The sequence below is a fragment of the Lytechinus pictus genome, chromosome 9, assembly GCF_037042905.1.
Source record: "Lytechinus pictus isolate F3 Inbred chromosome 9, Lp3.0, whole genome shotgun sequence".
NCBI lineage: Eukaryota > Metazoa > Echinodermata > Echinoidea > Temnopleuroida > Toxopneustidae > Lytechinus > Lytechinus pictus.
This window is the reverse complement of record NC_087253.1, coordinates 23,343,440-23,487,618: the sequence shown is the minus strand read 5'-3', so window position 1 is coordinate 23,487,618 and position 144,179 is coordinate 23,343,440. Positions and strand designations below refer to the sequence as shown.

General features: G+C 37.3%; 5 protein-coding genes and 2 long non-coding RNA genes across 9 annotated transcripts; 3 read left to right on the top strand and 4 right to left on the bottom strand.

The window, feature by feature from the left end:
* Nucleotides 1–1,726: 1,726 nt before the first annotated feature.
* On the bottom strand, nucleotides 1,727–9,424 carry LOC135155538 (uncharacterized). Its single transcript, XR_010294689.1, has 5 exons — nucleotides 9,234–9,424; nucleotides 8,287–8,442; nucleotides 6,210–6,364; nucleotides 4,471–4,589; nucleotides 1,727–3,616 (listed from the first exon to the last, which is right to left on the bottom strand). It is a non-coding gene; the product is annotated as an uncharacterized LOC135155538 (long non-coding RNA).
* Nucleotides 9,425–16,676: 7,252 nt separating this feature from the next.
* Nucleotides 16,677–19,164, top strand: LOC135155414 (uncharacterized). Of its 2 annotated transcripts, none has more exons than XR_010294605.1 (3): nucleotides 16,677–16,720; nucleotides 18,553–18,654; nucleotides 19,069–19,164. It is a non-coding gene; the product is annotated as an uncharacterized LOC135155414 (long non-coding RNA). The 2 variants fall into 2 exon arrangements; XR_010294606.1 differs by having other exon boundaries at nucleotides 16,683–16,724.
* A 4,565-nt stretch (nucleotides 19,165–23,729) lies between these two features.
* Nucleotides 23,730–28,300, bottom strand: LOC135155537 (uncharacterized). Its single transcript, XM_064104949.1, has 2 exons — nucleotides 28,009–28,300; nucleotides 23,730–26,509 (listed from the first exon to the last, which is right to left on the bottom strand). Exons 1-2 carry the CDS (start codon nucleotides 28,286–28,288, stop codon nucleotides 26,250–26,252), a joined length of 540 nt encoding a protein of 179 aa, XP_063961019.1. The 5' UTR covers nucleotides 28,289–28,300; the 3' UTR covers nucleotides 23,730–26,249.
* Nucleotides 28,301–72,300: 44,000 nt separating this feature from the next.
* On the bottom strand, nucleotides 72,301–80,557 carry LOC129268553 (uncharacterized). The gene is made up of 3 exons (XM_054906093.2): nucleotides 80,408–80,557; nucleotides 78,013–78,300; nucleotides 72,301–74,968 (listed from the first exon to the last, which is right to left on the bottom strand). The coding sequence occupies exons 2-3, from the start codon at nucleotides 78,290–78,292 to the stop codon at nucleotides 74,709–74,711; spliced, it is 540 nt and encodes a 179-aa protein (XP_054762068.2). The 5' UTR covers nucleotides 78,293–78,300; nucleotides 80,408–80,557; the 3' UTR covers nucleotides 72,301–74,708.
* A 4,089-nt stretch (nucleotides 80,558–84,646) lies between these two features.
* LOC129268107 (uncharacterized) lies at nucleotides 84,647–99,204 on the top strand. The gene is made up of 8 exons (XM_054905693.2): nucleotides 84,647–84,745; nucleotides 88,871–89,047; nucleotides 89,561–89,729; nucleotides 90,227–90,336; nucleotides 91,223–91,389; nucleotides 93,002–93,158; nucleotides 93,824–93,993; nucleotides 95,241–99,204. Exons 2-8 carry the CDS (start codon nucleotides 88,896–88,898, stop codon nucleotides 97,235–97,237), a joined length of 2,922 nt encoding a protein of 973 aa, XP_054761668.2. The 5' UTR covers nucleotides 84,647–84,745; nucleotides 88,871–88,895; the 3' UTR covers nucleotides 97,238–99,204.
* Nucleotides 99,205–104,357: 5,153 nt separating this feature from the next.
* On the top strand, nucleotides 104,358–126,410 carry LOC129268108 (synaptonemal complex protein 3-like). 2 transcript variants are annotated; one of them, XM_054905694.2, is made up of 9 exons: nucleotides 104,358–104,488; nucleotides 106,102–106,272; nucleotides 107,033–107,135; nucleotides 108,081–108,115; nucleotides 110,084–110,201; nucleotides 111,365–111,464; nucleotides 113,303–113,401; nucleotides 113,822–113,926; nucleotides 122,908–126,410. In XM_054905694.2, the coding sequence occupies exons 2-9, from the start codon at nucleotides 106,134–106,136 to the stop codon at nucleotides 122,959–122,961; spliced, it is 753 nt and encodes a 250-aa protein (XP_054761669.2). In that variant the 5' UTR covers nucleotides 104,358–104,488; nucleotides 106,102–106,133; the 3' UTR covers nucleotides 122,962–126,410. The 2 variants fall into 2 exon arrangements, with proteins under 2 accessions (XP_054761669.2, XP_063961018.1); XM_064104948.1 differs by lacking the exon at nucleotides 104,358–104,488 and adding an exon at nucleotides 104,840–105,271 and having other exon boundaries at nucleotides 105,530–106,272; nucleotides 122,908–126,404.
* A 7,777-nt stretch (nucleotides 126,411–134,187) lies between these two features.
* Nucleotides 134,188–143,195, bottom strand: LOC129268110 (SAM pointed domain-containing Ets transcription factor-like). Its single transcript, XM_054905695.2, has 7 exons — nucleotides 142,757–143,195; nucleotides 141,395–141,480; nucleotides 140,042–140,366; nucleotides 139,467–139,664; nucleotides 138,857–139,048; nucleotides 138,333–138,488; nucleotides 134,188–136,087 (listed from the first exon to the last, which is right to left on the bottom strand). The coding sequence occupies exons 2-7, from the start codon at nucleotides 141,446–141,448 to the stop codon at nucleotides 135,909–135,911; spliced, it is 1,104 nt and encodes a 367-aa protein (XP_054761670.2). The 5' UTR covers nucleotides 141,449–141,480; nucleotides 142,757–143,195; the 3' UTR covers nucleotides 134,188–135,908.
* Between the last annotated feature and the right edge of the window lie 984 nt (nucleotides 143,196–144,179).

The following is a 144,179-nucleotide window of genomic DNA, read 5'->3' as shown; positions in this document are numbered from 1 at the left end:
GAAAAGGGGCGAGAAATAATATTTTGGCAATGAACAAGCCGGCAAGCGTCACAAGGTGGCGCTATAACACATCATACATCATGTACATAAGATCGTATTTCTGTGATCATAAAATTGCGCAGTTCTTTATAGACCCCCATTTCAGAGTTTCTTGAGGCACACCCCCATCAAAAATAATTTGAGTGCTTCCCCGGGCCAAAAGAAAATGATAGGAAATGTTTAAAGCTATATATTAGTCAGTGATGGCTAACCGTGTACGACACAAATCACTTTCGGGCTTTATTTTGGTTAAAATGTACATAACGGCAGAACTGGAATTAGTTTATTGAGAAAATGCTAAACCTTCTATACGATTAAACATGTTTAAAAGACTATCATTACGTTCAGCGGCGTAACAGGGGTCGGTGGCCAGAGCCAAAAATTTCCCGGTCATATCATGGTATGAACAGGAGTAATGGTGTAATAAGGCGACTATTTATAGAGCGCCAGATATTGCGTATCGGGCCGAATTTATCTTTTAAAAAAAAAAGTTGCGAGCGAGCAAAAATTTTGACATTTTTTCTACAAAAATACAAGTTTGTTATAGATTTTGGTATGATATCCAGAGAATAATATGTTTTACTCTTCTCTCTTTCCATTCATTTTTTGTGGTCTGTACGCCACTGTGAACAGGATTATTTGCGGCAGTAGCGTGATAGGGTAAAAGAAAAAGGGGCGCAGTATGGCGACTATGCAAAAAAGCTGCTTAATATATATATATATATGAGAATCTAACTTTGAAATATTTTTGGACATTTTATTCAGTAAATAAAATCATATCCTACACTTTCCCTTTGCTTTTTCTTTCCTCCTTTTTTTCTTGGTTGTAGAACTTTTGGGGACCATGGCCCAACCCTTTTATATTCATATACGGCAGTGCTATGCGGTTGGGGTCCGGGATGGAGCCCCCGGAACTTTTTTATATCAAAGCCATTTAAATCCCGCAGATTGCCGCTATTTTTAATGAAATCTCGGGTATATACAGAATATAGCGTTTACACAACACATTTATTCAACCCAGTAGAACCAAATATTTTGAGGGTGCAAAACATATCAATGTAGGAAAATTTGTAAAAAGTCGCCAGCCAACAAAGTGAGCTGGAAAAAAAGCCTATTGAAATTAAATTCTGATTATGTGATAGATTTTTCCAGGCATTATATTCAGCAAATAACGCATTTCATTGTGTCCATTCATTTCATTATACGTTGTCTCCTATAATTTCTCTTATTTCCTCTTGGGTGTGGAACCATGCAAGACCCCCCCCCCCCCCCGATTAAACGTAAAGCTTAATGTAGGAAGAGTCTTTACGAGGGCGTGATGGAGCCATTTGAATGTTATAGATGAAGAGCCCCTACTGCGTTGAGTCTTGGGCAAATTAAAGCCCCAGTAGCTTATTTGCATAAAATTTAGCAAGCTTATATAGCACGATGTTGTACTCTCTAAATTCGACCGATTATAATTGTAATCAAATAGATTAATTTTTTAATCCAGCTCAGATTGTCCTGAGGGACAAATCCCTTCAGATTAAAAAGTAAACTTTTCTTGGATTACTCATTTTTAATCTTCAGGAAGATTACATCAATCATAATCAAATTAGATTAAAAACTAATCAGTTATGAATTAACTATAAATCCCTTTCTAGATTAACACTTTCACAATCTAAAAAACAGTACACAATATGAAATTAAGAAATGGGTGCTTTTACAGCTTTATTTTCATAACATTTCATCAGTTAACATTCAAAATTCAATGCTTTCAAAGCATTATTTACATTGCAACAATACACATTTCAATTAACATTAAAAATTCAATGCTTTCAAAGAATTATTTACGTTGCAACAATACACATCAGAGTGTAATGTGATTATGAAGACCATTGTACAATCAATATAATGAAAGTAGAAACATTAAATATTCTGTACAATTATAAGGTGAACTAGAAATATCACCGAAGGTGATTAATACCCCCGCCCCATCAATAACATGCTGTTACCATGACAACACGATTTTCGACACTTGAAAAATGTGTCTTGCACATCCTCACACCAAGACAAATGTTTGTGCCAAATTAGTTGAAAACTGAGGAAGTAGTTTGATCCGCAAGATTTTTACCAAATTTTCTGACATTATATATGCCGTTACCATGGCAACAGTTTCCGAAACATGTGAAAAATTTGTCTTGCACATCCTCATACCAAGACCAATGTATGTGCCAAATTTCACGAGTATTTGTTCAAAACTAAGGAAGAATTAAGTTCGATCCTATATAATAAGGAAGGGATAAGTGACCAGGCAATGTATAATATTGAAAGAGTTTACAATGCAAGTTGTGTTTCAGCGCTAATCAGTGTCACAGTAAATAACTTCATGGCATAATTAATTATAGTCATGTGTACTCAAATTCTTAAATTGCAGAAATAAAGAAATGAGAGCAAGTTAAACAAAAACTTTCAGATTGTTGTAACAGAATAACAGACCAACAGAGAGCGTGATTAAGTCTCTGCTGAACTTTGTTCAGGTGAGACAAAAAGAGCAAAATAAATATGAAAATGAAAGTTTAACCTTAATCAGACTGGAGTATTTTGGAGGATGGAAAGACTGGGGGGGGGGGTTAAATGCCCTAAAGGCCCCCCCCCCCCATCTCAGCTTTGTTGATCGCGCAATCGAAAAACGAAAATAGTCATGCACGTCACCCATGACTTAATCTACAAAACTGTATACTATTTGATTGTTCCAAAATTATTCAAATTAATTTGTTATTAATTATCCTAATTTATGCATGAAATTAGAATTTGACTGTTTTAAATTATAAGGCCCTTGTACCGCTAATCTTTTTAGAGACTCCCTGTGAGATTCTGACCAAATGCACATAAAAAAATAATCAGTATCAAAGTGTTTTAAGTATTTAATTGTTTTTGAAATTTCATATGTATTTCTTTGTTTTCGATTTTTTTTGGATGGAAATCGTCGACAATAATTTTATGATCTTAAACAACATGAAATTAATTGATTTTAATCAGTAAAAGTAAAGAGAACGGTATGAATTTTGGCTACAAACAGAATTTGCATTTTGAGCAATTTTGGGACTGACATGCACTTACATAATTATGCATAATTTCGGACTGCATACCCAGGCGTCCCAAATTTGGTCTCAAAAGTTGCATGAGATTTATCGACAGATTTATGGCAAAAAATTTTTTTCAAGGGGGGGGGCCTTTCACCCTCCCCCTCCCCAGTCTATTTAGGGTTAAATTTGTCTCTATGTCTTAATGCAAGACCCTGTAAATTCTGCTAGATTCTTTAGCTTATGACTCACGAATAATAAATCACTCTCAGCAATGTAATATCAAACTAGATATCACCTTGTTTTCTAGTTACTTTTGTGAAAAATGTGTCTGCACATCCTCACAACAGACCAATGTATGTGCCAAATTTCATGAATATTGGTTGAAAACTGAAGAAGTAGTTCGATCCGCAAGATTGTAGTGGCTTGCGTCTGTGTCCAAGGGCTAGAATATAGGGCTGCCGAAACTCAGCAGACTTCCCAGCTGCTGCCGCTTGAACATCTGTCCCAATCTGGCAAAGAAGCAGAAAGAAGTGATAGTTGAGCATTGACAACATGAGCTACAAATTTTAAAAGCATAGGCCCCAACAATATCATATTCAAACAAATGTAGAACCTAATTAATTACTCTCGTATTCAAACAGGGAGGAAAAAATTACATGATGTAAACCTGTAGTATATTTGAAACAACCCCATGAATGAAGCATTGGGAGGCTGCCATGATCCATAAACAGCCAACAATATTTATAAGCCAACAATGAGGTTTTGCCAGTGAAGGAGAGATTAATGACTGCATGTATATATACATGCCTGCACAGCTGGAATTTGCATTACATAAGATATTGGTATGCATCTTCAGAATGACATACACCACTGCATTATATTTCTATGGCCTCTTTCAAGTTCTGGCTTTGCAATTTGTAATCATATTATAATTTTTCTTTGTTCATATTTTTGCATTTGTTATTATACATGAAGTTGATATTGTTGTTGGATAAATAAATACTACAATTAATTTTTTTTAATGATCATTCACAATTCTTAATACATAGGATACACAGAAAAATAGAAAAAGTTTTCATAGTGAAAAGTCAAGGGGAGAGGCATTAACCAATGTAGAGGAAGATTCATAAAGAGGTGGCACAAAGCCCGAAAACAAAAGAAAAAAACTAACATAGACTAATTGGGCCGGGTGGAGAAAAACCCAATGAAGAGGGACAGACAGAACAAAAAAGAGAGGGAAAAAAATTGTGAAAATAGGAAGAAATACACACCAAAAGAGAAGCATTGTGGGACAGGAATTTAAGGATAAATTGATGTCTGGTAGGGAACCCAAAATTTGCATATTCACTAATTGACTACTTACAGGTCTGTACTGGATGAAGTGCTCCAAACTCGATGCTCTTGAACTCGAGGTGGGGTTCTTGGTCTTTGTCAGTGGCTTATGTAACATCAGCAACAGTGCAGTTAAACCACACAGGTCTCCTGTAAAAGATAAATATTATATTATAATTTAATATGTTTAATTAACTTTGGCACACTCCCTTATTGTCATGTAATGATAGTAGGTAAGATTATTTCTTATCTGCTCACTTTGATGCAATGATGTACATACATGTACATTGCACCATCTCCTCATTGTAATGCAATGCATATATTGTACCATCCATTCATCACAATTTCATGTGTGATAGAGAGAGAGAGAGAGATTACAAGGTCTCTGCCAAACTTTGTTCAGGCAAGACAAAAAAGTTTGGAGACAACTGTTGTTTGGATCATTAGATCTCTGAACATCTTTTTAATAATCATGGAGAGTGCCACTTATGTATTTGAAAACGGATAACTTTTAATATGTTTTGTCTGCTGTCACCTAGATAAAGCAGCAAACTAATTTTCTTTGCACAACCAAACTGACAATGAATATTAATCAGAAATAAAGGGGGAATCTAGGCTGAAAATCTGATAATTTGGAAAGTAGAGTAAAATTTAACAAGCACAACACATCATATGTGTATAAAAAATATATCCCTTATATGCACATAACTCAGTAACAACATTGATCATAAACATTCCATCAGGAGTCAGTCATCCTAGTTTATTATGTCTGGAGCAGAAAATTTGAATAATTATTTCACATACTAAAATACAAAATAAAAAGTTGAGGTGTGATATCATCAGCTTGCTCATTGAATATGCATGAAACCATTTTATTGAAGAAAAAAAATGCCCCCCCCCCCGAAAAAAAAGTAACTTTGTTACTTTTTCATCCGATTTTGATGACATCTTTAGTGTTACGCTTGTTATATTTTACTCTATAAGACTTGAAGGTATATCTTTGATGTACTAAACTCATTTATATAACAATATATGCCAAGGCGCTACCTTTGATCTCCTCTATGCTCTATGCACCTTTTATATCCCCTTCAGTTCCCATTGTTCTTATATTCATGGAAGTAATCCCTTTGATGTTTCCCCCTCTTTCCTATGCACAAACCTACTTCCTTCCACTCAGTGGCGTACCTGGGATTTTTCACAGGGGGGGCAAAACCGTCCGCCAAAAAATTTGACAAGCAAAAAAAAAAAAAAAAAAAAAAAAAAGGTCTTCAATCACAAAAGAAGGATTTCGTACCAGAAAAAAGAATTGACAAGCAAAAAAAAAAAAAAAAAAGGGTCTTCAATCTTGTCAGGGGGGCAATAAAGGTCTTCAAGTTCGTCAGGGGGGGGGGCAGAGATACGTCCTTTGCATGGGTTGTGGCTCGTCAGGGGGGGCAGACTGCCCCCTCTGCCCCCCCCCCCGTAGGTACGCTAGTGCTTCCACTGCCACATCCTCCTTCTTTCACCTCAACTCTATTCTTACTATTGTTTTCAATTTCTTTTTTTTCAGCCTAAACCTAGCTTCATACATGTACATAAGTTGTTGTATCTTCCTCTTATCTTCATTTGTTCTCCTGACGACGAGCTGCGCAGTTCAGCTCGGAATGTGGCGTTTCCAACTCTTACATTGTTGTACCGCAAATACCTTCCAAATGGATTTATATTTTACTCTACTTTTTCAAATCATTTGAATTTCAGCCTGGAGTCCTTAAAAATAAAAACTTTACTCACTGTTGTCACCTTCCTCAAAACTGTTGAATTGATTCTTTTACCGCTGGATACCCGCTCAAACCTAATTTTATGATACGGTCTCGGTAGAACGACTCCCACTTTGAAATAAAATTGTCAGAAAGGTGCCCATGTTCTGCTTCAAAGTCCATGTTGATCTGTAAAACCAAACAGGAATAAGTACATTTTTGTAAACCTAACTTTCATGCTTGTAATAGTAGAACATTGGGTCCATGATTCAATGTGTACATTTTGCCTAGTTCATGAAACATGGACATAACCCACATAAGGATAATTAAAGGAGAAAGAAACCCTAGAAACCAGTTGAATTCATATCAAAGTGAAAAATCAAAGAAACGTATAGTTGAAAGTTTGAGCCAGATTGAATGAATAATTAGAAAGTTATGAGTATCTGAATATTGAGATCACTAATGCCATGTAGATCCTCCCATTGGCAATGCGACCGAGATCTGTGATGTCACAGACTTAGAACTCCCCCATTACTTTAATACTTATTTCACTTAAATTCTCTCTTTTATAGAGTCTATTGCAAGATGAGGTGTTCTTTTATGAGAGGACAAGTACAGAGGTTTCACAGCATTATATCATGGATGATTTGTTTGTCATATCATAAGAATGAGCAAAATGAGATATTTTGGGGTATATTTTCAGTGTCCAAAGGGGAGAGTTGTACGTCTGTGACATCACAGATATTGGTCGCATTGCCAATGGCAATGTCTCCTTAGCATTAGTGATCTTGACATTCAAATGCTCATAACTTTATTACTTGCCCAATCTTACTCAAACTTTCGTTGATTTCATTCTTTGATTTTTCTACTTTCACACAAGCTAACTTGCTACAAGGGTTTAATTCTCCTTTAACATGCATGATTTGAGAAACTTTGGATCTACCCTAAATATGATTGGAATAAAACCCCTATTTACACCTGGAGAAAATGGGAAAAACTGTAACATTAACGGGAAAGCCTAGTACAATTTCCTCTCTTGGTGAGAAAAGTGCATGCATTTTGTCATTTACATTAAAATTACAAAATATATTCTTTATCTTTAACGCTATCTAGTAAATATTACCCTGCTCCACATGAATAACTTTAAGTCCCCTACCCCTATGGATGATCCTCATCACGTTTGGTTTTGAAGATGATAACAATCTGATTTACCCGACCCCCCCCCCCCCATTTATTTTCTTTTACACCTACAGGGGCCCAAGTAGCTTGCCTAGATATTGTCATGAAAAACTTATTCTTCCATAAAGGTATATATACAACATATCTTGTTTGTAGAGCTTTTGGGTACCTGAAGAATTAATCGACCCCCCCCCCCCCCCACCACCACCCCTGGCACGTTGCCACATGCCATATACGAACAACTTTAGTGTGGTAAGGACGATCTACATGTTTGGTTGAAATCTGATATCTGGTTCTAAAGAAATTCAATATGAAAATATGATTTCCCAAATTGACCCTTTTTCCAATCTTTCATCCCCTTTAGGAGCCCAAGGTGACCATCCTAGGTCTTGACATGAACAACTTATATTCTCCATTTATAAAGGTATCTACATTCAACAGATCATGACTGTACTGCTTTTGGGTCTGGAGAAGATTTTTAAAGTTTACCCACTTTCTCCAATTGGGGGGGGGGGGGGCACATGCTCCATATGAATAAACCCCCTAAAGATGATCCTCACCAAGTTTGCTCGACATCCGCCCAGGGGTTCTTGAGAAGATTAAAATGTAAAAAGTGTAGGCACAACGGACAAAAAGCGGTCACAATAGCTCACTTGAGCCTTTGGCTCAGATGGGCCAAAAATAAGGGAACTGAGCATCAAAATCCTTAAACTGACAACAATCAGACAGAGTGAGAATATGTGTTCTTTCAGTACAATTGGCAATCATAACAATTTTAAACATATTTAAGTCTTAATGAATATATTGTAAGCAAATGTTTTGTTTAACACGTTAAGCATTAAAGTAAATATACAAGTGTTGCCAATTAGCAGAAGAAAAGGTGATCAAATAGGCCTCTAAATAAGTCGTCATGAAAGCTTGGGTTAACTTACAAGTTCTGGCATCTCTTGTATCCTTGGAAAGGTGGTGATGAAGTCTGTAATGGTCATGTCTGTCCTCTTCTTTAGCATCATTTGACGATAAGCAGCAGTGTCTTTGAAAAATTTGATAATTTTCCCCTTATTTGCTGCAGTGGGAACTCAGTTAACCTGAAAGACAGAAGTTACCGTATTATTTCAACCATCAAAATAACCTGCATGTACATGTAAGGCACTTTTATTGCCTTGGACATACTCTTTGTATTACTTCTAAACGTGCCTTTAATTTGGTGCCCCCTTGATCTCGTATTTTGAGCTATTCTGCATTTCATACATTACACAGATGTGCATGCGTACTAGGGATGCCATCGACATCATCAAAATGACAGAAACCATGCCAATATCGACATGAGAAATAGATTTCACAACATTTGTCAATATAATTTTGTTAAATGTTAACGGTATGAAATCACCTATTAGAGCATTCCAAATGTGCATTGTCACTCAGATTGATGAAACAAACTTGAGAATGAAAGAATGATGATTATCAAGGCAAGTCATTGACCAATAATAATTTGCTTTGAATCTCTTTTTTTACTTTTTAATAATTTATTTGACTTATTTTTTTAATTGTTCGGAGGGCTTTCGAACAAATCTATACATATAATAACTACATGTACAGTTTGCAAGGTGTAATTATTGTAAAATCATTAATCTGACTTCGGTTCAAAGCGTGAAAGCTGTTCGAAAATACTTTTGATAATGTCTTTTCAAATATAGAGCAAGTTTTATTTTTCTACTTTTTCCTTACCAAAATTATATTTGTGCTTTAAGAATATCTTGAATTATCTTTTCTAATCAGTTTATTTAAACTCAGACAAGTCTTTCAGTCAGCCACCCATCTTATTTCACATATTATTTTGCAGGAATCAACACTGTAACAAGATTTACATTTCTCACACCTTTTCTTGTAATTCTTCACCTTGAAGTAATTCCTCATCCACTATCACATCTTCTTGTTTGTGATCATCTGATTTGGCATGCTTCCTCTTCTTACCCTGTTTGCCATTCGGCCTCATATTCTTGAAACTGTACTCAATGAATCCTTCATTTTCTGAGAAGAAATGCTCCTGTCATGACGAAAGTATAAAACATAAGTAGTCACATGATATCATGAGATCCAGTACTTCAAAAGGCAAAATCATGCATTCTTCGTAAAAATAAATAAATAACCTGAGTCAAAAAGGGGCCTGAGCCTTCGATCCTAGCAGAATCTTCTTGGAAGGAAAACTCATTCAGTGTGTTGCTATGGTAACCAAATAAACAGATAATAATGTTTAATTTTTTTGTATTTTTAAAAGAATATGCAATTTAGTGATAAAGATGTAAATTTGTAAAATTTTCTACTAATAAGATTGGCCTTATTATCAGCTTTATGTAGACACCAAAATCACAAAATACCATTGATCCTAACTGGAGTTATGAAGATAATATCGGCACGCAAAAAAAGGGCCCCAAAATTGGAAAAATCATATTTTAGGGGCGGCGGGCGGGGTCGGCCAGTTGCTTTTTTTTTGTTTCTTTTTAATTAGACATCCTGTAAATCAACAAATAAGTAATAATACGAATTACTCTTATCATTGGAATTCTTGTTTTTATTATGTCAATAATCGTTGCTATGGTAACACACTCAACATAAATACTAAATTGCATTTATACTGGACCTGCCTATCTGTATGCGTTTTGTGTACATTATTACGTCATTTTGATCCAAAATTTTACTGGTTTTTAGTTAACATAAAAGATAAACAAATACTTTATAAAAATCATCAAATTACATATCAAAATAACAGGAATTTACTCTAGATACTTTCTATTGATACCAATTTCTAAGATATTAGGTGTTTTTTACTCTGTTTATAATGTGTCACATGAAGACATGCTTCCATTTCACGGAAGCGTGCCTGCAGGCACGGTCGGCGGTTAAACGCTTAATGGAGTGTTAACAGAACACACGTGTCACCTGCTAAAAGTTCAAGGCACAATAAAGGAAAACTGTGTAGGCCTACTTATAGTACAATTTGCATAAATTAGCCAAATTAATGAATTTCCAAATTCTATGCACAAATTATGATCCCTGTACTTAGCTCTACCAGATTTAGAGTCAAGTTGGACTTAGACCTACATTAAAAAAAAAGCATTGTTTGGTGATTTTAATATATTTGCATTAATTAGCAGTTAATCAATTTCCACATTCTGTGTAAAGGCTATGGTTCCTGTACTTACATTAGCTTTTATTTTTAGATCTTTTACATTTAGATCTAGACCCATCTCCTAGATTTTAAGTTTAGCCTAGGTCTAGATCTAGACTACTTGGCCGGTCACTAACAGTAACAATATTCACAGCCGTAAGGCCCAATTAAGGCCAAGGCAGTATAGTGTATCACTCACACTACCTCGAGCGAAGTTTGTGCAGGCTCCACTCCACTTCACTACCGCTACACTACGCTCCACCTACCCAAATTTCGAGACCGTAAACTCTATCTGATATTCCGAGTGACAAAGCCAAAAAAGGTGGGATTTAATGGGGGGAAAATATAAAATTCATGCAACATCACGATCTTTAAAAACAATTAAAACTAATATTCTTACTTTACACCAAGTTTCACTTCTTTTCCATGCTTCTATCAGTCTCAAAATTGGTGATTTAGAGCCAACATGAAGTTCTTCACACGTATAAATAATCCGCTGCCGATTTAAAAACATCGCATGCGCGCGCGAGGGTCCGAGCTCGGACCGGACCCGGTAGCTCATCTCATGCGATACGGCAGCGAATTATTTATGTGTGAGGAACTTCATGTTGGCTCTAAATCACCAATTTTGAGACTGATAGAAGCATGGAAAAGAAGTGAAACTTGGTGTAAAGTAAGAATATTAGTTTTAATTGTTTTTAAAGATCGTGATGTTGCATGAATTTTATATATTCCCCCCATAAAATCCCACCTTTGTAACTTGGAATATCTGGGGCCCGTTGCAGAAAGAGTTGCGTTTAAACGCAAGCCAAAAAATCAATCGCAAGTCCAAAATGCGCGCTGTTGATTGGTTGAAAATCAAGTTGCGCCTAATTTTTTAGAGTTGCGATTGATTGCAACTCTTTCTGCAACGGGCCCCTGATAGAGTTCACGGTCTCGAAGTTCGGGTAGGTGGAGCGTAATGTAGAGGTTTACTGAAGTGGAGTCGAGTGGAGCCTGCACGAAATGTCGAGGTACACTCACACTGGCACCTAATTGGTCTCAGGCTTACTGTAACTTAATTGCATGCGAAATTCTCGCCCAGAATTAACTGCGACAGCCCGAATAGTCTGGTCTGTTAGCGGAATTATGTGGACACGGTGGACAAAAGCATGATTTTTTCTCCAGACCTGTGTTTATGTATGAGAATTAAAAATGGGGTATGCTCCAAAAAATCTGGCTGCAGGAACAGTGAAAAAATGGGTGAAAATGTCAGAATTTATGAGTTTAGATTGGTCTGATATATAGACTAGCGCTAGTGCAAAACTCAATAGCAGTGCATTATTTTGCATTGGTTTAGTTCTTGAATTCAGACCCTTTTTGAACAGATATTCTGTTTGTCCTCACATCTCAATGCACTAAATATCTGAATGCAGATGCTAAACAAGCCGAAGGGTGGTGATGGAGGGGGTTGAATGTTGGTGTGTATGTACATATTTTGGTCTTGGGGTAAAGATGTGCAAGACACATTTTTTTGCATGTGTTGGAAATTGTGTTGCCATGGTAACAGTGTATTATGGCAAAAATAAGGTACAAATCTTGCAGTTAGAACTACTTCCTCTGTTGTCACCCGATTCTCATTTGGCACACACATTGGTCTTGAGGTGAAGATGTCTAAGACACATTTGTGTGTCTTTCAAAAATCTTGTTACCATGGTAACAACATATTATTTGGTGAAAATTGGGGAAAAAATTACAATTCAAACTGCTTCATCAGTTTTAAATCAATTCTCATGAAATTTGACACACACATTGGTATTAGAGTAAAGATGTACAAGGCACTTTTTGTATGTGTTTCATAAATTGTGTTGCCATGGTAACAACATATTATATGGCAAAATTTAGGTAAAAACCTTGCAATTTGAACAACTTCATCAGTTTTGAACCATTTCTCATGAAATTTGGCTCATACATTTGCTTTGAGGTAAAGATGTGCAAGAACCATTTTATGTGTGCATTTGTCAGAGTATATTGCCATGGTAACCACATATGATAGCCAGAAATGCAGGAAAACTCATTGTGGATCAAACAACTTCCCCTTTTTTTAGTCAGTGCTCATAAAAGTTGGAAGAAATATTCATCTTTGGGTAAAGATTCATATTAAATTCTAAACTGCATTAAAATATATGAGTGTGGGGGTATTAATCACCTTCAGTAATATTTCTAGGTTTTGGGGGAGGAGCGGGATTGGTCCTTAAAATCTGACCTCAAAATAAAGGTTAAAGGCGGTGTCCATTAACACTCTTGAAATAAGCATCCCCTCAAGGGCATAGGCTGGGGGTACACTGGGTGAATGTGAAACCTTCCGCTCTGGCAAAGGAGTTCCAACACTGGCAAGCAAAACAAAATGGGTACCCCTTTTACTTTCAACGGCTGATTTTCCAAACCTTAGTTCCACCTTCCCAAGATGTGCACCCCTCGCCATACCACTTCTATCTCCCTATGCTCAACCAGTCTACGCCTTTGCCCCTCAGGGGTCTTTGTATTTTAAAGCGAGACATTACTCCCTTTTTTTTGGGGGGGGGTGTCTTTAGAAAATGACCTCATAAAAGTAAAAGTTAAAGGATTATGACTAAGAACTTAACCCCCCCCCCCCGCAAACAAATGGGGCTGATATATTTTTTAAGCAGAAAAATGCCCCCCCCCCCCCATTAAAAGGTAAGAAGATTCATTTGCACTTCAGAGTTCAGACCATTCATTTGATGTTTAATGCATTCTTCTTTGGTAAAAAATTGTTTACAGTAGCCAATTAATCATTGTTTATTTATATTCTCATACTCAGTCTTTTATTCATATTCCATTCCTACTCTTTCTTTTTAACTATATCACATCACTCTTGATTTTGAGCTTCACCATACCATCTTATGTTTCCTCTCTCCTTTTTTTACCCTCTCTTCTCTCCAAGTATATTTTTTCTGACATATTATAAAGTGAACATTTAATCATGCAACTAATTATAGAAATATATATATATATATACAAAAATCTCTGCACTTGTTTTAGAAATTCACTTGCAAATCCATGACTCAATAGCATACCATATCAAAAATATGCATATGTGCACAATAATTTTTTGCCTTCAATTTTATTTCATTTAATTTTTTCAGTATAATTGTCAAAAAATGAATATTATGTTTCAGTAGCAAAATTGTTGGATGCAAGATCTGACTGTCACAAAAAATTGCATTGGAGTAAGGACGAACGTATTCACTGTTCATTGAGCAAATGATGACTTTTATTTCTCTACATATATTCTAGTCATATCCCTTTCAGATGGTGGTAACTGCAGGAATGGGAAAACTCAGTGATATAACTAAAATTTTCACAGAGGATTTTCGGAAAACAACTAAATCCATTTTTTTTCAAGCAACAGTTATTCCATTCTGAATGCTGCAACTATGAATTTGATGCACCTTTACCGAAATATAATATCATGACAGCCATTTCTTCAATTCTTTAAACTAGACATTAAATATAGCTAATAGTATTATTTAGGACAGAGTGTAGCCAAAATAGAGTTAAGAAGATTATGAAGAAAAGAATAAATGTCATGGTATCATATTTCAGTGTAGGTGTAAGCATTCAAAATGGAATAGTTGTTGCTAGATAATAATGAATTAAAATAGCAAAAAAAATGTACTTAGAGAGGGAGAAAAAGAGGGGGGGGGAAACAAAACAAGAAGGTATGGTAAAGCTCTAAAGTGCAAAAAGTGCAAAAAGTGCAAAAAGTGATGTAAGAAAGTCAGAGTAAACACTGAAATGAACAAAGACTGAGTAGAAGGAGATAAATAAAACGTTGATTAATTGGGCACCGGAAATGATCTTTTATCAAACCAGAATGTTTTAGGCTTTAAATTAATACGCTGAAGTGTAAAGGATTTTTCTTCCCCCCTTTTTTTTTTTTTTTTTTTTTGGGGGGGGGGGTCAGTTCCTAGTTGTAATTATTTCCTTTTACTCTTTATGTGGCAATTTTCTAAAGGCCCCCCCCCCCCAAAAAAAAAAAAAAAAAAAAAAAAAAAATGGAAGGGGTGCTTTCTTTAAGAGTGTTTAAGTTCCTAATGGCCATGTCCTTTAACCTTCTATATTTTTATGTTGTCAGTTTTTAAGGACCTCCTCCGCCCCCCCCCCCCCAAAAAAAAGAACCTATAAATATTATTGAAGGTAATTAATACCATGAATACCCTGCGCTATTTTATGATGTTAAAGGGGAATCCAAACCAAATAAACACTTGTTTTTATGAGGAAAAGAAAAAATCAGACAATAGGTCAAAGTTTGAACAATATCGGACAAACCATAAGAAAGTTGTGAATATATAAAAGTTGTAAACATTGGTAATCACTATATACCCATGAAGACTTCAAATTGGCTGCACATGTGATGTCATAATGATGTAAGGGAAGGACCACTCTTCCATGTACAGAAATAATTAATTGACTAAAATGTCTTTTTCAAAAGTTTTACTTCAAATTGTATCTTTCTTTCATGAGGACATAAAGCATTATACTAACAGGTTTATATTACGGCCCCAATTAAATTTAGGAGAAAACCAAAAATCAAAGTACAAGGCCAATGGGAAAGTTGTCCTTGCGGCCTCACCCCTTGTCATAATTTACTTACCCATTATCAATTTGAAATCTACATACTAGTAGCCTTAGGGATCTTAATTTTAAAGCAGCCATAACTTTATTTTGCTTGTCCGATTGCTTTCAAACTTTCACCATTCTTATTTTTCTCCTTTTCCACACAACATTTTATGACCAAGGCTGGATTCCCCTTTAACACTGAATGTGAATCTTTACCCAAAATGAATATTTGTGTAAACTTTTCTGAGCACAGGCTGAAAACTGAGAAGTAGATTGATCCACAATTTATGAGTTTTCCCTGCATTTCTGGCTATATGTGGTTATCGAGGCAATGCACTCTCTGACAAATGAAAAAAAAAAAGGTTCTTGCACATCTTTATCTCAGGGCCAATGTGTGAGCCATATCATGCATGAGAATTGGTTTGAAACTGATGAAGTAGTTCAAATTGCAAGGTTTTTACCTAAATTTTGCCATATAATATGTTGTTACCATGGCAACACAATTTCTGAAACAATCACAAAAAGTGCCTTGTACATCTTTACTTTAATACCAATGTGTGTGCCAAATTTCATGAGCATTGATTTAAAACTGATGAAGCAGTTTGAATTGTAAGGTTTTTTCCCCAATTTTCACCAAATGTTATGTTGTTACCATGGCAACAAAATTTCTGAAAGACACACAAAATGTGTCTTAGACATCTTCACCTCAAGACCAATGTGTGTGCCAAATTTCATGAGAATCGGATGAAAACAGAGGAAGTAGTTCTAACTGCAAGATTTGTAACCTTATTTTGCCATAATACACTGTTACCATGGCAACACATGCAAAAAATGTGTCTTGCACATCTTTACACCAAGACCAAAATATGTACATACACACCAACATTCAACCCCCTCCACCGCCACCCTTCGGCTTGTTTAGCATCTGCATTCAGATATTTAGTGCATTGAGATGTGAGGACAAACAAAATATCTGTTCAAAAAGGGTCTGAATTCAAGAACTAAACCAATGCAAAATAATGCACTGCTATTGAGTTTTGCACTAGCGCTAGTCTATATATCAGACCAATCTAAACTCATAAATTCTGACATTTTCACCCATTTTTTCACTGTTCCTGCAGCCAGATTTTTTGGAGCATACCCCATTTTTAATTCTTATACATAAACAAAGGTCTGGAGAAAAAATCATGCTTTTGTCCACTGTGTCCACAAGTAGGGTGTTTTTGACGCTAACAGACCGGACTAGAACGCCCGAACAAAGACCTTATAATATATTACTAGACCGAAAGCTGCGTGCGCGTTCAGCACAAAACAAATGAGATTAGGCTCCGCCTACCGCGATCATTTGAAGACAAAAATAAGCCCTCATTGATATTCATGAGCATGAAGATATTCATAATCCGGCCTTTTCATTGGCTAAGAGCGTCATTATACGCGATTTCCCCGATTCTTTGTCATCGATACTAGTGGTATCGTGTTACAGAATTAATTATTCATTTGACCTCATTACGTCATCTAATTAATTCATTCTGAAACTTTTCTTTCCACACAAAAATGGACCTACGAACACTCCGGTGAGTACGTATAAATTGATATAACCACATTAATTCAGTGGACTATTTACACATTTCACACTGTATATTGTGATCTTAGGTTATTTCTTTAACTAATTAGAGAGTTTGCTATCATTCTTCTGTTAAAGAAAAGCAGAATTTGGTCTTTGAAATTGAAGTTAGATTGTCATCGTCGCCCGGCCCAGTGCAGCCTGTATGTTGTTTTTCAGTGGTTATGCCGCTGTGTCAACCACGTGTATTTTGTACGGGCTCCTAGCCGGCTGGGCATCGAGAGAAAATCGGGCCGGGAGCCCACGATTGATTAAAACAAGAAGAATGAAACTTCTTTTTGTACACTGTATAACGTTAGATCTAGAGGGAGATCTGCATCTATCTTCAGTAGATCGAGACTCAGTCAGGAATAAACTGTGAAGCGGAGTGTGGAAGAAAATATGCCTGTCATCATTGTGTCAATCCTCACTAGATTCTCGTCAGTTTCAGATATCAAATTTATTTTGCATAACTTCAGGCTTCTGCATTTAGCCCCCACCCATTTTAATTCTTATTGTTATTTATATAGTTAGACTTAGACTCGGTATTAGAAATAACAATAACATGTTGCTCTGCATGTTTGTCTTACTCTTATTATCAATAGATCAAGATCTAATTTCTAACATGGTTAACAGAGCCTAGTCTTGCTTCTTAATTTTACTTTATCAGTTTATGTTACTTTACTTTTATCCATCGATGCTTGTACGTAGATCTAAGTTAGGCCTAGGCTCCTACCTAATTTAAATCTAGTCATCTAACTTACACTTTCCCAACCCTCGACACGTACCCCCAGGGCTTAGTATCTAGGTCTATAATTGTAGGCCTAGATGTAGGTCTGGGCCTAAACGACTACATTTACATGTACGAGTATGACTGTCAGTGGCAGTGCCAGTGGACCAAGCCCAAGGACTAGATCTACTCGGTTGATGGCAATGAAGGTTTAGCCAGGAATAAAAGTCAGACATCAAAAATTTCTAAATCGATATACATCTAGGTAAAGTCACCGAAGGGTTAGCTGGGTTAGCTTTACATTCTACTTCTAGGTCTAGATAGATCAAGATTCTATCGATAGTCTAGATCTAGACCTTATTTAGATACATGAAAGCTGTCACGCAGCACTGATTCTGGTTGGACTAGATCTATACTTTCTTACAAATAGATCTAGTCATCTAGACCTAGTGCATGAGATTATGAAATTATGTTGTTAAAATCAAATGAATTAAGATTCGGAATAAAAAGATGCAGATTTTTTTTTTTTTGGGGGGGGCAGACATGTGAAAAAATTTAGAGAAACCTGAAATTCTGAAAGTGAGGGCCCGAAGCAACCAATATTGTCTAGGGCTGGGTTTTTTTTTGCATTTTCTAAAGTAAAATTGAAGGATTTCATGCAATTCTTTTTTTATGAAGGTTTTCACATTTCAGCTCCCACCCAAACCCCTCCCCTACACTGTTAGAAAATGTATCCTTAAAATAAAAGAAGTTCCTGCAGCAGAGTCTCGAGAACACCTGTAATTTTACCAGATTGCATATAATCTTACATTATATCATGTAAAATTACAGGAAATTGGTATTTGGTGTATGGAACCTTACAAATTTCCTTAAATAAAACACAATTTTCCCCTTTTTAAACAGACCTGTTCTGTAGAAAAATTCCTGTTTTATGAATTTACAGAATGATTCTGTTATTGCTTTCTGCAAAATCTTGTTTTTTTCTGTAAAATCAGTTTTTTTTTTACAGTGTACATACGGCCATGAAAGAGATCACTTGACACTTATTGTTCTCTCTTTTCTTTCACAAACAGGTTGAGTTTGAAGAACAAGAAAAACAGTAGAGGTCTACCCGGTACCTATGGTTAAACATGATGATCATAAGTGCATGCATCATTTTGCAGATTCTCATCCAGGTATAAAAGTTAAACTAACCTATAAAATTACAGATACATTACATGCATTGAAATGAATGTTAACCATGTTTACATTAAATAAAAATAATCTGAGCCACTGCTAAGAGGTAGGATCTATATTGAATATACACTTCTTATATATACAGGCTCTCGACTCTCTCGAGTCTAAAATAGAACCAATGCCAAAAGTTATGTACCTTGGGCAAATTTATAAAATAAGGTCATGTCCTTGATCTACTATTATTTAAATGGCCTTTTTATTTCCTATTTGTTTATAAACAAAGCAATATTTATTTTTCATGTTTTATATTTTATAAAATTCATTTTATTCATTCTTTAGTGTGATATTCATATTTCATATTTGTAGATTTACAATTTTTTAAAAATATTATTATATTACATTTTGTCCAATAGGATGATGCAGCTCTACAATTTCCAATAGGTGATTGATGATGATAAACAATTGGTGAAGTAGGCCTAATAGAACAGTGATAGGACCACAAAGAGAAATTCAACCTACAGCAGTTATAAATATGAGTGAGTTAATTAGTGATTATTTTAATAATGGGGGGTTTTCACAATTTTTTTAGGCAACAAATAGACCTGCCTTTGAAAAAACCATTTCAATTCTGTTTTTAGATAATAGTTAGGTGTCGTTTTTATTTGCAGATCAAAATATTCTGTTCAGAGAGAAATCTCTGACATTTTTTTTTTATAGAGTACATGTAGTTATAATGGAGAGTGGTATGTAAACTGCATAGAACAGGTTTAAGTGATATGCTTTGTAGAAGTACAAGTTCATAATTAGTAGAAGTAAGATTTCCTATGTTATGTGATGAAGAAATATATATACCAGTATGTATAGTCTTACTTTTCTTAAAACATTTATGTTTTACAAATCATGACAATTTTAATTTAAATTCATTGATTTTCTTTCTCTATTTTTTCAATCTGCAGGACTGGTGTAACAGATGTTTTCATTCAAGAAATCCAACAAATTGAAGAGTGACTTAGCTTAGGAAGCACTTGATAAAGATGGAAAAGGTTCTTTTTTTCAAGTCCAATTTTTTTTAATTTTAATTATTATCACAACCCCAAATTCATGAAGTATGAAATTTCCTGTTGAATTTCATTAAAACTGGTTGCAAAAGGAGAAGCTATAAACATTCAAATAGGAGCGGTGAAGTGAAGTTGAAAGTGGGGGGGGGGGGGCACAGGGAAAATGCTGTATTATGTCAAATTTTTAAGAAGTTGAGAGAGCAAAATTTTGACATTTTTAAAAAGAAAATCCAATTTTGTGATAGATTTCGACAAAATATTCAGAATGATATATTTCACCCTTTTTTTTTTTGGGGGGGGGGGCAAGAGTCCTTCAAGCCCCCCCCCCCTCCATCTGTAGTGTACGAAACTGCTTATCTACCCCCACTCACATGAATTATTAAACTTAATGCACAAAGAATTTCCTTATTGTTTTCTTGTTTCAAAGGGCACTCGTCATGGTGACCATAAAACGGGTCCTTCTCAGGTGAAAGGGGCACAGAACAAGTTCTTTAGGAGCACTTTTCTTGGGTAAAAGGGGGCAGTTATTCGAGAAAGGGCACTTACAAGAAGGCGAGGGGGCACTTTTAACACATAAAACGGGCCCTCAGATGAAAGGGCACAGAACACGTTCAGGGGGGCATTTTTTGGTAAAAATTTGCATACAAGGAAGAGCACTTGGTAACACCTAAAACAGGTTCTCGTCAGGTGAAAGGGACACAGTACACGTTCGTGAGGGGGCATTTTTCTGACATAAAATTAAAGGCACTTTTCAGTGCTTCAAAAAGTAGGTGGAACTGTGCCCCCCAGGATCGCTGCCCCTGCATACAAAAAACATTTTCGTTCGATTCAAAGTATTAACATACGCTTAAGAAAAAAAGTAAGGCTAAATCCTCTGATAATGTGATATTTTTTCTGGCTATTAATAAAATTCACAACTAACCAGAAAATGCCTTCATGTCTTTCATTTGTATTCATATGGTATTTGTACAGAGCTAAAATGAAAGGGATTTGGAATTGGCAAAATTCAAAATGAGATGGAGAGAGAGAAAGAGTGATGAGAAGGGGGTTGAAAAGAGATGAGAAAGAAATGGAGGGGCACATATGAAGAGATAATTTAGAGAGGGGGGTAAGAGAGCACGAATGGTGGGAAATAGGAACAAAGGGGTGGAAGAGAAATAAGACGAGATTTATGGAAATCAGGAGACAGATAACAAGTGGGAAAAGAAGAAGGAAATATATGTAGGAGAAAGGCGGCACCAAAAGAACGTGAGTGGGAAAATTATTAAATGGAAAAACAGAGCAAGAAATGCTGGAGAATAGAGGGGACAGGAAACGTAACATGATAAATTGGGGCCCGTTTCATCATGAGTTACAAGTATGGTAATTACGATTTAGGGATGGCAAAAGCACTAGAGACCTCTTTACCTAATCACGACTCGATCTACCCTTTTCATCTTCCCTTTTGGAATTAGCAAAGGCCTATAAGACGCAATACAAACAATGCTTTGTTTTTAAGTGATATCGATTGTGATATCGATACTTTATAGAGCGCAACGTATCGTCTCAGATTTGCGCTTGCTTGATTCGCTGAATCCTTCGCGTCACGAGCGCGTAACAAAATGAATACATTAATGAATTTGCCAAGTTGACCTTTGTCATTGCGCTGATGTGCGTATTGTCTAATACACGTACAAAACCACAGTTGACGAGGGAGCATCGTACGAAATTAATATTAATGAGGGCTTATTTTAGCTTCTAATGGATTAAACAAAATGGCGGTAGCTTCGGGGGCTTGCGCCCGAACGTCTGCAGCGTTCGGGCCGGCGCAGATATAGACCTCTTCAGTCCACAACTTGCGTTTGGAACTGGATTGGAGGCAACAAAGCCGAGGTCGAGGAGAGCTAGTACTAGTTAGACAGCTGGCAGCCGTCTGTTTCGAGGAGTTTTTTAACATTTTATTTTTTTTTTAATTTCTCCTCATACACAGACGGCTCGCTAGCGTGCAGCCACCATTAGGGGACTTGCAATGCAAAATCCCCCCGTCGGGGCTCTTCAATTTTTGTCTTTAATGAGTAAAAATTTTGAAAATTCACGCGACCAAAATGCAAATTAATATTCCCTCTTGGCATCAATTGCCAAAAAACTGAGAAAAATCAAGTTAAAAGGAACAAAAACAGTGACTTACCTCGGCTGTCGCGCAAATTCACTTCCCCGTTTTATCCGATCTTAAGTACATAAACATATGGCCATTGAGTCCCCTGTACAGATCGCGCTAGAACTTCGGTCTCTGTATTTGGTGAGTGAAGCCAACGGAGTTCAGCTGAACTACCAACATAACAGAGACCGAAGCTTTTGGTCTAGTACTAGTAGGGTCTCGATCTCGCTGCGATTTTCGTTATTACTGTTAGCTTTATGCCGTGTTTTTGCAACAAAATAATATTCGGAGTATATAGCAACAGATGGTAGGTAAACATAGTACTGCAAAATATTGAATTTTATGATGTGCTTGACTTTTGGTCCAACCCTTCACACACACTAGACCACTAGATCTAGTCATCATGCGACGGACAGTTGTGTTAATCTCACGTTCAACTCACACGTACTGACGTACACGTAGATCTCCTTCGCGAAAGTTACAGCGTCAATTGAAACGTACTTTCAATCTCAATCAATCACAGTTGCAAATTGCAATCATTAGCCCATTCTTCCTCAGCTTTGATCTGTATAATTCAATAAACACATACCTTTCAAAATCTGAATGATTTCCTCCCAGAAATCTTTTTAAATGTACTCCAGTTCGGCCATCCTGATCCTGGTATGCCTAGATTCAACAGCTCACTTGCACAGTATGTTGTGCGGTACAAAAAGTCGACAGAATTTCTTGCTTGATAGAGCGAGCCGCGGCGTGGTCATGTGACATATTGTAAGCCTTTTCATTGGTAGATAGTTTGAGTATTTTGTAATTTTGTTTGGATTAACGCGAATTCGTCGATTTTTAATCCATTTCGGATTGACAACGGCAAAATATAACCCAAATAGTTTACAATATTTTGTAATCGCTAACTAGAGTACTATTTGTAATCGCGCGAATTAAGAGAGTATGCAGTACGTCTTTCTTCCTGCTCTTTATTTTCAATCCTCGGCAGCCCTTTCATTTTCCCATTTCCTTCTCTTTTCCCTTTCTTTCTCCCTCCCTTTTCTTTCCCCCCTTTTTTTTTATTTTCTCGGTGAAATCCTCCAGGGGGGCAACTCCCCCACCTGCCCCCCCCCCCCGCCTATTACGCCACTGCACTCATTAACACAAAACATGTCCTTCTCATGTGAAAGGGGAACAGATTAAGTTTGTAGAGGGCACTTTTCTTAGGTAAAAAGGGGCACTGATGCAAGAAAGGGCACCTAAAAGAACAGGCCCGTCTCAGGTGAAAGGGGTACAGAACACGTTCGTGAGGGGGCATTTTTCTTTTGTAAAAAGGGGGGCTGATACGAAAAAGAGCACTTACAAGAAGGCAGGGGAGCACTTGTTCAGACATAAAACGGGTCCTTCTCAGGTGAAAATGGCACAGAACACGTTCGTGAGGGGCATTTTTCTTGCGTAAAAAGGGCACTTTTTCAGGGCTTCACAAAGTGGGGGCACTGTGCCCCCCCCCCCCCGGATCGCCGCCCCTGCTTTGTTAAGATTTCTATGTTGACGACACCGCCTCCGTCGCCGGAAAAAGCAGCGCCTATATTTCCGATCTGCTATGCAGGCGAAGACAAAAGTTGACTTTTATAATCATCATTCTAAACAAATATGATCTACAACCAAAGAATTTAAATATTTACAGTTTGCAGAAGGATTGTCATTATAAGCAGATTGCTTGAAAAAAAAATGGCAACTCCGTGGATTTAAACTCGTAAATAATACATTTAGGATGAATAATGGTAATATTTGTTCATAATGTTAATGATGAATGCAAATGGGGATGGGGATGATGGTGACAATGATTAGAATGAAGGGCTGAAGGCCATGGAGATGATGGTCATGGGACAGTATTTGGTAATTTCATTTTATTTCATTTTTATTTCATTTCATTAATTTCCTTTTCAACAAAATATAAATCAAATACAATCATAACAAGTCGACATCATAAAAAAAATATATCAAGGTCATAAAATCAACTTGAAAAAGACATGTTATAAGAAAGTTACATACAAAATAATCTTGCGTAAAGGATTTGGGATTTAAAATTTGTGAAAATGGAGGATCCCACTAAAAAGCAAAAGCTTGTATATTGTGGGCTCCTCAAAATATGACAAGCGAGAAATAAATTTTATATATACAAATCAAAGTATAAACCATGATTGCCAACAGAAGACATCATTAAAAGAAAATATTACATAACCAAAATATACGAAAATTACGCAAAAAAACTCAGGAATGAGAAACTAAAGAAAGAAAGCGGATGAATGAGAGAGAGGAAAGGGGGGGGGGGGTGAGGAAGGAATGTGAGAACTGCATATGAACTACAGAGAGAGAGGAGTGTAGACAAACAGAAACGAAGTAGCGCATGAGTGAAAAGGAACGGTGAATAGAGATATAAATCTGTGATGTATTTTTAGACGTGATTATAGGATTTCAGTAAGAAAGATTTTAACTTTCTTTTAAAAGTGTACAGAGAGGGGGAACTTTTTAAGTCGTTATGAAGGGAATTCCAAAATTTTGGGCCTTCATAAATGAAAGTATTTTTGGCTTTGAACGTCCTGAAAAGCGGTAAATGGAATTCATCTGATTGCCTAGTTGGGTATTTATGAATGCTCTCATTTTTATGAAACATGTCATGAAAAACAATAGGTAAATTATTGCTATTATATTGATACATAAACTGACCTAATTGGAATGAATATAAATCCTTAATTTTTAAAATCTTGTTTTCGAAAAATAAAGAATTTTAGTATGAGAGCGTATTGGAGCATTACAAATGATCCGGATAACCTTTTTTTGCAGTATAAAAATCTTTTCTATCAATGTTTGATGGGTATTACCCCAAATCAAGAGACCGTAATTCAGGTATGGCAAAATCAATGACGAATAAAGCACAAATAATGAGGATTGCGGTAAAAGAAATTTCATTCTATTGATAACACCAATATTTCTTGATATAGTTTTACATAAATTGTTAATATGCATTTTCCATGTAAGATGGTTATCAACTATGACCCCCAAAAATTCAGTATGAGAGACCTGTTTTAATGGTGTGTTGTTTAGAATTATATCTGAAGGTAATGAATCTAAAGAGTTGCTAAATAGCATGTAATTTGTCTTTTGTAAATTAAGTGAAAGTTTGTTCGCATTTATCCATTGCGATATACTTAATAACTCAGTATTAACTGTATCAACTAAAATATTTGGATCTTTATGTGAAAAGAAAATATTGGTATCATCAGCAAATAATATAAATGATAAGGAGTTTGATGATCTATAGAAGTCATTTATGTACAAAACAAAAAGAAGAGGGTCAAGTAAACTTCCTTGCGGTACACCGCAACTGGTGTTTCGTAGTTCAGATTCATATTCATTTAGAGATACATATTGTTTCCTATTTAGTAAATAACTCCTGAACCACTCCAAGGCCTTCCCACGCACACCATAGTGCGACAGTTTATAAAGTGAGCGTTGTGGCCCAGTGGATTAGTCTTCGGACTTTGAAACAGAGGGTCGTGGGTTCGAATCCCAGCCATGGCGTAATTTCCTTCAGCAAGAAACTGATCCACAGTGTGCTGCACTCAACCCAGGTGAGGTAAATGGGTACCGCGGTAGAAGCTGTGTGCGCTATGAACGCCTAGCTTAGCCGGGTAATATAGGAGCGCCTTGAGCACCTAACAAGGTGGATATGTGCGCAATATAAATACCCTATATTATTATTAAAGTAAAATGTCATGGTTGATGGTGTCGAAGGCCTTGGAGAAGTCCAGGAATATACATATAGTGTGGGACGATAAATCAATTGAGTGAGAGACTTTCTCAACAAAAGACAATAAAGCATGTACGGTACGTACACGCTTGTAATGATTAAATGATTAAATGATTTAATGATTAACTGAAATACTGACACAGAAAACTTACTTTAAGTATTCTGATATTAACATGGATTTAACGTTTGCCTTAAATGAGTAAAGACATGAGCATCTTTTTATGGACTCTGGTAGAAACTAGAGAGTTTCACTAAATCGGGACCGTGATGAAAATGTGAAGAGTTACGTGTAGGGTATGAATGAATAGATGTGTTCATTGTATAAAAATTGTGGAATTAATTTGGAAGTATGTATAAGCTGTGATTTCTTTGCGTCATGTTTACTTGTTATATAGAGGAATTTGTCTTTTGTGCACAATCTGCATATAAATAATGCTAAAAATGTCCACAGCCTGGGTATATGCTTTCCTAAGAACTAACTTATTATTATTTTGTTATTTTCAATATCATATTTTAACAGTGGTGCAAAATAATTCCCTTTGTATATACTTCACAACTTCTGACACAATCATGACAATGTGATTATAGTTCATACAATACGGTTTACAGCATGCAGCTGCGGCCAGTTTTCCGGGGCTTCGGATTCTTTAATTCGTTTCTGAGATATTTTCTGAGTTCCTCCCATTGATCATCATTAATCTCTACCGGTGATTGAGATAGCTGTCCGCCGATTAGTTGCAGAATCGATTTTCCGAATGTTGTTTCTTGATTGATTCTGAAGGAATCCATTCTACTGTTAAGTTTGTCCGAAGAGAGCTCGGCAGAATCAAAGTCATGCACAATCACTCCAATTCTACGGCGACCTAAGACAGGAAAAGAAATAATGCCAAATATCGATAGTCTACACACACGGTCTAGAAATACTACATTTTTATAATAATACATAAGATTTATATAGGCACTGTCCATCTTGATTAGATGCTCAAGGCGCTTTAGAGCAGAACAACAAAACTATTTACATATAATACATGTCTGAACAATAAGTTAATGTCTATAAAAAACACTTTTGTACAGGTATGTTTTCAGGTTGCCCTTGAAGGTGGTCACTGAAGTCTGGGTTTTCAAACTGTGTGGGAGAGAATTCCACAGGCTAGGCCCTGCATGAGCAAAGGCCCGCTCCCCGCATGACTTCTTAGCAACTGGAATTTGTAAGAGATTAGATGATGAGGATCGTAAATTTCTTGAGGGTTGGTAATGATGCATCAAAGACCTATTGTAACTGGGGGAAGTTCCATTTATTGCATTAAACACAATTTTTTTTTTTTAATCAGGTAGTTGAAAAGGAAAGGGGATAGGCATACCCCGCGAAATAACTTCAAATTTACCAAGGAGCCCCACTCCTTAAAACACTAGCGTACCTACGGGGGGCAGTCTGCCCCCCCCCCCCCGGCGAGCCACTACTCATGCAAAGAACGTATCCCTGCCCCCCTGACGAGCTTGAAAGACCTTTTTTGCCCCCCCCCCCCCCCCCCCGGACGAGCTTGAAGACCTTTTTTTGCTTTCTTTCTTTCTTTTTTTTTTGCTTGTCAAATTTTTTTTCTGGTATGAAACCCTTTATTTGTGATTGATGACCTTTTTTTTTGCTTGTCAATTTTTTTGGCGGACGGTTTTGCCCCCTCCCCCCTGTGGAAAATCTTAGGTACGCCACTGTCCTAAAATCAGGCATATGAGTTACTTGTTCTTTTTCAACATTCTGTATACTATACAAAGATTAAAAACATCGTTCCATCCCGGGGGGGGGGCACTTACATTGACGAGTGAAAACCATGCGCGACCAAAAAAGCACGTAAAAAGGATGTCCTTTTCACGATAGGGCACGTTACGTACGTAACGTGATAAGGGTGTCAAAAACACAAAAATAATGAAAAAAGGGTGTCTATTTCGCTAGGAAAATTACGTGTTTAGGGTCGAATTTGCGGGAATGATAAAACAAAAATAAAATGTTTTATAAAGAATTTCCATTTTGCCCCAACACTTCATGTTTAGAGTCCGATTTGCGCGAGGTGTAGAAGGTGGGGTCGTACTAAACCAAATAAGGTAAAGCCGACGACCGAAGGACCCGTAACAATAAAACATTCCTGTATTTGTTTAGGGGCATGATTTCAGGGAATATTTGCCAAGAGTATCGTTTTGTTTCCAATACTTGTTAAGGGTAGGGTTTCAGACGCCAATACTTGTTAAGGGGTGCATTTTCAGAATATGGAAATTACTTGTTTAGGGTGCTTTTCGAGACTTTATGGTCGCGCATGGTATCCACTCGTCAATGGAAGTGCCCCCCCCCCCCCCCGGGGTTCCATCTTACCTAATAGTTTCTTGGATTTCAAAAGGAAGTCATCATAAAGAGCGTGAGTGACATTGGTGATTGAAAATCCTCTATTGTTGATTGAATGACAGAGCAACATTAAGTAATTCTTATCCAGATTCATCTTCTGCATATCACTAATGTTGTAAGGTAGCTGAACATATCTAACCTCTTCAACACAATCTGCCATTCTCTCTCTTATTTCAGTGATGAGTCCGGCCACGTTGTTTTCTACACTTCCACTATACACAGCTACTTTCACTTTTCGTATCGTTGTCATAATCCTTATCCTGTATTTGATAAAGACATAAGATCACTTAAAGGTCAAATCCACCCCAGAAAATTGTTGATTTGAATCGATATAGAAAAATCAAACAAACAAAACGCTGCAAATTTCATCAAAATCGGATGTAAAATAAGAAAGTTATGACATTTTTAAGTTTCGCTTATTTTTCTCAAAACAGTTAAATGCACAACTCAGCGAAATGCAAATGAGAGAGTCGATGATGTCCACCACTCACCATTTCTTTTGTTTTTTATAGTTCAAATAATACAATATTTCAATATTTACAAATTTGACAATAAGGACCAACTTAACTAATCATAAACTGTTCAAATAATGGTAATTCCACATGTTCAGGGAGAAATAAAACTTTGTTTCACTTTACTTTCATATAATAAAATACAAAAAAATAGTGAGTGGGTGACGTCATCAGTCTGCCAATTTGCATACCGACCAGGATGTGCATATAACTATTTTGTGAAATTAAGCGAAACTTTAAAATGTCATAACTTTCTTATTTTACATCCGATTTTGATGAAATGTTCAATGTTAAACATGCTTGTTGGATTTTTCTCTTTTTATTCAAATCAACTTCTTGTTGGGGTGGACTTGTCCTTTAATCGTGCTTATTTTTGAAATCATATCATTTCATTTTCAACAAAATATCAACCAAGTAAACACAATTATAACAAGTCAATGCCATGAACAATATATCAATTAAGGTCATTAAATCAACGTACAATGGATATACTATTTAACAAATTACTGACAGATGATTATATGATTTCTGATTAATTTTACCTATATCGTCATGTAATGTTTAATATCATTTTAAAGAAAAGAAAAAAGATCCCTTTAATTTTTTGAAGATGTAATGTAAAGATTTTATCACAAAACATCCCATCTGATATAACGACAATATTTTAGTTCTATTTGATTCTTATTAAAAATAAGAAACAAAATAAATAAATAAATCCGTCTGAGTCCTTGATGCAGTTCACTGACACATTGAAAGAATTATCAGGATCATCAATTACAAAACAGATGAACATGATGAAATTATAAAACGTACATGACTTGTCCAATATCACATGAATCATAATATCCCTTATTTTTCCTTTGGCTTTATAATGATTGTTAAGTGCAGAAAAGGGGGAAACGGTGACTATTTTAACTGGTACTGGCTGGTTGGTCCCGTAGTCAGTTAGCATGCATGTTTTGTAGGCCTACATTCACAATGATCACGATGGTCAGAGAACAATTTCCCTCATTCCTCTCAATTCTCTCTTATCATGTTTATCATTACATGTATCATGTGTATACCAGGGAGATGTGGTTTGGTGTGTGCATGAAGCTACTAACTGGTGTGTGCATGCAGGGAAAGATACCTGAGGTATAGGCCTTAGTTTGTGTGTAAGTTCATTGAGCATGTTGGGTCGGCTCTTCGGTCAAGAGCCCGGGTGCTGTGTGCATCATCGCACGGTGCAAGCTCCTGTGTCAAATACGCGCGAAACGACTAATAACTATATATGGAAGGCCGATAGTGCCAAAAACGTGAACTACCATACGTATGCTCAAAAAAGAGTACGTGTTCTTTGTTAAGAGTACGTGTTCTCCGTAAAGAGTACGTGTGCTCTAATGGACCAATCAGCGAGCTCGATTTGGGTTTTATGCACGCGTATGCTTTTACCATACGTACGCGTGGATCTGTCATAACGTACGTATGGACATTTTCTATTATACTTCTATGACATTCTTAACGTACGTATGGTTTTGACATAACGTACGCGTGGTTCTGTCATTACGTACGCGTGGTTCTGTCATTGCGTACGCGTGGTTCTGTCATTACGCATGCTTAATATAGTCATTGCGTACGCGTGGTTCTGTCATAACGTACGCGTGGTTGTGTCATAACGTACGCGTGGTTGTGTCATAACGTACGCGTGGTTGTGTCATAACGTACGCGTGGTTGTGTCATAACGTACGCGTGGTTGTGTCATAACGTACGCGTAGTTCTGTCATAACGTACGCGTGGTTCTGTCATTGCGTACGCGTGGTTCTGTCATTACGCATGCTTAATATAGTCATTGCGTACGCGTGGTTCTGTCATAACGTACGCGTGGTTGTGTCATAACGTACGCGTGGTTGTGTCATAACGTACGCGTGGTTGTGTCATAACGTACGCGTGGTTCTGTCATAACGTACGCGTGGTTGTGTCATAACGTACGCGTGGTTGTGTCATAACGTACGCGTGGTTGTGTCATAACGTACGCGTGGTTCTGTCATAACGTACGCGTGGTTGTGTCATAACGTACGCGTGGTTCTGTCATAACGTACGCGTGGTTCTGTCATTGCGTACGCGTGGTTCTGTCATTACGCATGCTTAATATAGTCATTGCGTACGCGTGGTTCTGTCATAACGTACGCGTGGTTGTGTCATAACGTACGCGTGGTTCTGTCATAACGTACGCGTGGTTGTGTCATAACGTACGCGTGGTTGTGTCATAACGTACGCGTGGTTCTGTCATAACGTACGCGTGGTTGTGTCATAACGTACGCGTGGTTCTGTCATAACGTACGCGTGGTTCTGTCATTGCGTACGCGTGGTTCTGTCATTACGCATGCTTAATATAGTCATTGCGTACGCGTGGTTCTGTCATAACGTACGCGTGGTTCTGTCATAACGTACGCGTGGTTCTGTCATAACGTACGCGTGGTTCTGTCATAACGTACGCGTGGTTCTGTCATTGCGTACGCGTGGTTCTGTCATAACGTACGCGTGGTTCTGTCATTACGTACGCGTGGTTCTGTCATTGCATACGCGTGGTTCTGTCATTACACATGCTTAATATAGTCATTACGTACGCGTGGTTGTGTCATAACGTATGCGTGGTTCTGTCATAACGTACGCGTGGTTCTGTCATAACGTACGCGTGGTTCTGTCATTGCGTACGCGTGGTTCTGTCATTGCGTACGCGTGGTTCTGTCATAACGTACGCGTGGTTCTGTCATAACGTACGCGTGGTTCTGTCATAGCGTACGCGTGGTTCTGTCATAACGTACGCGTGGTCCTGTCGTAACGTACGCGTGGTCGTGTCGTAACGTACGCGTGGTCGTGTCGTAACGTACGCGTGGTTGTGTCATAACGTACGCGTGGTTGTGTCATAACGTACGCGTGGTTCTGTCATAACGTATGCGTGGTTGTGTCATAACGTACGCGTGGTTGTGTCAGAACGTACGCGTGGTTGTGTCATAACGTACGCGTGGTTGTGTCATAACGTACGCGTGGTTCTGTCATAACGTACGCGTGGTCCTGTCATAACGTACGCGTGGTTCTGTCATTACGTACGCGTGGTCGTGTCATAACGTACGCGTGGTTGTGTCATAACGTACGCGTGGTTCTGTCATTACGTACGCGTGGTTCTGTCATAACGTACGCGTGGTTGTGTCATAACGTACGCGTGGTTGTGTCATAACGTACGCGTGGTTGTGTCATAACGTACGCGTGGTTCTGTCATAACGTACGCGTGGTTGTGTCATAACGTACGCGTGGTTGTGTCATAACGTACGCGTGGTTGTGTCATAACGTACGCGTGGTTCTGTCATAACGTACGCGTGGTTGTGTCATAACGTACGCGTGGTTGTGTCATAACGTACGCGTGGTTGTGTCATAACGTACGCGTGGTTGTGTCATAACGTACGCGTGGTTGTGTCATAACGTACGCGTGGTTGTGTCATAACGTACGCGTGGTTGTGTCATAACGTACGCGTGGTTGTGTCATAACGTACGCGTGGTTCTGTCATAACGTACGCGTGGTTGTGTCATAACGTACGCGTGGTTCTGTCATAACGTACGCGTGGTTGTGTCATAACGTACGCGTGGTTGTGTCATAACGTACGCGTGGTTCTGTCATTGCGTACGCGTGGTTCTGTTATAACGTACGCGTGGTTCTGTCATAACGTACGCGTGGTTCTGTCATAACGTATGCGTGATTCTGTCATAACGTACGCGTGGTTCTGTCATAACGTACGCGTGGTTCTGTCATAACGTACGCGTGGTTCTGTCATAACGTACGCGTGGTTCTGTCATAACGTACGCGTGGTTGTGTCATAATTTACGCAACGGTTCGTAACTTTTAACACAGATGTTGGAATGGCCAATCAAATTTCTCGTTTTATATATATATATATGCGGGGTATAGCCATAGGTCTGATTGAGTGTGTGCTTGCATATGTGCATGCATACATATATATTTAGGGGACATCCCGATAGACCGCGGGTCCGTAAAGTAAAGGGGGAAAGAGAAAAAAATTGGAAGAGGGAAAAAAAAGAAAAGAACGGAGTGAGGAAAAGGGGGAAAAGAAGTAGAAAAAAAGAGGAAGGAAGAGAATAACATTTAAAGAGAGAGGAAGATGGGAAGAAAGATAAGAAAAGAGGGGGAGAGAGGAATAGAGAAGAAAAAAGGAGAGAGTAAGGGGGGAGAGAGGAAAAACGAGAAAAGAGAGAGGAAAAGAGGGTCAAAAAAGAAAAGACCAAAAAAGAGAAGAAAAGGGGAAAGAAAAGAGGGAGAAAAAGAGAAGAAAGGGGGCAAAGGAAGAGGGGGAAATAAAGAGAGAAAGGAAGGAAGGGGAATGAGGATAAGAGAAAGAAAAAAGAAAGAAAAGGAGATGGGAAACGGAAGAGGGAGATGTTGACATGGACGTCGATTTGATGGCGCCAAAATGACGTTCGAATGGGGCGCCGAACTGATGTTTGAACTGGGAGGGGGGCGCCAAATTGATGTTCGAACTATGGGAGTGCCGAATTGATGTTCGATCTAGCGGGGCACCAAATTGATGTTCGAACTAGGGGAGCGCTAATTTGAATTTTGACCAAATACATGTTTCAGAGAGGGGGAGGGAGGGCAAAGTTATATTTCACATTGGGGCGCCAAGTTTATGTTCAACCGAGGGCGCCAAATTGACCTTGAACTTAGAGGGATTCATGCAAATTCATTTTCGACCGGGGGCGCAACATTTCTCGTATTGCCTGTTTATATTGAAATATATGTCCTGCCCAAAAAACTTAAATTAATGCGGCTGAATTAAAATATCCCGTTTTTACGATAACAGACAAGAACAATGTTTTCGAGTTTTAAGTCTGTTTAGCGAGATAGATACCCTGTTCAGGGTCACAAAAAGGGTTATTATCAAATTGATATTCTAACCTGACAACTGAAAATGTATTTTTCATTTAATCATTATAAAAGTTTTTCAGCTAGCGCTTAGCGGTCGCATTCATTTCTTAATAGATATGCATCGTGTTCATCATAACAACTTCTAACATAGGCGGATCGAGGCGGCCCGAGGGCAACCTCCCCCCTATTGACAGAGCAAATGAATTGGGAAAAACGGGGAAAGAAAAAAAGGGGGAAATAAAGGAGAAAAAAGAAGACAAAACATAAAAGGAGGAAGACGAGTGAATAAAATAAGGTCAGGAGAAGACTTGGAAAACATTTTTTTTTAATATATAAAGTCACTATATTAAAGTTTCGGTCGCGCATCGCACTCGCATTGCCTGTTCGACGAGATACATATCTTGCTCAATAGGCTGATATGTAGTTATAAAGTTTTGATATCAATATACAAAACATAATTCAGCTCGGACATCGATCTTTCATTTTGTTTTATTTACCAATTCATGTTTTTAAGTGCTCTGGAAAATGTCCGTTTTATGGTTTGAATCGAAAATGTCCGTTTTATGGTTTGAATCAACATTCGCAACATTTTGTGCGCTCGCACTATTTGCCAAGTAGGCCTACCTATTGTCTTTTTGTATTTCATATAAGATTCTCTAAATATACCTTTTCAGGTGTCTCGATCGTAAAAAAATAATAAAGGCCTATGAGCTAGCGCTGTGTGCTCGCATTTTGATTGGTGAGTTATGTATACATATATATTAATTCTATAACAAACTACTTAAATCCCCTCATTAAAAAATTCCGGATCGCGATTTGCGCTCGCATTATTTGCTAAAAATATATCAACCAATGAATCCTATTCATGATTACAAAAATACTTAAAATATCCAGTTTTCAGGCCTCATGCACTGTCAACAAATTTCACACACTCATTAGGCTTAACAGATTAATAAATATGAAATAAAATTTGTATGAAATCATAATAACTAAATTGTCCCTTTTTCAGAAATAAATATTAACAAGTTTTAGGAAAAGAAATATATATGATGATAACATGTCCTTAGGCCTAAAATGTCTCGATCCTAGGTCAAAATAATAATAAAATATCAGCTCGCGCTTCGCACTCGCATTATTTATATAGTGCTATCAAATTTCCCTATATACACAGTGCTGTAAACAATGCTTAAATTGACCCTTTTCATATCGGAATTTCAAATATTATTTTCAGCTCGGGCTCTGCGCTCGCATTATTGATTTTTATGACGAAAAATGAAATGTATTCAGATTGCCAGGATTCTGTCTAACTCTAAACCACGCGCACGCATGTTTTTGAGATACAAAGCTTGATCTTATTCAAAATGTGCTACAATAATTATCCGGTTTCGAATCAGAATATCAAACATTTTCAGCTTGCGCTTTGCGCTCGCATTATTATTGTAGGAAGATACCAAAAATTACCCATCCTTTTTCATGATTGACAAACATGAATCGAATGTCCCATTGGGGGATTTGAAATCTCATCTTTTTAGGTTGGAATATCTAAAATGTTCAGCTCGCGCTTCGCGCTCGCATTATGTTGTTTATAAAGTAAATCTAGGAAAAGACTGTTAGGACATGAGCGTTTTGCCCTCCCCCAAAAAAGAGAGAATCAAGACTAAGAAAAAATAGAGAGAAAAGGAAAGGGACTAGGATGAAATATAATATTATTTTCCAAATTTTATGTCAAAATCTATCACAACCTTGTATTCTTGTAATAGAAATGTCAACATATTTGCTTGCTCGCTTCGCTCACTGGCAACTTCTTATTAATTTTATGCGATACGCCATATCGAGCCCCCTCGAAATTGTTGGCTCATTACGGCACTGGGAAAACATCAACTTTGAGCGGCCTATCGGGGGAAATATGGGTGAAAAAATGGCCCCTCCCCCCAAACTGAAACTGAAGCTGGGTCCGCCCCTACTTAGGCTTTCAGGAAAAAATACAGGAAAAAAAAATCAGATCGCGCTTCGCGTTCTCATTATTTATTTAGGCCTTGTGAATTACCTCAATGTGTTTTTAAGAATAAAATCTCAGATTTTCTTTAACGTCTACCCCCTTTCCATTTCATTTATTTTGTTTATCTTGGTGCCCTCGCCCCCCCCCCCCACCGTGCACCCATTCTGAATAAATACGCCACTGATGAGGAGAATTAGTCGAGATTGCATTATTCCCAAGAGGTTATCATTAATATTATTGAAGGGTATACTAAGACAACAGTACAGAAACTATACAGCTCCCGTTCACACAATATTCTATTAGTGCCTACATTGGTGAGTAGTTAAACCAAATTGAAAGCCCCCAAAATCGCTCGTGCTTCGCGCTCCCATTGATATCACATTATATATTCATGGATTTTTTTGTTCAAGAATGCACATGGACGCCAAACATCAGGTAAAATTGCCCCCCCCCCCCCCCCCCCCTCCCCACGAAATCCTGGATCCGCGCCTGGGTTCTATAACAATAACCCAATTAGGTCAATCACCCCCTGACAACTACTTCAAGGAAAATATTATCCCCATATTTTTACCGCCGGGGACTGTTACCCCCCCCCCCCGGAAATTTGCCCTCCAGACAATTACCCCGGATAATTTCCCCTAGTACGGAACCGTGAAAATAGTCTGCAGGCACAGACCCTGATTGGAACTTTGATCAACAAGTGTGCCTCCACGCAATGACTAGCACATAGAGAGCCTTCAGTACACAAGGCATTAGTAGGCTGCACATTCGGACCCTTATCTCGAGTGAAGGGTTTGCCCAGCAGACTACCGTGAAAATGCCATCAACGTGACGACATGGCGTGGTACTTTATCTTACCATGTCTTAATTAATCATTGGCGGCGGAAGGCAGAACATTTACGGGGATCCACCTGAAATTTTGGGATGGACACAGGTAAAAATTTGACAAGCAAATCAACAAAAATTAGGGGGGACAAAATATTTTATGGGGGTCTACCTCAATTTTTCAACCAAAATTAGGGGGGGGAATATTTTAGGGGGGTCTACCTCAATTTAGGGGGGACGTAGAAAAAAAAATTGACAAGCAAAAAAAAAAGGTTCTCAACTAAAAATTTAGGGGGGACCGTCCCCCACCTCAAATTTAGGGGGAAAGGTCTCCCCCCCGCTTCCGCCGCCTAAGTAATTAATAAGCTTATTATTTCGACACAGCGATATATTCAATCTTGTCAAGTCGATATGTCCACATGGCGAGATGTGTACAAGTCCCGGCAAGAAACCCGATATATCGCCATGTTGACATGTAACTTATTTAAGTCGACTTGGCAAGAAAAAATATCTCGCCATGATGACATATAACTTTTTATAAGTGGACTGACTTGGCAGGATAACGTATCTCGCCATGCGGACATAATAAGCTTATTTAGTCGACATGGCAAGATAAAGTATCTCGCCATGTCGTCAAGTCGATGGCATTTTAGAGGCTCCGTATGGCGTCTAGAGGGTAAATTTCCGGGGGGGGGGGGTAACAATCCCCGACGATAAAAATATGGGGATGATATTTTCCTTGAAGTAGATGTCAGGGGGCAATTGTCCTGTGGGTCATCGTTATAGAACTCCGTGGACTCGTATCATTGACCTTTTGACCTCTTGATGACATTGGAATTCACTAGATCCTGATCATAATTTTACAAACACCGCGGTCTATCGGACCCGCGGACTATCGGACCCGCGGTCTATCGGACCCGCGGTCTATTAGTCCAGATTGGACCTTGTTGCTTGGAAGTGCTTTTTCCCAAAGCTAACATAGAGGGCACATGTCTCCCAATCTCTAATCAGCGCCAATCCACTCATCTTGTTGGGGAGGGAAGATGAGTGGATTGGCGCTGATTAGAGATTGGGAGACATGTGCCCTCTATGTTAGCTTTGGGAAAAAGCACTTCCAAACAACAAGGTCCAATCTGGACTAGCGGTCTATCGGACCCGCGGTCTTTCGGGCTGTAACCTATATTTATATATATGCATGCCCATTCCATGTTATAACCAAGGAAAAGGAAAGAAGAAGAGAAAGGAAAGGAGAAAAGGAGGAAAAGAGTGACGCATTTGCCGACAGAAATTTGGAAGAGCTTCAAAAGCCCAGTTCCTGTCATTGTAGAGGGAAAAATCAGCTCGTGCTTCACGCTCTCACGATTATACCATTTTTTTATCACTGATATGAGGATTCAGGCGCGTAGCCAGGGGGAGGGGGGCGGTGGGAGCGGTCGCCCCCCCCCCCAAAAAAAAAAAACGCCCCCGAAAATAAAAAAAGAAAGGGAAAAGGGAGAAAAAGTGAAGGGAGAAATGGGAAGAAGGGTATAGCTTTATTGTTTTGTTTTTTTTTTCTTTTTTTGTCAAAAGAATAAAGACCTAAACGAGATGTTCTCTCTCTTCATACAAAATTTTGCTTCCGCGCTCCGCGCGTGAAAATATCAAAATTGCCTCTCCCCTTTGTTTCTCACACCTGTTTTTTACTACTCCGTTTTTCTCCTTCCCGGCCATGAGAATCACATTCTTGCCAGAAATTATAAAGTACACATGGGCCTAAAGAGTATGAGAAGTATTTTTTTAATCTCCTGTCCTGTTTTGCGCCATTGATTTGAAATTTTGAATATCACAGAAGTTTCTTAATTATACAAAAGGAAGCGCCTAATATTATGAGCGAAATTACACAATTTTTTTCTTCCAAAATAACTCACAGAAGTTTCCATGCTTCGCGTGCATGGGAAAGGAAAAGTCCCTCTTCAAGCTTGCATCATCCGGGCATCATCCCTTTCACATTTTGAGCTACATTTTTCTTCGTATTATTAATAGAAATATCAAAATTAGAGTAGGTTAAAGGTTCAAAGAAATTTCTAAAATTCAGAGCTTCAAGCAATTCGCGGGAAAAAATATTTCCTCCCTGCACTAACCCGCATCTACTATGTTTGCGAGTTAAAGAAATTAATGTGACTAAAGTTTTTACAATCAAATCTGATGTGACTAAGGTAGGCATTTTATACCACTTCTGTTCTCAATTTTTTTTTTTTAAACGTCTTAGCTTTCGCGCTTTGCGCGGTAAGAGAAATTATTTTGAATTCCTCAATCTTTTCCCATTTTGAGGGCGTTCATCTTTTCTTTTGAAAACAGGTTTTGTTTTCAATCACAGCAAGTCAAATTAATTCGAGTTGATAAGGGTATAAGAGACGTCTTCTTTTGATTCAAATTTGATGAGATATCAAATACTTAGCGCTCCGCGCGGGAGGGGAAAAACTCCCCCTCCAAAATTAAATCCAGGCTACGCGGTTGTGAGGATTCAGATACAAAAAGGTGGCTAATAATTTGTTTTCAGGTCACGATGTAGAAACAAATTAGTTGCATGTTTTAATGTAGGGGGTAATGACTACTTTGAAATGTTTCTTAAAGGTATTTAAAGAAATAAAGAGCTTGAAATGGCTTGTTTTTAGGTCCAAAAAAAAATTCGCACGCGCTTCGCACTCGCACTGATGAATTTTGTTTGAAGGTAGGCCTATAATGCCTTGCTTTCAGGTCAGTACATCGAAAAACTTTTGCTAGCGCTGTTCTCTTCCATTTATAAATTTTGTTTGAGGGGGAGGCTAATTGTAATAGGTCACTATATAAATGAAGTTTAATAGAATTTGATTAAAAAAATAATTGTACTTTTTTTATTTAATACGACACGAATTTTATACCCACCTCTTTTCAAATTAGGTACCTGTTTGCCCCCAAATTATAGTTGTTTAGTAATGAGCTGAAAAGCGGGAGAAGTTGCCTATGTTGAGGTGACGGCAGAAATTGATATATAGATTTTACCAGACCAGAAGTTGCGCGATCAATTTGAAAAAAAAAGAAGATAACTTAATATACTTCGGACTAACCTTACCCTAATTCCATGGAGCTATAAAACATGTCTAATTCCATGCCCTAATGTATACATTTGAACTTTAACTGGCAAGAAACACATATACCTGAGGTGGAAACATAGGGTTAGAGAAAGGGTAATGGGATACAAAGGATAACTGCAACATTGACATTTAACCGCGCGCAGCGCGGAAGCAAAATTCATATATATAAATTTAGAGCAAGAATGAAGGAGTTTCTTTTTTGAGAAAAAAAAGAATAAAAGGAAAAACCCGCAAAGCTTCCTTTTTCCCCTTTCCTCCCTTCTCTTTTCCTTTTCTCCTCTCTTTTTCCCTTTTTTTTTCTTTTTTGGGGGGCGACCGCTCCCCCTGGCTACGCGCCTGCACTTATGAGAAGGGGCTATGAGTTACAGCTCCCTATGCTTTGCTGCCAAGAAATACAGTATTTCATTTTGAGTGAAACCTAGAGCAGTGTACAGAGTATTACATGTAGTTTGTCCCTCTCCGTGTGCGTGGCCACGACTAGAAGTACATTGTATCATAATAAAGGAAAAGGTAATATATTTATCAGAAGGAATAAGGGTACTAATTAGAGAGGAAAAGGGGAAAGGGGCACAGGTCAAAATAGGTCACTTATCAGAAGTGAAAAGGGGCACTCATCACAAGAGATGACAAGGCAGTGGCGTAGCTAGATTTTTTTTCCTGGGGGGCACTGGGGGTCCTTGCTTTTTCAGGGGGGCACCATTTTTTCCGGTGTGTGTCACAAGGGCGGATCCGACTTTCGCCAATAGGGGACGGGGCCCGAAATTATCTTCACCAATATTTTCCCCGATCAGTCACTTTTTAGTTTTATTCTTATAAAACAACATAAACATGAAATAATCTCATAAGCCTTATAAAAATTGCGAGCGCGAAGCGCGGGCGACTTTTTTTTACTTTCATGTATTTTGTGCTGAAAATTTAATATTCTGGGCAATGTTATGTATGATCCTGAACAAGATACGTATGTAACTAGATGATTACTGCGAACGCCAAGCGCGAGCAGACATTTTTATTTACTGTTCTAGCATTATCGAAAAGGGACCTGTTATTTAAAGGACTGCTTACAGTTACCCACGAAGACGGTATATATTTCAATAATGGGAGCGCGAAGCGCGAGCAATTTTGTTTTGACATTCCGACCTAAAAAATGGTCATTCTCAGCACTTTTTGTATCAATAAATGGGATAGGTATGTAACCAAACAATTGATGCGAGCGCGAAGCGCGAAAGGAAGAAAATTGAGGTTTTAGACCTAAAAGCGGGACGCTCTATTCATATTTTATAAACCATAGACAGGATATAGTTAATTGGGTATCATTAATATTGCGATCGTGAAGCGTGAGCAGACAACTTGTTGATATTCTGATGTGAAACTGGATAATTTAAGTACATTTTAAATAAAGAACATGCAGGCTATCGCGCATGTTTTAGTTTTAGACCTAGAATCTGGGCATTCTGAATACATTTGTTTAATTGAACTTTATGGAATACACGTAGACAATAGGAACTTGGCAAATCAAACAATGTGACCACGCAGCGTGAGCTTAAAATGCTGATATGTCGACCATAAAACGGACATTTTACAGAGCACTTAAATTTGTAAATGAAAAAAATAAAAAATGAAAAATATGAAAGCTCGATGTCCGAGCTAAAATATGTTTTGTATATTGACTTCAAAACTCGTTCCATATCAGCCTATTGAGCAAGATATGAATCTCATTGAACAGACAATTCTGGCGCGAAGCGCAAGCAAAAATTTAATATAGTAACATGAATTTTTTTTTTGGCAAGTCTTCCCCTCACATTATTTTATTCACTCGTCCTCCTCTTATTTTCCTCTTCTTATTTTTTCTTCTGTCTTTCTCCTTCTTTTTCCTTTTCTTCTTTCTCCCTTTTTTGTTGCTCTGCCAATTTTTTTTAGGGGGGCACCTGGGGGGGGCACACCAAATCTCAGGGGGGCACGTGCCCCCAGGCCCCCCCCCCCTGTAGCTACGCCACTGTGACAAGGGGCAATTATAAGAGCTAATGAGGCACTATTATCAAAGGTGGAAAGGTAGTTTGTACTTGAAAAGGGGCCCTCCCCAAGCATGAAAAGGTACACTTATAAGAATAGAAAAGGGGCACTCATTTCAAAGGAATAGAAGGGGCTCTTGTTGCGAATAACTGAAAGGGACACTTGTCAAAGGAAAAGTGTCACTTTAAGCTTTTAATATGGACATTTATGACAGGTGAAAAGGGTATTATGCTGAGAAATGGAATATAAGCTATTACAAAAAAAAAGGGCACATAGAAAGGAAACGGCTAGGACACATGTCAAAATCATGGGCGGATCCGAAGGCATCCTGCTAACAGCTTCGTTGAATCTCCGTTGCAAACGGGCAAGCATGCTCAGCAGGTTGCACTTGAAAGAATGGCGGGATCGAATTCAGCTTCATACGTTCAATTATACAACAAGCTTTCTCATTGGTTGTACGACTGTTGTACTGAAATGTATGGAAGGCCGATAGTGCCAAAAACGTGAACTACCATACGTATGCTAAAAAAAAAGAGTACGTGTTCTCCGTTAAGAGTACGTGTGCTCTAATGGACCAATCAGCGAGCTCGATTTGGGTTTTATGCACGCGTATGCTTTTACCATACGTCAGCTTGTAGCATACGTATGAGTTGAGAACGCGTATGCTAATAGCTCACGTCAGCTAAAAGCATACGTATGCTCAGTCCATTCTGATATTCGTTCTTATCACTTTGACCAATCACATGAAGCCTTTCATTGAAGTTCGGAAGCGCGATTGCTAGTGCGCAATGTATGTATGATAATGCATATATGCACATACTACTTAATAGAGATCTATTATTGTTAAAAGAGAAAATTGCGAGGGAGCAAAGCGACCGAGCGGGGGGGTTGGTCTGGGAGGAGGGTGTCCCACAGAAGGGAACATTTTGCATTGTATCTAAAAAAAAAAAAAAAAAAAAAAAAAAAAATTCTGGTGCATATTTGTGATGTGATTATGTGGTGTGTGATGTACTACTCAATAGTGGAAGTATTGTTAAAAGAGAAAATTGCGAGGGAGCAAAGCGACCGAGCCGGGGGGGGGGTCTGGGAGGAGGGTGTCCCACAGAAGGGAAAATTTTGCATTGTATCTATAAAAAAAAAAAAAAACCAGATTTCTGGTGCATATTTGTGATGTGATTATGTGGTGTGTGATGTACTACTCAATAGTGGAAGTATTGTTAAAAGAGAAAATTGCGAGGGAGCAAAGCGACCGAGCGGGAGGGGGGGGGTCTGGGAGGAGGGTGTCCCACAGAAGGGAACATTTTGCATTGTATCTATAAAAAAAAAAAAACACCAAGATTTCTGGCGCATATTTGTGATGTGATTATGTGTTGTGTGATGTACTACTCAATAGTGGAAGTATTGTTAAAAGAGAAAATTGTGAGGGAGCAAAGCGAGCGGGGGGGGTGTCCCACAACAGGGAAAATTTTGCATTGTATCTCAATAACAAGATTTCTGGTGTATATTTGTGATGTGATTATGTGGTGTGTGATGTACTACTCAATAGTGGAAGTATTGTTAAAAGAGAAAATTGCGAGGGAGCAAAGCGACCGAGCGGGAGGGGGGGGGGGGTCTGGGAGGAGGGTGTCCCACAGAAGGGAAAATTTTGCATTGTATCTATAAAAAAAAAAAAAACAAGATTTCTGGTGCATATTTGTGATGTGATTATGTGGTGTGTGATGTACTACTCAATAGTGGAAGTATTGTTAAAAGAGAAAATTGCGAGGGAGCAAAGCGACCGAGCGGGGGGTGGTCTGGGAGGAGGGTGTCCCACAGAAGGGAAAATTTTGCATTGTATCTAAAAAAAAAAAAAAAAAACAAGATTTCTGGTGCATATTTGTGATGTGATTATGTGGTGTGTGATGTACTACTCAATAGTGGAAGTATTGTTAAAAGAGAAAATTGCGAGGGAGCAAAGCGACCGAGCGGGAGGGGGGGGGTCTGGGAGGAGGGTGTCCCACAGAAGGGAACATTTTGCATTGTATCTATAAAAAAAAAAACCAAGATTTCTGGCGCATATTTGTGATGTGATTATGTGTTGTGTGATGTACTATTCAATAGTGGAAGTATTGTTAAAAGAGAAAATTGTGAGGGAGCAAAGCGAGCGGGGGGGGTGTCCCACAACAGGGAAAATTTTGCATTGTATCTCAATAACAAGATTTCTGGTGTATATTTGTGATGTGATTATGGCTGCGTTTATGCGACCTCAAGCCAGAATCATGATTTGAATCATGATTCAAAACACAAACATGAATCACAATATCACAGAATCAGCGTTTAGACGACCTTCATTCCAATGCTGTTTCTCCTCAGATTCGGGCCAATCCAGTGCGCATCACTAGTGCGCAGTTTGACAGAGGAAGTTTTTCGCACGTGTTTCGGCTCTTGAAAATTCTTTTGCTCCATCAGAATTCAGTCTATACCTCATTTTGTTTACTTCTATCATAAAGGGTCCATATTCTTCTATTCATCTTGTTAGTTTATCCAAAATGGTGTTCGGAAGTGAATTTCAGCATAGATCCAATTTGATATTGATACTGTATACTCAACAACAACTGAGATCATTGTCTGTCCAGTTAATTCATTTACTAGAACTTGAAGTTGAAGACATGACCAAAAAATGAAAAGTAGTGGACGATGCGATGACCAACACAGAACTTGAACATGACAAGAAATGAATTCATAGTACATAGTCATGTACATACAATGAGCATATAGAGCGCCTTGAGCTTGGCAAGAGTCAAACCGAAAGTAGCCCGGCACAACAGTGAGGTCATATAATCATGATTGTAATCACGATATCGTTTATTCGAACATTTTCGTACGTGATTCTGCAGAAACGTCTTTCCAAACGCCCCTTTTTTCGTGTTTCATGTTTGTGATTCTAATCATGATTATATTCAATTTCGACTAAACGCAATCGTGATTCTGCAGAATCATGATTTGAATCATGATTCAAATCATGATTCTAGGGTAAAAAAGTGGCGGATAAACGCACCCTATGTGGTGTGTGATGTACTATTCAATAGTGGAAGTATTGTTAAAAGAGAAAATTGCGAGGGAGCATAGCGACCCGAGCAGGGGGGGGTGTCCCACAGCAGGGAAAATTTTGCATTGTATTTCAAAAACAAGATTTCTGGTGCACATTTGTGATGTGATTATGCGGTGTGTTAAGTATTACTCAAGAGTGGAAATTATCTGTTAAAAAAAAAAAAAAATTGCAAGGGAGCAAAGCTACCAAGCGTAGGAGTGTGTTGGAGACGGTGTCCCCATTATGCAGCGGCAGGGAAAAATAATTTTGGCGTCTCAAAAATAAACCTGTTTGAACCATGTTTGTGCTGTGATTATATTGATATGAATTATGGCATACTCTGTAAAGCGGGAATTGTTGGAAGAAAAAAAATGTGAGGGAGCGAAGGGACCGGATGGGTGAGTTTCTGGGAGGAGAGGTCCCTCTCCCAGAGCAGGGGAATATTTTGTTGTCAGAAAAACATGCTTTCTGTGCATATTTTGTGTTGTAATTATGTGGTGTGTGATGTACTCCTGATAAGAAGATATTATCGTTGAAAGAGAACATTGCCAGGGAGCAGAGCGACCGAGCGGTGGAGTGTCTGGGAAGGGGTGTCCCCATCTCAGGGCAGGGAAAATTGTGCATTTGGGGTCTCAATAAAAGTTTTCTGATGCATGTTTGTACTGCGTCTTTGTGTGCGAATGGAATACTCCAGAATAGCAGAAATTTATTCCCGTTAACCAACAGCACAAGTAGTCAGTTTTATTGGGGGTATATTAGGCAAGAATCCATGCAATTTACTTAAATGTGCGAACGAGCGAAGCGAGCGAACGCTTCGCAAAGTATAAATAGCCATGTCTAGTAAGGAAATGAAATGACGATTGAGAGACACAGGGAGTACATATAAGCCATGCAGTTTTCCGGAATGGAATATAAGTTATATTGTAATAAAGCATGACTTTAAAGTGGTATAATAAATGATCAATTTTTAGCAGATTAAGGACTGTTAAACTGCAATGCGACCGGGGGAAGAAATGCGGGCGTTTCCCCTCCCAGGTCTGATAGAGATTCGGAGGATTTTTGGATAACAAAAGCAAGAGTTACAGGGAAAGCATGTTAATCTAAAATTACATTATGTCCTCGTGAACATTTCCTGCATATAAAAGTTAAATACAATGTCACAACTTGAAGAGAATGTACGAGTGCTAGAGAATGGAGGGAGTAAGCTTTGAAAATTGTATATTTAAAATATTTATATATATAGTTAAGTGTTTTTCCTTTATTTCATAAACAAGGGATTAGTGTGATATGGTATTGATTATGTGAGTTTATTTTGGCACCGACAAAAGCGCTACCCCTTCTTGCAAAATCCCCAAAGTAGTTTTGTGTACGGTGAGTGGGTACGGGCGTACGAGCACACCTTTGCGGGGGAGGGGGGGGGCGGGAGGGCTTAACAATATCAATATTGCCAGAATATCAGCCTTTTAGATTTTATTAAGAGCAAGTGAGAAAAGTTGGTTATAAAAGCGTATGAATATTAATACATGTGCATTCAGACATAAAATTACTCCAAATTGTTGAGGATGTTTACAGCACTTTGTTTCCCGAATATTTGCAAATGACCCAGGTTCCCCGATTATCATTAATTTATAAAATATTTGGGGGCCAACACCCCCGGGCTCATACGCCTATATGGGAAAGATACAGGTATACCGGTAGCAGGGGCCCGAGATGTGCGCCATACCAGTGGCGTACCTAGGATTTTCCACAGGGGGGGGCAAAATCGCCCGGCAAAAAAGTCTGACAAGCAAGCAAAAAAAAAAAAAAAAAAAAAGGTCTTCAATCAAAAATAAAGGTTTTCGTATCAGAAAAAAATTGACAAGCCAAAAAAAAAAAAAAGGCCTTCAAGCTCGTCAGGGGGGCATGGATATGTCTGTTGTAAAATGAATATGATTGTTTTCGCTTTTTTTGGGGCATCCATCAAATTTTTAGGGGGGCACCTGGGGGCACACGAAATTTGTTGGGGCCACGTGCCCCCCCCCCCCCCCATAAAGGTGCGTCGGTTATTTTTTTTCTCTGTTTCAATATAGTCAACCTCAGCAGTCTAAAACCTTTTTGCAAGAAAAATCCTCCCTAAATATTATAATTTATTATTAATAATTTCCTATTTTCTGAGATGAAAACTAGAGGTTATGAGCATTATTTGCAATCATGAGTATGATTATCTCAACAATCGACGCGTTCTCGAAGCGCGAGTTAAAAAATTGATTTTCCGACCTCAAACTGGACACTCTATACACTATTGGTAATCTTGAAGAATAATGTGCTTTTAAGTAAACATTTCATAACAGATGATTATTTGTTACTTTCAAGAGATAGAGATCAAAGCAAAATTTGATAAATGCAAATGTACTTTTGATATAAAAAAATTGAATATTTTTGGAAAGAATATAATAAATATATAATAAATTATATAATAATAATAATAATAATAATAATACTAATAATAATAAATAATATGAACAAAAAGTCGAAACGGGAATATTATTGTAACAAATTCAAAGATTTCGCGAAAAATGATCTAAAACAAAAAATGGAAAGTAATAAAAGAACTCCTACAAGCCAAAAAGTCGGAGTCTGAAATAATTTTAAGATAGAACATGAAAGTGTGAAAATCGAAAACAATGTAGAAATTGGTAATGTATTAAATCAAATGTTTAATAGTTTCGCAGATAAAATAAAGGGCTCCAGTACGCAAAGCCAACATGATGTACATACTGATGACAACTATATGCAAAATGTACCAACCACATAAGATACCTTTTCTTTTTCAGATATTACAGAGGATTTTGTATTAAAAGAACTGAATAGTATTGATACGCGTAAAGCCTATACGGTCTTGATGGCTTACATCCTACGTTGTTAAAATTTGCTGCTATTATCATTGTTAAACCACTAACATATATATATAAAACTCTTCACTTAAAACAGGCAGTGTACCCAATGATTTTAAACTATCAAAAATAATACCCATATATAAAAGTGGCGATAAGACTCAACCGATGAATTATAGACCCATAATTATCTATTTAGTCAATACCAAGTAAAATATTAGAAAAACGAATTCACCAACAGTTATATGAGTATTTAAATGAGCATCCTCTATTGACTGATAACCATTAGCGTACCTACGGGGGGGGGCAGAGGGGGCAGACTGCCACTCTGACGAGTCACAACCCATGCAAGGGATGTATCCCTGCCCCCCCCCCCCCCCACGACGAGTCACAACTGATCCCTGACGAGCCACAAGTGGACCGCTCCTTTGAACTTGAAGACCTTTTTTTTTTTTTGCTTGTCAATTTTTTTTTCTGGTGCGAAATCCTTTATTTGTGATTGAAGACCTTTTTTTTCTTTGCATGTCAATTTTTTTGGCGGACGAATTTGACCACCCCCCCTTGAAAAATCCTAGGTACGCCACTGCTGACAACCAATCAGGTTTTCGGCCATTATTTCCACTCGACCATTTCTTGCCTTCTTGATATTTCAGAAAATATTAAAAATATTAACAGTGGGTTTATAATAGGTGGTGTGTTTTTAGACCTCCGTAAAGCATTCATGTTATACCGCATGAGAAACAATTAAAGAAATTGTCATGCTATGGCATAAAAGAAAATGAATATAATTGGTTTAAATCATACATCACAGGCAGGATACAACGTGTTTCAATAAATAGTACTTTAAGTGATTCGTTAATAGTAAAACAGGAATCCATCAGGGTTCAACCCTTTGCCCATTGATTTTTAGTATTTTCATAAATGATATTGCCAATATAGATTTTATACCATCTTCAAAACTCTCTTTATATGCTGATGATAAGGTAATATTTTGTAAAACAAAAACTGAAGAGAATTTGGAACATTATTTACAATCACAGTTTGATATGATTAATGAGTGGTTGGACAGAAACGAAATGTATATTAACGTCGACAAAACCAAAGTTATGGTATTTGACTCAGTACAGAAAATAAAAAAAATATATGTAAAATTAATATATCATCTAAAAATCTAAAATTGGAAAACGTAGATAGATTAAAATATCTTGGAGTTACTATTGACCCACTTATGAAATGGACAAAGCATATTAACACTGTTAAAAAAAAAGAGTTAAAGAAAGGGAAACGTATCCGGGGATCCCCCCCCCAAAAAAAAAAATAATAATAATAATAATAATAATAAAAAGAGAAAGAAGACAAACATAAAAGGAAGATATAAGACATAAAGAAAAAGGTAAATGGGAGAGAGAATTTGAAGATAAAGAAACGGATCCAGTGAAACTGGAGGGGTATCCCCTTCGCCTGCCCCTCATGAGGAAGAGAGAGAGAGAGAGAGATAGAAATAAGGGGGGGAGAGGAGGGGTAAGGAAAAGGGGAACGAACAGGATAAAGATGGATAACAGATCTAGGGACTGATAGGCGTCACCACCCCCCCCCCCCAAAAAAAAAAGGAAAATAAAAATGGGAACACGGAAGAGAACAAGAAGAAAAAAAATAGAAGAAAAAAGGGTATATATTTGGAAAAAATATGAAAAAATAAGAGAGAGGTGGATGACAGAAAAGTAAAAGAAAAGGAAGAAAAGTGGGAAGATAAAGAGGAAATTACCTTGTACATTATGTACGTATTTCGACTCATTCCAATCGTGTAAATATGTAATTATATTGATTTATTTCAATAAAACATACAAAAAAAAAGAGGAAAGGAAATGACATGTATAGGCTCAGTTAGAAAAGAGGAAAATTTTCTTTTCCATCCTTTGGATCTCTTCTATATATATATATATATATATATATATATTTCAGGTGAATTTGACGCCCCCTAGGTCGAACAACATAATTTACCGTACCTAGGTGGAACATCAACTTGACGCCCCTGTGTTTAAGGTCAATTTGGCGCCCCCTAGATCCAATATCAATTTGGTGCCCCCCCCCCCCTCGAAGGTCGAGCATCAATTTGGCGCCCCTTATGTGGAACATCAATTTGACGCCCCCATGTTTAAGGTCAGTTCAGCACGCCCTCCTTACAGGACAATTTGGCGCCCCTAAGTTTAAGGTCCAAGGGGGATCCACAATTTACAAGATTTGCTTTTTAGTGGATCCCCCTCATTTCCATTTATGCTCTATATTATACCGTTCTTTTCTGTTTTTTATTACGAAGTAAGAATGCCCTTCTGTAAAATTGTACTTGATTTGTATTACTTTATATCACTTTGTATTATGTTTTGAATGGAAATGAAATAACAGAATTGAAAAAAAGAATTGAAGGTCAATTTGGCGTCCCCCAGGTCAAACATCAATTTGGCGCCCCCAAGTTTAAGGTCTGTTTGGTGCCCCCGTTACATGTCAGTTTGACGCCCCCAGTGGAATATCAATTTGGCGGCGCCCCCCCCCCCCCCCCCCCCCCGTTGAATATCATTTCGGTGCCCACTAGGTAGAACATCAATTTGGCGCCCCCTCCAAAGTTTAAAGTCAGTTTGGCGCCCCCTCATTACAGCTCAATTTGGCACCCTCTCTCTCTCTTCCTTTTTGTTCGCCTTTTTTCTCTCTTTCCCCTCCCCCCCTTTCACCCCCTTCCCTCTCCTTTATTTCTTCTCTCTATCCTCCCCCTTTTCCCTCTTTTTCTCTCCATTTTTTTGTTTTTCTTTCCTTCCCCTTATTGCCGCCTCCTTTTCGCCTACTACCCCGGGGGCCAGGGCCCCTAAAGCCCCCATCCCTCCAGAATACGCGCATGATATACCACCGTCTTCATCATATGCAGGGTGGATCGAGCCCCAACCCATACTACAAACTGACCTAGGACTGATGGAAGAACAACTTTCCAGTATTTTGATATAGAAACAGACCTTAATCCTATTGAGAAACGGAAGGCTATCCTTAAATTATTAGGTACTTCCGGTATAGTTAGATTCAATCACAATTCGAGTAGTGTTGTGAAACAACAAAAATCCGGTGAATTTTCATCCAGTATAACAACCGAGGTATCCTCAAGAGTACTGAGGTGAATAGGGCATAAATTGTCTGCATAAAATCTTTCCTCCACTAAGTTCCAGCCTGCAACCTACACTCTTTTTTCTTGGGGGGGGGGGGGGGCATCAATTCTGACACACCCTATATATACCCCCTACACACAAGCACACACTACCTAGTGGTATCGCTCAGCGCACTGATCTATACCACTACGTAGAGGTATATTTCAGTGGTTCAGTGGCAGACACGGACGACCACGTGCATTCACTACAGTGAGTTTGGCACAGGATCTGCTATAACGGAGATTCTGATTGGACAGTCACAAACACTTCACCCAAAGTCTGCGCATACGTATGCTATTCGCTAAATAACCATACGTATGGTATATACCATACGTATGCTACAAGCTGACGTATGGTAAAAGCATACGCGTGCATAAAACCCAAATCGAGCTCGCTGATTGGTCCATTAGAGCACATGCACGTACTCTTAACGGAGAACACGTACTCTTAACAAAGAACACGTACTCTTTTTTGAGCATACGTATCGTAGTTCACGTTTTTGGCACTATCGGCCTTCCATATTTCAGTGGTTCAGTGGCAGACACGGACGACCACGTGCATTCACTACAGTGAGTTTGGCACAGGATCTGCTATAACGGAATTTCTGATTGGACGGTCACAAACACTTCACCCAAAGTCTGCGCATACGTATGCTATTCGCTAAATAACCATACGTATGGTATATACCATACGTACGCTACAAGCTGACGTATGGTAAAAGCATACGCGTGCATATTAAAAACCCAAATCAAGCTCGCTGATTGGTCCATTAGAGCACACGTACTCTTAACGGAGAACACGTACTCTTCTTTTGAGCATACGTATGGTAGTTCACGTTTTTGGCACTATCGGCCTTCCATAGATTGGTCCATTAAAGCACACGTACTCTTTCTGGAGAACACGTACTCTTTTTAAAGCATACGTATGGTAGTTCACGTTTTTGGCAACGTTGGCCTTCCATAATTAACAGGCTACAAAAATCACTCGACCATGCTGCCGCTCTGCGAATTCGGTGTGCGAAGATTGCGTCACTTTCACCGAAATTAACGCTACACCGTAATGACGATTTCGTGTTATTTTACTTCACTGGTTGATATGATTTTAAAATCATTGATAATAATTATGATGATGGTGATGATGCATACATGATTCGACAATACTCTACAAGAGGGATCTACTATGGAAGAAGAAGATAGGCCTATATGTCTGATATGTGGTCTATATACAGCATGAATATTGCTGATGCATGATATTTTAAGTAATGAAATCATGAAGAAATTAATAATAATTATGGTAATAACAAAAAGAATAATAGCAATAAAAAATATCAATAACAAAAAGAATACTAAATAAGCAATGAAAATATGAAGAAGTCATTCTCACGAAAAATAGGCGCTTGAATAGGCCCCGAGAACAGGCCTAACCTAACGCATGGAGATATAATAATTATATCTCTATGCCTATGGCCTATAAACAATATTATGTCCATGCTGTTACCGAGCGAACATAATTTCATACCACACTGTATACCACTACTTCAAACAAGTACCAGTATACTGCATGCCTATATTTATACTTACTTGACTTTATGTTCAAGTTCCAAATGAATGGCGATGAACTGTGAGTAAAACCTGGGTCAATTCCCCCGTCAATATACAGAGACGTTTGTGTACGATATTTCACTTAAATTGCGCGTTTCGTGACAAACATGAAAACGGGAACTCCCCATCAGGAAGTGTTTAGTAGAATGTGCTCGTCGTCATAGATTTTGCGTGCGTTCCATATAGGGGTGTAAAATACATAAGGACATTCAATGAGCGTTATTATAGATAAAAATTATATTCTTATAATGATAATATAGGTATATTTACACAGGGAAACCACTTCAGTTCTGAAAACTGTTCTCCCAGCGGGCCCTGCTATTATTATTACCCCGGCTCTAGCTGGGCTGCCTAGGCGCGAATTTCTTCCCATTCACCTCACCCGGGTCGAGTATGCAGGGGTTGCATGAGCTATGCAGTGCAGCAGTGGCGGATCGATCCAGCCTTCGCCAATAGGGGAGGGGGGCACTAACATATATTGCCAGATATATCGGTGGTACGGGGACGTGCCGCTTTGACAACCCTTTTTTTCAGACCTAACTGTCAATTCTCTAGATACTCCCGAAAATGAAAAAAAAATTCAGTTTAGAAGCTAGCCGCCCAGCCCCGCTCGCAAGATCCCCCCGTTACGAGACATCTCGTTAGTTCTCCAGCGCACTGCTGCCAAAATTGTCAAGCGAGAGCTGATGCGCGGACATACGGATTCGCAACTCCCTACATAACTAGTAGCCGCTCCATGCATGGCTATACACCGTACCTATACAGTGCCGCAATCCCGTTCAGTAAATAGAACCTGTTTTTCATACCGGTATATTTGTTTAGATCACAAGACCCGTACTTTACCCTTTTAATCAGTGACAGTAAGGATGACACAACGATCACAATAATAGCATTTCAAGGGCCTACCATTTATTAAGGAAACATTGTCTAGTTCACACCAACGGCGCTTTGATGGCGGCGTGCAAAGCGGCGGCAAAGCGTAACAAAGCTAAAGTGTAAAGATCGTAATAGACCATGATATGAGAAAGCTTTGAGCAATTCGGGACATTCGACAAGAGCGCCAAATTTTTTAAACTTTTAAAAAATTTGAAGCGATCTGTCACGGATTGCGTAAAGCGGGGATAGCGTATTAAAGCTCATCAAAGCGTCACAAAGCTTAACAAAGTCGTAGGAAAGCTTAACAGAGTTTAAAAGAGCTTGGTTCAAAGCGGTGACCCCACTTTGTACGCTCTCTCACAAGTTTATCTTCTTTTTAGTTTAATATATGCAACAACCGTGACTCATATGCGTAATAAACGTTACCAAGGTTAAAACAGTCACTATCTATTTTGTCATATGGTGACAGAGATTCTTTGAGAATATGTGTAAGACAAATCCATCTAAAAGCATTTGGCAGTTATCTGTAAGTTTTATGTGTACGAATCAAAATAATAATAGGAACTGTCGAACTTTTTTTCTGTTACAATAAGGGTTATAATATCTCACATATAAAATTGATTTTCTTACTAATTTTTTAATTAGTAAGAAAATCAATTTGTAATAATTTGTAATAATCAATTCAACCAAAAAATGCGTATTTTAAAGATTTTTTTATCGCAGATATCTAAATTTCAATTTCTGCAACTTGATACCTTTAAATTTTCACTCCTGATTTACAATAATAGTATTATCTGATTTTTCATGGGTAGAAAGTCAATAAAGTCTGTATTTATATTTTACAAGCAGATGAAATACATAACAACAACAATAACATCAATAATAATAATAACATCTTCACAAGTACACATAAATACAAAAATTATTTCAAACTTATATAAAAAATAAACAAAGTGTGCATATGGGAGAATATTCTTATTTCCAGACACAAAAATCGGCGGATCCAGGGGTGGCGCAGGGGGCGCTCCCCCCCCCCCTAATATTTGAGCGGCGCCGCTCCAAAAAAAACAAAAACAAAAGTAAAAGAAAGAAAAGGCGCCGCTTGAAAAAAAATAATAAAGGAAAGAAAAGAAAAATACCCTTTTCCAACAACTTCGCCGGTAGTAGTGCGCTGCCTGCATATAACTGGTGCCAATTAAGAGTAATCAGCGCCACCTACATCTAAATCGGCGCCGGGCAAGAATAATCGGCGCCATCTGGTTATAAATCGGCGCTGCCAGAGGCTTAACCGGCGCAGATCAAGAATAATCAGCTCCACATCTAAATCGACGCCGGGCAAGAATAATCAGCGCTATTTGGTTATAAATCGGCGCCAGTCAAGAAAAGCGCCACCTAAATCGAAATTGGCACCGGACAAGAATAATCGGCGCCATCTGGTTATAAATCGGCGCCAGTCGATTATGAATTGCTGCTGCCTGAATCTTACGTGACGTCTGTAAAAATAATCAGCACTACTTGTTTAAATCGGCGCCGGTCAAGACAAATCGGCGCTGCCTTTGTCTTAACCGGCGCCACCTAAATTTAAATCGGCGCCGGTCAAGAATGATCAGCGTCCCCTGATTCCAATAAATAGGCGCCGGTAGAATAATGAAGAAGGGCCTTTTGCCAACCAAATCTAGATCGGCGCCGGTCAAGAATGATCAGCGGCACCTAGCTGGTTATACATTTTATTGTTGAATGGTCATAACGAATAACAAAGCTTATCGCATGCCCTTAAAGAGTGGACTGGGGCGGGACAGTTGCCCACATATGTCATGAAATCTTTAATTTGTTATTTTAAGAAATCCCAGAATCATACAAAAGTGTAGAGCAAATCCTTTAATTTTGATCTTATTTTCCAATGCTTTATTTAAAAAAGGTCAGTCACTTTTCTTCTTTACACATCCACATTGTGCAACCTCTATGGCCTTTAGTGTAAGACAGCTACTCTAGTGTTTTATGAAGATGATTTGATATTTTAGTCCAAAACGTTGCTTATACCGGGAGTGTATAATTACGCAACCATGCAGACTATATTCGTTAGACCTTAATTAAACCACTAAATTTCATGTTCAATGTATAAATACAGTTTGTCAATACCTTTGTTTTAACGTTTAAATGTTTACGCCACAAAATTTGATTTATTTTCATCTTCCATTAAGTTAAACATTATTCATCTGATTACTCAGGAAGAAGTTTAAAACAAAGATAACGATACCTATAAAACTGGAGAACTTTTTCCAAAGCTCTGTCTTGAAAGATCTCGTTCTGAATTCAGCTCATAAGCATTATATCCAGTTTCATCAAAGTAATTAGATAAAAATTACTCTTCATTACAAATTGCATTAGATTTAGTAAAAAGCATCACAATATATAATTCTGTATATAGGTCTAAACATCATGTACATGAAAATTGAATAATAATATATAAACCTGGATTGGTGATGTATTACAAATGATTCATGATGACTTGTAGTATCATTGTATATGCAGTGGCGTCGATCCGGGGGGGGGGCAGGGGGCGATAACCCACCAATGAAAATATTGGGTTAGGGGAGCAAACATGTCGTTTTGCCCTCACCCAATAGTTCCGCATGTGCAAAAATAAAACAAGATGGTAATGTTACACAGAAATCAGCAAGTGACATAGAGCTACAAATTGCAAATTGCAAATTGCCCGCTTTTCAGATTGGAATATAACAATTTTCAGCTCGCCCTTCGCGCTCGCATCATTTCTGTAGCAAAACCCCATACTTTTCATGATTAAATATATGTGAATAGAATGTCCCGTTTTCAGTTCTAATCAAAAGAACTCCCGCTTCGATTTGCAATAATCTTTTGTTGGATATAATCTTGTTCTTTATTAAAAACGTCCATTAAACTGTCATTTTTTCAGATCGAAATATCAAAATTTTAAGATTGCGCTTCGCCCTCGCATCTATTGTTTTTTAGATACCCATCTTAATCATTGGTACCAAAATGCTTAGAATATAAACCTTTCTGGTCAGAATATAAAGAAATTTTAGCTCGCCCTCGGCACTCGCATTATCTTTGTAGTGAGATATGTATCCTCCTCATGAGTTACTACAAACAGTCCTAAACAGGCACCTTTTTCAGGTCAGTATACTATAAAAAATTCAGCTCGCGCTTCGCGCTCGCATTAATTTGTAGGTGAGATATGTGTCTCTATCTCATGAGTCATAAAAATATGACATATATATATATATATATATACATATATATATATATATATTACACCTTTTTCAACATTTTCTTTTATGGCGCCGGTGAATTGCAAAAATTTGTGCGCCGCTCGGCAGTGCGCCCCCCCCCCCTACGCAAACTCAGGATCCGCCTATGTTCTCCACCACTCTTCTCCCCCTTGAGATCCTGTAGTTGCAAATCCTCTGTTCATCTGTCATCCCTCTTCTACTGTATGGCTTGATCATGATTGTAGCTCTTCAGGGCAAAAGCATCGTCACCCAGGAAGAAGTAGGGAATATCGTGCTGATTTTCTCCAGGGAGAGGGTATGGTGGGGGCAGCCCTATGGACCCATCTTCTAGGCATTCGAAGAGCTCAGAGTCTGTGAATATCTGGGAGTCAGACATGTGTCCTTTACCTCCCAGCTCAATCCAGATGAACTTGTATTCTGCATCTACGAATGCCAGCAGTGGTATAGAGAAGAACCCCTCGTAGTTGTGGTAGAGACTGCCTGTGTTTGCTGAATTCTTAATGGCTATGTGCTTTCCATCCAAGGCACCAATTGCATGGGAGATATTCCATCTCTGTTCAAACTGCTGGACAAGGGTGCTCCATGCTTCAGGGATGATAGGTATGTTGAAGACCTCATCTTTATACGCCTCTACAATGGCCCTGCACACTCCTGGAATCAACTCTGATATGGTTGAGATACCACATGATCTCTAGTTGTCCCCAGTGGCCAGATTGTGACTGCAAGTTTGAGGCCAGCTGACAAAGGGTGCCTGTAGTTAGTCTCTTGCTTCTGGATGACTGGTGCCACTCTCGCAAGCGGATCTCATCGAACACTTCAGGGGTCACTCTAGTGAAGTTTGTGAAGGCAACAGAATCAGGGTACTTATGGATAATTCGTTTTTCATTCCCGATCATCGCAGAGCGAAAACGGAAATCAACCTCATGGTTCGGTCTTTGAAAACACAAAAACGAAATCACAACGAGAAAAACCTGTTGTGATTTCGTTTTTGGAGATCAAAAACAGAAGAATGAAATCAGAAATACTTTTGGGCTCTTCCTGATTTCTCATTCTATACTTGTGTTTGTTATTTATCAAAAACAAAATCAGAACACGCTTTCCGCTCCGTGATTCTGTTTGGGAAAACGCAGAGAGCGAAAACGAAATCGGAAACTCGCTTTCCACTTCCTGCTCTGTGAAGGTCCGAAAAGAACAGGGTCCTCTAAAATCAGGGTACTAATGGATAATCCGTTTTTCATTCCCGATCATCGCAGAGCAAAAACGGAAATCAACCTCATGGTTCGGTCTTTGAAAACACAAAAAACGAAATCACAACGAGAAAAACCTGTTGTGATTTCGTTTTTGGAGATCAAAAAACAGAAGAATGAAATCAGAAATACTTTTGGGCTCTTCGGTTTCCGTTCCGTTTTTGCTCTGCGATGATCGGGAATGAAAAACGAATTATCCATTAGTACCCTGATTCTCTAACCTCAGTTGTGTGTCCAAGAGGATAGTGTAATGGCCATACTGCTGTCTTCTTTCTTCAGTGAGCCATGGCCTGGTCCAGCACCTGATGAATGGTCTTCTCCCTCCTGCTGGTAGTTCAATCTCCTCTTGTCTTTGCTGTTCTTCCTCTCTCTCCTCTGCCTCGAGGGCTAGTTATATAGCAGGGAGACCACTAGCGTACCTACGGGGGGGGGGGGGCAGGGGGACAGTCTGCCCCCTCCCCCCCCCCCCCTGACGAGCTTGAAGAGCTTTTTTTTTTGCTTATCAATTTTTTTTCTGGTACGAAATCCTCTATTTGTGATTGAAGACCTGTTTTGCCCCCCCCCCCCCGGTGGAAAATCCTAGGTACGCCACTGAGGGAGACAATGGTCATATCTACATCATAAGATGGTTCATACTCTGGTACAATGATTTCGTGTATCTGCTGCATCTTTAATTTATATATATCTGGATCAGAGGCGGGATGCAATCAGAATCTCGAATTTTGTAATTGCGTAACAGAGCTTAACGGAGCCTATCAATGCACAAGAGAGCTTGATAATCGTATCAGAGCGTTATTTAAAGCGTGATAAGCGCATCAAAGCTTATCAAAGAGTAATAAAGCAAATCAAAGCGTGATTTAAAGCGTACACACACAAAACGCGGTATAAAATTGCATAAGTTAAAATAGAATTGTATAAAAATTGCGAAAGTTGTATAAAAAGCATATAGTTGCTTTATAACTTTGCGTTGAATAAAAAAAATCGAACGATATATTGATAAAAGCTAAAAATTATTCAACATTGAATAAAATGTATAAAATAAAATAAAATGAAAATAAAATAAAACGACAATACGCCAGACGGTGGCCTGTACTTATAAAGAAGAAAAAAAACGAGTCACGTGACCAATATTTTGGCGCCAAAGAATTATGAAAGTATTCAACATTGCATAAAAATGAGTCATGATTGCGGTTTCGCGCTGTTTCGTGCCGCGCGCAAAGGCTTCTGACGTCACTTTTTCTATCGATCTATATATATCGTCGATAATCGCGATTAGAAATTGGCAATCAGAAGAAAATGGCGTGCCCGGTAGAGGAACTTCTCCGAACCTGGGGACTTGATGTCCTGATTGGGCAGTTTAAAGGTGAGTAGTTTACCGTATATTTGAGCGTAGTGTTCACCGTAATATCAAGAACAAAATACTGTAATTTTGGTGATTTTATTTTCTGTAAGTTGACGATATATCTGCGTTATGGCTCTGGCATGGGCTGGCGTCCACGAGCGAGGCCAACGTGACGTTAAACTGCCGCACCGAGTAGCCTTCGGGGTACCCAGGGGAGCTCCAGCCCAATACTGGTGAACACTACGCTCAAATTTACGGTAAACTACTCACCTATAAACTGCCCAATCAGGACATCAAGTCACCAGGTTCGGAGAATAGTAACAACCTCTTTAAACAACAATATTAAAAATTTAAGTAATGAGTGTGCATGGGTTAAAATAATCAAATTAACCAATAATGGCCTAATATTTATTCAACTCCTTTAACCAACTCCTAAAGTTAAAAGTTTAAGCAACACAATTGTATAACACCTTTATCTTATTATTGATTAAAACATTTAAGCAATTTCTGTATAAACTTTAGACAACTTGCAGTTGGTTAAGTTTAACCAATTATTAGCTGAGGCACGGGGTAACCAGTGGTTGTATACTACTTGTATAAAACAATTCTGCGTGTGTAATTACATCCTGATCAATCGGCATCAAAGCGTCAGAAGCCGTAGCGATTCGGGAAATAATTTGTCGCCCAAAGAGGGAACGAACTTCGTATCAGAGCTTATGAGAGCATAACATATCTGAGGAGATCGTGAGTTTTTTTTTTAAAGTAAACAAATGACGTCAAATTGATCGCCGATTTAATTAAGCGCGGCATTCGCCGTTGGGGTGAACCAGTGGCGTACCTAGGATTTTCCAGGATTTTCGTCAGGGGGCAAAAAGGTCTTTCAAGCTCGTCAGGGGGGGGGGGCATGGATACATGCATGGGTAGTGGCTTTGCATTGGTGGTGGCTCGTCAGGGGGGGGCAGACTGCCCCTCTGACCCCCCCCCCCGTAGGTACGCTAGTGGTGTGAACCTAGCATTACAACACGGCGCCGAAAAGGGGCGAGAAATAATATTTTGGCAATGAACAAGCCGGCAAGCGTCACAAGGTGGCGCTATAACACATCATACATCATGTACATAAGATCGTATTTCTGTGATCATAAAATTGCGCAGTTCTTTATAGACCCCCATTTCAGAGTTTCTTGAGGCACACCCCCATCAAAAATAATTTGAGTGCTTCCCCGGGCCAAAAGAAAATGATAGGAAATGTTTAAAGCTATATATTAGTCAGTGATGGCTGACCGTGTACGACACAAATCACTTTCGGGCTTTATTTTGGTTAAAATGTACTTAACGGCAGAACTGGAATGAGTTTATTGAGAAAATGCTAAACCTTCTATACGATTAAACATGTTTAAACGACTATCATTACGTTCAGCGGCGTAACAGGGGTCGGTGGCCAGAGCCAAAAATTTCCCGGTCATATCATGGTATGAACAGGAGTAATGGTGTAATAAGGCGACTATTTATAAAGGGCCAGATATTGCGTATCGGGCCGAATTTATCTTTTAGAAAAAAAGTTGCGAGCGAGCAAAAATTTTGACATTTTTTATACAAAAATACAAGTTTGTTATAGATTTTGGTATGATATCCAGAGAATAATAAAGCAATATTGACTGGCCTCGGGGCGATACGACATATATCGCCCAAACTAGATTTATATCGCCCGAGTCGTAGACGAGGGTGATATCAATTTAGCGAGGGCGATATATGTCCTTTCGCCCCCAGGCCAGTCAATATTGCTATTATTAACCAAATCAGACATCTAGAGCGAAAATCGTTAAAATTTAGATATTTTAAATTTTTAGAATGAGAATCTAGTTCATCATGTTGAGCAGACTGGGCCTCTGAACTTTACCATTGTGACGTAATTGAAATGACGCGTCCCTGGCCTAGGGACGCAGTATCCAACGTTGTCTTAACTTGATTACCATTATGACGTATAGCACTGCGCGGTTCAAGGACGCGTGCAAAAACGCGTAGAATACCCGGATATTAGCGCTGCCTTTTATTGCCCGCTACATTTCCACGCGTTTTCTCATTGACTTTCCTGAGCGGGCAATAAATTGGGCCCGTGGATAAACAATTGGAATTTTATTGACCGGCCATTTGATCCCAGTCTTAAGCAGGCAACAATGTTTCAAAGTTGCCCTGCTCAGATGTCTGATACGGTTAATAATATATTTTACTCTTCTCTCTTTCCATTCATTTTTTGTGGTCTGTACGCCACTGTGAACAGGATTATTTGCGGCAGTAGCGTGATAGGGTAAAAGAAAAAGGGGCGCAGTATGGCGCATATGCAAAAAAGCTGCTTAATATATATATATATGAGAATCTAACATTGAAATATTTTTGGACATTTTATTCAGTAAATAAAATCATATCCTACACTTTCCCTTTGCTTTTTCTTTCCTCCTTTTTTTCTTGGTTGTAGAACTTTTGGGGACCATGGCCCAACCCTTTTATATTCATATACGGCAGTGCTATGCGGTTGGGGTCCGGGATGGAGCCCCCGGAACTTCTTGAAATCAAAGCCATTTAAATCCCGCAGATTGCCGCTATTTTTAATGAAATCTCGGGTATATACAGAATATAGCGTTTACACAACACATTTATTCAACCCAGTAGAACCAAATATTTTGAGGGTGCAAAACATATCAATGTAGGAAAATTTGTAAAAAGTCGCCAGCCAACAAAGTGAGCTGGAAAAAAATGCCTATTGAAATTAAATTCTGATTATGTGATAGATTTTTCCAGGCATTATATTCAGCAAATAACGCATTTCATTGTTTCCATTCATTTCATTATACGTTGTCTCCTATAATTTCTCTTATTTCCTCTTGGGTGTGGAACCATGCAAGACCCCTGTTGCACCCACAAATGTAATAACGCCCACAAATGTAATAACACTTTACCCACAAATGTAATAACGCCCACAAATGTAATAACACTTTACCCACAAATGTAATAATTCCACCCACAAATGTAATAATGCACTTTACCCACAAATGTAATAATTCCACCCACAAATGTAATAATGCACTTTACCCACAAATGTAATAATTTTTGATCGCCCACAAATGTAATAAATTTGAAGGGATTTTTGGCGAATCCGTTCTAAACTAAAACCCTATAGTATACGTTCATATAGCACAAAAGTGCAAAGTCTTTTTTCCAGACCCGGTTAATTCCAAAATTGTAATATAAGTCCAAAGTCTTTTTTCCAGACCCTGTTGTTTCAAAAATTATAATATAAGTCCAAAGTCTTTTTTTCCAGACCCGGTTGTTTCAAAAAGTATAATATAAGTCCAAAGTCTTTTTTTTCAGACCCGGTTATTTAAAAAAATATAATATAAGTCCAAACTAAGATACGATAATGATATTCCAGTGGAATAAAAATGAAAATCGAGTTAAGTCTTTTCTCCAGACCCAGTTAATTAAAACTGGTGGAATTTATGTCTTTGTTGTTGTTTTAACTTATCCGGCGCAAAATAAGAATATGCGCTAAGAGTAAATTGAGAATCAAGCGTAGTCTTTTCTCCAGACCCAGTTATTTAAAACTTAAAACTAAAACCCTATAGTAATGCATTCATATAGCACAAAAGTGCAAAGTCTTTTTTCCAGACCCGGTTAATTCAAATATTATAATATAAGTCCAAAGTCTTTTTTCCAGGCCCGGTAGTTTCAAAAATCATAATATAAGCCTTAAGACTTTTTTCCAGACCCGGTTATTTCAAAAATTATAATATAAGTCCAAACTAAGATACGATAATGATATTCCAGTGGAATAAAAATGAAAATCGAGCTTAGTCTTTTTACCAGACCCAGTTAATTAAAACTGTTGGAATTGATGTTTTTGTTGTTGTTTTAACTTATATGTCTTTGTTGTTGTTTTAACTTATCCGGCGCAAATTAAGAATATATGCGCTAAGAGTAAATTGAGAATCAAGCGAAGTCTTTTCTCCAGACCCAGTCATTTAAAACTACAAACTAAAACCCTATAGTGATGCATTCATATAGCACAAAAGTGCAAAGTCTTTTTTCCAGACCCGGTTAATTCAAATATTATAATATAAGTCCAAAGTCTTTTTTCCATACCCGGTAGTTTCAAAAATCCTAATATAAGCCTTAAGACTTTTTTCCAGACCCGGTTATTTCAAAAATTATAATATAAGTCCAAACTAAGATACGATAATGATATTCCAGTGGAATAAAAATGAAAATCGAGCTTAGTCTTTTTACCAGACCCAGTTAATTAAAACTGTTGGAATTGATGTTTTTGTTGTTGTTTTAACTTATACAGCGCGTATTGAGAATATATACTTTAAGAGTAAATTGAGAATCAAGTGTAGTCGTTTCTCCAGACCCAGTTATTTAAAACTAAACACTAAAACCCTATAGTAATGCATTCATATAGCACAAAAGTGCAAAGTCTTTTTTCCAGACCCGGTTAATTCAAATATTATAATATAAGTCCAAAGTCTTTTTTCCAGACCCAGTTGTTGTTTCAAAAATCATAATATAAGCCTAAAGACTTTTTTCCAGACCCTGGTTATTTCAAAAATTATAATATAATTAAAAAAGCTTTTTTCAAGACCCAGTTATTTAGTCCAAAATAAAATACCATAATGATATTCCAGTGGAATAAAAATGAAAATCGAGCTTAGTCTTTTCTCCAAACCCTGTTATTCCAAAATTATAAATAACAATTCAACAACAAAAACAGTATAAAGACCCCATTAGCGTAGTCTTTCAGCCAGACCCAGTATTTTTTTTTCAAAATAACGCTAATAATATTGATTAAAAAAAACTCCAAATCTAAGACCAAACAATCCTTCAACCTAAGAACCTGTTTTAAAAAGAGGTTTCGAGCGTTGTCTTTATTCCAGACCTAATCATTAAAAAAAATCACGAAAACAAATCTTCTAACGTAAGACCCTATCATATTCTTATTCTTGTGAAATAACACAAGTTTTAAAACGTACTCTTTCCTCCAGACCCGGTTATTTAAAAAATGAAATAAAAAAACTTCAAAGCTAAGACCAATCTTCAAAAGTTAACCCAGTAAAAAAATATGTCTTAATAATACTAAGACCCCTACAAAACATTGTAATAATGCATGGGTAAAGCAAACATCCTTTCTCCAGACTTGGTTATTATTTGAAAAATAAAATAGTTTTTACAAATACATGTATTCTAAAACGAATACCCAATAATCTAATAACTGTTTGAATAACATGAAGATCGATTGTAGACTTTCCTCCAGACACACTTATTTCAAGAATAAAAAAGCAATAAAACCCAACCCCCAACAACGAATCTAAGAACCAACAATCCTCCAAATTAAGACCATGTGGAAAAGCACATGTTTAGAGCGTTGTCTTTATTCCAGAACCAGTCATTTATAAAATAATTTAAACAATCTTAACAACATAATACTTTGTCATATCCTTATTCTTGTGGAATAACACGAGTATTATGCTTAGTCTTTCATCTAGACCCGGTTATTTAAACGATAAACAAATATTGAAAAAAAAATCAAAGCTAAGACCAATCTTCAAAATTAAACCCAGTTAAAATGCTTGGGTTTAGAGTGTTGTCTTTGTCCACACCCAGTTCTCTTGAAAAAATACAAATTAAGCGAAATATTAATCTTAAAACTTAGACCCCAGCATCTTCAAAACTATAAAAACCCTGTGATAACGCATACCACAAAAAAAAACAAATTAATCATAGGCGTAAATATTCATATCTGAATGATACGCGCCTTAAAACCCAAGATAACAACAACAACAACAACCACAACGTTATTCTACATCAATGATATTGTGAGGTCTTTGTTAATATTGTTTGTTTTTATTGTTTCTTATAATTTTCTATTTTGAAATAACTGGGTCTGGAGCAAAGACTACACCATATTTCCATGCTATTCAATGTTGATAAGATTGCAGGGTCTTTGTTTTGTTGTTGTGTTTTTAATGATTTTTATAACCGGGTCTGGAGGAAAGACTACGCTATATTTCCATGTTATTCAACATAAATAGGATCGTGGGCCTAATTTGTTTGTTTTTTTATTATTATTATTCATCATTTGCTATTTGAAAGATATGGGTCTGGATGAAAGACTACGCTATATTTCCATGTTATTTAAAATTCATAAGGTATTGGGGGTCTTTGTTACTTATTGACTCTTAAAAAATGATTTGTAATTTTGAAATAAGTGGGTCTGGAGGGAAGACTACGCTATATTTCCATGTTATTCAACATCAATAAAATTGTGGGGCCTTTGTTTTATTATTATTATATATCTTTTTATGATTTGTTATTCTAAAATAACTGGGTCATGAAGAAAGACTAGGTTATATTTAAAAGTTATTCAACATCAATGAGATTGTGGGGTCTTTGTTAATATTGTTCTATGATTTGCTATTTTGAAATAACCGGGGTTGGAACAAAGACTACACCATATTTCGATGTTATTCAATGTTGAAAAGATTGCGGGGTCTGTTTTCGATTGTTGTTGTTTTGTTTTTGAATGATTATTTTATAACTGGGTGTGGAGGAAAGACTATGCTATATTTACATTTTGTTCAACATTAACAAGATCGTGGGGTCTTTGTTTTTTTTATAATTATTATTTATTATTTTTCATTTGCTATTTGAAATATTTGGGTCTGGAGGAAAGACTACGCTAAACTTCTATGTTATTCAACATTAAGAAGAATTAATTTTGGGATCTTTATTTGGAAGATTGTTTAAATGTTTTATATAACCAGGTCTGGGGAAAAAAGACTGACTTTGCGCTATATGAACGCATTACTATAGGGTTTCAGTTTAAAACAGATTCGCCAAAAATCCCTTCAAATTTATAACATTTGTGGGTAAAGTCATTATTACATTTGTGGGCGATCAAAAATTATTACATTTGTGGGTAGAGTGCATTATTACATTTGTGGGTGAAATTATTACATTTGTGGTAAAGGGTTTTAGTTTTTAGTTTTAAGTAACCGGGTCTGGAGAAAAGACTATGCTTGATTCTCAATTTACTCTTAGCGCATATATTCAAAATACGCGCCGTATAAGTTAAAACAACAACAAAGACATTTATTCCACCAGTTTTAATTAACTGGGTCTGGAGAAAAGACTAAGCTCGATTCTTAATTTTATTCCACTGGAATATCATTATCGAATCTTAGTTTGGAATTATATTATAATTTTTGAAACAACCGGGTCTGGAAAAAAGACTTTGGACTTTATTTATGATTTTTTAAACAACCGGGTCTGGAAAAAAGACTTTGGACTTATATTAAAATTTTTGAATTAACCGGGTCTGGAAAAAAGACTTCATTTTTGTGCTATATGAACGCATTACTATAGGGATTTAGTTTCTAGCTACCGGGTCTGGAGAAAAGACTATGCTTGATTCTCACTTTATTCTTAGTGCATATGTTTACAATACGCGCCGTATAAGTTAAAATAACAACAAAGACATTTATTCCACCAGTTTTAATTAACTGGGTCTGGAGAAAAGACTAAGCTCGATTCTCATTTTTATTCCACTGGAATATCATTATCGTATCTTAGTTTGGACTTATATTATAATTTTTTTAATAACCGGGTCTGGTAAAAAGACTTTGGACTTCTTTTATTATAATTTTTCAAACAACCGGGTCTGGAAAAAAGACTTTGGACTTTATTATAATTTTTGAAACAACAGGGTCTGGAAAAAGACTTTGGACTTATATTATAATTTTGGAATTAACCGGGTCTGGAAAAAAGACTTTGCACTTTTGTGCTATATGAACGTATTACTATAGGATTTTAGTTTAGAACGGATTCGCCAAAAATCCCTTCAAATTTATTACATTTGTGGGTAAAGTCATTATTACATTTGTGGGTAAAGTCATTATTACATTTGTGGGCGATCAAAAATTATTACATTTGTGGGTAAAGTGCATTATTACATTTGTGGGTGAAATTATTACATTTGTGGGTAAAGTGTTATTACATTTGTGGGTAAAGTGTTATTACATTTGTGGGCGTTATTACATTTGTGGGCGATTATTACATTTGTGGGTGTAACAACCCCCCCCCCCCCCGATTAAACGTAAAGCTTAATGTAGGAAGAGTCTTTACGGGGGGCGTGATGGAGCCATTTGAAGGTTATAGATGAAGAGCCCCTACTGCGTTGAGTCTGGGGCAAATTAAAGCCCCAGTAGCTTATTTGCATAAAATTTAGCAAGCTTATAGCACGATGTTGTATGCAGTCCGTCTTTCTTCCTGCTCTTTATTTTCAATCCTCGGCAGCCCTTTCCTTTTCCCATTTCCTTCTCTTTTCCCTTTCTTTCTCCCTCCCTTTTCTTTCCCCCTTTTTTTTTATTTTCTCGGTGAAATCCTCCAGGGGGCAACTCCCCCACCTGCCCCCCCCCCGCCTATTACGCCACTGCACTCATTAACACAAAACATGTCCTTCTCATGTGAAAGGGGAACAGATTAAGTTTGTAGAGGGCACTTTTCTTAGGTAAAAAGGGGCACTGATGCAAGAAAGGGCACCTAAAAGAACAGGCCCGTCTTAGGTGAAAGGGGTACAGAACACGTTCGTGAGGGGGCATTTTTCTTTTGTAAAAAGGGGGGCTGATACGAAAAAGAGCACTTACAAGATGGCAGGGGAGCACTTGTTCAGACATAAAACGGGTCCTTCTCAGGTGAAAATGGCACAGAACACGTTCGTGAGGGGCATTTTTTTTGCGTAAAAAGGGCACTTTTTCAGGGCTTCACAAAGTGGGGGCACTGTGCCCCCCCCCCCCCGGACCCGGATCGCCGCCCCTGCTTTGTTAAGATATATGTTGACGACACCGCCTCCGTCGCCGGAAAAAGCAGCGCCTATATTTCCGATCTGCTATGCAGGCGAAGACAAAAGTTGACTTTTATAATCATCATTCAAAACAAATATGATCTACAACCAAAGAATTTAAATATTTACAGTTTGCAGAAGGATTGTCATTATAAGGAGATTGCTTGAAAAAATGGCAACTCCGTGGATTTAAACTCATAAATAATACATTTATGATGCATAATGGTAATATTTGTTCATAATTTTAATGATGAAGATGCAGATGATGAGGATGGGGATGATGGTGACAAAGATTAGAATGAAGGCCATGGAGATGATGGTCATGGGAGAGTATTTGGTAATTTCATTTCATTTCATTTTTATTTCATTTCATTAATTTCATTTTCAACAAAATATAAATCAAATACAATTTATAACAAGTCGACATCATAAAAAAAATATATCAAGGTCATAAAATCAACTTGAAAAAGACATGTTAGAAGAAAGTTACATACAAAATAATCTTGCGTAAAGGATTTGTGATTTAAAATTTGTGAAAATGGAGGATCCCACTAAAAAGCAAAAGCTTGTATATTGTGGGCTCCTCAAAATATGACAAGCGAGAAATAAATTTTATATATACAAATCAAAGTATAAACCATGATTGCCAACAGGAGACATCATTAAAAGAAAATATTACATAACCAAAATATACGAAAATTACGCAAAAAAACTCAGGAATGAGAAACTAAAGAAAGAAAGCGGATGAATGGGAGAGAGGAAAGGGGGGGGGTGAGGAAGGAATGCGAGAACTGCATATGAACTACAGAGAGAGAGGAGTGTAGACAAACAGAAGCGAAGTAGCGCATGAGTGAAAAGGAACGGTGAATAGAAATATAAATCTGTGATGTATTTTTAGACGTGATTATAGGATTTCAGTAAGAAAGATTTTAACTTTCTTTTAAAAGTGTACAGAGAGGGGGAACTTTTTAAGTCGTTATGAAGGGAATTCCAAAATTTTGGGCCTTCATAAATGAAAGTATTTTTGGCTTTGAACGTCCTGAAAAGCGGTAAATGGAATTCATCCGATTGCCTAGTTGGGTATTTATGAATGCTCTCATTTTTATGAAACATGTCATGAAAAACAATAGGTAAATTATTGCTCTTATATTGATACATAAACTGACCTAATTGGAATGAATATAAATCCTTAATTTTTAAAATCTTGTTTTCGAAAAATAAAGAATTAGTATGAGAGCGTATTGGAGCATTACAAATGATCCGGATAACCTTTTTTTGCAGTATAAAAATCTTTTCTATCAATGTTTGATGGGTATTACCCCAAATCAAGAGACCGTAATTCAGGTATGGCAAAATCAATGACGAATAAAGCACAAATAATGAGGATTGCGGTAAAAGAAATTTCATTCTATTGATAACACCAATATTTCTTGATATAGTTTTACATAAATTGTTAATATGCATTTTCCATGTAAGATGGTTATCAACTATGACCATGGGTGTCGATCGGTATTCTTGGTTGGGGGGGATGATTGACACAAATATTCTTGTGGATGGGGATCTTTCAATATTACCCCCACTAAAATCAAAAAATTCAATTTGTGTTTCAAGTAAGCCCAGTGGCGTACCATGGGTCATGGCATTGGGGGGCACCAGCAAAAATTTTGAGTCACTTAGTGAGCGCGCTCAGTTGCCAGGTATACTGACCTAATAGACACACTTTAAGGACAGTGCCATATATTAAACAGATATGTATCTCACTGATGAAATAATGCGAGCACGAAGCGCGAGCTTAAAATTTTTGATATTCTGACGTAAAAAGGGACATTATAATAAACTTTTTGTAATCATGATACTTACCTGTCTCGCTAAACAATGCGAGCGCGAAGCGCGAGCTGAAATTTTTGTATATATTGACTCCAAACAGGGAGATTTTAAGGACTATATTTAAGGAATCCACTACATATCTCACCACAGTCATCTGATGCGAGTGCTAAGCGCTTGTTGATTTTGTTAGAATTACACATGAAGCACTTGAAGTCATTGTAATCATGATTATTAACATACGCATCTCAATAATCAAATATTGCGAGCGCGAAGCGCGAGCAAAAAATTTAGGAAATTCAGACCTGAAAAGGGGCATTCTAAAGCTTCTTTTACCCTTTTTACACACGCTAAAATTTCCTTAACCCCGTACTATAGGTGGGGCTAAATTGCCATTTAGCCCCACCTATATACGGGGTTAAGCTTAGCCCACTTTCTTTTTACACAGCATTTTTGCAAAGTGGGCTAACCCCACCTTTAGTACGGGATTATTTGGCCCTGCAAAAAAGCAGGGTTATCCCAGCAATTGCGGTGCTAAGAGCGATAGTACGGGGTTAAGATTGCTAGTGTAAAACGAAAGTGGGCTAAGCTTAACCCCGTACTATAGGTGGGGCTAAATGGCAATTTAGCCCGACCTATAGTACGGGGTTAAGGAAATTTTAGCGTGTGTAAAATGGTACGAGTGAATGAGCTACCACTAGTCCGGGGTTAGCGAGTTTCGTGTGTGAAAAGCAAGCATTCCTTATACGGGGTTAGCAATAACAATTTGGCATGTGTGAAAAGGAAAAAAAATAGTACGGGGTTAAGGATAGTACGGGGTTAGCGATAATACGGGGCTAAGAAAATCCTGTGTAAAAAGGGTATTTGTAGGAATTCACTAAGACAATACGTATTTCATTAACCAAATGATATTGAGATCAGAAAAAGGGACATTTTAAGGACTGATTCTAGGAATTCATGGAGAGCAGACATATCTCACTAATGCGAACATAAGCACGGACAAGAAATGTTTTATATTAAGACCTTAAAATGTGGTAATCACATTAAGTAGTCATGAAAAGAAGCATACTGTTGCACATAAAATAATAATTCGAAGTGCGAGGAAGTATATTGAAAACAGGAGGTTTTAGTGCCACAGGATTGTTTCATAAAGTTATGAAAAATGCGTCTTATGTAATATAACAGAATTATAGTATAATCTAACATCATAATGAACAATAATTTCTTCTTTCCCATTTCATTCCCTTCCTCTCTCCCTCTTTTTCTCCTTTTCCTCGTTTTTTTTGTAAGCCGATTGGATGGGGTCCTTTTATGTCATGTGTTTAAAAAATATCATATACCGGTACATAAACATTTCACTCTTTTTCATCTTGAACCTCCACCCATCTGTTTAAAAGCCCTGGAAAAGAATGTTTTTATTTAATAACAATATACACAAATTGCGAGGGAAACAAACTGATTGATGGCATATACTATAATCATAACTATAATCATCATTATCAAACTTTTCACTTTTTCATCATCATTATTACAATTTTTCTACCCTGAATTATTGGGGGCAGTGGCGTAACTACGGGGGGGCATGGGGGGGCACGTGCCCCCCCAATCGGCTGGCAAAAAAAAAAAAAAAAAAAAAAAAAAAAGGGAGAAAAGGGAGAAAAAGAGGGAGAAGAAAGAAACGTAGTGGGAAAGAAGAATTTATTGTACATTATAATGTTATATTATATAATATGTTGTGTTATATTCATAGAGATGTATGCGTAATTAGTATACATCTCTATGGTTATATTACATAAGAATCTTTTTTTTTCTTCATAACTTTATGAAACATAATGTGCTCAGGTCCTATTTGTTCATTATTCCTGGTACTAGCATTGTCTGTTTAACTAAATATACATGTACAATCATGTTGTACCAAAACGTCCTGTTTTCAAGTCAATATGCACCAAATATATATCATCGCACTTCGAGTTATTATTGTTTTATGTAGTGACATATGCTTCTTTTCATGACTACTTAAAGTCCCCCATTTTAAGGTCTGTATATAAAAAAAATCCTTGTTCGTGTTCGTGCTTACGTTCGAATTAGTGGATTGATGAGATTTGTCTGCTCTTCATGAATTCCTGAAATCGGTCCTTAAAATGTTTCTTTTTCTAATGTAAATATCAAAAATTTTCAGCTCGCGCTTCGCGCTCGCATCATTTGTTTAGTGAAATACGTATGGTCATAGTAGATTCCTACAAACAAGCCTTAGAATGCCCCTCTTCAGATCTGAATTACCTATATTTTCAGCTCGCACTTTGCGCTACTGAGATGCGTATGATAATCATGATTACTATGACTACAAAAAGCTCTTCATGTGTTTGAATGTGATTGTAACAAAATCAGCAATCGCTTGGCACTCGCATTGGATGACTATGGTGAGATATGTATACTCTTAATGGATTCAAAAAAAGAAATAGTCCTTAAAATGTCCCTGTTTGGGGTCAATATATACAAAATTTTCAGCTCGCGCTTCGCGCTCAAATCATTTTGTTCGTGAAGTACGTATGGTCTTCGTAAATTCCTACAAACAAGCCTTAGAATGCTTCTCTTCAGGTCTGAATTTCCTAAATTTTTAGCTCGCGCTTCGCGCTCGCAATATTTGATTAGTGAGATGCGTATTTTAACCATGATTTATTTATTTTTTTTATTTATTTCGTCTTTATTCAACAGGGTAGCCCCATCAGTAATTACAATACTGTTATACTTGGAGGCCCTGCATAACATGAAATACATACATAAATATACATGAAAAACATTCGAAGGTGATATGAAAGATCAGTACAAAATGATATAATATTGCATGCTACTTGTCAATGCGTAATGATAGAAAACAAATATTTACAACATAATTCATGACTACAATATATGTTCATTTTTGTTAAGTTATGGTCAACGAAAATATAAAAAAACAAAACAGTTCATTTTAGGCTAGCAACAAAATAAAGTAAAAGAAAAAAAAAAGACATTTGGTAGGAGCAAATCCGGTCTAAACTAGTCATGTAACTGATCATATTACAATAAGCTACTTTCAGAAATAATATTAATGAATGATATAAATTAGAATAGGATATGTGTGATTGTATACAATTTGTAGTTAATTGTTATATTTACCTAATTTCTATTTCATCCATCGTAATTGCATTTATATGGCAGGAAAGGCATGAAAAGGGATTCTTTGCAGTGTGAAAGATGATCAAAGTAGAAGATTGGACAGAAGGTATAACGAGAATAATAGAGAAGTGACATAGAAAGAATATAAGGAGAGTGAGAAAAATACAATAGAGAAAAAGGTACGTGGAGATAAGAAGAACATGTATCATCCAGTTACTAAGAGACCGAGTTACTAGCATGGCTCAATAAATAAATTACAATGACTACAAAAGGTGTTGCATGTTTTCTAACAAAATCAGCAAGCGCTTGGCACTCAAATTAGATGAGTATGGTGAGATATGTATTCTCTTATTTGATTTCTAAAAAATATTCCTTAAACTGTCTCTGTTTGGGGTCAATAAATACAAAAATTTCAGCTCGCGCTTCGCGCTCGCATTGTTTGTTTAGCGAGACAGATACGTATTTTTTTATTTTCATTTAATAGCTTATTTTTACCCTTTTTAGATATGAATTTCAAAAATTTTCAGCTCGCGCTTCGCGCTCGCATCATTTGATCAGTGAGATACATTACATATCCGTTTAATGGCACAGTCCTTAAAATGTCTCTATATAAGGTCAATAGGCCTATACCTGGTAATTGAGCGCGCTCACTGAGCGACTCAAAATTTTTGCTGGTGCCCCCCCAATGCCGTGACCCACGGTACGCCACTGATTGGGGGGATGATAATACAGGCCATCCCCCCCACTTGAAATATTGGGGGGATATATCCCCCCCATCCCCCCCCCGTGATCGACACCCATGACTATGACCCCCAAAAATTCAGTATGAGAGACCTGTTTTAATGGTGTGTTGTTTAGAATTATATCTGAAGGTAATGAATCTAAAGAGTTGCTAAATAGCATGTAATTTGTCTTTTGTAAATTAAGTGAAAGTTTGTTCGCATGTATCCATTGCGATATACTTAATAACTCAGTATTAACTGTATCAACTAAAATATTTGGATCTTTATGTGAAAAGAAAATATTGGTATCATCAGCAAATAATATAAATGATAAGGAGTTTGATGATCTATAGAAGTCATTTATGTACAAAACAAAAAGAAGAGGGTCAAGTAAACTTCCTTGCGGTACACCGCAACTGGTGTTTCGTAGTTCAGATTCATATTCATTTAGAGATAGATATTGTTTCCTATTTAGTAAATAACTCCTGAACCACTCCAAGGCCTTCCCACGCACACCATAGTGCGACAGTTTATAAAGTAAAATGTCATGGTTGATGGTGTCGAAGGCCATGGAGAAGTCCAGGAATATACCTATAGTGTGGGACGATAAATCAATTGAGTGAGAGACTTTCTCAACAAAAGACAATAAAGCGTGTACGGTATACGTACACGCTTGTACGGTACGGTACGGTACGGTACGGTACGGTACGGTACGTACACGCTTGTAATGATTAAATGATTAAATGATTTAATGATTAACTGAAATACTGACACAGAAAACTTACTTTAAGTATTCTGATATTAACATGGATTTAACGTTTGCCTTAAATGAGTAAAGAGATGAGCATCTTTTTATGGACTCTGGTAGAGACTAGAGAGTTTCATAAATCGGGACCGTGATGAAAATGTGAAGAGTTACGTGTAGGGTATGAATGAATAGATGTGTTCATTGTATAGAAATTGTGGAATGAATTTGGAAGCATGTATAAGCTGTGATTTCTTTTTTTTTTCTTTGCGTCATGTTTACTTCTTATATAGAGGAAGATTGTCTTTTGTACACAATCTACATATAAATAATGCTAAAAATTTCCACAGCCTAGGTATATGCTTTTCTAAGAACTAAAATGTTATTATCAATATCATAATTTAACCGTATAATGCAAAATAATTTCCTTTGCATATACTTCACAACTTCTGACACAGTGTGATAATAGTTCATACAATACGGTTTACAGCATGCAGCTGCGGCCAGTTTTCCGGGGCTTCGGATTCTTTAATTCGTTTCTGACATATTTTCTGAGTTCCTCCCATTGATCATCATTAATCTCTACCGGTGATTGAGATAGCTGTCCGCCGATTAGTTGCAGAATTGATTTTCTGAATGTTCTTTCTTGATTGGTTCTGAAGGAATCCATCCTACTGTTAAGTCTGTCCGAAGAGAGCTCGGCAGAATCAAAGTCATGAGCAATCACTCCAATTCTACGGCGACCTAAAACAGAAAAAGAAATAATTCCAAATATCGATAGTCTACATGGTCTAGAAATACCTCATTTTTATTGAATTAGACAAAACAAATATTTAAAAAAATCTGGCTTTTAACTTTACATAGGTTATGCTTTATAACAAATTATTTATTGTTATCTTATTTCCTGCCCTTTTTTTTTTTACCTTGTAAATGTGATTATTTGTGATTTTTTCAATCTCATTGAAAAACTGTAAATATTGTAATTTGATCTGATTCTTAATACAAACATAAATACAACAGAAATCAGGTAGTTGAAAAGGAAAGGGGATAGGCATAACCCGCGAAATAACTTCAAACTTACCAAGGAGCTCCACTCCTTAAAATCAGGCAGATGAATTACTTTTTATTTTACAGATTCTAGGACATCTACCCCCTGGACATCCACCCCCCGGACATCCACCCCCTTAGGACAAGTACCCCCTAGGACAAGTACCCCCTAGGACATCTACCCCCCGGACGCGAAATTATTTTTCCCACCGAGTTTTGGACCAACATATGAATATTCATGACTTGCGTCTTCGGATTAAGAGTACGCATGCGCGTGGACTCTGCCTCGACCAGTGCTGGTCGTAAGCATTCACGTTCAGTTGCTCAGAATTAATATTAGCATCGTCAAATTACCGCGGTACTCTTACATATAGTTACATATGCCTTATATATCCAATTCTTAAACACTTTTCAAACTAGCTGCCATTAATGGCAAGACATGTGCTAGGCTAGGGCTCGCTGAGGCTAGCGCTTTAACTTTACCTCAAATCTGGACTTGTCTAATGCCTAGTACTAATCAGTGTTGTAGTGCCTTGGCCTTGAACATTCAAGCCTTGGCCTTGGCCTTGAGGATTTTGAGCCTTGAAATTTCAAGGCATTTTCAAGGCATTTTGTATTATGTACTTTCATTTGTTTTATAAGTAATTATAAATGTTTCAGTTTTTTTTTTATATTTAATGACACTATAATGGTCAATAATACTACCAGTCACCAGTAACATTAGCAGCAGCAGCAGTAGTAAGTGTACTAGCAATGTCATCGATTGTAATTGTGACTATTATCAAGAATTTTCAAACAAAGAATACATCAGTTATGAATAATAGCATTATGTATTGGTAATGTGTTGTAATCATGACTAATGATGTTAATGACAGTAAATAATAATGATCAAGATCAAGATAATAGTGCTTTGATGACAAGAATAAATTTGACATCTGACTGCAATTTTGACAACAATTTTCGTACTTTAAACATAGCTAACTCTAAAGCACGATAACAAGGTTGATTTCTATTCCATTAGGATTTTCCTTGTATTATTTTCTTTGGCCAACAAGAATGAAAAGATTTGGTAAACTTGAACACAGTCTTCAATTTTGTCATATCCAAATGGGTTATGTCAATGGCATGATGAGCCAGAAACTTTGAGGGGCCAAGTATGGCATATAGAGCAAAATTTCTGTCAAAAAAAAGAAGAAAGCGATTGAAGCGAGCGAGTGAACAAAATTTGTCCCCCTCTTTCTATAGGAAAAGCTAATTTTGCGATAGATTGTTTAAAAAATAATATCACATTTACTCTATATCTTTTCATTTCCCTTCCCCCTTATCTAAGTGTATTCTTGGTGGTGGAACTTCTTCTTCTCTCTATCTCTTTTCTAAATTGTATATTTGTTTTGTTGTCAAAATTGCAGTCAGATGTCAAATTTATTCTTGTCATCAAAGCACTATTATCTTGATCTTGATCATTATTATTTACTGTCATTATCATCATTAGTCATGATTACAACACATTACCAATACATAATGCTAATTTTCATAACTGATGTATTCTTTGTTTGAAAATTCTTGATAATGGTGACAATTACAATCGATGACATTGCTAGTACACTTACTACTGCTGCTGCTGCTAATGTTACTGGTGACTGGTAGTATTATTGACCATTATAGTGTCATTAAATATAAAAAAAAAACTGAAACATTTATAATTACTTATAAAACAAATGAAAGTACATAATACAAAATGCCTTGAAAATGCCTTGAAAATGCCTTGAAATTTCAAGGCTCAAAATCCTCAAGGCCAAGGCCAAGGCTTGAATGTTCAAGGCCAAGGCACTACAACACTGATTAGTACTAGGCATTAGACAGGTCCAGATTTGAGGTAAAGTTAATGCGCTAGCCTCAGCGAGCCCTAGCCTAGCACATGTCTTGCCATTAATGGCAGCTAGTTTGAAAAGTGTTTAAGAATTGGATATATAAGGCATATGTAACTATGTAAGAGTACCGGTAATTTGACGATGCTAATATTCATTCTGAGCAACTGAACGTGAATGCTTACGACCAGCACTGGTCGAGGCAGAGTCCACGCGCATGCGTACTCTTAATCCGAAGACGCAAGTCATGAATATTCATATGTTGGTCCAGAACTCGGTGGGAAAAATAATTTCGCCCCCCGGACATCTACTCCCCGGACATCTACCCCCCCCCCCCGGACATCTACCCCCCGGACATTTACCCCTCGGACATCTACCCCCCGGACATTTACCCCCCGGACATCTACCCCCCGGACATCTACCCCCCCCCCGGACATTTACCCCCCCCCCCCCGTATCCAAAATATCCGTGAGTAGATGCCCGGGGGTAGCTGTCTGGGGGGGGGGGGGTAAATGTCCAGGGGGTAAATGTCCGGGGGGTAGATGTCCGGGGGGTAAATGTCCGGGGGGTAGATGTCCGGGGAGTAGATGTCCGGGGGTAGATGTCCAGGGAGTAGATGTCCGGGGGGTAGATGTCTTAGGGGGTACTTGTCCTAGAGGGTAGATGTCCTAAGGGGGTGGATGTCCGGGGGTGGATGTCCGGGTGGTGGATGTCCGGGGGGTGGATATCCAGGGGGTAGATGTCCGGATACGATTTTACAACATTCTGTAGTACCATGAGGCTCCTAGAGAGTAAATATCATTCATTAACGTGTGCTTACCCTCCTTGGAGCCAGGGATTACTTACAAGATTAAAAACATCGTTCCATCTTACCTAATCGTTTCTTGGATTTCTTTAGGAAGCCATCATAAAGAGCATCAGTGACATTGGTGATTGAAAATCTTCTATTGTTGATTGAATGACAGAGCAACATGTAGTAATTCTTATCCAGTTTCATCTTCTGCATATCACTAATGTTGTAAGGTAGCTGAACATATCTAACCTCTTCAACGCAATCTACCATTCTCTCTCTTATTTCAGTGATGAGTCCGGCCACGTTGTTTTCTACACTTCCACTATACACAGCAACTTTCACTTTCCGTACCGCTGTCATAACTTATCCTGTATTTGATAAAGGCATAAGATTACTTAATCGTGCCTAATTTTATAATCATTTCATTTCATTTATTTAATTTTCAACAAAATATAAACCAAGTAAATACAATCATAACAAGTCAATGTCATGAACAATACAGTGCGTATCAAAAAAAGTTGACACTTTGAAAAAGCCCTGGGAATTCAAAAATATACAATATGTGGGTAATTTTTTCACACATAATCTGGGGCTTGGTTCTCATCTATCTAATAAAAGTAAAAGTTTTGACAGAATGTTACACTTGAGTGAGCACTGTCCATTTTTGTAAAGCTCGCAGAAATCTGTTTGCGCAGAAATGCTCGTTTTTATGCTGTGTAAAGGGGAAAGGGCGAAATCAAACTTACCCTGCGAAACATTTCTCATCCATTTCCCTTGCACTTTTAGTCGATTGAAATAAGACGGATACATTCAAGCATTTTGTAACAATTTTGCCACCCAAATTGAAATTTCAGCACTTAGTAAGCCAGCTGGATCTGAGGACATAACTAAATCTGAACAAAGGTTAAAGTGGGTTTACATTTCATTTTTCATTTAATACTTGTTTCTCCACACTTTTCCCAAGCTTGACAATGATTAACAAATGAAGCCTAAGCCATTTCATGTAAATCACAGCTCAGTGTAAAGCAAATATCGTCACGATGGCCTCGGTGTGTGGGGGAGTGGAGCGGGGCGCAATGCACTCTTCGAAGTGTTTTGGGCAAGGAAACAAATTAAAAAAAAGGTAAAAGATATCATCAAATCAATTTTACTAGTTAAATTCCACGTGTTCTTCATGATTAAGGTCTACTTTTATTCGCATAATTATTTCAAAGTTCTGCGCAAATCATTTTTCACTAACTTCAAAAGTAAGTGGTGCTCACTCAAGCGGAAATATTCATTCGACAGTTATATCGTCATTTGCTTCAATGGATCTGTACCAATGTTAAAATGTGGAAAAATCTTCAGGATATTACAAATATATAATTTTACAGGATTTTTTCTAAGTGTAAACTTTTTCTTGATACGCACTGTATATCAGGGTCATTAAATCAACTTAAAATAGATATGTTATAAAAAAAATTACTGACAAAGGATAATACGATTTATGGTTAATTTTACTTATCGTCATGCAATGTTTTTTAATATCATTTTAAAGAAAAGAAAAAAATCCTTTTGATTTTTTAAATTCCTTTTATCATAAAACATCCCATCTGATATAACGAAAATATTTTAGTTCTATTTGATTCTTAATACAAATAAGAAACAAAATAAATTAATAAATGAATAAATCCGTCTGATAATAAAGAAACAATGAGGAATGATGATCATCATCATCATTATTATCATCATAATTTTTATTTGTAATGTTGCTGTTATCATCATCGTCATCATCACTATCATCATCATCATCATCATCGTAGTAGACTACTCTTATGAAATCATCATCGTCATCATCACCATCATCATCATCATCGCATAGTCTACTCTTATGAATATCGGTACAAACACGTGAAACACCATGAACACTGACAATGGAAAATACAATTTAGTATGTCCTATTGAACTTTAACTTATGAACAATTTTATTTGATTATAATAAGTCTATACTGCATTTATATACAAATGTGACTATAATGATGATGATGAGTGTTGATATGATTTTAAAATTATTGATAATAATTATGATGATGGTGATGATTGCCATCCCCACCATGAAGGTGTATACAATCATGATTCGTCAATACTCCACAAGAGGGATTTACTATGGAAGAAGAATATAAGGCATATGATGATTCATGATATTTAGTACAGTAATGAAATCATGATGATATTAATAATAATGATGGTAATAACAAAAAAGAATAATGGCAATAACAAATATTAATAAATATAAGAATACTTAATAAGAAATAAAAATATGAAAAAGTCATTCTCACGAAAATGGGCGCTTGAATAGGCTCCGGTAACCGAGAACATGCAGGCCAATGGCTATGCTGTAACCGAGCGAACACGAGCGCGCGAACATAATCATGATAATTTTATACCACTACTTCAACCAAGTACTGCATGCCTGTATTCTTTCATTATACTTACTTGACTTTATGTTCAAGTTCCAAATGGATGGCGATGAACTGTGAGTAAAACCTTGGTCGATTCCAATAAGTCTGCAAAGATGGTTTATTCTAATTTTTAGGAAAAGAATGTAAATTACTATTCTGTCGTTGTGTTTGTGTACGATATTTCACTTGCGCGACGTACCAACCGACAAACATGAAAACGGGGAATCCCCAGCCAGGAATGATGTAAGTCCCATTGTTTAGTAGTATGTTTATGTGCTCGTCGCCATAGATTTTGCGTGCGTTCCACTCAATTAGCGTTATGCAGGGGCGGATCCAGCCTTCGCCAATAGGGGGGGGGGGGGGACTCACATAATTATATTGATGGTACGAGACGTGCCGCTTTGATGACCCCCTTTTTCAGACCTAGTTTTCATTCCTCTAGATACTCCGAACGACAAAAGTCCAGTTCAGAATTAGCCGCCCAGCCCCGTTCGCAAGACCCGCGTTACGAGACATCTAGTTAGTACCCCCCGGGGGGGGGGGGTGGGGGGCAACTTTATACATTGACGAGTGGATACCATGCGCGACCAAAAAAAACACGTAAAAAGGATGTCTTTTTCAAGATAGGGCACGTTACATACGTAACGTAATAAGGGTGTCAAAAACACTAAAATAATGAAAAATATATCTATTTCGCTAGGAAAGCTACGTGTTTAGGGTCAAATTTGTGAGGGTAAAAAAGACTAAAATATTTTATAAATATGCCTACTTTTTGCCCCAACAGTCAACACTATTCTATACGTGCTTAGAGTCCGACTTCCGCGAGGTGTGGGAGATATGGGGCCGTATTAAAACCCAATCATGATTGATGTAGGTAAAGGTAAAACCGACGCCCGCGACATTATGATTAAAATATCGCTGTACTTGTTTAGGGGTTCGTTTCAGGAAATACTTGCCAAGGGTGTCGTTTTGTTTCCAATAAGGGTAGGGTTTCACACGTCAATACTTGTTAAGGGGTGCATTTTCAGAATATGGAAAATACTTGTTTAGGGTGTTTTTCGAGACCCCATGGTCGTGCATGGTATTTACTCGTCAATGGAAGTGGCCCCCCGGGGTTTTGATTTGATTTGATTTGATTTATTGTTTTCTTCTGCATCCATAACATTCGTATAATACATTTTTCATAACATAATAAACATAATATGCTAGCATTTTTGGCATGAATCATAAATAAAGAGTAATAAAAAGATAATTTCAGACAAAAATGATTAACTATATGATATTCACAATTTGCAGGAGAAGGATTGTCATCATAAGCAGATTACTTGAAAAAAATGACAATCCCAAACTTATACTAATTGAATTAATTAATACATTTATAAAGCAGAATGGGCATATATACATTTTCAAATACGAAACATGAATTCATGCAATATTATAGTATGAAGATGAAGATGATAAAGCTGAGGGTGACGGTGATATGATGATGTTGATGATGATGATGATGATGAAGGCCATGGAGATGATGGTGGTCATGATGAAGATATTGGTAATGACTAAATCGAATCGATAAAAAGGATACGACACAGAAATTTTACTTCAAATATTCTGATAATAACATAGATTTAACGTTTGCCTTAAATGAGTGAAGAGACGAAGATTGTTTTACAGGCTCTGGTAGAGAGTTCCACAAATCTGGACCATGGTGTCTTATATGGATCTCTGCGCAATAAGCAATTTAGGGTTGATTAAATGGAAATTTGAAGAGTTACGGGTAGGGTAAGAATAAATAGATGTATTCAGAGTATAAAAATTGTGGAATGAAGGTGGGAGCATGTTATTTACGTACTTAAACATAAGTAGTAAACTTTGAAGAGTATTAAACCAAAAGAGAAATGACCAAAAGAGAATTGGACTAAGTGGGTTTAGCCCGAATGTTGTTAGCCCATCTGATGATTAGACCAAGTGATAATAGACCATCCGTCAGTAAACCGAACAGTATACCTCGGGACGACTACACTCCGGGTAACTTCCTACTTGACATGCAATTACTGCCCCGTAGGACAACTACCCACTGGACAATTACCCCCCGCCCCCTCCTCCCTCCGCAACCTCAGAAAAACCGAAAAACCACCTCCTAAGAGAATCACCCCAGCATCCCCTATCTAGGACAAACCCCAGGACAACAACCCTATAAGACAACTATATACCCCCGTGACAATCACGCTTTAAGTTTAGGTAAACTACCCCATGACAGTTACTCCCACTAAGGCCTCCAGGACAATCAACCCCTGACAAACCCTGGGACAATTAACCACCTCCTATAATACAACTCGATCGACCGGTACCCCCCCCCCCCAAACAATCACCTTTAGGTGAATTAGTATTCCCGTGACAATCACCCCTTGGACAAATATTCCTGTTCAACTCCCCATCCCCAGGATAAATACACCCACCTCCCAGGATATTATAGCCTCATGGGAGTTACACCTACCCAAATAACGGAGGACAACCACTCCCTACCCCTCCTGCGGTATTTAATAATAATTATCTGAGAAGATATGTGGTTAGAGTTTCGGACTATATGGCCGTTTCATAATAATGTAACGATTAGGATTTAGTATTGGAGGTTATATTATGTTTGGGTTAGCGTGCAAATTTTCCATCTGAGCAATTGTCGCCGGAGAAAATGTCATATGGAACCACCCCATCTACTATCCCATCCCGGACGATTACCCCCCCCCCCCCCCAGAAAACTGGAGAAAATTTATGAAACTCCGTCAAGGACTTGTGGAAACTGAGTTTATTGAAACTGAGACCCTCTCGGGGTATCAGAGTACAATGAAAAGGTAAGCAAACACTTTACAATGATAATGGCAATAAATAGTAAAATAGTGATAATGATTATGATAAAGAGAGTTATTAATTTTTCATGTTTTTTATTCAGTGTGACCCCGGGGGGGCCACTTCCATTGACGAGTGGATACCATGCGCGACCAAGGGGTCTCGAAAAGCACCCTAAACACGTATTTTCCATATTCTGAAAATGCACCCCTTAACAAGTATTGGCGTCTGAAACCCTACCCTTAACAAGTATTGGAAACAAAACGATACTCTTGGCAAGTATTCCCTGAAATGAACCCCTAAACAAGTACAGCGATATTTTATTGTTATGTCACGGGTCCGTCGGTCGTCCGGTTTTACCTTTACAGTTTACACACCATTTGGTTAAGTATGGCCCCGGCTTCCACACCTCGCGCAAATCGGACTCTAAACACGTAGCGTTGGGGCAAAAAGGACATCCTTTATAAAACATTTTAATTTTGTTTTATCATTCCCGCAAATTTGACCCTAAACACGTAGCTTTCCTAGCGAAATAGATACCCTTTTTTCATTATTTTTGTGTTTTTGACACCCTTATCACGTTACGTACGTAACGTGCACTATCTTGAAAAAGACATCCTTTTTACGTGTTTTTTTGGTCGCGCATGGTATCCACTCGTCAATGTAAGTGGCCCCCCCCGGGAGTGTGACGCCATAATATTTCAAGCTTTGCTTTTAATTTATGACGACCCTAGCTTGCAACCATATCATTGTACAGGGGTGTATAACAGAAAATACCGCTCTAAATTGTTTATTTATGATACATTTGATGATTTATATACAAATTATTTGTTCATTAATTTAAATGTCAAATTATTGATTTGTATTTTCCTATTTTCTTTCCGAGATATTTGTTATGAAAATGAATGTTGCAAAAACCAATAAGTGATTCAAAATGAAACGAAACGAAATGAAATGAAATGCGAGCAGCTCGATCGTCCGGATGGTGTGTAAGCCCCGTGTAAGCCTAAGTACTATGAATTCCATAAATTCTAAATATGTGTTAATGGAACATATTCAATAAGATGTTTTTCGGGAATCTGAAAAATTATGGAAATCATTACCCTAGCTAGCTGTAGGCCTAACCACTGGTCAATGTCTTTTTGTTTCCAATAATCCAATCCATGAATTTTACTTTGTGTTGTCGATGTCGTCTGCAACGAAACCTTTGACCTGTTGTAACCAATATCTGCTATTAATATTCATCCGCGATAAACTTTGCATTGTTTCTGTTTATTTTTCAATTATAACGTCAAAAATTTAAGTATCCATAAATTTATTCTATTCTTTGAAGTTTATTTTGAAAAATTTAGAAAGTTATTGTTTTAGAAAGGGAAATGTTGAAATCTAATTTCGCACTATATTCAACCCGAATTACATTCTTGTCAACAGTACTTTGCCCTCAGCCATTTTCGTAAACGATCAATCGCATAATGACGTGAAAAGTGTCGGGAATCTCGGAATTTCTACACTTATTAACATCTTATTGGTAAGTTTTTCTTATAGTTATAGATACCGATATATATTTCACATGTTTTTGCCTTCTTAGAATCGTAATATATCTTTCATATTCCGTTAAATCTTGTTATCTTTTTCGCCGTTGGACCGATATTTTTGTGTGTATTTTTGAATGTTGACGGTGGGCGCGACACTGCGATGTTCATTGAACTCGTATACCGGTAGAACCAAACGCAACCAGTGCAGCGAGCGGTGTGATCCTTATCCGTTTTGCAACTGTGTATATTAATTTTTGAGCTTAGTTTTGTTGTAATGTGTGACTTCTGACGAAAAAAGGCTCGGGAAACCCGTCATTCATTACTTAAACAATGTTTACATGTCATTCATCTTAATCGTCTTTGCTGGGTATTCTTGAAAATGTCATTTTCGTACGGGCATGAATTCAAATTTATCTCGCCGCTCGCCTCAACTATCAACTGTAGTGTAATAAATATCCGGACATTTTCTCAGGTCATCGTGACGTCACGCATCAGAGAAAACCTCCCTGTGGCTGTGGCTGTGAGTGTGACGATGAATGAAAAAGGGAAATCCCTCAATGGGAGGGGGCTTTTAATTATATAGAAAATAGACCTACTACTATTCGATTTGATCTTTTCATCTGGAGCTGGCTTAATTAGGTGATCTGTCTGTTGACAGATCACCTCTTATGTTTCTACGAAGTTTCTTTTTTATTTATTTTTATTAGGGCCTAATATTAATTATTTATTTTTATTTTTCCACCCTTTTCTTGTTCCACCAAAATCATCAAAACTCTATCAATTTTCATCAAAATATTATCAATTAAAATTATGCACAGTTATCATTCAATGTGTACGAAACAAGTTCAACATCAAATGGTCATCGTCACTTCATCTACGCGCCATTTTGTAAAATCACATTATCAATCATATTTTCATCATCAATCATAAAAAATTAACAATATTAACATGAAATCAACTTCAGATCAATGGTCAACTGTCCATGTCATCAAAGGTCATGTACAGGTCACGACGCGCATGTACGCGCGCGTCAAAATTTTAAAATGCTCAAAATCACTTTGATCAAAGTAGAGTACATGTACGTTTCAGGTCATTTAAATCATTTCAGGAATTCGCTCACAGGTTTTCGCGCGCGTTCACGCGCGTAACGTCCTTATGCAACGTAGAATCGCACTTTCTTTTACGTTAATGCATTAATTATGAAATTCTAAATAATTTTATACCTTGACCAACCTTCTACGACCAGTAATAAAGGAATTAGCCTCCGTCAAAGTTTGCATTAGGCGCGCGTTCACAATAGGCCAAAAATGTGGAAAAACATGCGTTTACAAAATTCAAAATAACTCTTCAGATAGTCTGTTCAACCCCTAAATTTTCTATTCGGATGAAGTATGAATTGTAGATATGATTTCATGTCACATTTGACCCTAAATTTACCATGACGTACATGTATCAAAATTCAAAATGGCGTCGGAACTAAAATTTTCAATTTTTGTGTTATGACGTTTTAATAATTTTGCAAATATGACTATAACTCCGTAATTGTTGGTCGTTTTTCGTCCAGTTATTGACATATTGTAGCTGGTTTTATACACTTACTAATTACTGTATATCCTTATTATTTTCTGAAAGAAATCATCATAAATAATAACAATGTATAGAAGTATAATATGTTAAACTTGCACTTGAAAAATTCAATTTGAGGTTATGTTTATCGTTGCCTTGCAAATGTATGGCAATTACTGTGGTCTGATGGTTAGTGCATCTGCCTTGTAATGCGAAGGTCCCTGGTTCAAAACCCATCAGAATATGTTGTTTTTTATCAATTTTGTCTCATTTTGCGTGTAACCCCTATAAGCCAGTTCGGAGTTCGATTCTGGGCATGATAAGAACTTCATTTGTACTAAAGTGATATGATGGTTTTTAATACTTAACGAGATACATGTATAAGGACCAACTATGATGTCTTGATTATTCTTTTAAATTGTGTGTTTTATGAGATCCACAAAAAATAACAATGCGTGCACTAGCAACTGGTATTTCACAGTTGGCCAGGTACATTGTAATACTGTAACAGCATGCTAACGTATTCAAAATAAGAAATGCAACCTCTACTTTCATCAGTGTTCATTGGTTTGCTATTCAAGTCACCTGGTCTATGCAATTTCTGCATCCGGCTATATGTAAGGCATGCTCACATATATCTTGCTTTAAAATCTGCGTATCACAATGAAAGAAATGTAAGCCTAAATTGCCCATGAGGGAACTCCGAACTGGTGGCTTGCTACTGATTTTATGTTCTCAACTGGATTCTAAATCATTGTATTTTGTCAACATTATGGTCACTATTTCGTATTGTCACTTGCGAAGTTGGAATTGACATTCTCTAAAGAAACAAGACCTTTTTACTTAACCTTCTCAATCCCTGTCTTTCAACAGTAATCAACATGTTCTTTCGTTAAAAAAGTACGCTTTTTTATCATGAGGATCATATTGATCTGCATTAACATGGTGATCATGATCGAAAATTTGATCATTATCATGAGAATCACAGACAGATCACCTACTTCGTCCTCATGACGAATTAAAGTTCTAGTTTTTTTTTCTTTCTTTCTTTTTATTTCTCTCAATTGATCATCCAATCATAATTCATGCCAATCGCATTTGTAAGTTGATTGATTTTGTCAGACTAACGAGTAACGGCAACGCAGGGGCGGGGGGGGGGCAAATTTATTTGGAGGAAAATTTTGACAAGCCCAAAAAACAGAAGGTTTGCAACCAAAAATTAAGGATATTATTTCGTACCCGAAGAAAATTGACAAGCAAAAAAAAAAGGTCTTCAGTTTCAAAAGAGGGGGCATACCTCGGTTTCAATGGCATTTTTACATTAAAAATTTTAATTTTTCTTCTCAAAATCCGCACTTGGACTATGTTTAGATTACTATCTATAAAAATACTAAACAACGTGTCTTGTATTGTGTGAAATGAAAATCGAAATGAGTTTTCATATTGGCAACGTTAATTTTTTGCTTATTTTCTCATTAATTCAGTTGGATAAATCATGATAAATATTTTTGTTTTTTCCCATTTGTGTTACGTCACCATGCCTAGGTGAGTGTGCTGCATGCAGCGCACCTCCGATCCCATCGCTAGGAAAATGCTCATGAATAACCTTTTAAAAATATTTACCCTATCGCTATAGTTGATGTTGATGCAATATTATGTCAGTGGCTCAGTGCCCATATTGCCACACACTTTAGAGAACCTATATCACAGATTCATTCATATCAAATACATGTAGATCTCTAGACTACTTTTTTCTTAAAGATCATCAAACTTCCACCATGAATACATTTTCATAATATCAGCTTCCAATCGCACCCCTCTTTACATGTACATATGAAATATTTAGGTCTCTTGCAACTAAGGGATACATGTATTTATTAAGGAACAAGTGTTTTTTGTGGGAAAAGTTTGAAAATTCACAAAATCACTGATTACCTAGTTAACTGTTTATGTACTGTTTTGGCCCTTTTGGATCATCAGGGGCGGATCCAGGATTTGCCAGGGGGGGCACATTTTCCTGAGGAAAATATGACAAGCAAAAAAAAATAAGTTCCTCACTTTTGTACATGAACGACATTGTATGCTGTGACTTTAAAAGGGGGGCACACTTGTATAAGAAGGGCATATTTACATTACAAATTTTGATTATGGCTCTCAGAAGGGGGGCACAGGCCAGATGTCCCCCCACCCCCCTGATCTGCCACTGTTTTTATTCAAATTTCTTTTGGAAGGATATTGAAAAGTGTTAAAAGTGCATTCAACTTATTTTCTGATGTGTAAATGCACTAGAGGGGTGGCTTTGCCTTTATCACTCTGAGTCTGCCATTTTGTTGCTGACTTCTTCATTTTGGGAGGCATTTCATAAAGGGTTCAGTCAGCGATTGCTACTCACTGTATTGCTGTTAGCCAATCAGATGCAAGGAATTTAGTACAAGCCTGTACTCAATTGCCTTGTTATTTTCATGAAATTTCCCTGTTACATGATCTGCCATTGCCTTTTCACTCCTAACCAAAAAAAAACCTGATAGTTATTCTCTCCCATCATTCCACAGGTGCAGGGATTGTGATTGGAAGAAGATGGTGGTCGGAGGAGGGGCCTCTGGTCCTGCAAGAGGCCCCGCTTGTAGCTCAGGGATGAATGCCAGAGACCTCGCAGATAACGATGATCTAGCAACCAGCCTTATACTTGACCCCTACCTCGAGTTCACCACACACAAGATGAACACAAGGTAAGTAGCTCAAGGAACTTTTTTACCTTTTTATCTACTGATGAGTTTATGAAGGACTGATAGAACAGGAAAAGTATGTCCGAAAGAGGTTGCTAATTTGCTTTCACAATCAAATTCAAACTTTGTATTGAAGATCATATAACAGTCACCACGCAATCACGCATTGAGCGTCAGAATGATAAACTGATGACACGAGATTTGCTCCTGGCTTTATCTTGTGTAAGATGTTAGGTTAGGTTTACAGTTGCAATAGGATTTTTTGTTGGGTTCTTGTTTAGGTGCATTGTAGAGAATAGTTTTAAATCCATGCTTGAAGTCTGTCATTCGAGTAGTTTGGGGAATTCATAGCGTAAAAAGTTGTTGCCGGAGCTACTGTCATGGAATCAATGATCTACAACATGTAGTACATCTATTCCACTATTCACTGAAACTTATACATGTACAATCATATACATGTACTCCCTGCTACTATCTTGCTGATATCACCTGCCTCTGTCTTTCTTTTTAATATAGATTTCGGCCTGTAACGACACGGACAGAGCATTTACGTTACATCTTACGGATCTTCAAGGAAGATCAGAACTATGAGAAGGCCTACAACAAGCTGATGTCATCGGGGGACTGGGCTAAAGTTTTCCTCTCTAACAAGTCTAATTTTCAAATACAAGTATTCAAAGAACATGTAAGTCACTAGTCTTAAGTGCAGGTAATTGTACAAGATTATATCTCTTCTCTTATTCAAGAGAGATTGTACTGTATACATGTAGTTCTAATTTGATCGCTGTATACCATTAATTCTGCAAGAACTACAGATAACTCTGTCTTGGGTTCTGTAACACAAAAGGTTTGCAATCAATCGCTAAATGACAATGACCAATCAAGGTCATTATTGCTTGAGCACTGTTTAAAATACTGACCGGGAACCAATCGTGCGGTTCTTTCATATTTGCAACTCACCGCAAACCTTTATATTTGTATGTTGTGGAGCCCTGGTCAAGTCTAATGTTGACCACAGAAGCCTATTTGACTACATTGTAGATGACTAAGAGATATATGATACATTCTTTGCTTAATGTGGTAGCAAGGACTAAGAAGATTATTTTGAAGCTCAATGTACTCCTGATCTACCTCCAATATGAATTCAGGTCACTGAGTCTGCTCTTTTTCATTCTTTCACAGGTATTCCGTTACCTTGGTATGTTTGACCCCGATTCCGGTTTCGAGATAAAACCTTGCTATCGATATTCACTAGAGGGTGCCGGAGGGAAGATTGTTACAACATGCCACTGGTAAGCTTTGAAAACTGTTAAACTTTCATCCAAAGAGCAGTAAACCCATGTTCTTGAGGATTTGTTTCCGTTAATAGTCCACTGCTGGCAAGACTTATATTTAATAGTCCCGGGGGGGGGGGGGGGGGCAACCCAGAATCAAAATCCCCCCCCCCCCCTGTCAGGACTATAAATGTTTCACATATTAGCAAAATTTATAAGGAAATAATTTTCCCCTGTTGTATACAGGAATTGTCCGCTATATGGAAAACCATCGTTGTCAATTTTTCATATAGGAAATTTGCACAATGTCCTTTGGAAACAGAGGAGCATACTGAATTGTTGAGAAACGATGAATGTATAAAGACATGACCAGGGCACCCTCCCTCCAACCTCTGCATCATTTTGCAACTTCCCCAATTTAGCTTGAATTACTGGCGCATGCCACCCCAACTGTTTCATATAAAGCCCCCTTTCCACTATGCCGATTTGGGCAGGATAGGGGGAAAATGAATCATTCTACCGGGAGTCAGCGAAAAATAATTTGCAGTAATGAAAGTTTTCCAAAGGAACGGGGGATTCATTACGTCTGCGTGCCGCTGTTGGTATGCCAGGAAAGACCTGATTACCCGTTATCCCACAACTGCGCGCTGTGTTCCTTACGCTTTTTGATCGGGAAGATCGGCATGAAATTTTGAACATGTTCTACATTTTTAGCCAATCACACCGATCTGAATAAAATGCCCACTGTTGTCCCTTCTACACAACGTTGTTATTACGCTGCCGCTGATTTCAACCGATTTCTATGAATTCTATCCCACTCTCCGCCGATCTAATGATCAGGGTTTCAGATCGTGAAAGTGGAATGGCCTCTTAAACAACTTGTTTTTCTCTCCATTAACCTTAGGTCTAAGCATGAGAAGATTGATAACTTGGTGGGGTGTATTGCCGAGTTGACAGAGTTTGAGGAGAACACTTTCCTCAAGTCGGGAGAGAATGATTTCAGCATCATGTTTTCAACGCGAAAGAACTGTGCCCAGCTGTGGCTCGGACCTGCTGCCTTCATCAACCATGGTAAGAATTCCCTTCTTTCTTTATTTTGGTACTCAAAACTAATTCACAAGGTACAAATACAGGTTTATACAAGTCAGATAACAAAACAAACTTGAAAGTGCTACACTGCTATGTAATCTTATCACATTTTGCAGCAATAAGATATTCAGATTTATACTTCACTTTAATGAAGGAAAGAAGGGAATGAAAGTTAGGCTTTTCTTTTCTAAACGTACATTAATAAATGTGAAAACGAGTACAGAGAAGAAAAAAGTTTATACACAAATTATTATGATGGTCTTTGCTACATCCAATCAATTTTTTTTAAGTTGTCAATTTCTCTCCCCTTTTAAGTTTCGAGCTCAAGTACTTTTCTAAACATTTCCAGAGAGGGGTAACGATCGCACACTCACCATAACGGAATAATTTTGCTTTACAAATTTGAAAAGCATTTTTGGTCATCAGAGAAAAGCTCTCAACTATTATTAAGTAATGTACAGTCCTGTGTAAAAATATGCTATACAAAAGTCTTCATGTGTAGCAGTCTTTAAAAAAATGTGGAGCAAATTGTGATGCGATACCAGAAAAATTATTCCCTGCATAACATGTTCGATAGATGCAGGCAACTGATTGCACAAGCTATGTAATGGTGAGAATTCCATGATAAAACATTAATCTGGGATGTTTTCAGGTTGTGTTCAAGGGCTGTGGAATGGGGGGTGGGTCTTCAGCCTCACAACCTTTTTCCCCAAACCAAATAGCCCCCCCCCCCCCACTTTCCAGGTAAAAAATTACACGAGGGCTTTAATAGGGCGATTTTGCCCCCGAAATGCTCTATTTTGTTTTAAAAAAAAAATAGTCCCCGAAAATCCCCATGCATTGTTAAAGCTTATCCAGTGATGCAGATTTAGGCAGTCAGTTGTGAAAAATAGCTCCCGGGAAATAAAATTAAAAAAAATTATTTTTCTAATTTGACTGCAACTTTCAAAACGATTCCGCAGCTTCTAGTGTTGATTTATACTCCTGTATGGACTTGCTCCTTTTCATAGCTTTTCGTACTCATTCAGTATCACCATCATCACTTTAATATTTCTGTCAGCATTTTCCCTATTAAAAGTATTATTAATGACGGGTTACTTGCACCATGATGACGCTCCCACTCCCTCCTTCCACATCTTTTTGTTGTCTTCTTCTGTCTCCTTGTTCAGACCAGCCTTACTGCTTTCTTCTCCATATCTTTCCATGTAATCTTTTGTCTTCCCATTTCCTATTTTCATTATTATCTTTTGATATCATATCTATGATTGAAAAGAGAAAATCATGTTTTGTATTTTTAATTTTTTTTTCCCCCACTGTTAAAATAACTGGTTGCCGGAAGCATTTTGTTTCCAGGCCGTCAGACACGTTTCCTTTCTCACAATAATTAGAGAACCGTTTGACAGATAAACTTCAAACTTAGTAAAGTTTGCACATAGGAGTGATGATGATTTGATAAGATTTGTAGGGTATCAGGTCCAAGGCCATTTCCATTCTCATGATAATCAGAGAACCGTCTGATTATCAACTTACGTAGCAATGATGATTTGATTTTGCAGTGCCAAACATTCCTTCAATTTGTTTTTATTTTTTTCAGATTGTCGGCCGAACTGTAAGTTTGTAGCTACAGGGCGAGACACGGCTTGCGTCCAGGCGTTGAGGGATATAGAGCCGGAGGAAGAGATCACATGTTATTACGGAGAAGACTTCTTTGGGGAGAACAACTGTTATTGTGAATGTGAAACGTGTGAAAGGTAAGGTGCTAGTTCGATACTGAACCGGGCCTAGTTAGCTTTTAGGGTTTCATTTACTGAATAGCCAATCAAAATCAATTCCATAGTAGTTTCAAAGGATGACAAAGGCAAAGAAGTAACTATTGTGCAACAGGGCCCAATGATTTTAGAGCAATTACCGGAGCCAGGGATAAAGATGCACTTTTAAGCATTCAGATAGAAAACAATAACATGGTAATAAGGGAGGGGTTGCAGAAAAGGGGATTGATTTGAATGTAATATATATATGTGCAGTATTTGGTACCCTTGGGTTCCAAATGAAAATCTGCCAATTGTTAAACTATGTTAATAAAGGCTGTACCCTGGCTTCCAAATAAGTGTGAATTGTTTTATGTGAGCTTTATTGATGTTCAAAATAATAATATTGCACCATTATTAATGTTCAAAATGCTATTTCTGTCACATGCTACAGGCGGAATATGTACGCTCTCTCAAACTCACGTATGTACTAGTTCTAGTACTTATGAGCGATGTGCATTATTGTTCACCTTTACACGGTTTTTCTTGAGGTGAATCCAAGATGGCGCTTCACAACGTGGTACCCCTGAACAGTGCTTGATGCATCATTTATTTATTTATTTTACTGTTATTTATATCCGTTTCTCTCCATTTTTTCTCTTCCATAGACGACAGAGTGGTGCGTTCACCCCTAAGGGTTCTCCAGACAAGAAAAAAGAAACGCCAAAGTACAGTCTCAGGGACACCAACAAGCGGATCATGCGCCTCAAGAAACAAAAAAAGGAGGACTCTGGCACGGAGCAAAATAAACCACCAAAGCACATCTTACACAGAAGTGGTATGTTTTTTTTTTTTATTATTATTACGAAATTGTCATAATGATAACAGGCAAAGTAATGCAACTTGCCAAAAGTCTGTGCCATGCAGACCTGCCTACTGTCCTGATATTATCAGGATAGTCCTGATTTTCAACTTTCAAAATGGCCAAAAATCACGACGTCCTGATTTCTGCAATTTCATGTGGGGATCACTCGCCATAAACCCATTCATCCTCCCCCCCCCCCCCCCAGTCCTCGATACATCTCAAATAGCCCAGTCAGTCCTTTTGGGTTAAAGCTGCTAAAGGCCAGGAGCTTCAGAGGGCACTGCATTCTTGACCCCTGCATATGGCTCTCCCCTGGACCTCCGGCCTTTGGTTTTCCAGATTTGCATCTTATGGACAGGTATGACCACATCTGGGTCACGTAACACAAAGGTTAGCAATTAATCGTACACTTGATTTTACGATTGATTGTACATTGTAGCCAATGGAATCAATCGTAGAAAAATGTTCTTCGATCACTGCTAAGCTTTTTGTTACGGGGCCCCTGGAATCCTGCTATGAGGGCACCACGTGTCTCTTCATAGAGGATTTCCTGCATTCTCCATTATTTTGGCTACGATGGAAAACGTGGGGGTGATTTCTACGATCAATTGCATTGATTATTGTGTATGATCAATCGTACAAACCATCTCCATGATCAATCGGTAATGCTTTGTGTTGTGGGGCACTAGTAATGAAGAGCCACCTGCACGATTCCTGAGGGAAAGACATGGCTCTGACTTTAAATAAGGTGCCTTATTTCAGTGAGTTTTATTGATAGAGCAGATTGCTATGTGGGCAATTATTTAAACTGTTATTTAGATTTTGAACCTGCACAAAATAAAATGTTTTTTTTTTTCAATATCGACCGAGGCGGGGAAAAAATTACACAGGGGCTTGGGGCAAATTTGCCCCTGAAATGCCTTACAGAGCCCTGGAAAACTAAAAAAAGCCCTGAAACTCACATAGGGTCCAATGTACACTTTAATACAATGTGGCAAATTTGGTCTGGTGGGCTCAAAAGTAGCCCTGGGAAAAAAAAAATTCCTTGGACCGAGGTGAAATTAGTCGCCCTGTCTTTGGGATAAAAGTTATTGATCCTTTATAATTACTCCAAATTAAAATCTTTTTTTATATCAAGAGACATTGTGTACCAAATAATTATGTGAAACACCCATGTCATGTTTATGTGAATAATGTGATGTGTTATTTCTTAATTGCAGATTCAGAAAGCAGCCTGAGCTCAACTAATAGCAACACGGAAGCTTCCTCCAAGCAAGTACTAAGCACCACCAAACCTCGTTCTAACCGACGACCGCTGTCTCCGTCAAGGACAACCAATCAAGCGCTAGTCGACATCCTTGCCGAGCAGAAATGTCTTTCAAGATGCGATGCGGAACTCATGCTCGCAGAGGGCTATAAAGTACGGAGTTCAAATCCTGTTCCGTTGAAAGAGGCAAAGGTCCTCTTAACGCCACACAAGTATGAAAAAGACAAAAGAGTTGTGGTTGCTGGTAGCAGTGGACGATCGTTGCGAAGCCGAAGGAAACTTGAGAACGCCCTTGAACCAACCAGTAACCAAAGAAAGGATCGTCAGTCGGGAAGGACTAGAAACTCCCCTTCCCGTGTCCAAAGGACAAAAGAAACCAATGTAGTGAAACTGTGCAACCCTCCTGGACGGCAAGAGTCTGTCGCTTTGCGTTCACCTTTGCGCCATTCTGGAAATGCTGCAGATTTTCCTCTGTCAGTTACAACTGAACTGCAGGTTGACACCAATGATCGGTCAAGGAAGAAGGTTGTTCTTCTTTCACAATCATTGCCTCGATCACGAAGAATGTCAGTGTCCCCATCAACTGTGGATTCTCCGTCATTGTCACCATCACAAAAACCGCAGTCGCCTCGGTCCGCAGTATTGCCTGCAAGAACGTTATCATCCCTCCTCTCAGCTCCATTGACCCTGACAAATGCATGTAGGACTTTGTCCAATTCTATACTTGCAGAGACCAAGGCTATTTCAATTCAAAGTGAAGACAAACTGACTGCAAAGTTAAAAGAGGGGGTGCAATTATCATCAGACTCTGAGGCATCGAGTGCAGGCACTCTGAGTATGCCAAAGGACGATGATGATGATGATGATGATGAGTTTATAGTTGTCGACGATGATGGCGATGATACCGGTGATGAATATATGGACGCCTTGGAATCTGTATTCAGTACACCAAAGCTTGCTTGCCCATCGGCAAAGGAATGTGAATCCGAAGAATTATCGGGCAGTGGTGACACAGCTCAGGGACCTACAATAGATGCAAGGAAATCAAATAGTGTGACTCAGAAACGAATCATGACGTACCAGTCTGAAATCTCTGCATGCAAGACTAAGCTGACAATACGTGGAATACGCCAACTGGTCTCACAACCAGTGGACAGTTCATCGAAGACTGGAGGATTGTGCAACGGGGATCTACAGAGTGAAAGTGCAAGCCTAGCAAAAAACACAACACTTGGTAGCCTGACAAGGAGCACCCGAAAGAGGCAGCTGGGTAAATCAGATTCAGAGGATGCAGCAAGCTGCAAAAGCCCCAAGAGTGAGTTGAAACCTACTATTTTGAAGGTGCCACGTCTTAAAATCCGTGTGAAGGACCCTAACGGGGACATTGAGGAGATTGTCACATCATCATCAGATGAGGAACGTAGTCCTCAACTGCATCACAAGTTTAGCAGAAGACTTGATGATTCATCAAGTGCGAAAGCAAACCTCTCAAGGAGATCGTCTGGAAAGAGAAACTCTGTGCAAAATCCCAAGAAAGAAACCAGAAAGCAATCCTCCACGGGGAAATCCGAGATCAAACTAGGGACGATGCTCGAGGGTAAGGGCAATCAGACAAAGAATGCACCTAGTCGTTTCCAACTTCCCAATTTGATTTCTAGTTCACAAGGAGAAAGACCAGAAGAGGCATCCTCGGAGTCCATATCGCCGCCCGTACTCCCAAAGATTGATGACGACGAGGACCTCATCATCGATGTCGAGGACGAGTTTGAATTTCCCCTTCCTCCACTGGAACCGGAGGGGCATGGCCTCTATGCGTCAGTGGACGCGATACCCTGTGGCATCGAGACACAGAAAGTACGCTTCAAGTTCGGCCAGGAGTCGATGCAATTTCACATGCCAAGAGTAGCTCATTCCCATCTTGAAAAACCCCATTCAGTACCTTCTTGCTAATTGTTATAACTTATTGCTTTTAAGGTATTGTAAATTCATTTGTTTTGATTCCCAACAGACCTTATGCATTGATGTCATAGCGCTGCCATCTTAGAGGTCAGTGCCATGGTTCACCAGTGCCATTGCCTTGCGTGCATTGGTGATCTGCAGCTGGCGCATCTTTGACAACTCTGTCTGCGCATATTCCTATATCCTCTGAGAGAGGGCGCTATGAGGTTATGACATCACATGCATAAGGTCTATTAAACGCTAGTGTGATTTACCATCTTGTTTTTCCTTGTAATGTATTCACTAAGCTGCAGTTTGTCAATGATTCATGAATGTTAAGCGAATAAAATTAGCATATCAGAAATATGGCTGAGGAGCCCTACTTCATCCGCCTTTTTGCTGATTACTAAAAAACAGGATGATATTGATCTAGGTCCCGTTTCATAAAGACTTGTTAGTGCATAATTACTATTATAAGTCTACACTCAGCCAATCAAATTGAATGATTTCAGTAGCTTTAAACCGTTATTGTAACAAGTTTTATGAAACGGGGCCTGTGTTCTCTTTTGAACACACCATAGCAAAGTACTCTAAAGCAGATATTTAAGTCAGTGTGTGAGATGTTTGCAAAGAAATTAATTACGATCAGTAAACATGTTCCATAGTATGAGAATTTTAGTCTACCTGTACTAACAATCAGAATGTACATGTATCACAGGATTACTTAGTATCATAGTATTCGACCCTTTATTAACCCTTTCCGTTCTATCTTTATTTAAAGTTATGTGCAATCGTGTCTTTTGAGTTAAGTTTCAGTGTTCAACATGTACTGGTACATGTACGTGTATTAGTGACTTGAAATATTAGCACTGTATTGATGAATTGAATTATCTTGAGTATGCTATGTACTACATGTATATTTGCCTGAGCACTCCCCCCCCCCCCTCCATAAAGCAGCAATTTGCTACTACAATAAAGAGAAAATAAACATGTTCTCATATTTTTTGTCTCTGTAATTATTTTGCTACAAATTGGTTGATTTGAATTGGTCACCTACAAAAGACTGTAAACTTAACATAAATAAAAAAAAAATGACTAAACTTCTACCACCACTGAACATTAATTTGTTAATGTCATTGCCTTTTGTAAGCCCATTTCCCCACCCTTTTTCAGATAAACACAAAATCATGGAAGTGCTTGGTACATGGTTTGCTATTTCAAAAAGGGTCAAAGAAGAGAATCGACTGAGAATTTGACCTCTATGTGAAATAACCACCACCCCCTTGATCCCTGTACAAAGACGCATCAATTCAGTAGTCAATGAGACAGATGAAAATATAGCAAGTTAAACATATCAGAATGGTGACATGATGGTGAATATAAAGTTGTTCATGTACACTGAAATGAAATTGGAAGACGATCTTTTGAGTAGAGCTGAATATTCAGACAATAATATTCATAATAGTATGTCCATTTATATAGTGCAGTTACTATGTGCATATACTCAACTGCGCTTTGATACTTGGTATCATATTGATAGGCACCATATTAATAGGCGCTAAAGCGTTCATGGAAAAATCCTACTGGGTACCCATTCACCTCACCTGGGTCGAGTGCAGCACAATGTGGATATATTTCTTGCCAAAGGAAATTACGCCATGGCTGGGATTCGAACCCACGACCCTCTGTTTCAAAGTCCGGAGACTAATCCACTGGGCCACAACGCTCCACAATTCAATGAACCGTCATTAATGGATGTGTGTAACGTGCATTACCTCCGATGGTTTTAGCATCGGAACTGACTGATGCCTAATCTTGTTGGTAGGACCAAGATGAAATGTTACTAATTTTTTTACAATGCACTGTTGCTATGTTAGGCACACATTTTCTATCAAGGGAATAGCTAAAGTAAGTTATCGCTATAGATTTGTACATGAAGTTGACCTACAATGTGGAAAAGAAGTTGATCATGTATATGTGTGTAAGAAGGTTTACCTGGTAATTTGGACATTGGCAGTCATATTTTAAAGATGTTACAGTCACGTCAACAACATCAATTCCAGATTGATCAAACCTGCTGGCCCGAATTCACAAAGGTGGTTTTGAAAACCCACGGTTGAGTCCATGGTTTATGCAGATTTCCTGTATAAATTACGCTTATTTTACCGCGTATATTAAAAAATGTCCAATGCTAATGCACGCTTTTGTCAGAGTGCGCCAAATTGACGCCTGTTGCCGTGGTTATCTACGCTATTTTATTCATGAGTCTACTGTTTTGAATAATGAGTCCACTCTTCAAACAGTGGACTCATGAATAAAATAGCGTATCTAACCATGGTAACAGGCATCAATTTTGCGCACTGACAAAAGCGCGCATCAGCATTGGACATTTCTTACATACGCGCCCGATACGCGCTAAATCAAGCGTAATTTACACAGGAAATCTGCATAAACCATGGACTCAACCGTGGGTTTTCAAAACCACCTTTGTGAATTCGGGCCGCTATGTTACTTCAAATGGCTTTTTACATGTATCATTGGTCGCTTTTGGAGGCAGTTTTGTTGGTGGGACTCTTTAGCATACATGTATAGCACTAGTGGGGCAGACTTGTGGTAAAACTCTCTTTGTAATTTGTTAAAGATAAGTTGTGACAGAGATCAATTAGGTTACCATTCTGAGGTTTTGTCACATTTTTACATAGTTAATGAATTCAATTTTGTAAGGAAAATTCAGGTTTTTATTGATTATAGGAGAGATAGTGTACCACTCATTCCGTCAAAAGTGAGTAACCAGTATCTTACCTTGCAACAAATTAATTCCTCCCTTGAAAACTGGTTTAACTTGGGAGAATACCATGTAATGTATAAATTACAGCTTTACATATTGTATATGATGCACACCTGTACAAATTGAAATATGTTGTCAATTTAACTTTTTTAATGAAATTCAGGTTTGAAATAGTTATGCAGGATTAAGCAACTACAGGTAACTCTGCAAAGTTGAATCACTTGGGACCTCAGATATATGTTTAACTTAATAGAAGAGGTATACGGTATAACACATGTTTTTAATCATCTTGTCTCAAAAAAATAATTTGACTTTGGCAAATATTCAACTTAATGGAATGCTGAGTTACCTGTTTTACTATTGAGAAGTAAGCTGCAAAATTTCGTTGTGGAACCTTTTGTATAGATGGAGGTCTGGGGAGTTTTTATGATGACCATCAAATTACCTGGTTAAATTTCAGGTATTGTCTCATGTCAGGGAACTATCTCAGAAAGAGATGAGATCGTTCCGATCAATCTCAATTCTTTGAAATAATTCTGACATAGCGTTATCGTGTCCTTCATCAGAAGTCCCTTTGAAGCGCTCTACAATAATGCTTCATAGTTACCATGGCTTTAGCAGAGCAGCCGTCAATCTCTTGTTCAGGGAATAATTTTCCTGGTATCGCATCACAATTTGCTCCACATTTTCTAAAGACTGCTACACATTAAGTCTTTGGTATAGCATATTTTTACATGACTGTACATTATTTAGTTGAAAGCTTTTCTCTTATGACCAAAAATGCTATTCAAATTTGTAAAGCACAATTATTCCCTGCATGTTTGTGAGACTGGACCTACAGTAATATTTACTGCAAATATACAGCTAAGAATAGGATGTTGCACTGATATATCAGGGGGGTGTTTCACAGAGATGTAAGTGTGACTGAGAGACGCACTTAAATACTCACGCGTATATATGTGCGATCTTTATTGATCACGTGCGTGTCTTAGTATGATCCGACCAATGCGGTCATACCTTTTTACTGTACGCAACCAGACATTTAAGTGCAACTCTAAGACATTATTGAATCTTTGTGAAACATCCCCCTGGAGCAATTGCATCTTTAAAGGGATAGTCCAGGCTGGAGATATTTCTATCTCAATAAATAGAGTAAAATTCACAAAGCAAAATGCTGAAAATTTGATCAAAATCGGATAACAAATAACGAAGTTATTGATTTTTAAAGATTTGCATTATTCCGGTGAAACAGTTCTAGGCATGTCTTTATGAATATTCATTAGGTGGGCTGATGATGTCATATCCCCACTTGTTCTTTTGTATTTTATTATATGAAATAAGGTTTATTCAAAATGTTTCTACCAAGAACTAAAACAATTGGATTGACAACTGATTAAGTGCATTAGTTATTTATTGCCGCAACTTATTTCATCTTAATGGAGACACATCATTTACACATGTATGAAAAAATGAAACATTTATGATTTCATGTAATAACGTAAGAAAAAGGAAAGTGGGGATGTAACATCAGCCCACCTAATGAATATTCATGACAATTTGCATATAACTGTAGTGTTCACAAAATAATGATAAACTTTAAAATTCAATAAATTTGATATTTGTTATCTGATTTTGATGAAATTTTCAGCATTTTGCTCTGTGAATTTTAATCTAATTATTTAGATATAAATATTTCCAGCCCGGACCATCCCTTTGATAACAAATGTTGAACTTTGGTTTGTAGGGTGTAAAGGAAAAAAGACACAATTATGCATTGGAAACAATTTCTGTAGATACCAAGCTGTCAGAGTCAGCATCTAGTCAGGTTTGGGAGAAGTCTTACTTTTATCATGTTATATCACTGGATTTTGAATGAGAATTGACAAATGGGATTGTACAATAACGTATCACTGCTAGATATATGTTTTGTAAAAATGATACTTTGTTATTTTTTCTGGAGAATAGTGTTTGTTCCGATTTGACTTTGGTCTTGGTGTTGATTAAGTTGATATTAGTCATGCCTGGATTGAAATTAATACACTTTATTTATTTTCAAGAAAATAACACAGACTTGTCACCAGTATATTTTGTTTTTCTGTATTACGTTGATTTCCAAGTGTGGGGGCTGGTTAACCTATTTTTGAATTATAGGCCTGTATTCTGAACTTTGGTTTGAATTAACTCTGGTCGAAATCTGTGTTTAACTATGGAAAGCCAATTGTGACACAAGTCTCTAACATGTCAAGTTCAATTTATCACCTTTTTTTACTATCAAATCACTTAAAACTTTGGGAATAACTGAAGTAGTTTTCTTCATCTAGCTTGAGGAAAGAACACGTTAAAGGTTAGAAGTAAACACTGGACAAGATGTCAACATTTTTGGCTTCCCATGTTATTTACACAGTTAGACATGGCATATTAACCTAGGTTTATCTTATTGTGCACATACGCCAATGAATAAGTGAAGTGGGTTAGTCATTGGCATATGTGCACACCGGTTTAGGCCCATACCTAAAATCAGAGCTGGTAGGTGTTTCATAAAACTGTAAGTTACAAGCAACTTTCAAATGACTGGGGATCCTTTCTTACATGTAGGTACTATATCAACAGGTTCACCGGTCATTTGTAAAGTTCAAACATATCTTGCGTGCAGTTTTATGAAGCATCCACCAGCATCGCTAAGCCACACATAATATTTGTAAAAGACGGAACAATTAGGAATGCAGGAAAGTCATTCTGCTGGGCCCCGTCTTACAAAGAGTTACGATTGATTTGATCAACCACAGCTATGGACAGCCAGCAACGTCAATATTTAAAATAAATGTTCAAGATATTTTCTAAATATGATGTATATTCATATATTCACTGTTTTCTTGACAATTCAGTATGCTTCTCGTTGTTTGCAAAGGACATTGTGCAAATTTCCTAAAGAAAAAATAATGACATTGATGGATTTTCATATGCTTGAGGTTGATCGGATCAATCATAACTCTTTGTAAGACGGTACCTTAAGTGAGACACCTTCTAGCAGGAATTGAAGGTTCTCAACATTTTTCAATAAGGTTTTTCCACATATCAGCATTGTTTTGTATATTATGGAGTTGGATATGAAGAAATAAGATGTTTTTTTACTTCCTGCATTAAAGGCACATCACTGATTTATGGTAAGGTGCCTTAGCCCTATTATAGACTCGAGGGGGGGGGGGCTGAAACAGCCTCTACCCCCGCCCCTCGAGATTGTGTGGCGAATAATGTGTGATGTGAAAATCTTGCACCACAATATTTGTAGACTTAGAGAAAAAAAATCACTGTACACAATATTTTGGGGGGATACAATCATTTTCTGATGTACATTCAAATTTAATTTTATGTGTCAGATAGCAAAACTAATTTTTGAACCATTAGCTAAACAAATTCATGTTAGATATACATCAAGAAAGGTGTTAAGGGGGGCAAATTACCACCCCCCATGTAATTTTGGCTAGTATACTGACAAAGTGTTCAGTAATGAAGTAAGCTTTTGTCATATACCAAGTTTACACTTGTTGCTATATGAGGCAGACCTCTCAACTATTTTAAATTTGTATTAAAGAATCTGCAGTTGAACCATTCAGAGCTCTTGTTTGATAGGATTTTCCTAATTACCGTATATATTTAGCTCTTCTGTCCCATCCTATGGTAAATGCAATTTCTTACCTATTTTTGAGCAAAATTTTTGCATTTAGATGTGTTGTGAGGTCTGCTAAGGTTGTAGCATTAATGAGTCCACTGTTTTTTTTAAATCAATTGGCTCATTGATGTTCTTCATACTCTTAGCATCAAGCATGCATTTACCTTTCAGTAACATTAATTGGAGTCTTTCTTGCATACTGAAATTATAAGGTTGATCTAAATTTATTTTGAAATCGATCTCAGTCTGAATTTGAATTTGATCATAATCTACTAGGTGAATTTTTTTGTTAATTGACCCTTTCATATGAAGAGGATCGAGGGGCCCAAAATCTACAAAATATTTACGAGCCCCCCCCCCCCCCCAAAAAAAAAAAAAAGATGAAATCTGGTGGATACTGTTGCCAAACGATGAGCTCTTTAGCTGCCAGGAAAATTTGATTAGCAGTCGCAGACACCCCTACATTTTTTTGCCTTCCAACGGCAGTTGTGCGCCCCTTGATTCTGATTCTAATTGAACATGTTCGACCACGACGTGGAAACTAATTTGCATAATTGATTGCCGCAATTATTCCACTGCGCAGCGGTATATACCGTACTATACTAGTAATTGTTACGGCGCGCGCGGCGCAAATTTCGTGCGCATATTTCCATGATCGATATTGCGATAGATATATAGATATCGAAAAGATCGCAGTGCAGTCGAGAGGTTGGACCAAAAAAAAATTTAAGAAGTAGCAGCAGTAAGGTTTTTCTTTGAAATTTTGGTAACTTCTAGTTCTACAACGTGTCGTTTATTGGAACCGGTAATGTATTTATTTTCCTTCTTTCCTGTAAAGAATGATGAGATGAGAAAATGAGAAAAAGTTTTAAAAGTTACTGTGTGTGTAGACGCGCGGCGCGATCGAGTTTCACGAGGTACCGGGTAGTCTACCGCCGGTACGGTACACCTCGGGCGCCCGGGAAGCTGAGCTAGCCGGGGCATCCTCCGGCAGTTACCAAACTGACATCCTATTCCTAACCCAGGCCAGGCCCAGGGAGCTCCGGCCCGCGAAGCGGTTAATGGGTTTACCTGGGCCTAATGTTACTTTTTAGTCTTACTAGACAGTAGGCCTAGACCCTACTGCACTCTGACTCTTGTAATTTTGTATTGTAACTTAGACTGAGTTAAAGAAAGTAAAGTTAGACTTGCCTGGACTAACTAGTCTAACTTTTAGTCTTTACTTAGTCTAGAGTCGCCAGTCGGTCTAGGCCTAAAACGTTTTGTCGTTAGACTTAGTCTTAGAGAGAGTCTCTAAGAGTAAGACTAAGTCAGACTAACGTGAAAGTGAGACACGTTATCGTTAGACTCTTTCTAATCAAATGTACAATAGGCCTAGTAGATCTAGACCTAAATTGATAGTGTTAGGCCTAGAAGTAGAACTACGTCTATTGAGTATTGTGGTCCCCAGCCCACCAAAGACCAAGTCTGCACACCTGTCCTAATATTTAATAACGTTAGGCCTACCTAGCCTACACCATGTCTGCCCACCCATTCACTTTGCACACGATTCTGGGATTTTGATGAGAAAGGCTGCATTTTTGAGGCCGTACGTCACATGAAATGCCCAAAATTCATTATTTTTCCACCATTTTGAGTCAGATTTGTTAATGAATATCTGTCTTACACTGTCTATGTATTGCCAAGCCTATTGCGCGCATGATGTGTAACTAAACTTAAAGTCTGTGTTCGTTGCGTATCTTTTACTAGAATCACGCAGATATGCATGTGCGCAGACTTGGGTGAACTTGCCACTGGTCTAGCTAGGCTATGATATTGATAGATCAAACGTTAGGCCTAACGTTAGATCTAAACAGGGTAACAACATTAAACACTGACATTGACAAGACAGAAAGTTAGACTAGATCTAGGCCTAAAAATTAATCTAGATCTGGCCTAACTTAGCCTATAATCTTGGTGGTTTAGTCTTAGATATAAACCTGTTTTCACAAAATGTCCTTGCTCCTACGTACTCCTGCTCCGGCCGAGAAAAGACCTAGGTCTAGCTATAACGTTAGATCTATCTATATAGAATAGATATCTAGATCTAGTCAGAGATCCTAAAGAAATTTTACCGAGATCGATTTGAGGTCTAAATAACATATCTTTTGATAAATTAGTATGCTATAGAATCTAGAACTACATGTAGGGTCAAACGTTAGACTCTGGATCCCTAGAAAAGTCTAGATCTAGAGTTCTACCTACCTTTGGCGGGCGGAGACTAATCTAACGTTAGATGATTTTTTAGATCTGATGTTATAGACTGATGTTATTTTGAATGGCCGTAGCATAGCCCTTACACTAGAGTACAGATCTAGATGATCCATACAAATACATTTTACTTATCAGCGCCATTGTTTTTCACCATTACTTTTGTAGATCCCAGTTGATTAAAGTTAGATAGCATCACCATGCCCAGAGCTCCATCCAATTCCCGGAAGCAGAGTGGGGGAGGAGGTAAGAAGAAGCCTGCTGCAGAAGGAGCCAGTACAAGCAAGATGGATTTTGAAGACGATGCTAGCAGTATGGATCCCCTTGAGAATGATAAAGGTATTAAGTTGGTCCACCTTTTTTACAGGGGCCCCTTTCATAAAACTTGTTCTGGCAATGACAGTTTAAAGCTACTGAAATCATTCAGTTTGATTGGCTTATAGTAAACTTGTTATGGAAACTGCATTTACAGCAAGTCTTTAAGAAACACAGGGTCACAGAAGTTTGCTTCATAGGCCATTGTAAGAATCAATTGCAAATCTATTTTGGGGACTCCCCAACTTCATGATATGATTTGCAATTTATTTTTGATCTGCTTTTTGATGCAAGGAGTGTAAACTGATTTGCTACGGATAAAATTGATCTATCCATTTTAGAATCGCAACAGAAATTTGCAATTGATATTTTGTTCAACACTCCCTTAGACTAAGTTGATCTTGTGGTAGTAAACTGCTGTTCTGAAGGTGACATAGTGACATGTTTTCAGTTTTCATAACCTGTTTATAATGGTGATTCACAACTCCAGATCTGGTTCACATTTCTAAACTAAATTCAAATTTTCGTTTTCAAAGTGTCTGTCAGGAGCATAATTTTTTTTTTTTTTCAGACCATGTTTACATTTTCCAAAAAGATTCTTGTGATGACATGTTGATCAACTCAGAATTTATTTTGTTTTGTTGATATTTGTGTTCTTTTATTCTCTCTCATTTGGATAAGCACTTGATAACTATTGATTTTGTGACTTTTATTCGAACATGTAAAACAGATAATCATCTTTCCTTTTGTCAGTTTTGTGTCATATCTCTTTTTCTTTTCTCAGATGAGGACGATTCTGGAGTGAAGAAGGCAGGAAAGAAGCGAACCTATGACGACAGTGATGAAGAAGAAGAATTGGAATGCAACGCCCCCGGAATTAATATTGAGTGAGTATGGTCACAAGAGAGTGAAATGTTAATGTTTCACATCAAGAAAAATTGAAGGACTGCATTTTCCCAAAATATGCAATGAGTTTGATTTTAATGGATGAAATAAAATGAATAACCGAAACAGAAGAACATGTATTAATCAGACTAAAAATAACATCAGCATTTTGAAGTTCTGCTATCATGAAACAATTAACATTTGCTACATACTGGTGATGCAAATTAGTGCAGTGATGATAATGCATATAAATAATTGATATGAAATTTCAATTGTTAAATTTTTTGTTTCATAAATTCTAATACGGTACATGTTTATCCCACATTATTAATTAGTATTACACTCAAGTCACTAGATTCAAATTGTTGAAACAAATAAAATTCAAGTATTTATTCATTTTTCTCCAACAACACCACAAGGGTAACCCAGCAAGTCTGCCTGTGAAAAAAAAATTACAGGCAGACCGGGCGGGTTCGAACCCACGACCTCTGGATCTGAGACTTCACACAGCAGTTGATGTGTAAACCTTGTGGTATTGTTGGAGAAAAATGAATATCTTATTTACTTTTTTTATCCCCCAGCAAATTAACTATTCCTTTAATTCAAATTTAGTATTAAAGTTAAAAATTGTTTTATTTCACAGAGCTTGTTTTCAATGACAAGTTACAAGCTAATTCTTCAATTTAATTGGTCAAGAGAAAGCTTATAGGAGATTTCTAGCATAAATTGTTTGTCATTGTTCAATTTAAATATGGTTTATAAAGTGAAATTGACAGCCATTGTATCAACTATGCTTTAGAAATCCAATTAAATCATTAGATACCTACTGGCTATTGAAATTTTCCCAATTTTCTTTCTTTTTTTACTTGATAAAAAAATAATTGAGATATGATTTCATTTTGCATAATGATACCAATTTTCTCCTTTTTTTTCATATATGTTTTAAGTGGAGAGATGCAGACAGTACTCCAGTCTTTTGGTGGTAAGTGAACTTTTTGGATTATTATCCCGGGGGGGCCACTTCCATTCACGAGTGGATACCATGCGCGACCATGGGGTCTCGAAAAGCACCCTAAACACGTAATTTCCATATTCTGAAAATGCACCCCTTAACAAGTATTGGCGTGTGAAACCCTACCCTTAACAAGTATTGGAAACAAAACGATCCTCTTGGCAAATATTCCCTGAAATGAACCCCTAAACAAGTACAGGAATGTTTTTATTGTTACGGGTCCTTCGGTCGTCGGCTTTACCTTATTTGGTTTAGTACGACCCCAACTTCTACACCTCGCGCAAATCGGACTCTAAACACGAAGTGTTGGGGGCAAAAAGGACATCCTTTATAAAACATTTTAATTTTGTTTTATCATCCCCGCAAATTCGACCCTAAACACGTAATTTTCCTAGCGAAATAGATACCCTTTTTTCATTATTTTTGTGTTTTTGACACCCTTATCACGTTACGTACGTAACGTGCCCTATCGTGAAAAAGACATCCTTTTTACGTGTTTTTTTGGTCGCGCATGGTATCCACTCGTCAATGTAAGTGGCCCCCCCGGGATTATTATCATTATTATTGTTGTTGTTGTTATTACATGACATCAAATATTAGGGGGTGGTGGTTCTCTTCTATTTTCTTCATAGCTAATGTAAAGATAACAGTTTACTGCATTCAAACCAATAATTGGGAAGAAATATTTATTATTACTATAAAGGGCAGAGAATTCCACATATATGTTTGTGGAGCGTTGTGGCCCAGTGGATAAGTCTTCTGACTTTGAAACAGAGGGTTGTGGGTTCGAATCCTAGCCATGGCGTAATTTCCTTCAGCAAGAAATTTATCCACATTGTGGTGCACTCGACCCAGGTGAGGTAAATGGGTACCCGGCAGGATTAATTCCTTGAATGCATGAGTGCTGAAAGGCAGCTCGAGCTAAAGCCGCGGTAATAATGATAATAACAACGCGCCTCGGAATAGAATATTTCTAGATAGATGGCGCTATATAAATGCCTATTATTATTATTATTAAATTTACTTGGTATATAATCTTCTTTCACAAAAACTATTATGAAGTCAGGAAACAGATAGTAATAGCTTGATAATTAACCCTAAAAAGACTGGGGGGCTGATTCAGCCCCCCCCCCTCAACATTTTTCGCGATAAATCTGTAACGTGAAAAGCTGGCGCCACGCTGTTCCATGACTTTTTTCTTTCAAATCTTGAGCAACTTTTGAGACCAAATATGCAACGCCTGGGTACGTGGTTCTGAAATTACGCAACATTTGGTAAGTGCATGTCGATCCAAAATTGCTCAAAAATGTGAATTTGTGTATAAATCCAATGCAAATTGTGTTTTTAGCCAAAATTCATAAATGTATCATTATTTTCAATTATACTAATCAAACTCAATTAATTTCATCTTGTTTATGGTCAGAATAAAGTCCCAGACAAATTCCATTGAAAAAAAAATATGAAACAAAAGTCGAAAAACAAAGAAATACATAAGAAATTTTAAAAATAATAAAATACATAAGAAAAGAATTGTGTTATTGAATTTTTTTTAATACACATTTGATCAGAATCCTATAAAGAGTCTCTGAATGAAAAATTAGCAGTTTAGAGGCCTTATTTAGTTAATTAGAGCAAATCTTTGATTTTACGCATAAATTAGCATAATTAATGAATAATGAGATTTTTCGGAAAAATTTGATCCTACAGTCTTGGAAATTATGCCATGGGTAACGCACGTGCCAATTTTCGTCACAATCACGCGGTTGACGGCCGAGATCAGCCCCCCCCCCCCCCCCCCCCAGTCTCCATAGGCATCAAAGTAGCCCAGTCTATTTAGGGTTAAAGCAGTCAGCGAGGAGAGATTGCTCAAAAAAGGTTGTCAGGATTAAATTTTTAATGTGCTTGTTTCCCTTTTTGTCCTTCAACTTTTTGCTGTAGCCGATATGAGGAAATCAATGAGTGGTAAAAAGAAACGTCTGGAAACGCTGACGCAACAAACCCTCAAATCAACCAATGTCAGAGTGGAAAAGATCTGGAAGATGCAACAGACGGAAAGGTATGACACCAAATACCAGTAGGATCGGTCTTGAAAATTTGATTTTTTTTTTTGTGCATCTTTTAATTTCTATATTTTAGTTATGCATGTTTGCCCCTGGTATTGACGAACAGATGGGTGGATATTTGAATTATTATATTTGTACTGGGATCTTATGCCTCATTTTGGAAGTTGAAACGGGAAATCTTACAACAAATCCCTGGAGGAAAAATGATTGCAGTATGGACTCCTATGGGCTTTCTGTTTATCTATTGGGTGATGTCAGTTTATCTTGGTTATGTTATTATGGACTTGGTAAAAAAAAGAGGTTTCTCTCTAGGCCATGAGGGATCTTGAGTTGATAAGTTCAGTGTTTGTGTTTTGATGATGTTGATATGTGAGGCAAAGTAATGAAGAAGGTCTCGGGAAGTTTGAAATAAAGCTCCTCTTGGGATCTCTCTTTCTCTTAAAGGAGAATGAAACCCTTGAAACCAGCTGAATCCTTATCAAATAAAAAAATCAAAGAAACATGTTGTTGAAAGTTTGAGGAAGATTGAATGAATAATAAGAAAGTTATGAGCATTTGAATATTGAGATCATTAATGCCATGTAGATCCTACCATTGGCAATGCGACCAAGATCTGTGATGTCACACACGTACAACTCCCTCATTACTTTAGTACTTATTTCACTTATATTCTCATTTTTATAGAGTCTATCACAAGGTGAGGTGTTCTCTTTATGAGAGGACAAGTACAGAGGTTTCACAACATTATATCATTGATGAATCGTTTGTCATATGATTAGAATGAGCAAAAAGAGAGGTTTTGGGGTATATTTTCAGTGTCCAAAAGGGGAGAGTTGTTCATCTGTGACATCATAGATCTTGGTCGCATTGCCAATGGGAGGATCTCCATAGCATTAGTGATCTCGACATTCAAATGGTCATAACTCTTCTATTGCTAGTCCTATTTTATTCAAACTTTTGTTGATCTTATTCTTTGATTTTTCTGCTTTCACAAAAGCTAACTTGCTCCAAGACTTTAATTCTCCTTTAATGTTGAGCTACCAATCGTGTGATTCAGATTATTAATTTTTCTAAATAGATGACTAAATGCCTAGTATTGTTGCCATTTTAAGAATTATGTTTCTGAATAAAAAATGCAATTATCTTTTTCCTACAGACAGAGACTACATGCCGAGTACTCCAAGCAATTGACTACAGTACTAGACCAGTGGGATACAGATATGAAGAAAATGAAAGAAAATGAGGAAAAGCTTCAGGTATGATAATTAAACTCCTCTTGATTATGCCTCTTGCATTTAGTTTTGCAAGAAACATACAGGACCCTCTAACATAAACCATAGGGCAATTCCATAAAATATGTACGTCAGACCCCCTATATGTACGTGGGACCTTCATGAAATTTTCTGTCTCTGATATCTTGTTCCTTTGACAGTCTGTAGTGTTCTCAAAGGACCATGACTTGGTCAGTTTATGAAGTGAAGTAAAACTTGAGGAAAATGGGGGTCGGACGTACAAAAAGGTTAATCATTTTATGGAATTGCCCCATAGCGAATGATCACAAGACTGATTTCTGTCATTAATTCCAATGTAAGAATCAGCTCAACTCCACATTTGGTAGCTTTGTTATATTATACAGGCCTGTTCTTGATTAATTTGAAGTAAAGTTCTGGTGTTTTTCCTCCCCAAACTTCTGAGAACATTAGTTGAACAACACCGTGATGCATCATTTTCCACTGCTCACAGCTGGGTATGATTTAAATTTGATTTCAATCAGACTCAATTTTTTGTGAAACACCCCTCTGGTATCAAACCTCGGGGAGGTGTCTCACAAAGATTTAAAAGTGACTTGTTAATGTAGAAATATGGATGACCATATTGATCAACTCTTGCCAAGAGGATATGCGCTACTGCATATTAATAGGATTGCATGCTACACATCTTGGGGGGCCACTTCCATTGACGAGTGGATACCATGCGCGACCAAGGGGTCTCGAAAAGCACCCTAAACACGTATTTTCCATATTCTGAAAATGCACCCCTTAACAAGTATTGGCGTCTGAAACCCTACCCTTAACAAGTATTGGAAACAAAACGACACTCTTGGCAAGTATTCCCTGAAATGAACCCCTAAACAAGTACAGGAATATTTTATTGTTATGTCACGGGTCCTTCGGTCGTCGGTTTTACCTTGACAATTTACGCAGCATTTGGTTTAGTACGGCCCTAACCCAGAGGCTTACCGTGTATTTGACCATATTCACCGGACTAGGGTGATTTATGGTCTAAATATTTCTCCAAATGAATTGTGAAAACAGAAAGTATACAATTATCACGATTATATGGATGAAGGTCTAACGAGTGGCAGTTTCCTGACATCTGGGCACAGACTGGAACCTCAAAAAAACGTAAAGTTCTCTCCTCTACCCCAGTCTCGATCGGCCATTTTGTTACGATTTTTAACAAAAATGGCCGATCGAAACGGGGGTAGAAGGAGAGAACTTTTCGTTTTTTTGAGGTTCCAGTCTGTGCCCAGATGTCAGGAAACTGCCACTCGTTAGACCTTCATCCATATAATCGTGGTAATTGTATACTTTCTGTTTTCACAATTCATTTGGAGAAATATTTAGACCATAAATCACCCTAGTCCGGTGAATATGGTCAAATACACGGTAAGCTTCTGGGCTCCCGCCCGCTGCGCGGACGGGAGCTCTCTGGGTTAGTACGGCCCCAGCTTCCACACCTCGCGCAAATCGGACTCTAAACACGTAGTGTTGGGGCAAAAAGGACATCCTTTATAAAACATTTTAATTTTGTTTTATCATCCCCGCAAAGTTGACCCTAAACACGTAGCTTTCCTAGCGAAATAGATACCCTTTTTTCATTATTTTTGTGTTTTTGACACCCTTATCACGTTACGTACGTAATGTGCCCTATCTTGAAAAAGACATCCTTTTTACATGTTTTTTTGGTTGCGCATGGTATCCACTCGTCAATGTAAGTGGCCCCCCCGGGCATGTTACACATCTTTGTGAAGCACCCCCATGGTAACTGTAGTATGAAATAATTTTATAAACATCCCATGTTTTTAATGCAGACGATGTTGAAGCAGCAACAGAGGGTCGTTCAGCAGTCTTGCATAGCCATGAATCAGCGCCTCAAGAACGTCCGACAACTCTTTGAACAATACAATAAGGTATGTTCACACGCAATTTCATTGGTAACCATTCAGCTCAAAGCAGTCTGATACTGGCACTATTCCATGTAGTAGCCAATATTGAGAGCAAATGTGAAGTTTTTTTTGTAAAATCACAAAACAAAAGCAAATTTCATCAAGCAGTACGTGTAGTTCTATATGCTTAAGAATAAAACCCTGCTTGAAACCTATGGCCACTGTCATTTACCCACGTCAATCATGTTTATTTAAAAATATCCTCTTTCCTCTATCCATTGACTGTTTGTTGTTTTTTCTGTTCCTACAGACAATAGGAAATAATTTATTCTGTACCGCCCTCAATATTTGTAGATTAATTTGAGATATAAGGATTAAACATCCCAGCAATGTCATGTTATTTTCTCTATCCATTGACTGTTTGTTATTTTTCTGTTCCCACAGACGATGGGAGAGCTGGAGCAGTGTCATCAAGGCCAGCAGACCAATGTACAGGGAGAACTGAAGAAGGAGCTGAACCTCCTTCACAAGAAGATCCTCATGGATACAGTGAGTAGTCATAGAAGATAGGAGGTATAGAAGAACGAGAGGAATGGGAGAAAGAGAAGAAGGAGGAGAAGAAAGTGAAGGAGGAGAAGAATAAACAGAAAAGTGATGAGAAAAGGAGAGAGGATGGATGGACAGACAGATGGAAAGAATAAGGAGGAGTGGGGAAGGGAAAAGAAAAAGAGGGAAAAATCCTACATAATCTTATTGATACAGTGAGTAATAATGAAAACATGAGGACGGAAACGAAAAGGAAGAATGGGAAGAAGAGGGAGGACTTATGTATCTTCTAAAATATATCAGTTGATATTTGAGGTTATTGCAGAGATGGGCCTTCTACAGCAAGTCTAGTGCATGAATATTTAATAGAGTCTTGAATATTCAGTGCCTGACTTGGATCCAGTTGGAACCATAGCACTCATTCTTTTGTTCTATCCCTGCCCCTAAAAACACATTTACAATTACAGCTTGTTTAGTGCAGGAAAGTACCACTTCCCTCTTCAGTGCAACTGTATTAGGGCACTGTTGCAAATTCTGGACTAGCGCCCTCTTTAGACAGCTTTCATTCATTTTTGTCTCACCTGCATAGCAGAGTGAGACTATAGGCGCCGCTTTTCCGACGGCGACGGCGGCGGCGGCGGCGGCGACGGCGGCGTCAACACCAAATCTTAACCTGAGGTTAAGTTTTTGAAATGACAGCATAACTTAGAAAGTATATGGACCTAGTTCATGAAACTTGGCCATAAGGTTAATCAAGTATTACTGAACATCCTGCCTGAGTTTCATGTCACATGACCAAGGTCAAAGGTCATTTAGGGTCAATGAACTTAGACCATGTTGGGGGAATCAACATCAAAATCTTAACCTAAGGTTAAGTTTTTGAAATGTCATCATAACTTAGAAAATATATGGACCTAGTTCATGAAACTTATACATAAGGTTAATCAAGTATCACTGAACATCCTGCTTGAGTTTCACATCACATGACCAAGGTCAAAGGTCATTTAGGGTCAATGAACTTTGGCCGAATTGGGGGTGTCTGTTGAATTACCATCATAACTTTGAAAGTTTATGGATCTGATTCATGAAACTTGGACATAATAGTAAACAGGTATTACTGAACATCCTGTGCAAGTTTCAGGTCACATGATCAAGGTCAAAGGTCATTTAGGGTCAATGAACTTTGGCCAAATTGGGGTATTTGTTAAATTACAGCCATAAATTTGAAAGTGTGTTGGTCTAGTTCATAAAACTTGGACATAATAGTAATCAAGTATCACTGAACATCCTGTGCGAGTTTCAGGTCACATGATCAAGGTCAAAGGTCATGTAAGGTCAAAGAACTTTGGCCACGTTGGGGGTATTTGTTGAATTGCCATCATATCTCTATAAGTGTTTTGGTCTAGTTCATAAAACGTGGAAATAAGAGTAACCAAGTATCACTGAACATCTTGTGCGAGTTATAGTAGTTTTCAAAATCAGCACTGCTGCTATATTGAATCGCGTGATGCAGGTGAGACGGCCAGAGGCATTCCACTTGTTTACTTCTTGTACTTTATAGGGCTCACATGAGTATTACAGACCCCCATTCACACACGTGTTAAATCATAGCTCATCAAAAAATCATTAAAAATCAATCCTTCGATAGATTTTGCTTGAATTCACTGATATTAGTCACAATTAACAGTACATTAAGGCTTGATATGTCAATTGGGTACTTGTCCAGCTCAATCAAAAGTTAAATGGCCTGAAATAAGACCAACCATAATTTTGGCCAGTTCATTGCCAGAAAAACCCGAACTGCATTGTGGGTAATAATAATTAAAATGAAATACAAAAATGCAGTCTAGCCTCCCCAAAGGCCTTAATTATGAAAGAGTATGAACATGACATTGTTTCTATCATTTATATTTTGATATACAAACATTTTGTCTATTTTTAATGAATTATTTTAATCAATAAAGTCATGTGATCTTTACTTACGCCTGTCCGACATGCTTTGCGCGCAGATTAATTACTCTCATGTGCCCTATATGACTTTACAATCGTCCATAATTGGCAACTTGCATTTTTGTAATCCATTCATCTATTCCAGCATTGTTTCGCTCAAGTGGTTACCTCAATTGTTAGTGGGTTTTTTTTTTCTAGATTGTTGTAATGTTTATCTTGTTGAGTTTTTTTTTACAACATATCCATACTATTTATCACTAATTGAATGGACTGAAGAGATCTGATTATGCTGCTGAGTTCATGATTGGAAATATATATTCTTATGAATTACAACAGTATATTTGGGTAGGGAAACAATCTCAGATATGAATGCGTCCTTTACTACAACATGTGCAACTGCATGTACTTCTGCTGCTGCTGCCACTACTACTTATACTTGAACTACTACTACTAATAATAATATTGATAGAAATGTCTTCCAACACTACTGCATTGGTCAAAGAACTAATAGTACTAACTATACTATATATATCAGTACAAGTACAGTAGTGCAAGGACATGATTACTATTTAAACATCAATTTTAATTAATTAATTTGTGGGAATTATAATATTTTCTAGTCACCCATTCCATCATTTGAAATCAACTAAAGCATAAGATGTAAGTGTTTCGAAAGATTTACACTCCTTTTCGTCATCTTGCTAAAAGGCTGCTACTCTTGTATGTAGTTATTAAAACAATAAGAATGCCAACAAATTTTTTTATGACCAATCAAAGGTTGAATAAATCATTCCTTCACTGCATTTTATTTCAATATGGAACAATTAAACATCAGAAACTTAAGCATTTATTAAAGCCCATATAAAGGTTAAGGTAGAGGGCTGATAGTTTCTTCATCATCCTTGAATGCTTTTGTAATTTTTCTTTATTTTATTTTTTCTTCTCCTTTGATTGTTCGTTTTCATAATTCCTTGGTCCTCTTATTTTTCTTCCCTTCTCCTTCTACCAGGCATGTTGTTATCCTCCTCCTTTTCCTTCTACCTCTCTTATATTTCTTTCTCTTTCATTATGATTGTTTTCATAAGATGAATATTTTCTCTTTATCATTCATTGTCATAAATATGATAGTCATTGTTGTTGCCATTGTTAAATCGTACCTCCCATCGAGTGCAATGCTATAGAAAGAACCAATCTTTGAAGTCATTGGTCCAATCCATCCTTTTTATGTAAGTTGTCTTTTTAGCCATTGTAAATGGTTTAATTCACATATTGTCGTAAATATCATGATAGTCATTGTTGTCATTATTAAATCATACCCCCATCGAGTGCAACCCTGATAGAAAGAAAATGCCTTTGTAGTATATTATTCAATAATTTGTATTTAAATATACAAAGTTGTCTTCTTAGGCATTGTATTATGGTTTTAATTCACTTAGACCACAAGTAGATTCTCATTCTCAGATCATCTTAACACCATCATGGTTAAACTGACTTAACGCCCTTTCACACGGTAAAAAAAAATGTAAATTGAATGATGATATTCCAGTGAAAAATAAGGCTAATGACGAATTTTTAGCACGTGTGAAACCAAACTAGAATCATGAACGCTAATCACAATCATGAATTCAAATTCTACTCCGGAGGTGAATTCCAGTTAAGTTTCACTCAAATGATGGTACAAATTTTAGGTGTGAAAGGCTTGACCTCCAAAACTTCTTTTAGGGGACAGAGCTTATGCGTCCTAGCTTTCAAGCACGTCCGTAGATAATACAATTGTCATGCACTCATCGTATCGATGCAGTGCTTTGATTGACAAGACACAGGACGCATTCCGCCTTTGCTTGGGAATTCGAATTCAAATCACAGTTTTCGAGTGAGCGTGTGAAAAGGCCCTCAGTTTCTTCTCAGTCTGTCATTTTGTCAAACCATCCCTTGTTCTGAGAGCCCAGAATCCAGATTGTCTAATTTCTTCTTTATAGTCTACCTTCAAATTAAAAGTTTGGTTCATAAAATGTAAAACTTATATAATAATAATAATAATATACAGTTCTTGTATAGCGCATATCACATTATGAATAATGTCTCTATGCGCTTCCAAAGGACTTGGATATTATTACCCCAGCTGTAGCTTTGCAGCCGTAATTACTCAGATTACAGCGCACATGCATTTCAAGGAATAAATTCCTGCCAGGTACCCATTCACCTCACCTGGGTTAAGTGCAGCACAATGTGGACAAATTTTTTGCTGAAGGAAATTACACCATGGCTGGGATTCGAACTCAAGACCCTCTGTTTCAAAGTCAGAAGACTAATCCACTTATATGTATATAGACTAAGATGTGTTAGGTCAGGTCAATATTAGCCAAATCGGTAAAGCCTAACTGGAAATTAGACATAAGTATGTGGGCTAAATGGAATTTACACCAAATGGTATTGATGGGGATGTACATGTAGGCAAACTAAAATCAGACTCTTTGGGATGATGGAGACCAAATGGTTTAATAGTAGATGATGAACTTAGGGTGTGTTTATGCTTCCATTGTGAGGACAGAATCAGCGTTTTCAAACGTCGATCCAAAACGCCGATCGTAAACGTGGTTCTGGGAGTGCTGTTTATGCTTAACTTTTCAGAGGCGAAATCACGATCTCCAGCTGGCTTCGCGTCGTAATTTTCGTTGAGCAGGAAAGCGAGGTCAAATTGGGCGCGCCCTTTTTTGAAAGTTTTTTTTTCCGAGTGTTGTTTATGGGGAAGGTACGTCGACTGTTATATAAACATCGAACAATTTCCGATATTTTAGTCATTGCATGGAGCTTCTTGATATAGCCATATAATTTCCACCATGGTGAGGATAATAGTAAAAAAAACCCAAAGAATATTAAGTATACATAATAATAAAATATCTATTTGTTTATGCTACTGGGGCATCTTGCGATGTCTCCTCATTATAACTCATGTTCCAGGGTTTTTTTTGGTGTAAATCCCTCAACGTTCATCGTGATGACAAATTGGAAGATTAATACTAGTAATAATACTAATGCAAAACAAAGGAGATGAGAGGTAATTGAGGTAACATGCGACCATGGAGCAATGCGACTGTATTTGCCCGCGGATTTTCATCTCACCGGAAGCATGTACCAAATGACGTCATTTAAACACGTTTACGATCGTGGTTCTGTTTATACTTCCCCAGAAAGCCTGATTCTGGTCAAACGGCGTTTACAAACGCACCTTTTTGTGAGTTTACGATCGGTATTTTGAAACAGCGTTTAAATGAAAGTAAGCATGGACGCAACCGTGTTTTGGACTAATCACGTTTGGAAACGCTGATTCTGGCCTGAAAAGTGGAAGCATAAACACGGCCTAAGATGTGTCAGATCAAGTGGATATTATCCAAGTGGGTATACATGTAGACAAAATGGTAAGTTGGCTAAATGGCACTTAAGGCCAAATGGTTATTTGATGAACTGGTTGAAAACAGAAAAAATGAGATTAGACCATATGGGTTGAGAATAAATGGTTAGTAGATGAACTGCTATGTTGACAAGATGTAGCATGTGGAATGAGACCAAATGGCCCAGCCAAATGGAAAGTAGACAAAGTAGGTGTAGACCAATTGCCATATACCTTCTAATCCATCATAAAAATGTACTTGTACAAATAATAAAACATCCAATGGTCACTGTGAATGACTAGTCTGCATGCACAGACTCATATCTGATACATTAACCAATCATACCATGTCTAGAGTGTAGACTATAGACACCAAACTCTATGGCCCGTATTCTGAAGTCGGGTCTAACTTAAACTCAGGTTTAAAGTTGTGGTCTAAGTATGGACAGCCAATTGTTACATAAATCACTAACAGAAGGGATATAATATTTCAGCTCATTTGGCTCTCAGATCATTCATAATTGTCTAGGAAGTATGTATAGATTATTGTCTTCATCATAGATGAATCAGGAAAGAGCACAGCAAACATAAGAAACGTACAACTTAATAAAAAAAATTGATACTTTTGGCTGTCCATACTTAAACCACAACTTTAAACCTGAGTTTAACTTAAACCTGACTTCAGAATACGGGCCACTGTGTCTAGAGTGTAGACTATAGACACCAAACTCTATGTGTCAAACAAGAGCCAGCCACATTACAAGGTGAATATAGTCTCACTACTTCAGACTCTGCAAAGAGTCTGCATTATACACTTATGCGAGTTGCAAAAACCAAGGGTCTGTGCCTAAACACTAGTGAATGACTGATCGCTATTAATGTGTTAGGTTTCAATAATACCCACCAATATGGAATCAAGTTCATTGAATATGGCCATGCTCTGTTTATCATTTAGAGGCATTCATTATAAACAATAGTAACCTAATATACCAGTAAGTTATTGAATATGGTATCAGAACCAAGTTTCGAGGGTTATAGCTTCAATATCATTCATCAGTATATTAATGACTTTGTTTTTTTTATGTCAATCCATTATACCAGCAGGCAAAGATATTTAACTATTGATAATAAAATGAGCCACTATTGCTTCATGGAATTCACAAAAGAGGTTTGAACTGGGAGGGAGTCAGTAGAAATTAAGGACTATTCATATTTCAAAGCTGCCAAGTAGTACTGCTCTTCTGTAATAAGAACTCCGAAATGAGAAGAATACTGATGGTTTCATGGAAAAAGACAATTTCTAAAGTTTAATTTTTATGTGTTGTCTTATGCTTTTTCTTAGAAAATACTGATTTTCTCACCAAGATACTGATTTTCAAGTTTTAAAATAATGAAATATTCTTGTTCAGGTTGGTAATGGTAGCTCGGCTATTTCTCGTTTTATCATGCTTCATTCAAGCATCCAAGGTTCAAGGTTTATTCATATCAACATTTCACATTTTCAACAAAATCAACAACTCAGTACAAACAATAATATTATACAATATAAACAATATTATACAATACAAATTATCATAGGTAGGCATAAATAAATATCATAAAATATGAAATGTATACTTAATATAACAATTTAAAAAAAAGTACTATAATGTATTCTTGTAAATGGTTGTAATATAATGACAAAGAAAATGAGAGGTGTGGATATGGGGAGCCAAAGGTAAAAGCAGAGCTTGTTGGTTAAAGGCTCCAAGGAATATGCAGTGAGAGTCCATAAAAATATCAATACGTCAAGAAAAATAGAGGAATAATAAAAGGGCAAACAAACAAAAAACAGGGGACACACAAATACATAAATGATGAGTAGGAAGAAATAAGTGTAAAAAGCAACAAATTGAATTAGAGCCTGTCGGGGAATGGAAATAATTATTGCTAAGAGTGGCAAAAAATCTATGGCATCAGGGAGCAATGAGCGGGAGGGACAGCTTCCAAAGATCAAGACAATCCACGCGCAACGATGATAAAGGAGCAATGAGAAAATAAAACATTAAAAAAATAATAATAATTCAGTATAAACCAGTATAGCGAATGGAATGAGGCTATGACTGATAACTCTCCTTATCCTTTTGCTTTTATTTGTCCTTTATATGTTTTAATAGTCAATAGTGCCATATGAAATAGTAGCTAATTTTTGCCAAAACCATACATTCATTATTCTTGCTGAACATACTGAAATAAATGCAATTATGGACATTAAATATGCAGCCATAGTCCATTGAGTTGAAATTATCACAGGAGATGATGAAAATCAGTAAAATTCAATTCTATAGTTTCAAAAGCTATTGATTGATATTACCATGTTAAAATAAAGACAAGTTAAAATCATTTCCCTGTGATATACTATTTGAAAGGTTTATTTCAGACATTCATTCAGTACACAAATTATTTTAGCTGGATGAATGAAATCCTTTTAAGAAGCTGTTATATTTTAAGTTTTGAGTAAACTGAATACATATGTACTATAGGCCCTACTTATTTCCTGACTAAATTAATTGTATTAAATGTTTCACTTGAATTTAGGTCAATATTGTTTTGCCACTATTCTTTAGTTAAAAAGTGAAAATTTTTGTGACTGGAAATTTTGCAAGTTTTTGCAAAAAGCAAAGATGAAGGGAAGATTTTGAAATTCTTACAATGTGAATTAAAAGCATTTATGGAATATGGCATGATTAGTCAACTCAGAAATGCCCTTTTTGCTATAAATTATGATTAGTATTATGGATATATTATATCATTACATCATCACAATGAAATGAAAGTTGTACACTTATACCAGCCCCTGCTCCTTGAGGAAATAGTTGACTCAAATTAATTTCCTTTTCTCTTTTATTTCCCCATTTTATTTCACCTTCTGTGGTGCAACCCAGGGATTGAAAAATTAAATTCTAAGCAAACAAAAAATGACCAGTCAAGGGTAATTTCCTTCTATGCTTGCCTTGAATGAAACACATAAGTGTAAGACAAACAAACTGGTGATAGTTAAGAAAATGCAGGAACAAGTCATGAGAGAGCTGTCATTTGTTAGTGAGGTCATTCACAGCATGACGCTGATGAGGGGATTTCCCCCAATTTCTCATTGTGATGTCATACACGTATGTTCCCAGTGCAGTGTTTTAGTTCTTCATTGAATTCTGTTTCATATGTTAATCATTACACTCAAAATTGGCAAAGCAAATTAAAAACATTTTTTTTTTTAATGTAATTGAAAAATTTGTTGAAATTTTTATACTATTATCATAGATATGACTTGTATACATATTCATTTTATTTGTTACAAATATTAAAATGAATGGAAAAGTCAGGGATGCTGCCAATATGAGGACAAAGAAGATCAATATTGACATAATAAAAGCTGTATACCTCTATGGGTAATGGCCCAGTCACATTTCCCCTATGGCCGCCGTACGGCGAGTCGGAAACAACCGTTTTATTTGATTTTATTCAAACCACCTATATGTAGCTGGTACAAAAAAATGTTGAAACGGCTGTTTTTGACTCGCTGTACGGCAGACGTAGGGAATGTGACTCGGCCATAAATGTGCTCTCTTTGATCATTTTTACATCCCTTTTCATTCATCCCATGCAGCAACATCAAGAGATGGCCAACTTCCGCAAGTCCTTGCAATCCATGTTCTTCTAGAGGTCAAAGTTCACCCACTGGTCAGGAATACTTAAAGAAATTCAGTGATTACCGGTATCCCAAAAATATGTATATTTCAAATTCTTTGATATTGATGATTAACAACCCCTTGCTTTCTCTTTACAGTACAATAAGAATTCTAAAATATTCAAGATATTGTACATATTATATCCAACAGAAGTGCGAGAGTATTAAACCCGGGTGAGTAACGTAGCTCTCGCAATGGCAGAATATTTTTCAGTGCAATTCTTCATTACCTTTTTGCATGCTGAATTAATTTTTTGGGGGATAATAATGACAATTGTTTCCATGTTATTTTCTTTAATTCAAGATATATCCATATTGCACCATTGATACTTATAATTATTATATAGATGTCATCCAAGAACTATTGCCTTTTATTAGCTTATCTAATTTGAAGGTAGAGGAGAAAAGTAATTATTACGATTGTTGAATTTAATTTGTACGAATGTGCAAAATTCGCAACATCAGCGTGCAAAGGGTAAAAAAAAATCCTTGAACGCAAACAATCATTAAAGGAGAATGAAACCCTTGAAACCAGCTGAATCCATATCAAAGAGAAAAATCAAAGAAACATATTGTTGAAAGTTTTAGGAAGATTGAATGAATAATAAGAAAGTTATGAGCATTTGAATATCGAGATCACTAATGCCATGTAGATCCTCCCATTGGCAATGCGACCAAGATCTGTGATGTCACACACGTACAACTCCCTCATTTAGTACTTATTTCACTTATATTCTCACTTTTATAGAGTCTATCACAAGGTGAGGTGTTCTCTTTATGAGAGGACAAGTACAGAGGTTTCACAACATTATATCATTGATGAATTGTTTGTCATATGATTAGAATGAGCAAAAAGAGATGTTTTGGGGTATATTTTCAGCGTCCAAAAATCTGTGACATCATAGATCTTGGTCGCATTGCCAATGGGAGGATCTCCATAGCATAGTGATCTCGACATTCAAATGCTAACAACTCTTCTATCGCTAGTCCTATTTTACTCAAACTTTTGTTGATCTTATTCTTTGATTTGTCTGCTTTCACAAAAGCTAACTTGCTCCAAGAGTTTCATTCTCCTTTAATGAAGATATGACAGGATGTCTCCATTGTTATGACCATGTGGACAATTGTTTATAGGGAAACTGATTACCAGCATACAGAGTAAGGCCGTGTTCACTTCTGTTGGGCAAAAAGAAAATAATTTTTATTGTACTTTCAGTGTATCAATAGACAAATCATTTCATAACCGATCTTGGAAAAAATATTAAAATGAGTCATTGGGAACCTTGAAAGATTTGAAATTTATGCATTTATCTTGTACATAACTAATAGGGCAACTGCTGGTATATGACGTCACAAATCCAAAGCTTTAGATTCTGATAACTTTCTTATAAATCTTTGAGGGATTTTCCTCAAACCTTCACCAATATTTTTTTCCTTCTATTTTTATACAAACTTTTCGTCAGGGTGAACTTACCCTTAGTCTATGACATTAATTCTGACCTGCCTTGGTCATACACAAATGAGCAGATAGAATGAAAATATAAAAACAAGTAAGGAAGTAGACGAAGAAATCTTAACAGGGGCCGCGGAATGGTTTTCAAAGTGGGGGGGGGGGGGCTGACCATGCAAAAAAAATCACAATTATATGGTCATTTTATGCATTTAAGTTGGTTTGTGTGAAGTGATAAAAAAAGTTTTAAAAATCACTTACAAAGTATATTGCATGTAAAAATTACCACTTACAAAAGGGCATAGAGTATATGTTACAGGCTGTGTGATGTAATAAAATGTTTTTTTAATGTGATCTTATTTACTAACCAAAATCAATTCCATCAATATTTTGATGACTTTTACTACCCATTTACTTTCAAAACACGAGTCAAACAGTACATTGGTATCAGGTATTTGTTACTTTATTAATATCATTCGGTGTTTATCTAATTCCTGTATGACGTGTATATAATCTAAAATTAGAATGTTCTGTTAGTACTATATGGAGATCACAACTACTATGGTTGGATGTAGGCCAATTTGTGTGTGAATTATTTGTCCCATTAGTAGTATTTCCTGAAGATGACACTAAGTACATACTCTATATTAAATGACTTAGCACTTCACGTGTTTCTGTCAAGATTTAAGGGGAAGTTCAACATGAAAACTTGTGGTTTAATTTAAAGTATTCTATGAGCTTGCTTCTATATTGGTATGGATCGAAAAGTACAAGCAAAGGACCTACCTTCCCCCAAAAAAGCTTTCAGTGTCATGTGAGTGCAATGTATGCACCCTCAATATGATTATTTCAGATATGAACATTGTTCATATGTATATTTTTATGCACTGAAACCATATGGTTTAATTAAATTCTATAAGCCAGCTTTCATATTGGTAAAAGTACAAGCAAGAAGACACCCCCCCTTCAAACTTCTAGTCTCACACTGTATGCATTCTAAATATGATTATATCATAGTTTATATAGATATTGTTTATACCCTGAAACAATTTTGTTTAATTAGAGTAAACTTGAGCTTCTGTCCAAATTGGTCTGTACTGAAAAGGACAAGCAAAGGACGTACCCCTTCCCCCTGAATTTCTTCTATTCTCACAATATTTGCACATTGTATGCACCCTAAATATATATGATTATTTCAGATATGAATAATGTTTATAACCTAGAACCCATTTGGTTTTATTAGAGTATGCTATGAGCTTACTTCTATATTGGTCTGTACCAACAAGTACAAGCAAAAAGACATACCTTTCCCCATTCTCACATAAATACATTGTTTTGTATTATATCAAATATGATTATTGTTTATGTAAATATTGTTAAACCATTTGGTTTATTGATATTCTACATATATGATCCTTCATGTACTTCTATATTGGTCTGTACTGAAAAGTACAAGCAAAGGACATACATTTCCCCTTAATAAACTTCTACTATCATATGAATGCATTATATGCACCCTAAATAGGATTATTTCAGATATTGAGAGACTGATCGGTCATTGTTATTCATTATAATGAAATTCAATGTAATCTGTTTTCCTCCAAACACATCACATTTTATAATTTATTATCTTTTGCCATTCCCCACCTGAAATGTAAATTATGATTTATTTATCATACTTTTTGTGAATTTCTTACAAATGCAATCTTGCCTACATGAACTGTAATGAAAGTTTATTTAATATAATTTTTGTAGTATTGCTCTATTAACGCAAAATGATGAGTATTTTTATATTTATTTGATATACATTTATTAGACTCTTTTAATTATTGCATTTAAAGAGTTGTATTTGTTTTGTATTATTGTAATGTTCATATATCACTGTAAATAGCGTTAAAATATATATTTGTTTTAATGTTCCATTTTCACAGAAAAAAGCATACAAACGACTTTCAAAACCATGTTTTGGTGTAAAAAAGGAAAAGAAAAAAATTGTTTGTATTCATATATTCGTTAATATTGAGAGACCATTTTCCATGGCATTGTAAGTTCAAGTGTTGTATTTTTTGACAGGGGTAAGTTCCATACTCTTGCTTAATCTAGCTCTTTCTCCTCTCTCCCACTCTTTGTTCCCTTTCTTTCTCTTGCCCCCCCCCCCCCCCAACCCTTCCATCCCTCTCTGACATGTTTGGTTGTTTTCATATAATTGTCGAGTGTGTGACTTTATTTGCAATAAACGGAAGATAATTAGCATTGTGGTTCTCTGATATAGTTGTCCTGCATTATTTTATGGTATTAATGATATTGTTTGAGGTGTGGATAGAAGTTTCACGATGCATCTATCCCAGGGGGGTCAGGGTAGACTAAATTTTGGTGGATTTTCTGATGACTTGATCATTGTCATGACTAATATGATGGTAACAGATTATGTTACTGCTGCTTGCAATAAACTGATGATATTGATGATGATGATGATGACGATGATGATGATGATAATGATGATGATGATGATAATGATGATGATGATGACGATGATGATGATGATGATGATATAGTGATGATGATGATGACGACGAAGACGATAATGCGGATGACGATAACAACTAGTAATATTATCATGAATGTTGCAATCCTTTCTTTAATTTAGTTGTTATATTTACATTTTTGTGTTGCTTAGTGCTTGCAACTTGATTTTGCAATTTATTTCTCCCTTTCATATTTTAAATGGAAAAGGGTATTTTCCAGTCAGTATTGTATAATTGACATCTAAAATAACAATGGATATATCTAATCCTATTTATTTATCCGTGTTTATACATTGTAAAACTATCTTGTATTATGATGGAAAACACCATAAGAAATCTTTGTGGACCCCTCCAGAATATTGGGACCAGGATACTGTTTTAACGTATATCTTTATTTTTTAATTGATAAGCCAATTTTTTAATTGAATTTGTTTAATTTCCTACATAATTAAAACAAAGTTTGGATATCGAAGCATCAGGAAAAGTATATGGTATATATTCAATCGTGTATGATAGATAAATTCTTGGTATTTTCAAGACACGTTTTCTTACATATTTAAAACTATATAAGTGATAAATAAAACATGCAAAACTTGTTCCAATTATTCTCATTTAGCGAGGCTTACCAGTGGCGGAATGGGCAAAAAATCTTGATAAAAATTTCGATAATTTTATTACCAAAATCCAACTTTGTGATTGATTTTGACATAGATATTCAGAAAATAATATATTCCACCCTTCTCTCTTTCTCATTTTAGGGGGCAGACGCCCCCCCCCCCCCCCCCATTTGTACGCCACTGCTTACAGCCGAAATATTCTTATGAATGATACAGACAGAGCCGGTGCGACAGGCAAAAAGGAGATGGGGGCGCCCCTTTTGTTTTTGTTGTAATTAGAAGATTATGAGGGAGAAGAATTGAGATGAAATGAATCCTTAGTGATGGCAATAATCTTGCATTCCATTTAGAAAAAAATATATATATATAGTCTTCCCCTTATACATGTTATATATATATATATATATATATATATACTATTAAAATACCCAGGCGCTATGATAATTAATGATATGGACGAAAGGGTGGTATGTCGCTGAATTTATGTAACGATAGAAACACTATGAATAATAATGACCCAGTTTTGTAAACGATTTCAGCAAGAATGCAGAAGTGAAACTGCAGAGATCAACTCTCGTCTGAAATATGTTTCTAAACACAATAGCTGACAGCTGCAAGTCAAGTTTGTAATGTTCTTGGTTTAAGTATCACTTTCCATTGCTTCACTATCCTTTAATTATTGTATCATTTGTATTTTTGTGTTGTCACGGACGAAGTCATCACCAACCGGGAATACTCGTTGCGATTCCCCAGGCAATTATCAGGCCTATACGCATACCTGAATGAGACCTTGGATGATTCATCATTATGATCATGATGATATTATAGTCATTAAATGGTTTAGGTTTATAGTATGAAATATGGTATGGAAAATTGCGAGTTTGGGTGTCCCCCACGCCTAGCTGCTTACATGCAAAATTACCCGGCCGCTATTATGTTTGGTCTATTTGGGTGCCCCTCCTAATATAATGTTAAATCCGTGTACTTCCCGGGATCTATAAACCATATTAGGCCTATTAATTATCACAATGATCATTGCAAATTTATCAGCTGAAATAGCAACGCGCCTCGGAATAGAATATTTCTAGATAGATAGCGCTTTATAATGGCATATTATTATTATTAAAGGACAAGTCCACCCCAACAAAAGTTGATTTGAATAAAAAGAGAAATATCCAACGAGCATAACACTGAAAATTTCATCAAAATCGGATGTAAAATGATAAAGTTATGACATTTCAAAGTTTCGCTTAATTTCACAAAACAGTTATATGCACATCCTGGTCGGTATGCAAATTAGGTGACTGATGACATCATCCACTCACTATTTCTTTTGTAGTTTATTATATGAAATATGGAATTATCTAATTTTTTTCCTCATTGTCAGGTGAAACAGCGATAATCTCTCCCTGAACATGTAGAATTATCATTGTTAAATACTATATGGTTCGGTCAAGTTGGTCCTGATTGTCAAATCTGTAAAAAAATGAAATATTGTAAATTCAAACAATAAAAAACAAAATAAATAGTGAGTGAGGGACATCATCGACTGTCTCATTTACATGTCACTGAGTTGTGCATATCACTGTTTGGTGAAAAATAAGCAAAACTTTGATATGTCATAACTTTCTTATTTTACATCCGATTTTGATGAAATTTTCAGCGTTATACTAGTTTGATTTTTCTCTATTTATTCGAATCAACATTTTTCTGGGGTGGACTTGACCTTTAATATTGATTGATTTCTCTGTCTGATGAAACCCCATGCATGATGAATCATGATAGAGTTGGGAATGTGGCCATAATCTTAGGGGCAGATGCCCCTCCAAATATTGACACCACTTTCTCCCTTTTAGAGAAACTTTTTAATTCAAATTTTCAATTTTGTCAATTCTTCAACCACCATTTATGTTTCTACTGATAGCCAGAGGTCTGCTTTGCAAACCATTCACTCGAGTTAAGGGTCTGAATGTGCAGCCTACAATTGACTTGTGTATTGAAGGCCCGTGATGTATTGCTAGTCTTTGCGTGGAGACCCAATATTGTTGATCAGAGTTTCAATCAAGGTCTGTGTCTGCAGACTAAGCCATAGGTGTTTTACGCAAATCTAATCATGTGGTGTCACGCGCGTAAAACATTCCCCATAGACTTGTGTGTTAAAATGGCACTTAAGAAAAATTCATAAAAAATATATGTGAAATTAGAGGGTCGAATGTTTACTACCTTTGGATAGGATATATATCTGACATTCCATATCTGACCAGAGAAGGGTATCGTAGCCAGCTCATTTTAAAAATAAATCGCCATTTATGAAGATAACTATGATGGGATCAAATTCATCAACTGAAACAGTAAAATAGCCCCAATTCTTCCGCCAGTCAAAAAATAGTTCCAAATCATCGATATATCTTCCCAATTTGGGCAAAGGAAGTTCAGTAGTTACCATTTCGAGAATCAGTGTTAGATTTTGAATCATATTCATACACTTTTGCCAATCGGCAATATCAAATTGAAATAATTCGAATGGGTTGGGTCGTACGAATATCTTTAGCCCTCCTGATGTAATTAGGCTCGTGGCACCATGTATGGATCTAAATGGCCTGCATGGGCTTATGTGTATTCGAAGAGAGTAAATGAATGAACAATTACTTCCTTTTGTTTATTTCGTGTAGGATGGGAAAGGCATATCATTTTCCAATGTGAATTTCTTTCTGACTACAATATAGTTCCTTGTTTGTTTCTCTGACTTAAAAAACAAACACGACTTCTCCAATTGTGTTGGTGGATATAGTCTTTTATTGTTTAAATAACTGTTTGTCGAACATGTTTTGATAATAATTTAGATCTATGAAAATATCCCCTGTCCACAAGAGCGGCAGGCTATTATTTATTAAAGGAAGAGGGGGTAAGATGTCATAATGGTGGCATATTACCCCCCCCCCCCTATTGAATTAGAGGGGTACCATCAGGCCTCTTTTCTTAAATTCTTTTTCTCATTTTCCCTTAATTTTTCGTCCTTCTTTCGCTACTGAATGGGAAATAATAAGGGAGGGGTAGTAGCGCGCCCCTATCTCTCCATGCTGTTTAAATCAGCTTAACAATTATTGATCGACACCACTGTAAATCGTGTGATTACAGTGATATTTGATCTTCATTTTGTAGTGATATATGTTTTCATAGATTTCTATAATAAACGATTGTTTGGGTTATGAGGGCGTGTGAGGGGGGATCTGTTTCAACGTCGTTAGGAAAACAGAGCTTGAGAGAACCCTTCTCATTTCTATACTCGTTTTACACTTCTTTCTTCGATTTCTTCCCGTTTCCCCTTTTTACTACTTGAAAAATCAGGGAGGGGGCGTTGTCCTCTGCCCACCATCTCTGACGCCGCCAGAGACCAGAGAAATGAAATGTTATTGAAAAGGACTAGCTGAATTTAGTGTTTATATAGTGTTTTTTAATATAAAATGACAAAGGGTCAAACATGTCTCAATTGTTTTTCTGAGAGCACATTGAGTCTCATGGTCACATTTAGCAATGTTCCTGAAATTATTAGCACGCATAATGTTTCTTGAATGAAATGGAAGGTTTATTGGTACTCCAAATCCAAACGGTCATCATCAACGTCATCACCACCGCCATGCATCACCACTATCATCATCATCACCACCATCATCATCAACATCACCACCACCATCATCATCATCAACACCACCACCAACATCATCAACACCATCACCACCATCATCATCAACACCATCATCAACATCATCAACACCACCACCATCATCATCAACACCACCACCACCATCATCATCATCAACACCACCACCATCATCATCAACACCACCTCCAACATCATCACCACCACCATCATCCTAATCATCATCGTCATTGCACTGTTTAAAAAAAACTGATTTTACAGAAAAATGAAAGAAGATTTTGCAAAAAGCAATAACAGAATCATTATGTAAATTCATAAAACAGGAATTTTTCTGCAATTTAACAGAACAGGTCTGTTTAAAAAGGGGAAAATGGTGTTTTAAAATTTGTAAGGTTCCATACACCAAATACCAATTTCCTGTAAGATTTCGCAATCTGGTAAGATTACAGGTGTTCTCGAGACTCTGCTGCAGGAACTTCTTTTATTTTAAGGATAAATTTTCTAACAGTATGTCGTCATCATCATCCCCATCATCAACACCACCACCATTATCATCATCATAGGCATCACCATCATCCTAATCGTCATTGTCGTTATCACCGCATCATCCTCATCGATACTGTTGCAGATAAAATATGGATTCTTTTACACAAGCTTTGCTTTCGCAAAGTTTCTTCCACCTGACAGCTTTTAATTTACGTGATCATTAACAATACTGCTTTGGCACGAATGTATTCTATTGTTATATTTCAAAATAATCTAATTTGTATTTTTCCATAATGATGTTGAGATGTATACTGTAGTTACTTTGCTGTTATTGTGGAAATAAATGGAATAAAATAAACCTTCATCATGTTTATGTGTGTATGAAATATCGAAACTACCTCGCATCATTAATGGTGTATAAGATTGAAGGTGGGGGCAAGCACGATCTTATACTTTTTTTAATACTTTTTCGGACTTTTTCTTTCATTTTTGTTTTCCCATTTCTTCACTTTCACTGCTATACTTGAAAAAAAAGTCAGAAAGGGTGGTTGCCCCCCCCCCCCCCCCCGGGCACCGGATGTATATACTTCTTTTGATACCTTGAAGATAGTGGTACAGCCAGGCTCGGCGTATTTTCGAACCCGTTTTGTCTGAATGAATTTCTGGAATTTTCAAAGATCGTCAGATAAAATCCATTATCCAATTACAAGTAGCCAGCTTTTGCGCACATCACCATTATGACAATCAAGCCAACTCAGATTTGAAGCGAAAAAAAAGAAAGTATTGTGACGTCACTGTATTGTTACCCATTTGGGTCTAACTACATCACGTAGGCTAGCTACGTATGATACGTGAGCAGAGTGGCGTAAAACCACTGTTGTTAATGGCTTCCTTTCAATAGTTTTGACATCCATGCATTCATCCCTTTATGTGGGTTCAGTGATTTTTATGATAGAGGACGATTTGCCAAGTCACCGCGATCAATATACACCCATTTCAAAATATATCCAGAGTTTACATAATTTTAATAGATGCGGGAAGATGATGTGAGACGCCGCGCCGACCCGAAAAATTGCCCTATCTGGAGCTATCGAGCTCGTTAGAGAAAGAGTTGCGGTTGCGGTCAATCGCTGCCACTTCAAATTTTAAACGCAACCTGACTTCTGACCAATCAAAAGCACCCTTTCGAGATTTGCGCTTGATAATTATTTGGAGTTACTTCAAACGTAAATCTTTCCAGCGACTGGACCGTAGTCTAACAAAGCAACAATCTGACTGATTCTAGGTATTGTTGATAAATCAATCGAATTTTTAACCCAATCTATGATGGAAAATCCACAAAGTTTAGAGGTGACGGAAAGTGTTAAGAACTCACGGTCAGATAAAGGTTAGCGATCCTTTGCTGGGCTTTTGCTTGCCTCCCCCCCCCCTCTCGATTCCGTATGCATAATAATGAATATTAAGCAATTATTGCTGGCGAACAAATGCTACTTTTTATGCATCTGACCCAGTGGCGGACCGTGACCCGGAGTAGACAAAGCATTGGGGGGCACAGCATTGTTCACAAACAATACAGTGCCCCTCCAATGCTTTGTCACCTCCGGGTCACGGTCCGCTACTGATCTGACCCAACGTTGTAATAAAGTTATGTTTATTAGCGTCCTTCCATTATGAAGTGGCCTGTATTTCATGATAGAGGAAAAGTATCCTAGATGGCAATTGGTTTGAAAATATTGTACTTCTCAATAAATTTGTTTCTTTCCACATTTTACTTGTGTGATTTGTTATGGTAATGGATTTTTTTTCTTACCATCAAAATGACTTATCCGATGTATTAGAAATAGCAACAGGCTAAAGTGTATCTATAGTATTATCATAAACTTACCCATTCCTTTCATCCAATTCACTAGCGTACCTACGGGGGGGGCAGGGGGGGCACTCTGCCCCCCCTGACGAGATTTTGAAGACCTTTTTTTTTTTTTTTTTTTTTTTTTTGCTTGTCAAATTTTTTCTGGTACGAAAATCTTTATTTTGTATTGATGACCCCTTTTTTTTTTTTTTTTTTTTTTTTTTTTTTTTTTGCTTGTCAAATTTTTGGGCGGCCAATTTTGCCCCCCCTGTGAAAAATCCTAGGTACGCCACTGATCCAATTCCCTACCTCCCTCCCCTTCATCTCTTTCATTCTCTCCATCTCCCTATCCCTCTTTCCTTCTCTTTTTCTCTCTTTCCACTCTCCATTTCTATTCTTTATCCCCGCCTCTTCTCTCTTCCCTCCATGTATGGAGTCCCTCACATTATCCCCCCTCCCTCTCTCTAAATGCAACATCTCTCTCTCTCTCTTTCTTTTTTTGTCCCTCTTCCCGATCCCCCCCCCCCCACCATTGTGATATAACCCCCTCCCCTAACAAGTAAACCAAAGATAAGCAACCCAAAATGAAACCTAAAATATTCAACAAATCATTGATTTTCAAAGGCAAGCAGCAATTTTATTATAAAATTACAAAAATAACAAAATTAACAATCCGGTAAGCACCCACTTAATCATTAAGCTGCACTTGTCCATGTACTTGTCACATTTCATTTGATTCATTTCAATTCGCTTGATAACAATTTAAGACACAAACATTGAAAAGCATTCCATACAATATCATAACTGACGTTTATACAGTTAATAAATAGAGGCACCGAAAGCCCATATATTTACATACATGTACAAAGACACCTTAGAAATCTGAAAGCGGCGTTGATGTAAAAATAAAATTGAAAAACAAGCTAGCACCCATGCTTTTTGAAAGATTGCTTGATACCAACCATACCAGAGCATACCATTTCCAAACGTCTTGAAAATTCTGCATATATACCTTCCTATACTAAATAATGAATTGTGATATTCTGTACCTTTGAAAATGTGCACCTAATTATCCCACAAAGCTCCGATGTGATGAATATTGAATACTAAAATGGTGCAATCATTTTGAAGTTAGAGCAATCATTTTTAGTGTAACAGATCCCCATGTAAAATTTATTTCTGTGTGCAAGTTGCGTAGAAAATTTAGAAAAAAGACTTAATCAATTGTGCAGATATGTAACATAATCTGAGTAAATAAGATAAGCAGTGAAATCAGTAAAATCAACTCATTTGGGACAAGACATCAAATTGGCAACACTAAGCTGCTCCTCAAATTGGCAGCTGTAAGCTGCTACTTTTTGCCTGTATCTTCAGTTACAGACAGAACATTATGTGGCACAAAACCTGCCAATTTGTATGAAGATATATTTATGTTGAAGTTTTGTTGCCAATTCAAAGTTCATTGCTCATTAATTTTAAATCCAAAGTCTAATAGCATTAAGCAAGATAACTAACGTATATTGGAAAAATTTTGACAGAGCATACAATGATTCTGTTTTCATGCTCTGATAACTAGAATAACTGAAGCATGTCTTTCTAAAGACAGAACAAAAAATTGAGTTTGGCCTAAATGGGTTGATTTGATCTAAAAGCAATTTAATAAGTTTTAACTCATTGCGCCATCGTGTTCATAGAACATACATAATTAGGCTGAAGCACGTGCTTCAGGGGTTTTTAAAAAGTCTTTTTTTTCCTCTCAAAATCATCATGATACAAGTAGAAGAAAAGAATATATACAACAAAAATCACATGAGAATTAAAAAAAAACAATCATCAAAACTAAATAGAGAATGGACCCTCGAGATGAGAATTCAGAACAGTTTTGAAAGAACTTCTATTAAACTGTTCAAAATGAGGGGAAAACACATCCATCCTTTCCATAGAAAAGACCCCCATGTCCATCGATCCGATACCTCCACTTAATATAATTGCAAGATATTTGCTACATGATTCATGATTATGACACAATCAGAGATTTAAAAAAAGTACAACACTTCATTCCACCCTAGTACTGCGATTATCTAGTACCCATGGTAACACTTCTTTTGGGCAAGAATGAGAATAATGAAAAGTTCATAAAATACATATAAAAACCGATGTTATTATAACAAGTAAAATAAGTCTATGCCGCCTGTCAGCGTTTGAAGACGAGGCACGATTTGACTTGGCAATATAACGTGGCAATGTTATGTGCAGTGTGGGGTTGTATATTCAGCTCCCCTCTTCTCTCAAGTTGCACATGATCGCGAGAGTTCATGGACTATTCCATTCCCTAGCAGGGGTGGACGAACTGGTAGACGAGTCGTTGTGAAACTTCTGTCTTCTTCATAATTCCCTTGCGGTAGTACTGCCTGATAGATCTGGAAAGCTTGTCGTAGTTCATGGCCGGTCTGTTTTTCCTCAATCCCCAAAGCCGGGCTACTTCGACGGAATCCTCAATCTTAAAGATACCTAATTTGGCAAAAAACACAAAAGAAAAAGAAAGAAAAATTGTTAAATATGAAATGTATTGTATTTTGTATTGTATTTCTGTCTATAGGCGTATCCCGTCACAAGCCTCGGCTTTTAGGGTATACGCCTTCTTCTTTATACCAAACATGTACATATTTATATTCCTCATAACAATTTGATTTTTGTATGAACTAATGTTTATGAAAAGTGTTTTGAAATGGAAGAAAATAAATGTTTATTTGAATTGAATTGAATTGAATTGAATTGAATTGAAAACAAGGCATGAATATTAATAATCAATTTACACTTCATATCTTTTCTGACTAGGTTTGGAGTTTGTATAGATTTCTTTGTCAATATGTTATAAAGTACCCTTGGGACTTTGAAAGACAGGAACAGTAAACCAGGATCCACTTCATACTTCCAGGATATTGGGGGAAAAAATCCTTTGATTGAATATGCAGTTTATCTGCAATAATGATCTCTCCTTTTTTTCATGCGCCATAAATCTTTATGATTTGTTCCACAAGGATAAATACAGAAGCAGACAAAAAGTACAACTACACCAGTCAATCACGATAGAATACAAAGACACATAACCACACCCATTACATCATTGTCAGCCAATCACATTCCAGAATTCACTGAGGGTTTATGAATATTCAATAGCCATAGCATAAGCCAGCCCCCCCCCCCAATTATTAAAACTCCTTTGCAACACTATGGCTTTCGCTATGCTTTGTGTCATGGTCCCCAAATTTGCTTTGTAATCAATAAAATTTTGAGCTTGATCTTTTAAAGAAAACATTAACTAGTTTAACGGAATATGGCAATATAGACTTTCAAACCAAAACCTATTTTAAGGTTTCTCTTTATCATTTTGTGTATTATACATGTATGATATTATCATATTAAAAAACATCTTGGTATAGGGATATCTACCAACTAGGACAAACAATATTTTGAGGTGTCTTATTTTATATCTGCTGGTAGCCCTGAAAAGTGAGTTTGACCTAGAACTTCAAACTGATTGAGGAGTCTTGGTAACTGACACTCAAAAAACACGTCAATCAACCCGAAACTACACGTAGGCCATGGAAACATATCCCCATGCCTGCATAAAACTCTTAATTGTTTCTATGAAGGCTATTGTTTCTTGAAACTCACTTAATCATTTTTATGCTGCTCAAGATTTCGGCTAAATTTCTCGACTATTTTTTATACTGGTAGGTTCAAGTATGATCAGATTACAGATGGATAGGCCTAAAAAGTATATCACTTGACACAAAACACCTTTGTTTTCTTATTTTGGAGCTTGACTTTACAGTGTAGTGAAATTTTTATCTCAGATTTGAAGAAAGAGTTAATTTGAATACAGTAAAATATCAAGCAAAATTCGCATTTCTGATTACTTGAATATTTTCGATTTCAAGAGATGTTATTCAGTGATTGATATTACAATTATTTCAGTAATAACACCCCCAACCTGTGATGATTTATGGTTGGCTGCCCAAAAACCTTTAAAATTCTTTGAAATGAAAGAGAAATTTGCCCAAATATGGGCATTGGTTATAGTTTTTAAGTATAGGTGTCACTGCATGCAAAGGTATATTACCACCCGCCGCTTCCTTCCGTTGGGAAGTTATTTGGCTAAAGACTCCACCGGCACACAGGGTCACCTAAAGCAGTTATTGGTTTCAATTCCTCTTTAACTTCCTGTCCTGCTCATCCTCCAATTTCCGCAACCACCAGCCCCCCCCCCCCCCCCGATAGTGGTATGGGCCATGATGTCATGCATTACAACAGAGCTATTTTGGTATGCTTATGTAAGATAGGAGATCCTTGCATTTAGGAATATATATATGTGCATTATTTTATAAGCCTGGCAACTTCTCACCCTATACATTATAAATAAAAAACAACTTAGTCTAAACTTAATATTTAAAATTCTTGAGTTTTCTAGATTTTATACTTTGACACTAGGGTTCTAGAACATGTAATTTAGCCTGATATAATCCCATTTACATTTATTGATTTCAGCTTCCTATGCTTTTTCTTTCAAATCTAGGTATCCAGAGTCACAACAAAAGGTTCTACCAGTTCATATGTCTGAAGCTTTTTCAATATCATTCAAAACACATACTAGTAATTCACATCTCATGCATTCAGACCACACTTCACTCACAGCTCATTTGCATAGATCAAACTTCATTTGCATATCATTTGCATAGATGCAGATGCTCACCTTGTGATCTGTCCATCCACCTGATGCAGTAGCTGTAGGAGTTAGGTTGGAGGAGGAGTTCTTTCAAGAACTGCCAGAGTTGGATGCCTCCTGTGTGGTTCGGCGTCATGGATGTGTTGGGTCCGCTGGGGGCGGGAGAAGGGATGGAGATCTCATCTGAACAAGACAAGAGATAAAAGAAAGAGATCAAATTAATAAAATTAACATGACAAATTTAAGTTGTATAATATGATACAACTAAAATTTATTTCTGTCAGTTCACCTAACAATGATTTAAGAAATCCCCTTGAAATATTTTGATGGGAATAAAATTTGCCATCACCAACCTCTTGGGGCTCCATTTCATAAAAATTGTAGCAACAAATTTGCAATACAATAACAGTTAAAAGCTACTGAAAATCCATCAATTTGATAGGCTGATAATAGACTTCTTATAAACACGTCTTTGTGAAATGGGACCCAGGCCAAGTTTTTTACTTTAAAAGATTTGAGCAGAGTGAGAATCTTAACAATTTGAAACTCACCATCACTAGGTGACCCCGTGCTTCCGCTCTCGTCTCCGGGCGTGGCTACCGGTGAGATGGGGGCGTTTATGTACCTTGGTGGCATGCCCATGTCTGTGTGAAGCGCCGTGCCGAAATGTGAAGGCTGTGGAATGCTGGGAACCACTGTTGGTGCCTGAGGTACTACTTGTGATGCTGCGTCGTATTGAAGAGCTGCAAGGGGTGACAGTCAATGAAAGATGATTTCATTATTATTTTCTCCCGCTTAAAATGAATATTTTGTAGCTAAACACTTTGTTGATCTACTGTTTTATATATGTAAATATGATCCAAGCTAACCTTCAGGTGCAATGAATAAAGATCAATTATCCATTATTCATATAACCAATCATCATCATCAACATGTCAGATTTTAAGGATTACTACAGCTGATATAATTTTTTTTTCTCAACTTACTATCATTACATTCCTATTAAAAAGATAAGTCAATTCATTAAAAAAAAATTTGCTCCAATCACTATTCATAAAATTTGCTCTAATACAAGTCTTTGTGATACCTTAAACATCTTGCCCTCAATAGTTTTTACTGTGTGCACGTAGGTAATCAATTCAATTCAAATAATCTACTTACTTGATAATAGAACACTGACAACGCTGTATAGGATGTCACCGCACTTGGGCGCCCGTTGCCTGAAATCTTCGTCCTGGAGCGATGCTAGCATTGGTCCGTTCATGTAGAAGTTGCGCATCTCGATATCGCCGAGCTCAAGACGTCTGACAACACAGGCAAGCCACTTTTGGACTTCCTCTGCGGTCCAACAGTATGGATCTGAGGAAAGAAAGAAGAAATTAGATTAGAATGCTTCCACAGTCACAATACAGTGTTTCAAATGTTAGTTACATAAATCACAATAATAATGATAAATATGCAATATATTCGAACATTCATAGGCATATTGTAGTGCTCCTGAAGCCATAAAAGAGAAATCATTCCCTACCCCCAAAATATATTCACCTGACTTTCACCAACCTTACTTCTTGAAGAAAATGTATATAAATACAAAAGCGAGACATTCAAAGTTTCAAACTGCTGAATAGACAATTATGAAGAGTGGCCCCTACAATTTAAAAGAAAAGAATATCCCCAAGGCCCAACGGAAGTTGTCTTATAACCAAATGCTTACAACTGAGGGGGCATTTACTTACTTGGAACCAAGTTGTGCTTGTGGCAGTCTTCAATGATATCCGGGATGATCATCCGCATCACGAGTCGCGCCATCTCATCCTCCTGAATCTCAGCGGTTTGGTCCATCCCCATCTGCTGAATGGAAGATCCCATCTGCTGTGCTGGGAATGCATTCTGATCTTGGTAGAAGGACACCTGCATGTCTGGGGATGGGGGGAGTCCAAAGCCGCCGCCGAAAGGGGTGGGCGAGGGACCGTCGTACCTGGCCTGTCTCTGCTGATGTTGGATCAGGTCCATGTCGAGGAGGGTACTGCCCATGTTGATCTCTGTCAGACTAAGTGCGTCCTAAACAAAAATTCAAAATAAGATACGATTAGTGATTTTACTTTCATTCGGGAAAAGTGTTATAATCTTTAAAAATAATTACATATACATGTATTATTAGAATGCAATATAGAATGCTATAACAAGCACCTACTTCCTCAATATTCATGTCATCAAGTACTAGTAGTATACTGTTTACACTTGTGATGAATTTGTTATTGATAACTGATATAAAAATATTTTGCCTGAATCTGACTTGAAGCCAGCAGATTGATGTCATAAACGAATACAGCTTGCCATTTCCACAATCACATGGTCGCATGAAATGCAGAATACAGGGAAAACGAGCCCATAAAACAGCGAGGGAAAATAAAAGGGACTTCCCCGTTTTCCTTCTTGTGGTGGAAAAGATGCCGTCCGAAGCAAGCTGTTGGCATCGTGCCCTCACTATTCAATGACGTCACAATAAACAGCTCTCTCATGAACGACCTATTCAACTATTGAACTGTAGTTTCAATTTGACGGGGTTCTAAAGTCTAACACATCTCCTTCAGTAATACACAGTAGTGAAGCCCACTTAGACTTTGTACTAGGGCGCACAATACAGTCTTTTCATGTGGTATGCAAATTTAAGGACATGTATTGAGGTACATGCATGAAATGCTACTGTACAAATTTATGAGCATATAGGCCTAATAATGGAACCAGTTATAACAAATTAAGTTGCCCACCCATTAATACATACGATAGCAAGCTAATGAAATATCAATCAATTTAAATACTCTCGGCTTGGTAAATTCAACTGGTAAATTTTAATATTGTCCTGGTTTTTTTTTCTGTCGGATACCCACTCGAAGTGACAGTGTTGGTTATAATTAATGGCAAAGTTTAAAAAGAAATAAAATACAATTCTTGCTATAAACATGACAAACAATTAAGTGCTTTTTTGTCTTTACGCTTAAGGTGAATGATTGTTGAAAAAATAAGCCATAACATCATATGCCCATGACACAAATTATTTAACTATAAAACAAAATAATGATATTTACCGGATCGCTAAGTGGTACGGGAGGTACAATGCAGACTTCGCCTGTCGAGTACATGCTGTTTGAAGATGTGATGTTGTGATTTAAATCTGTAAGAAGAATAAAAAAATAGTCTAGGGTAAAATAAAGAAAAGGTTATTTCATATAATCATATAGGCAATGACAATGCAATGTGGAGAAGCCCTAACTATATTGTCTAAACACAGGCTGGGCAAAGATTTGTCGAAAATTGCTCTCACTCACAGATTTGCGTTTCAACAATCAGGATAGGTAATGTGTAGTCTTGTTAAACTTTAAATAGTAACTGGGCACTGGGCTGTAGCTCCAAAACTGACATACCAGGCAGGAGCAGAAGTTATTTATAGACAATGACAATTTCTTGATCTGGCTAAGTGCGGCGCGCCGGGATTTCGAGGGAAAATTCGGATCAGGATCACAAGATTTTGACAAAGTGAAGAGACAATCAAATTTATTGAGAGCAAAGATTCAAATGTGATTAATAGGGAAGTTTGAAACCTAAATATCCACCCGGGATATCCACACAAACACTTTGCGGTTAATTAGGCGGGTATAGTTCTTACCATTGCACGCATATGCATGCCGAAACGATATACACAAAGGCAAACCAGGCAATATTACTATTTCCGCTTGAAAATGAGACGTTGTTTATAACATTTGCCATACCATGGTCATACACTTCCAATGCAGATAAAGCACAGTCAACCACGTACAAACATACTGCACTGCACTATATCCAACACACAACACGCTAAATACCCCCATGTCCTGAAGCACACACACCACGTGTAAAATACAAGCAATTATAAATGAAGTATTGAAACTACTTTGTATAGCTCTGTCAGTAATGTTATGACACAATTCTATTTTGAAAACAATTGGTCAACGAAAACCTAAACGAGGCATAAATGACTTGCAAGTATGGCGGTTTAGAAACCCAGCTACATGTATGGTTTTCTGTTTTGGGTTTCGGAATGTAATGAAAGATTGCACATCAACATTCCCTGACTATATGGCATTATGGGATCCTAGTATTATTAGAAATAAACCCATTCAATTATTTCGATGAAATAAATCTGCAACACGAACAAGATATCACCTACAGTGCAGCTAACTAAAGCTAGCTTCAATGAAATGTCCTTAAACATTAATATTGATGAAAATTTTGCACAAGTGAGTAATGAGTATTCAGAATATAATTTCAAAGGGATTAATTCGTCCCTGGGTGGAATTGGAATATACTGCTGCAAAGAAAAATACATACTAATCATGATTATATACACGCATGCACTTGAATTTTGAAAAACAGATAAATATCATGGATGTACTAACTGACTGAAAACTTACAAATAAAAGTCGAATTTCACGTCCAAATGAACACCTGTAACAACGATCTTGTAATATAATTCCTAGGCTTGGATTTTCGTTGTTCACCGTGACAAGAACAAATTGTAAATGTTTTCTACAGAAGCGATCGCACGATTTATATCAGTAAACTGTTCTCTCTAGTAATTTCTTTCCCCGGTCGTTTTCCCTACAATGACATCATGCTCTTTCAAAGAAACTTTGATGAATTATTCATGACCACCGGTCGCATGGGCGGGGCTTTGTGCCCTAGCCTGTGAAGGGCTATTGTGATTGGATAACAGTGCGCTCAGCGTTGAACAGAATGATCTTTTGCACGTAATAGAAATCTACTGTGGGGGTCGCCGAACAATAAGACTGGTTTTGGGATGGTGTACGGGTTGGCTCCAAATTGTGAATGGAATGAATGATGGAATCAACTACGTCAGTTTCTCGTTCATTTAAAAGTCTATCGACTACACTTTCTATTGTGTTTGAAATAACTTCTTTTAAGACATTTAATTAAGCGTATCGAAGACGTAAGATGGTGACCTAAGAAGAATTAAAGGATGATGGATAAACAGTTTGTCAACAAAATACATCCCAGTCGGGTTTATTGAAATCAGCACATTTTACAGGTTGAAAAACCATGAGTATGATAGAATCATAACCCGAAAAAAAATGTCAGGTTAACACCACCATAAGCATGATAAGGAAGGGGCCGAATTTTCTAGCGAAGATCTTTGAAAAGCTCCTAATATTAAAATATGGGATTGAAAATGTTCGGAACTATTTTACTCAAAACCTTGATTTTTAAATTAGTAAATTATGTTAAAGCTTACATGGAATAAGATTCCTCCTTTATCAGTCTATCATGGCTATAGGAAATAAATAAATGATTAATTTGTAGCCTTACAATAAGAAATATTCAGAAACATTAATATTTTAAAGAAAGAAACGCCGGTACTCGCACCCCCTCCCCTCCCACACATTCGTTCAAATAACGGTGTGCATGTTTACAAATTAATATAAATATTCTTCTTTTTTGAAAATATAAAACTAGAATCGAATCCAAGAAAATATAAAGAAACTTGTCGTTTTGCAATAAAATCTTGCCATTTTCATGAACCATCTGTAACGGCCATGAATGTGGAACTATGTTTCCTATACATTGCACCCGGCTCCGAATGCTTTAGAAGAATAATGTTAGTTCACATCAGGACCATATCTTTCATATAAACTTGACCTTCTATAACATTATAAGGCAACACCATTTTAATCATAAGTACCAATTATTATAAATTGCAAATTCAAACTGAAGCATTTTTTGCAACAAAGAAGGATTTGGTATCAAATATTTCTTTGAAAAAGTCACCATATTCTCAGGCCTAAAGTAATTTGACGTCAATCTTGCAGACATTTATCT

Coding starts and splice junctions, on each gene's coding strand:
- LOC135155537 (XM_064104949.1), bottom strand. CDS start 28,288: ATGACAACGATACGAAAAGTGAAAGTAGCTGTGTATAGTGGAAGTGTA. Junction 26,510..28,008: donor GAAATCCAAGAAACTATTAG/GTAAGATGGAAC, acceptor TTCCTGTCTTAG/GTCGCCGTAGAATTGGAGTG.
- LOC129268553 (XM_054906093.2), bottom strand. CDS start 78,292: ATGACAGCGGTACGGAAAGTGAAAGTTGCTGTGTATAGTGGAAGTGTA. Junction 74,969..78,012: donor GAAATCCAAGAAACGATTAG/GTAAGATGGAAC, acceptor TTTCTGTTTTAG/GTCGCCGTAGAATTGGAGTG.
- LOC129268107 (XM_054905693.2), top strand. CDS start 88,896: ATGGTGGTCGGAGGAGGGGCCTCTGGTCCTGCAAGAGGCCCCGCTTGT. Junction 90,337..91,222: donor ATTGTTACAACATGCCACTG/GTAAGCTTTGAA, acceptor CATTAACCTTAG/GTCTAAGCATGAGAAGATTG. Junction 93,159..93,823: donor GAATGTGAAACGTGTGAAAG/GTAAGGTGCTAG, acceptor TCTCTTCCATAG/ACGACAGAGTGGTGCGTTCA.
- LOC129268108 (XM_054905694.2), top strand. CDS start 106,134: ATGCCCAGAGCTCCATCCAATTCCCGGAAGCAGAGTGGGGGAGGAGGT. Junction 106,273..107,032: donor TCCCCTTGAGAATGATAAAG/GTATTAAGTTGG, acceptor TTCTTTTCTCAG/ATGAGGACGATTCTGGAGTG. Junction 107,136..108,080: donor GCCCCCGGAATTAATATTGA/GTGAGTATGGTC, acceptor ATATGTTTTAAG/TGGAGAGATGCAGACAGTAC.
- LOC129268110 (XM_054905695.2), bottom strand. CDS start 141,448: ATGTACTCGACAGGCGAAGTCTGCATTGTACCTCCCGTACCACTTAGC. Junction 139,049..139,466: donor TGTCAGTGTTCTATTATCAA/GTAAGTAGATTA, acceptor CACCCCTTGCAG/CTCTTCAATACGACGCAGCA. Junction 136,088..138,332: donor GTGGATGGACAGATCACAAG/GTGAGCATCTGC, acceptor TTGCCAAATTAG/GTATCTTTAAGATTGAGGAT.